At 39.5% G+C, this 121,896-nt stretch overlaps 3 protein-coding genes and 1 long non-coding RNA gene across 10 annotated transcripts; 2 read left to right on the forward strand and 2 right to left on the reverse strand.

Annotated features, from left to right (window-relative positions):
* Positions 1-30,845: 30,845 nt before the first annotated feature.
* sc5d (sterol-C5-desaturase) lies at positions 30,846-33,457 on the reverse strand. Its single transcript, XM_027005012.3, has 5 exons — positions 33,334-33,457; positions 32,813-33,030; positions 32,500-32,632; positions 32,255-32,355; positions 30,846-32,086 (listed from the first exon to the last, which is right to left on the reverse strand). Exons 2-5 carry the CDS (start codon positions 33,020-33,022, stop codon positions 31,643-31,645), a joined length of 888 nt encoding a protein of 295 aa, XP_026860813.2. The 5' UTR covers positions 33,023-33,030; positions 33,334-33,457; the 3' UTR covers positions 30,846-31,642.
* Positions 33,458-33,593: 136 nt separating this feature from the next.
* anapc13 (anaphase promoting complex subunit 13) lies at positions 33,594-34,993 on the forward strand. The gene is made up of 2 exons (XM_027003923.3): positions 33,594-34,117; positions 34,567-34,993. Exons 1-2 carry the CDS (start codon positions 34,019-34,021, stop codon positions 34,690-34,692), a joined length of 225 nt encoding a protein of 74 aa, XP_026859724.1. The 5' UTR covers positions 33,594-34,018; the 3' UTR covers positions 34,693-34,993.
* Positions 34,994-35,823: 830 nt separating this feature from the next.
* Positions 35,824-114,400, reverse strand: arhgap32b (Rho GTPase activating protein 32b). Of its 7 annotated transcripts, XM_027003886.3 has the most exons (25): positions 114,363-114,378; positions 113,931-114,024; positions 83,158-83,271; positions 77,503-77,611; positions 75,398-75,489; positions 75,073-75,157; positions 61,015-61,101; positions 58,433-58,570; positions 55,813-55,905; positions 55,466-55,588; positions 55,231-55,308; positions 53,844-53,925; positions 52,124-52,174; positions 51,501-51,575; positions 46,708-46,857; positions 44,814-44,916; positions 44,322-44,466; positions 43,646-43,728; positions 43,262-43,369; positions 43,017-43,162; positions 42,710-42,911; positions 42,360-42,580; positions 41,507-42,268; positions 40,597-41,210; positions 35,824-40,512 (listed from the first exon to the last, which is right to left on the reverse strand). In XM_027003886.3, exons 3-25 carry the CDS (start codon positions 83,244-83,246, stop codon positions 38,284-38,286), a joined length of 5,865 nt encoding a protein of 1,954 aa, XP_026859687.2. In that variant the 5' UTR covers positions 83,247-83,271; positions 113,931-114,024; positions 114,363-114,378; the 3' UTR covers positions 35,824-38,283. The 7 variants fall into 7 exon arrangements, with proteins under 7 accessions (XP_026859687.2, XP_081574915.1, XP_081574914.1 ...); XM_081718789.1 differs by lacking the exons at positions 113,931-114,024; positions 114,363-114,378 and adding an exon at positions 113,593-113,645; XM_081718788.1 differs by lacking the exons at positions 113,931-114,024; positions 114,363-114,378 and adding an exon at positions 106,030-106,201.
* On the forward strand, positions 46,869-63,654 carry LOC145658919 (uncharacterized). Its single transcript, XR_014124784.1, has 3 exons — positions 46,869-48,157; positions 58,381-58,599; positions 60,986-63,654. It is a non-coding gene; the product is annotated as an uncharacterized LOC145658919 (long non-coding RNA).
* Positions 114,401-121,896: the final 7,496 nt, after the last annotated feature.

Consider the following 121,896-nt stretch of genomic DNA (forward strand, 5'->3'; position numbering starts at 1 on the left):
ATGAACCGTACTGAACTATTCATACCAGCACACTCAGGCTAATTCTTATGAATCGGCAGCTGTGAGACCATATTAGCTTCGCACAAAGATTGTTACCTTTCCTTAATCAGCTGGTAATTGGTTCAGTTGTTTACTTAGACTTTATCATTCACCTCTTCAGTGGAGCATAAAAAGGCTGTGATTTGTTAGTTAAACACATTAATAAAAGGATGTGATTTGTTAGTTAAACAGCATGATGAAAGACTGTAATTTGTTGGTTCAACACAATCATGAAAAATACATGTATGGCTTGAGTCCAGAGTTTGAGTACTTGTGTTGATACTGTTATCATAAAAGTCACTCAAAGACTCTTCAACAGCATACAGTAAGATTTGGGGTAGCATGCATTTGCTGTAATGTCACCTTCATTGTGTACTGTATATTAATGTTGCATGATGCACCATGACATGCAGCTCTGTTAGATTACATTTAGGAGGAGATATATGAACAAAAATATGTACTTTTCATAATCATCTGGTATTTAGTTAAATTATTTCCCTAGACTTTAATGCTCAGCTCTTCAGTGGCATCTTAAAAGGCTGTGATTTGTATCTCTGTTCAGCATATCCTTATCGACCGTACCGTGTGCAGCGCTATAAAAGAGTGGATCGCACACAGGAGCTGGAGCTACTCCTAGTGGATGTCCCAGATACAGCCAAGTACTGCACCATCACAGCTTAGTACCATGGTGGCCATCACACCCCCATGGGCCGTCTTCATCCACAGGTGTAACTGTCACGGTCACGTGACGTTTACACATGCCGTACCTCAATCTATTGTATAAAATTAATACACTAATGAAAGAAGACCTCAATAGAACACCCTTCACTTTTCAATTTGCCAAATCTTTTTTTTACTCCTGTTTGGTTTGGTTCATATTTGAAAGACGTCCCATGATACAATTATGAGGAAAACACATTTCTAAGAAGACATGAAGGACATGGATCAACAAAAATCCTTCAATTTATTCTGACTCCTTTTTGCGACTTCCAAAAACCTAATTTTCTTTTGTTCCTAAGATGACATAGGATTCATCTGAATAAAGGAATGACAGCATATGACATCATGTAAGCAAAAACCACCATGTCATTTGTGCATTTTCACATATAATGAATAGCTATAATATAGTCTTGTATTCACATTAAGCATTCTCAATTAGTGTCTGCCAATTCCAAATAAAATGGTGGACAAACACTTTTTTGAAATATAATATAAGATGGATCAATTAGGATTCATTACTGAGGTTCTTACTCTCAAGACGGTCATAACTGGAAACAAGTGGTATAAATGAAAGCCACTGTTTTCTTGATAATGTCATGTATTGAAAGGGCAGCCAATCTAGATAAAGAGCATTCTATTGACAGGCGGACCAATATTACTCAGGCCTAAGTAACAAGTTAATGGATCTTACAATTAGCCATGTCCTCAGGAATGAAGCAAATTAATCAGAGTAGAGTGACTCTACCCCCTCGCTCTTGCTTACTGCGTACATGAGGCTGCTGACATTATTTTCGTGTGTTGATTAATGATGGGCCTGGCATCCAGCACAACAACACTGGACTAAGAATAATAGACACCAGGATCAAGATGGGCATGGTCCATCCATCCCAATTTAGCTTCTTCATGTTAAAGCCCCACAAGCCTATGGTGCTGCAATTTACTGTTTGATTAACAGCCATATTGGGAATGGTATTTCAATTTTGATACCCCCTTCAGAATATTCACTGGTGTCCTTGATGGCAAATGCAGTCGCCATATTCCTCCAGCTGCAGAACCCATAAGGCGCATTCAGATGCATTTGTGTGACCTTGACTCGAGCTTTTCTTGTAGGTTGATGGTGAGGCAGAGGAAGAGAGTCTGTGGGTGGGCAAGGATGAAGAGCCCCCTCCTCTTTACAGGACTCTCCATAAGCCGGGCTGCGCCTGCGTGCTGCAGGATGACGTGGTTCCTCGGCCCAGGCACGCCATCCATCAGCGGGCTTCATCTCCACCCAGAGCAGCGGGCACAGTGGGGAGAGGCCCAGCCTCAGATGAGGGCTATTTTTCAACAAGTCCCACAGCCTTTGGCAAGTGGCACAAAGACAACCAGCAAATGGCGGCATGTTGCCGGACATCTGGTTAAGTGGCTGGCACCGAGATTAAATGGAAGGAGCTTTGAATTGCAGCCAGGGCTTGATTTAACTCTCCGAATTCTCATCGTCCTTTGCATTTAAAATGACTTGCATGGGTTATTCCCTCCTGTCTTTGACTTGACAGTGAGCACCACTGTTGTGCAGTTTGCACTAAAGCTAATCCCTGCCATGTTGTCTGTGGTTAAGCCCAGCATCAGAGAGGAGTACCAGCAAATACAACATCACAATGAAGGGATCTTGACATTTCCAAAATTTCATTTTACAGATGCATAAGCCTGAGAAGCTATAGGCCATGCTTAAAACTGAAGCAATGATACATTAAATCTGCCCTTAAAACTTGGGGATGAATTAAAAGCTCCCCACCCTCCCTAGGTTATTAAAATATGTGAAACCTAAATTACCATAAAAGGTTTTCATTAAATATTATTTCAATCTAGACCCATTTTTTCTCTCTAAAATGCAAATGATGTGTTAAACCATGCTTCCATCCTGTTCATCATGTTCAGAACCCTTTTACAGAGCCTCAATCTCATTTATTTTGCTTATCCTTTTTGTCTGCCACACATACACAGCAGATATTGAAAGTGTGAAAATGAGATCATCAAACAGTGTGGGTCACAATGTAGGTTTATATCATGATTATGCAAGCTGTTCTTCAAATCCATCTTCAGCATATTAATTGACTTACATGGAGTACATAACTGTAAAGCACCAATTGTTAATGGTGCAGACACTCACTGATAGATAGATAGATCGATCAATCGATAGATAGATAGATAGATAGATAGATAGATAGATAGATAGATAGATAGATAGATAGATAGATAGATAGATAGATAGATAGATAGATAGATAGATAGATAGATAGATAGATAGATAGATAGATGAAATTATGGAATTAATGAAATTCCAGAGAAAGACCATAACCATTCTCCTCCCTCTCTGCCAACACTGAGCCACTCATATACACCCTTGTCACCACTGGATTTAATTTTTTTTACTCACCACTTCCTTTTCTCATTCCTGTATTTGGTTTATTTCTATGTCCAAGCATGGGTATGTCAGTCAAGCCACAGCAAAATGCCACCCACAATTCCAAGCTGAAATATTTCAGAGGCTTACCACCCCTTTCTTTGACTCCTTGTCAGATGTATTTTGTGTCAGGTGATCCCCATGCTTGTAATATAAATAAATAATAAATAAGAAGGTGCATCGTGGGATTGCAGGTGAATTTATGTTCTCATGTAGGGAGTCCCAGCTGAGGTTGTGCTTGATGCAGGCTTTTGGAAATGTGTTCCTAAGTCATGTAGCACCACTTTTTCTCCAGGGCAGTGCGCTATAGAGAATGGGGTGGCTCATTAGCACATTTGTCCTGGCCATTGTGAGCTGATACTTGCACAACCAGGTAATGCTTTCTTGCACAACACTAAATCAACACCTCAAAGCTGCTCCTCACTGAGGCAGATGGGTTTATCAAATCATGTTCTAGCATAGACTCAGCTTCAACAGGTTATATTAAACCATTAAATTATGAAATTGACATAGCCACAAGGCACATCATACCGATTTGTTTCAATAGGAAGAATCTTACGTTGTTTGGCACTAAAGCAAACATCCCTGGCCAAGCAGTTCCATGCAACTGAACATAGTAAAACAGAACTAAAAAAGGATTTATGGTAGCTCTGCTGCAGACCAAAAAGCACTGCTTATTTTTGTGTTCACAGTCTTAAAAATAAAAGCTATTGAAGTAAATGAAATATTTAAAAATAATGATGTTTGTTGTTTTGGTTTATTAGTTTATTTTTCAACAATGCCAATATATAATTATAGCAAAGTATTAATAATGCACTCGGAGATTCTGTATGGTGCAATACTGAAAGAGTAATGTGCAGTTATGTATTATTGCTTACTTACCATTGTTATACTGCTTTGGCTCTTTGGAGCACATTATTGTGCATTATTAAACGGGTGCCAAAAAGTGATAGCTAAGCATTTCTAGTGTGAGCCAATGAATCATATTTATTGTTTTGTAGATAGCCAGCTAAATGAAGTTGCTAACAACCTTAGATGTTGACAGTAGCCATGTTCTACTTCATGATATTGCAGTTAAGATAACTGGGAGATTCAGTCAAATCAGCGATGGTTAGCCAGCTATAGAGTTAAATGACCATAGCGGCTTTAAAATCTCTCAGACCTGTTACGACAAAGCTTGAGGTCTGAATTTTATCATGGTACACCAAAGAAATTAAATTAAATGTGAGACCTGGTTTTAATATCCCTACTGTCCCCTTTCAGAACTATAGCAATAAAGGACAATGAATTAGACCACCATAAAACTGAAACAATTATAATAAACAAATCAAGGACAAGGACTGTATCAAAAGAGTGCATTGGTGACCACTAGTAAGCCCCAAAATCATTTCACCACAAAAAGTTCAACAAATAAATTCTAGGATGCACACTGAGTTCTAGGAGGAGTGTCAAATTAACCTATGGTGTTGAATTAACTCTTGCAGTGTTTGTATGCAGCTGAATTTGAGGATATGCAGGTGTTAATTCAATGTGCGGTATTTTGCAGGCATATAAATTAGCCTCTAGCAGAGTGATGGAATGAAAGTGTAGAGAAAAATAAAACTGCTCATATAGCCTTCACTGTATACCATGCCATCTGTAAAATGTATGCAGTGCAGGCAGTGGAACTGGCTTATCTAGTGATGATGCGATTCAGTAGACTTTTCACCTAACAGAAGACTCCAAACATTTTATTAAAGCCAAAGCCTGAAATGTTTTAGACCAGTTAAGTCAGTTACCCAACCACACTGAGTAAACATTTCATTCCTCTAGACAAGAATGAATTATAAAAGCTCCAGAAAAGAGCAGGAACTGAGGAACAACTTTACAGGCATGGTAGACCACTACCAAGGAAGATACAGTGTGTGGTGATGCCTATGGGTCACAGGCTATGGGCAATCATCAAAGGATTTACAACCCAGTATTAACCATTACAATTTTATAGTTTTGTCCAATTATTTATGGTCCTCTATAATGGGGGTCCTGTTTATAAGAAAGGTTTTCATGTCTGAATGGTTGAAATAACAAATACCCACAACTTATAAGTGACATTTTTGTTGGTAATTGTTTAATTTCAAATCCAGCATGCTTGAACAAAGGCCCACAACAGCAAAGGTTGTCTTTGTCTATCTACCTTTGGACTGCACTTTATGGGGAAAAGTATGTTCATAATAGTGATATGATCTGATTAATACACATGGGTTAAACGCTTTAGGTTAAGAAAGGAAGAACAAACCCTCACGTTGAATGAAAATGATGTATCTGTACCTTTGTAAGGGGAAACAATGAGGTTTTCTTGTTACTGGTATAAAGTCAACTTTGAGGTTAAATGTAGTATGTTAAAACATAATTTGTCCAGAATAAAGTATTGCCTTTCAGTGAAGTTCCATTATTTCCTTGTTAAGGGACAAATAGCTTTACCCTGAATTTTAGATCCTACCCTTTTGCATTTTGTAGTATACTTTCAGCATAAATAACGATGATACTCCCAGTGAATAAAAATCTCAGTGTCAACTAAAATGTTGAGAAAAACTCCCAGAGTACAATGTCTTCCAGTGTACTCTAAGGAGCTTCCAATATTTAATGTTTTCTTTATTTCTATATATATATTCCATGCCACCACATGGCCAATAAAAGACAAGAGAGATTTATTTTTGAAATGTATTTAGTGTAACCTGAAAACACATAAAAAGACCATTCAGGGTATTCTGAAATTCAGTCCATGGCTTCTTTTACAAGGGAAGGTTTTATTGCATTCCTCTAACCTGCACTAAAGCTGTGGTCCAAGACAATGTAAGATTAAATCTTCAATTGCAGTGGGGCTTCAGTTATACAATACTAGATAGATAGGTAGATAGATAGCCAGATAGATGGGAGCTAAAGAGAGAGACACACATACAGACAGATAGAGTGAGAGAGAGCGAGCAGGAGAGAGCTAGTGAGAAAAGTGCATCAATTGCAAAGATGAACTAAACACATCTGTTGCTTTTGCTTGGATCCACTTCCCAGTGGTATCCTTAATGTCTGTATCATCAAGAAAATAGCCCTCTTAATCGCCTTCATTAGTCAAGCTGGTGAGACAGTAACAAATCAATAATGGTAAGGAATTACGCCAATTCCACCTGTTAAAGACAACAGCGTATTCATACGGCAAATAAGTGTAGGGCATCAATTACAAGCACACAAAGTGGCACCATAATTTAAGACTGCTGCAGAAGACCTTCACATGTACTGTATAAACACACACACACACACACACACACACACACACACACACACACACACACACACACACACACACACATATACACTCTAAGACAGGTTTAATTGTGTCCTGAAGAGCAATGAGTCATTCGCCAAAATTAGTCTAGGGATTTAGAAATTGCTTGTAACCTTCACAGATAAGCTCGGAGGCTTTGTCACTATTTGGGTGCATTGTCCTTCTTTAAAAGCCATCATCTTAAACATCTGTTCATCTGGCATTTCTCTAGCCAGCAAGCACCCCCTTCCTAACAGTGACCACATAGCTAAGAGCAATTGCATCTGCTATGAACCCGTATTTATTTGAAACCTTCAGAAGTGGAACATGGGGAATTATTTTTTACCAAGCATCAGAACAGGCTGTGACAGGAGTACTTTGACAAAATGGGCTGCTGTCATTGTCGCCCATCCCCAATCACAGCGGAGAGCAAGGTCCCACGGACAAGCGGGACGGCCAGCCAGGAAGTGCCCGTCAGGGAGGGAGAGGCGGCCAGTGACTGTAATTTATCCCCCCTCCCTCAGAGGTTGCAGCCACTCCTTCTTTGTCAAGTGAGCCTTTTAGCTTGTCAACAGTTGCAATTTTATGCTCAAAATGCCCTTGAGATTAATTGCTGTTGCCGGTGTGGTTTTTGGGAGGTTTCCATTTGAAAACGTGTGCCTGTGATGCCATAATGGGGATGCATTAAAGCTCCGCTTCTTCTACTATTCTTCGAATATGGCACCTCGTAAAATATGCAACAAATAGTGACATAAAATGGCATTTATTTATTTATTTATTGTAGTGTTTATTCTTTGTCCTCTCAAAAATGGATTATGTAACTGGCACTGTAACTACTTTGATTGCTTTAACCTTTGACGTAATTAAATGATGTAACAGAGCATGTCTGATTATCGCCATGACTTTGGCCTAAGAATAGTGTCTGCTGGACTAAACATAGCATCATAGTGTAGCAGTGCTGAAATGATGAGTACAAGACAAGCTGAGGTGACGTTTCTTCAGAGCAAAATAGTCCTGGAGTTGCTTGTGCTTGGCAAAGTATTTTTGTCTTATTAATTTTCCAAGATAATATGTCTTGACAGAGCCTCCCAAAGCTGATCCATAAAGCAGCCTGCAGAGAGCTCTGCCTAGGCTGGCCTTTTGAAGAAGTTATTGCTTTGATGTATGAGGGAGCAGATAAAACAGCGTGGGGAGTGAAGAGTAATTGCACTGGGTCTACAGGGGGACAGTATTTTGCCCACACAATGACTTCAATCTCTGCTTCTCTCAGGCAAATGGACAGTGGATCATGCTCTGCATTGCACTGACCACAGCATTTCTAAATAATTAGTGTTTTCCATCAGCCAAAGATTAATGACTGCATTATAATGCATTACAAACTGTTGATAGCTTTGTTTCTCTTGCAAATTATGGTAGCACCATGATGGTTATTGGAGGTGTGGTGAGCTTCCCTCCTCTTCCGTGAAAACGAAACTTCTTCTTATCTTTGGGTCACAGCCTATTAGATGACCTGTCTAGCATGGAACTGTCGAGTCTGATTTGAAAGTCAATAATAGCTGCCTATAAAAGACAGAAAGAAAAGCTGCTCTCTGAGAAGCAGTGGGAGAGGTTTTAAGCCAATTATCTGGCTTTTTTCTGACAGTATAGCTGTGTGTGGTTTCATGGGTGATCTGTTATCAAAGGTTTGAACTAACATTAAATGTGACAAATGTAACATTCATATTTTCTTCAAAGTTTAACTAACTCTTTAAACAGGCTGTATTCGATATAATTGGCTGTGATCACGCTGACTGCAACTCAATTACATTTCAAATTCATGCAGGTATTATGTTACTTGGCATCAAAACTCTTTAACTTTTTTATTTCACTTTTTCCCAACTTGCTGCCTACACCATATAAAAATTTAAATGTGTTAGAAAACAATTGGTGCTAGCACTGTAAGAATAAAAGAAACCGAATCCATGACATCCACAGATAATGTTAGGAAAAGTGCTAAAACCCTGTACTTCAGCTGAAGTAGACACACTCCAGTTGAGAATTACTTCAGAATGAAAGTGGTTCATTAAAATGCACTCAAGTTAAAGTGCTTCAATATTTACTGTAAAACATATTTCAGTGACCGACTGCCCTATCGCACTTCAGTCATCCGCAGCTTTGACTGATGTATAGAGTTACCACTATGCATACGTCAGAAGGACGCTGATTTACTGATGTGATATCCATAGGCAAAATTCAGCTGCTTTCTGTCCTTCTTGCTTTCTGTCTGCCATTCTTGCTTGCCTTCTTTCTTCACTTGTCAGCAGCATGCCCTGAGTGTTCAGGAGGAGTGGATACAGAGAATCTTGTATCTTTGCCTGGAGGAATGTGATCTTCACTCAGGTCAGTACCATTTATATCCAGCTGAAGTACCTCCTCCCAGGCATACACTAATTCATACAGTTGATTATCGTTCCTTTTAGATTGATACAATAGACATATTGTTTCAATTACCTTTATTATGTTTAGTGTAATATTTACTGTCTTAATATTTACTACTACATTTATCATTAATTGATAAGTGGCAAAACTCATTTTAAATGGAGTACAGACCATTTAAAAATACTTTCAAAAAGCATTACAGATGCAAAAAGCAGGTGGATAACATGACATTTTTGCCACTGAATTATTGAGTTAGACCTCTTAAATGTCAGCTGTAGTGTGTACCATGGATTGTCGTTATGAACTAGACTTATTGCAGCCTCTACTTTGAGTTGACTCAGAAAAGTACAACAAACAGTTACCAAACAAACGTTTTCAATCACACTTCCCAGGGAAAGCACTTGTGTACAAATTGCATTGAATGTAAGGGGGCCATGGGATATTTCACTGGGTAAATAAACTGAAAAAGACCATATGAAATTCCTCCTCAACCTGAAAGTAAAACTGCATTGCATCATCCTTACATCCAGTCACCACTAACCAAAGGAATGAGAAAGTGTTTACCTCCACCTGCTATCCAGCTGTTAGCAGGTTTTCCAAGCAGGTAGTGGGCTCTTTCATCCCTGCCTTCACATTCAAATGGCCCACTCCTGATGGAGATCCTCTACCACACGCAGCTGTGCCCACTCCAATTGCAAATTATCCGTTTTCTTCCTATTTAAGAAATCGTCTGTGAAATGGTTTCATTGCCTCTTGAGTCTCCTTGTTTGAAATACTGTGGTGTGTGAAACTGTACATTACTTTTCTTCACTTTCCACAAGACGCACAGTTGCTGCATTTACCAGGCACCCTGTATGTGGTCTTTTTATCTCCTCTTAAAGCAACACAACAATTAGTGTATCATGTGAAAATGAAGCAAGATACACTGCATTTCTGCTACTAATCACAGAACTGACAATGGAGGCCAAGATCAACTTAAGATGGTGAGATTTATAGTATCATCAGGTAAATCTACAACCTTGGATGTTTATAGTCAGCATGTTTCTCTCCTTCAAAAAGTCACAGACTTGACAATGAGAAAACTGTAGAATGCCAAAATGGTTGACTGAAAATATACTAACTGCCTGCATTTGTTTCTAGAGGTTCACCTGAACCTCGATAGCAAATATACTGTTGAAGAAATCCTCTTTTTCGAAAGGAATTACAGTAAATATATACCCAGAGGATCTGTACACTCACACAGCATGTACAAACAAGCACATACTGAGTGGGCTAAGGTCAAAAACTTTAATTTTCTCCACGAAAATTCACATGAAGCTGGGCTGTTTCCTCTAATTCCCCTCCTGGCTTGCCCGTGGTCCCCTCTCCGATCTTTCTTCCTGTTTCATCACTCTGTCTTGCAGCAGTAGACCTGGGCAGTCCTCAGCGGCTCCAGCTGTGACATGCCTGTCGGTCTGACCTTGAATCACTGTGCAAACCAGTAACCAACCAGAGCCAGCCAGTGACAAATTAGCACTGCAATCTGTCGTCACCCAGACAGCTTTGTGAAATACTGCGTCTCAACTAAACGTGATGTATAAAAACAATAAAATATGCAACAGTGTTGGTATTGGCCTTAGAAATATGAAAGCAGCAACTTGGGAGAATTACTCTCCAATCTGAAAGGGAAGAACATGTGACAAAAGCTGTGAGTGAGAAACGTTGCTGCAGCTTGGCCTGAACACTCTCAGCACTCATCAACATTAAATCTCTATCATGGTTGACACACATGTAGCCTCATAATGTTATAAGTTGCTGTGACTTGTTTTGAAATGCCTGAAAAAAAGTTCCAGAGCTCCACCCTGACTCTGCCCTGTTTTTTCCTCTCAGCTTGGCCTGGGTCTCCAGAAAAGTTGGAGCCAAATAAGAAAAAGAAATGAAAGCAATTTCCATTCCACTTCAAAATGCTTTTCCATTTTCATGAGTTTCTAGGAGCTTATGGTTAAATTTGTAATCAGCCTCAAATCTAGCTTGAAGAGAAAGAGAAATCTAATTTGATAAGGAGGTAATGAAGCTACACAGTAATTATCCAAGATAACCTATTTGTGGCACTGGTTGAGCAGTGATGAAAATTCTATTTAGCATAGTTGGCTGATTTCTCTATTTTGATCAGTGAGAAGATGTGCTTTATAACCCTAGCCAATTTACTTTGAACTCCCTAAGATGCCAGGGATCATTACATTGAGGATTTTCAAACACCCTCCTGAGATTTGATGATTCTTAGCAAGAGCTTTTAAATCTCAGCTGATAGCACCAGTATGATGCATGATATTCTTGTATTTTACCCAAGGTCATAATCCACGTGAAATACTGCAGTGCTCTTTAGAGTGGACAACAAGTCAGTCACAATACCACAATAAATATCAGACATTATAGCTGTCCTTTACAAGAGAGGTTTTACCAGTAAATCAAAGTTTGTAGTGTGCAATTCAAGAATTTATTTTGCTGTATTTGATCAAGTTTATTTGACTTGATGAAAACAGAACTAACATCTAACATTCAGGTTAATTTGAGAACTAAGACATTTACCCCAGTCTAAGGTGTGGCTAGTATTTGTTTTGGAGACATGTATTTGCCATAGAGGAATGATACTACCTTTATGCTAATAGTTATGCGTCATTCTCCTTTGTTAAATTAATAGAGTTGGTTATTAAAACTGACAAGATTAATTAAAGAGACATAAATTAAAACATTAAGAATCTATCTAATGAAAGCAACAGCATATAATTAAGTACAGAATTTAGCATTCAAATGCTGTGAGTTCTGTTGGCAAGCAGACAAGACTCATGCTTACAGTTTCAAGGTACCATTGGCCCCTCCTAAACACTCCCTGTTCACAAGCTGCCAGTGCCATGCATAAAATATGCAAAAATTAGCTCACATGATTAGCATGGTACTGTCTCTTGGTAACTCAAAAACCTTCAGAAACTCCCTAATTATAAGGAGATAACTAATTATGAGAGTAAAAACTTGAAAACCAGCTAAGACCAAAATGTGTTTAATGCAAGAACTCAGTATATCAACTAATTGTAAGCTAACACTGATCCAATATGCACTCCCTATTACCACACAAATCTGGATCTAGGGAAGAAGGCATGAAGGTCTGATCACATATCCTGAACACCATCCACTGACCCACATGATTCTTTCATTTAATCTTCAGCTCTAGACGCAGCTGGGTAAGTAACTTATCAGCTTTCAGACCTCTGTATTTGTACCCATTCTCAAAGCAGTGATTCCTGGTTTCTTACAGAAACATCTGAGGTTGTGAAGCCTTTGATCACCTGAATCTCAAATATCCACAATCTCACACAAACTACCAATTAGACACACTCTGGTTTGCATATTGAGGTCTGTCGTTGAAACAGTGAATTAGAATCATTATAAACAACCACTTTTGAAATCTTCTAACATTCTTTTCAGAGACAAAAGTAAAGACCTATTTGTTTGTCCTATTTGAACATTTACTTTTTATCTGTGTGGCTTTGGCTTTTGAATTTTCCACACTGTTAAAATTAATGACACCATAATCCCATAGATTTTCTCAGCTATGTGTCCCAGGTCATTGGTTATTATTATGGTTCTACTCGAACACCTGGCTTTGCCAAAATACAGAAACATGCAGATGACACCACAACTGTGATGACAACAATCATAACACAAACACAGAAATGGGAATTGTTGTGTTGGTATAATTAAAACTGGTGTCATTAAAATAATTATAATTAAGATAAACATAACATCTAAGAAAATTATAATAAATGTCAATCAAAGTAATTTACAGATGACAACTGTGGGATTCATTTTCAGTTACAATACAAATAAACTACTGAATCCAACCCCCTCCTCTTTAAAATGATACCAACAAATAAAAATTATTTATATCCTGTGAATGTGCTATTTTTATCCACAGCATGAACTTCAGTGGGACCATACTCAGATATTGCATGCTGGCAATATTACTTCACTTTGCTAAGTGATGTTTACTTGTAGATTCTTGTTTTGTAACATGAACCATGAGTACATGCATTTTGTAACGCACCAGTATCTTCCGCAGAAGGTAATGGCACTTGCCCTCAGAGGGTAACCCGATGCCTTGCCCTCAGAGGGTAACCCGGTGCCTTGCCCTCAGAGGGTAACCCAGTGCCTTGCCCTCAGAGGGTAACCCGATGCCTTGCCCTCAGAGGGTAACCCAGTGCCTTGCCCTCAGAGGGTAACCCGGTGCCTTGCCCTCAGAGGGTAACCCAGTGCCTTGCCCTCAGATGGTAACCCGATACCTGCCCTCATTTTCAATCTGCCCTAATTTCCCTCTTACTTGTTTTATCTTTTGGTATACTGCCTGGTCAAGTTAAACCCTTGAGCATTCCAGAGACACTTCTTAATGCCAAACCACCTCATGAAACCCATTTATGTGATTTTCTGCATCAAAAAATGGAGGAAAAAAGAAAAAGAAAGAGAAATCCCTTCCAAACGGTTACTTTTAACTCCGGCATTTTTTCTCCAGGGTCTCAAAATAAAAGATCGTACCCCATTTAAACTTCACAGAGAGTAGCAGAGATTGCACCTAAAGTCCCCGTTTTCCTCTCTGGATTTGCTCTCAATCTATTCCTCCTTTTTTATGAGCTCATATGTGGCTGGCCATGTGTCACTCCTCAAGCCAGCTCAAACACCTTCCCCCCACAGCATATCTCTAATAGCAAGCAGCAGCCTGCTCTGTGCAAAGAGCAATATTGACAGAAGTGTCTGCAGGAAAAGAGTGCCCATCTTATTATCTGGTTGTTGGCATGAACACGGGAGCCTTGTGGCTGGGGGGAAGCTTCACTGCCCATGTTTGTAAAGCTAACAAACCTGGAAGGCCAGTTAGTGGACAATTCAGTGAGTGCCACTATTGTCTGTCACATTTTTGTGTCTGCCTCTGGTAACATACATGCGGTCAAGCCATTGAGAAAGAAAAAGATTGGATCATGTCAGAATTTTGAACCCCTTTCAAAATGAGCACCCCTTTAGCATCAAATGTAGAATTCAGCAGTCAGACATGTTTATTTGTTTTTGCTTAATCATTTGCATGAAAGCCTTACAAGTTTGTCTGGAATGAGATGTTTGAGTTCAGGTCGCCGCTTAGCTTTGCCTGCTCAGTTAGAATGCCACTGCAACTATGTGATCGTGCATCAAATGAGATGCTATTTGCTCTGCTCAGCCAGGATGAGTTACTGAGTAGAAACAGGAATGAATAAACACACCATCTATCTCCAACTTCACAGAGGAAGGTAAGTGGGTGTACGCCAGCATTTTACATAGAGTGACAGGTAACCCATTCACATAAACTCCACATTTGCCGCTCTACAGGCGAGTAGACTGTATGACATAGTAATTGGAATAGCAGGGATTTGTCATATAGAGCTGAATAAAGTTAGTCACTGATGGCTCTGAAGAAGATCAAAGTATTTGTTGTTCTGCTTTGACAAGGTTCGAATGCATCAAATAAATAAAACATACCCACTATTATTTTTCCTGTTGATTACATAAAAATTAGAAGGATAAACAGAACACTGAAAATAAAGCATTTATAAGCATCATTTCCTTTTCTGTTTAGGATGCAGAGTGCTGCTTGAAAAAGTCAACAGAGAAAAGGGGAGGTTGTCATAGCTGTTTGCAAAAGTGATCTGAGCCACTCGATAACAAAACCTATATCAAAACATATATCAAAATATTGTTTACAGGATTGTCTTGCAGTTTTGTTTCCCTTCAAAACACAAATTACAACATGCACTCCCAGGATACAGAAGCGGGGGCTGGTGCGACAGCGTGCATGGGGGAACAAGGCGTCGGGAGTGTGTTAACATCAGCTGCTATGTTAGGGAGACCACTCGATTAATGTCAAGTGAAGGAGAAGCAGGCGCATGGGTGATTGAATTCCGCTATTACCACGTCTTGTCATGCTTGATTTCAAGTAAAGACAGCAGGTGCTTGGATATCACCAGGATGTATCTGCTGTTTGCAGACTGTCACAGACTTGAGGGGGAAACAGAGCAGAGAGTCAGACCTGGCTGACAGCCTCTCCACAGTCAACCCATTTACATGACAGCTAGGCAATTGCATGGGAGAGGGAGCTTTCAAAGCATCATTACAGAAATGCGTCACCCACAGTAGCCTACGTGGCTTTCAAATTTCAGGTTTTTGACAAAAACTTTGACAAACTCAAATGGCATTGTATAAAATTAAATGTAAAATTTGTTAAATCATTTCATTGTTTTATTTAGTGATATTTTAATATTTGCTGTAGAATTAATATTTGTTGTCAGGGGCCTATGTCTTTGATATATCCACTAGAAACTTACAAAGTTACAAAAGAAACTTACAAAGGTCCCTTTCATGCCACCAAAACAGCTCTGACCCATCGAGGCAAGGATTCTATAAGACGGTGTAATGTGGTACCAGGCACCAAGAGGTTTAGCAGCAGATTCTGTAAGCTGTGAGGTGAGGCCTGAGGTGGGGCGTCCATGGTCTTGTTTTTCCAGCACATCCAACAAATGCTCAATTGGATTGAGATCTGGGGATTTTGGAGGCCAAGTCAACACCAAGTCATTTTCCTCCAAACTTTCCTGAACAATATTTACAGAGTGGCAGGGTGGGTGCATTATCCAGCTAAAAGGCACTACTGCCTTACACAATGCTGTGGACATGAAGAGGTAGTCTGCAGCAGAGTTTGGCTAGGTTATATATGTTAAAGTAACATCCTCATGAATGGTTCCTAGGAAAACATTGCTCAGAGCATCACTCTACCTCCACCGGCTTGCACCCTTCCCGTAGTGCATCCTAGTGCCGTCTCTTCCTCAGGCAAGTGACATACATGCATCAGACTGTAAGCATGATGTAAAAGAAAACATGATTCATCAGAACCAGGCCACCTTGTTCCATTGCTCCATTGTCTAGTTCTGATGCTAACATGCCCATTAGAGGCACTTCCAGCAGTGGACAGGGCCAGCATGTGTGTTCGGATACCCATCCATCGTCCAGCCTTAACATTTTAAGGCATTTTTGCTATAGTAGTTCTTCTGTAAAATCTGACCAAACAGGCCAGTCTTCACTCCTCACGTGCAGTGAGTCTTGGGCACCCATGACCTTGTTGCTGGTTCACTGGTTGTCTTTCCTTGGACCACTTTTTATAGGTACTAACCACAGCATACTGGGAACACCCCACAAAACCTGTCATTGTGGGAGATGCTCTGACTCAGTCGTCTAGCCTTCGTAATTTGGCCCTTGTCAAAGTCATTCAGATCCTTATGCTTGCCCATTTTTCCTGCTTCCAACACATCAACTTCAAGAGCTGTTCACTTGCTGCCTAATATATCCCACCCCTTGACAGGTGCCATTTTAAGGAGCTAATCAATGTTATTCACTTTACCTGTCAGTGATTTTAATGTTCTGACTGATTGGTGTGATATATATATATATATATATATATATATATATATATATATATATATATATCTCACAACATTTATATGTATATAACTTGCACAGCTGATGAACAACCTCTTCTCTGGATACCTTGTGTGCTTAGTGTACAAGTGCAATTTAGACTATATATATATATATATATATATATATATATATATATATATTGACTGAATATTGATATATACATTATTTACAGTTATTTCCCTGTATGGAAATTAGACATGTGACTGTGGAGTGCAGCAAAAAATAAGGTGAGCAAATCTGTGGATCAGTTTCAGGGTGAACCCACGTTAAAATGGGGAAACTCTAAAAATCTGAGCAACTTCAAATGAGCCATGGTCATCAGAGCCAGACTAGCCAGGGCCAGTATTTCAATAGCTGCCAACCTTGTGAGGTTCTCTCCTGCAGTGGTGTTGAGAGCATACTGGTGTGATTATGGAAAAACAGTGAAAGGGGATCCTGTGGGCATAAATAACTTGTTGATGAACGGGATCAGAGGAGGCTGTCAAGAATTATTTTGATTAACATGCAGTGCACAGTCAAGCAAATTGCAGCCAAATACAACTCTGGTGCTCTTGTATATGACTTATCATTAACACGGATGGGCTATAACAGCAGGTGACCAGTTGAAGTGCCATTGCTGTCTAAGTGGACAAAAGAACACAAAAATTGGATCACTGAGCAGTGGAAAACCATTAACTGGTCAGATGAATCCAGATTTTGTTGCACCATGCTGATGGTAGGGGTCAGAATTTGGCGCAAGCAGAATGATTTGATTAGCCCTTTCTGTCAGATGTCAACAGCAGCTCAGGCTGGTGTAGGTAGAGTAATGGTGAGTGAAATGTTTTCTGGGCACATTCTGGGTCCTGTGGATGGAGGTTTGGACAGCAGGGCTTAACTAAGCATTGTGGCCAACCAAATTCATTGCTTCATGGTAGCTGTTTGCCCTGTGGCAGAAGGACACTTTCAACAGAACAATGCATTATGTCACAAGGGTCATATAGTCATGGATTGGTTCCAGGAACATGTGAGCAAGTTGTCTTTGCTTCCCTGTCATTCACAGTCCCCAGCTCTTAATCCTATAGAGCATCTCTGGGACGAGGTAGGACAGGCTGTTCAGAGCATGTCAGTACCTCCATCTAATTTGCAGCAACTGCAAGAAGCTAGCCTGTCAGCATGGCCCAAGAAGCCTGCAGAGCAGTTTCAACATCTAGTGGAGTCTATGCCATGATAAATTGCTGCAGTTCTTAAGGCCAAAAGAGGTCCAACATGCTACTAGTTGGGTGTCTCACTGAAGTGGCCATTCATTGTATCCATGATATACTTTATATCAATGTTTCTTGAATACATATCAATATTCATTCAGTGTATATGGAATGTGCATGAAGAATATTCATATTTCCTACTCAATGTATTTACTGTTCCTGCTCTTCCTTTTCTTTCATAACTAGAACTATGTAATGTAGATTTCTCTTTTACCATATGGCATCTGATATAAAACTACAAACTTTCTTATCAGAGCTGGACAAGAGTCTAATGATCTAGATATTTTCAAATGAAGATCAAGATCTTGAAGATTATGTCAGGCCAAAAACAACTTTGCTTCTGTGAATGCAAGCATTGTTCATTTTATTTATATTTTGATCAGTATTTGTGGAATTAAAGAGTTGCTAAATTCTTAAATTCTTGGAGAGAAATAATCAGCCACAACAAAGCAATCTGGCAGCTGGTGTGCAAGGAACAGGCTGCCCTGGAAGAGGCAGGGAGGCATCATACTAACCCATTTATAGCTCAATTCTCTATCAGGCCACACTGTGCTACTGTCTATATTTCACATTTTTCTAACCCTCATGTTACATATTTTGGAATTGCAACAAACGGGGAAAATAAAGATTTGCAACCACCCCCCCTTCAAAAAACAAACAAAAAAAACAAGCTACAATTAATTGGTCAAGGTATTCCTATTTCTACATTAATTAGTCAAGGTATTCCTATTTCTACATTAATTGGTCATGTTATTAGAAAACAGAGCAAGTTGATGCATTGTGCAGCAATGGGCTACAGTCACTGTAGACAGAGTTTACCTAAATGACGGGGTGACTAAATAGAACAGATTTGTATTTGCATCTTTATAAAATATAGCATGATAAATTATTAAATTTGTCAGGATGGAGAATAACTTCTTCTTTCAGAAAGTGTGTAAGCAGTTGGTAATGACAATGGAGTCTAGTAAAATATGTTTAGTTTTGTTCCACTAGGAGAAAAAACCCACTTGAATTTCAGATCAGTGGTGTACATAGATACATATATATTTTTAGTGGAAGATGAAAAATATTCTAAAAAACTAAACTGATAAAATTAAACATGCTCATGCATTTTCAGCCTTCACTGAAATTAATTCAATAAATATCAATATTCATTCCATATATGTATAAAATAAGTGTTCATTAAATATTTCCTTTTATTTCCTGTTTGGCTTTCCATAACACACACACACACACACACACACACACACACACACAGCTAAAAAAAAATTTAAGGAACACTTAATCATCACAGTATAACACAAAGTCAATTAAACTTCAGGTATATCAATTTGTCCAGTTAAAAAGCATCAATGGTTGTGAATCAGTTTTACTTGTTTTGTTGTAAATGAAAGTGACAACAGGTACGCTAGAGAGAGAACAGCAAGACAACCCCCAAAAAGGGAATGGTTTTGCAGGTGGTGGTCACAGACAATTACTCTCTCCTTATCCCTCTTGACTGATTCTTCACCACAGCACTGTAGTTTTGTTTGCTAGTATCCTTGTCACTGCTGGTAGCATGAGGCAGTACCTGCAACCCATTCAGGTGGGGCAGATACTACAGCTCCTCCAGGATGGCACACCCATACATGCCTTAGCAAGAACATTTGCTGTCTCAAGAGCATGGAGGAAATACCAGGACATGGGCCGAAACACAAGGCATTCTAGACAGGGCCATAGAAGGGCATCCACCCAGCGGCAGGACAAGGTATCTGCACCTTTGTGCAAGGAGGTACAGGAGAAGCATTTCCAGAGCTCTACAGAATGACCTCCAGCAGGCTACTGGTGTGCATGTTGCTGACCAAACTGTCTTTGTTTGTTCTCAACAAAGTACACAATTTATATCAGTAAAGATTTTCATCAAAAATCCTTTGTTCATCTTGTGTTCCAATTTTTTTGAACACTGTATATGTATTCATACATTCACTAATCATTCATTATTATTATTATTATTATTATTGTTGTTGTTGTTGTTATTGTTATTGAAAGCACCTCTTAGAGGTACAGTCATGGTTTAGGTTAGCCACTCTATATCTCATAAGTTGTCTGTTTTGGACCACAGGGCCACTGTTGACTGGATATTTTTGGATGACAGAGCACTCTTAACCCAGCAGTGACACTGAAGGTTCCTTCAACACTGCTGTGGCTGATGCACTCATATAAACACCCACTGCCACCCCACTGCCAGGCAGTGTCTCGGCTGTGTTTAGCCCACCACCAAATAGTATCCAGTCACAAGTGGTCCTGTGCTCAGAGACTAGGCGGAAATGAACAGGATAGTGGAAGGCTGAGAATTTGTGAATTTCAACAAATGGGAAATCATCTGTAATCAAACCTAAAAATTCAGCAATAAGAAAAATGCAGGGTAGGTGGAATAACCGGGTGAGGAATGTGTAATCTCCATACTGTTTCTCCCTCAGCCCAGAATTATTTAAGAACTTGTTGATTAAAGTTTATTGATTAATAGGGATTTGACTCTAATATTGGGTGTGTATTCTTAATATTTCTTTGACTTTCCTCATCTGTCAATGACTCCAGCAATGTATACAATCTGAGTTCAGTGTGCAGAAAGGGGTTCCTCTTGTTGCACTTAATCCCATCTCATAGTAGAAGTTCATTCAGTCCCCATAGAAAACCCCCTTTCCTGTATTACAACTGTATTAACCCTGTCAGACACATGAAAAATGTTTGCACCACTATCAGATCACCATATTTCATGCATGACTTAGAAATTGCATTTATGAAAACAACATTACAACAAGAAATGGCAGGAGTTCATTGTTAGTGATGAGTAATCTCAGTCGTTCCTCTGAACCTTTAAATGAGTAGATAATTACCCACAGTGCAAATGTTCCTGCATTAAAAGTTTGATGCGGCATTTTGGCCAATATATACCAAATACTTAATTCATTTTTTACTCAGCAGAGGTCAGATTTCAAATTTTGACATGGTTATGTAAGGTCTTACATAGAAATACTCTCTTTATGTTACCAATTATCCAACTGTTCATACCTGGCAATGAATTTGCTCTATTAAATTTGGTGTCTGGATATCACTTCAGGTCTACTCAGGTTATCATGTACACTATTTACTGACAGCACCCAAGCAAATACAAAATATCCCAAAATGACTTAGAGCATCAAGTGTATTTGATTCCCTTCAATAGGCAGTATATGGAGAAGCATTATCACACTCCAACACCTGCACTGCAGAAATACCAAACCAACTCCTACTCCTTCTTGTGAGTGACAGAGTCAGTGGAAGTATTTCTTGCGCATGGCCGTGCCGCCGTCGCCCAGTGTCCTGTGCCGTCAGGGCTGGTGGTGTGTGCTGACCCCGGCGGCAGTGCCTCTGTCATGCAGGCTAATCTCAGAGTGAGCAGCACGCTGCCTCTTAAGGGTGGGCGTGCCTAAGAGCTTTTCTTGAAGGCAGTAGCATCCCTGGCAAAAGGAAAAGCTCCATTCAACCCACCCAACAGGGGCATGAGGAGCAGTTCAATGCAGCGCCACCGCCCCCTAAGCTTTATTCGAGAAAGAGGAGATGGTCCTTTTAATGTAACCAACTTTGGAGAACGCCTTGTACATATTTTTTACTTTCCAACTGAAGCAATGAATTGCCATGTCTTCTTGCATGTTCATGTAAAGTTTATGGTTGAAAAAATAATGGGCTCTTTCCTTAGTCTTGCATCACCTCAAAAAAGTTTGTCAAATTTCCATTGGAAAACGTGTTTTTGTTAGAGAGGGGGCATTTGGAGTGATGCAGAGTTGCTCTCAAGTGGAAAATAAATGTGATGAGTAAAACATGAGGAACATCACATCTCAAGACACTTGAACACTGCTCACTTAGAGTTTTCAAGTCTCCTTGGGAGGACAGTGCTTAGAAAAGAAGGACATCTGAATTGTTTTAATGGAAATGTTCACACATATACTCTTATGAGTTGATGAGACGTATCTTTAAATCTTAGATTTAATTTGGGGGCTTTGAACAGGACTGATGCTCTGTATTTATGTCAGCACAGGAAGGGATTCAAAAGCAACTCAAGCCTTCACTTGTTCTTTTGTTCTTGGGGTCAAACAACACTTTCACAGTTCTTCATCCTTGCACATCTATCACTGTTACATCTTTGCAAAGTGCAGAGGACATGTGAGGCGTCTGATTGGGAGAAGGAGAGGGCTGCAGCAGCCCTCACAAGCTCAACTCACTGTAATTAGCACGTCTGCTGGAGGGTTGCGCTCTCACGCTGCTCAATTCTTCATTTTCACAATGCTATAGCGAGAGGAGATGGCACAGGAGCTGCTCTGCATCCCGGAGCAAAGCCTACGTCCTCCAAGCTGCCCGATCCACTCTCTGGCATGGGCGATCAAACTCCCAGACGTGCAGGATCAAATTAGAATCACCTTCTCTTCCCTGTCGAGAGATGTTAGAGTCCTCTTTCTGAAAAGGGCACGTTTGCCAGGTTTGAAAAGGCAAAGGTACAAGAGCCAGTGGACACAGTGGCACAAGCATAAGAGACGTCCTCTAAACCGTTACCTGCTATAGAGTCAGGTGCCCTGCTGTGGAGCATTTAGTTTCCACTATGGTCTATTTCAGCTCCCAGCATGCCTGGGCCAGGTAATCAGGTTCTGTAAGATGCTGATTAGTGCTGACATGCTGGTAGTTAGAACAAACACTCAGGCTTGGTGGGTGTCCGGAACCGGACCCTATGTAAATTACACACGCAGAAAAAAAAAGTCCCTTTAGCTGGAAAAGCCCTGCAAGCTCCCATATTCATGCATGATGGCTTGGAGCTCTGAGCGAGACATGGCCTGTTTCACTTCTTCTCTTCTCAGCACCGCATTCCACTGACAGGCTCTCAGTTTTACTGAAAAGTGCAATTGTAATAGCAGAGCCTGATTTCCATCCAGACAGTTGATGGCATGAGATCTGCTTGACTTGACATCTCACTGCCTTCACTGCAGCATTTATTGCCTGTAGATATGTATGCAAGTGAGCAAGATTCCCTGCCTATATTTTCCTTCACTTGGATGCATAGAAAAAAGAACTGCCAGTGTCAAGTTGACCTAATAATGTCTTGTTACTCTGATAAACATGCAACATATTATTGGCCACACATGTTCCTCACACAGTTGCTCAACCCCGCCCAACAGTGTATCATGTAGGATTATGTGATGGCCACATGGAGTAATACAAAAGGACTGTATTCAAGTCACACAGTTAAGACACATAAGTGAGTCAGAGTGGCAGGAATTTAATACAACTGGTCTTTTTCCTGAGAAAATATGATAGAGACTTTGGGGGGAGTATGTCTATCATTTCTGATATTTATTCATAGTTAGGGAGGTGGAGGCTTTCTAAAGAGGCCAGGAAATTGGATTTTTTTTTTTTGTCCTCACATGCATTAAATATGAATCAAGGAAGCATGTAATGGACCTGATACTGAAGTGGATGGTGTTAAAATTTAAAGTTGATTGATGATTGACCATTCACTGTTCCGGGTGACCAGATCAAATTTGCTTGATAAAATCTCAAGCCAAACTGTCTGCCTTCTGTGGAGACACAGCTCTCTCCCTTTGTGATGCAATATTTAAGTGAATGGGACAGCTATGGAGCTATAGTGGTGGTTAGCCCTTTATGGAGATTTATGAGCTTTTATGGACATTTCAGAATGATCTGGGTTCAGTCTTTTTATATTCCTTTGAATATAAAAATTGAGAGATTGTTCAGGTTTTTTAAGCAAAATGTATAAACTCAGTTAATTTTGTGCCTTGGATACTCTGATCTTAATTTGACAAATAACCCTATTGGTTATGATGGCCAATAGTGGCATTTACAGACAATATTGCCATGGGTATAATAGATGCAAAGCTGAGAGAGAAGAGAAGAGATGCTGGGGCAGCAGTGAAATCTGTAGAGGGGAACAGCAGGGACGAGTATGCATGGAGCCTGGATTAGCTCATGGAAGCCAGACAGTGAGAGATCAAATGAGACATCTGAAGGACTGAGACCAACAATCTCTGATTTCTGCCTGTGAGCATGGGTGATGATCTGCCAAATCAAAGCAAACCTTCTTGACTGCCGGCTCAGATAGCTTCCAGACCGCGTCCATTTGGAAGGCTGAGAGCCTCAGAAAAGCCCAAGAAGGCCGTCACGCAATAGGAAGACTTCACGGAAAGCCACTGGTTGTGGCTTGACATGTCTTGTGTTCTCTTACTGTGGACCTGGTGTAAAGGCCTGCCAAAGACTATGGGCTGGCTCTGTGAAATGGTGGCCCAGACACCGAGAGGAAACCACAGTCATCCAACAATAAGGACCCCAGGGTTAGGCTCTTATTCAGATTCAAGAAGGTCAAATTATTATCTCTGTACTAAAACATCTCAAAGTATACAGGGATTAACAATGTATTTATGTAACAGTTTGTGTAACAGTGAATTTATGTAATATATATATTCTAGGGTTTCTTGACTCCACACTTTTCCCTTGTCATCTGTATTAGGTGTGCTGAGATCTGAGCTAAATTAGCACAAAAATGTCTAGTGGGCCAGAGGACTGAGGATATACTGTATCCTCTACACTACATTTATCTCCTTTGTTTTCACCTGATCATTCTTAATGCCAACATATGCAGGAGTCTTGTGCACTATAAAAGAGATGAATTAATAATATATATTTGAAACAGATATAGATTTAGGGCATATTATTTAGATGCTTTAAATAATAATATTAAAAGTCACTGTGGTGTTAGTGGCCGTTTGTCTCCCATTTATTCTGTGGTCCACTTCTTTCCTTCTGCGTTTGTGCATAGCAAAAAGGGACATATATGGACAACTCCATATCAGTATCATTATCCTACTGAAGTAACATAAGACTTCACAATCCAATGTGTTTTGACAGTATCATTTTACAGGGCCATTTAAAAATACATTGATTTGCCATCTTAGTCATCCATACAATGTAGCTGCACCTGTAGGCTTCTAATCCTGCTTCAGTCAGTTCTATGTACTCAGACATTAATTGACTGATTTGTTCTCCGCACACCTGTGCCATGTTTCCAGAAACCTCTTTAATGAATGACCTGTTTTGGCTTGTTTATGCTGTTTTCATAAGTACGTACATTAATAGTATTTACAAATGCAATATAAATGTATATTAAAAGCATCCAGTTAACACCTGCCCTTTGGTCCTGACCAGATCATTCGTGAAAAATGCTACTAAAGGCTGGCAGCGTATACAAGGTCTAGTCCCCTGCTCCAACTCATAATTGACTATGGGGCTGCCTTTTAGGTACAGGTGCAAAGAAGGTATAGTTAATAAAGTCATCACTCAGTCTATATTTTCTACTAAAGCTGGTAAATCATGCATTCTCTCTACATTAGAATAAAGAAGCTTCCAGTAGAGATAATCATTAGTGTCAGATTTACATGTGTTATTGCATAAAAATGTCAGCCACAAGAACACAGTTGAAGTGTTGGCTAGCAGTTCTACAGGGAACACCTCTGATTTGCAATCAGACCCTCAATTAAAGGTTATTCAATCAAATTCTTTCCAATTCATTTTGACATTTGAATTACAGAGACCTAAAGTAACATTTGGGTCATGAATATTTGCTCTTTTAATGTTTGGACAGGCATAAGGATGTCCTTCACAATTATAAATAATATCTGAAAAATCTATGCCATGCATAGGTCACCAAGTCAGTTAAGGTAGCTATTGCTGACATTTAGTTGCACTGATAAATACCATGACATTTTACAAGATGGCCTTCCCTTAAAAGAAGACCCCCGATGAGGGAGTGTATCAATTTACCCATCATCACATACTCAGCATGGCACTGACTCAAATGTGTTTGCACTGTTCTCTGCATCCTGTTATTTACCCGTTAAGCAGTGTGTTCCCACCAATTATGAACAAATCAGCCAACATGTGCTGACTTGAAAGGAAGGCTTTACCTCTACCTTTGTTCCTTTGATCAGGGAATGGCATTGAGCTTTTATCTGGTTTGGATCCACAAACAAGCTGCTAATGACATTCGCATATAAAAGCTTTGTAAGCATCTTTGTTCTGTCACTTTTTTAAAGGCTTCCTTAAAGGCTTATGTCTTATTCATTAGTGAGGTTATTATGAAACAGCAGCCTTCCCTCTGATTTTAAACAGCCCATGGCACTGCATTTTCCACAGGGAAATCACAGGCAATAATGAATCCCTTTAATGATAGTATTGTGTCTATTACTAGATATGTTCATGTGAAGACACAAAAATATTCAGAATGTCTGATGGCCCCTTAAGCATACATTATATGTTCGATAATGTATTGATGGTGTATCTTGTTCATCTTTGTAATTACTCTATGTAATATTCCATTATTAAATTACGTGATATCCAGTTTTAAAAACTAGAACACAAATTCAGTATGCATTTACCTGATTAGAGGATCTAAATTAGAATAGACATCATCGGTATTATCTTAAAATTGTCCTTGGTAATGACTGGCCTGTGCTGCAGTCATTTACTACCAGCTTGTTTGGGGTCTTTTCAGGCTTCAGTCCTGTGTGATCTCAGCGGTTAGTATGAATGAAAGAGAGATGCTATTGGATCCCATACAAAGTCTTAAGAAAAGGTATGGATGCAATATCCTTATCTTAATCATTCAAGACTCGATCAGGTAAATTGTTGCGAATTAGCAATGGTGAGATCATAATGTTCAGTCTTCAGCATGTGAAATACACACGTGTTATGTGTTACCATTTTCTTACTTTCTGGCCTGCCAAAACACTTTAGCAACCAGGGTAGTTTGTTTTTGGTTGATGCATAAAAAATGCCTCACTTCCATTCCTGGCTATGCATTGATGGCAAGGCTATAACATTACACCCAAAGTTTTATAGATCGAGTGGTATGTTTTGGATCATGGTCAGGATTTTTTACATGTACAAGTTAACATTTATTTTACCTGTCCGTATCTAGAACAGATTCTTTAGGTCCTTGTTAGTCAACTGTAGCAGCCACTCCAAAACTTACTTATGACCTGCATTCTGCCAGAATGATGGTGTAGTTTTCTTCATTTGATTCCTCTTTGCACACTGTGACTGTGAATATATCTAATTAGACCTTTTATAAAGGAGCACGAGACAAATATGTCAAAAAGGCCATAAACTGTTTACATAATATAGATTTAACCAAACTGAAGTTTATTGTCTGTGCATTAGGGCTAGAGAAAGAGCCAAATTAACAAACAAATGAAAACGTGTAGTTTTTTGCAGTTCTGTCCCATGCATAGTGCTCGGGTACACCTGCGCCAGCACACCTGACTCCACTCATAAGCTAATGAACAAGCCTTTTGTGAGTAAAATGAGTGCATGGGCACTCCAAGTCTAGGATTAGTAAACATTGCCTAACACTGTATCGAGTGCTTACAGTAACTTCTGGTCAATGAATGAGAGGAAACCCCATCTACATAGCATGAGACAAGGGGCTTAGTCTTTCATTTCATTGTCTTTTATCAACAGCAGAATAAAGCAAAGCATTTACGTGGAAGAATTCAGAGAGAAGTCTCACAGTAGAGAATGCAGTACATGGACAGATCACATGACGTTCACTGACGCTGGTGCCGTTTGGACAGTGTTTTGTTTTTGTTCATTTAATATGCTATATATTAGACTTTACTTTTGATCATGAATGCACTTTTTTAAACAGCTGAGATGTTCTTTACAGCAGACAGAATGAAACATAATGACTGATAGTCTGTGGTGCAATTAAAGATGCCATTAATTTAGTAATTCTTTCAGAACAGCAAGTGCTATGTGTCGATTTGGAGCAGCTCGACAAGTTTTGTTTTTGTTCAAAGAGAACATGCTCTATTTCCCAATGATTTGTGGTTTTGTGCAAAAAGAGATCAATTAGCAGTGTAAAGAGAAGTGTTAGTGTGAGGCAGTCAGACGTTATCTATGCAGTGAGGATAATGAATTTAACAAAAGAACTACCAATTAAGACATTACTTTTTTGTACACTTCAGCCCTGCAACATGCTAATTCAGGCTTTTTGCAGCTTCCATATGTAGTGTGCAAAAAATACTATAATGTAAACCAACATCATCAGTAATTCAATTTCACTGTAGATATGGAAAATAAAAACTTGGTGATATCACTGCCATCTGTACATAAACCAGACACCAAAAAATGTTACTACTGCATGAAAAAAGTATCTATTTTTAGCTTTGAATATTCAACATGAATGGAAAAGGAATACAACTCCTCTCTGCTAATGACAGTACAATGCACAGTCCTTTCCTCCATACAGCACCAGCTGTGCTGTGGCTAAAGAACGCTGGCTCAGATTCTTTTGTCTTGGGTTGCTTTATCATGTGGGTATAATAGAGGCTTCGGCCCAGGTGTTGAAATTTGTTTACCTAAGGCTGTTGTCATAGAGCGCAGAAACCCAAAAGACCAACCTACAGAATTGGACTGGAATTAAATGTGGGGTTAGTCCACAGCAGAACAAACAGTAATCGTAACAAGATCATTATCTCCAGTGGGCAGACGTCATGCTGTGACTCTTTGCATTCACACTGTGCTGCAGAAACAGCTTTCACTGGACAACAAAGAACTGGACTAAAATGGTCATCAGCAAAACAGTCAGGCTATGGATGTTAATTGTTTACATCTCAAAGTTTTGTTTAGTTTTTGTTTTTTATAGCTGAAGTCATGTTCTAAGCAGTGCCTGTTCACAGCCCACTCTGATACCTCAGAACACAAAAGTCATTGATGCAACTACTTTTCATTTTCAGGCTTTGACAGATCAATGGAGATACACCATCAAAAACAGATGCACTTTATCAAATGCTCAAACAAAAACATTTTCTTTTAATAAAACTGCACTGTTGATGCACAATGCCTGGAAATGGGTATTACAATTGGGAAAAACAGAGGTCTTCAAAAGGACCACATTAATTTTAGTGAAAATACAATATGTGGAAGGCACATATGTAAACAGCCTGAATATATCATTAGGAGCCAAAGAGAATGAGTTTTGGTCTGCTTCTTAATTGAAATATAGTGGTCATAGTTGCCACATGGACAGCTCTGTTCTGTATGCAATAGTACCGATTCATACAAAAGGTGTAGATAATTCCAGGTAGACAAAAAAATGTGATGATTAATTTCCTCTTTTTTTCACGATCATAATAATGCAGAAAAAAATGAGCCATTGTTGTCCACAAAGCATGTGTCCCTCTGGCTGGAGCATTTCCACCCTAGTAAGTGAACTTTTAAATGATGTGTTCTTTTACCTCAGCTAGCTGCCAGGATACAAATGAGTCACACAGCATCCCACGCGATCATGCACATCCACCGTATAATAAACCCATTTCACCCAGCATGAAATAAAAGACCATTTTCAAGTTCAGTGATTGGGTTCATAAACTCTCTCACTTTCTGTCTCTCTCTATCTCACACACTCTCTCTCTTTCTTTCTCTCTCTCTCTCTCTCTCTCTCTCTCTCTCTGTCTGTTTCTCTCACACACACAAAGTCAAGACAATTTTGAAATGGAATAAACTGCTCAAATTACCATGCAAGCAACAAATCAATAATTAAATTAATACATAAATTAATCTGACTAAAAAGTAAATTGCATAATTACCCAATACTCATTGTTATCATTACAGTGGTTATTCAGTTCACATGCATACATATTCAACTTCATTAGCGAGAAAAAATAATAACCATAATATTCCATGGTGCACCTCAGTTGGGAACTGAATAGCATAAAATGCTGGGTAATTGTGATACATGAATTCTACAAACTTCTACAAAATTCTCCAAATGTTCACAAGGTATCAAAGAATGTGTCAGAACATCTCTTTCCATATATATATATATATATATATATATATATATATATATATATACAGACACAGATAGACACACACTTTCCACTGCTATGCTACTGATGGTAAAGAAGGTATAGACATTTTCTAACCACAACCTACCTAGGTGCTTGTATATGGATGATGGAACATGGAAGTACCTCAAAGGTTAAAGCCATGCCAGAAGAGGCAACTGTCACCTTTCTCTATTTACAGTGCTTGAAGACTCCCACCTAAGAAAGCCTTGCCTGAAAGAGTTTACTCAAATTTCTCATTTAAGTTGTGCCAGGTGGATGTGCTTAAAATCATAAGTAAGTGACTGCTCAAATATGCTCAATTCTTGGTGTCTGTGCAATAAAATAATTCAAAAAGAGGTCATTTTTATAAGGTGGTGAAATCTTTGGAAATTACAATAATGGTATCACAACAGTTACACCAAGGGTCTGTCAGATTGTATTGGCATCCTCAGGAGAGCACTGGAGGTTTAGCCACAGTTTATATGGAAATGTGTTCAGTAGAGCATCAGGCTGGTCTTCTATGAAGTGTCACAAGACAAGACCTGTTGCCATAGATACAAATTAACTGGCTAGCATGTTATTGACTGTCTTGCCACAGTTGGTATCGCTCTGATTTTGCTTAAATAATTAAGAACAGTTAAAATGGTTATGAATTCATTTATCTTTTATAAAAATAGAAAATGTACAATTTGGAGAAATAAAGCTACAATTTCAACTTTTCTTATGTACATCTAATTTCACCATTTAGAATTAAATAAACATATTAATTGTATATTTGGTCTGAGATTCTATTTGGAATATAGGCTACTGAGGCCTACAAAATGGCTCCCTGAATGAAAATATGTACAGTATATCTGTTTGTAGACGGACTCCAACACCACTAAGAATGATAGAAAAGATGGTTGGTTCAACAGCACCCTCTTCTGTCTGTTATTTGGAACAACACTGTTACTATGCCACGGCCAGATTGGTAAGCCACAGAAACATACGAATGCACGGTCGTCATCCATTTAGGAAGGATATACAGCATTGAGTACGCAGGTACTCAAGATTTTGAGTAGGTACTCAGATTTTTTTTTTAAATTTGTTCCCAACATTGACTTATTTGCAGTGTAATGCATTCTCATACAGATCTTAGCATTGAGTACACAGGTACTCAATACTAAGAACTGCATGAGAATGCATTACACTGCAAATATAAGTCAATGTTGGGAACAAATTAAAAAAAAATATATGAACAATAAATCCTGTTAGGTCTACACTTGTTTTTTTATTGGAATATCACATCATATCGACCACATAATATGTATTTAAATTCTTCTTAAAAAGAAATCTATAAGTGCCTTTAAGATTGGATACAGAACTATATGTTCATTGGTTGCTATTAATGATAAACTTAGTAATAGCAACAATGTGGAAAATGTGAGTCATACACAATAAGCACAATAACATTCTTCTTGGACACTGAAAGTCAGAAATGTACGATTCAGAAATGTCACCTCTTGCGATTCTTTAATTAAATAAACTTCAACTGTTTTGCAGTGCACAATGGCAGAAGATAACATTTCTACTGTTTGTTACCATACTATGGCAAAGTATAACATAATGGATAGTTTACTACAGCAGAAAATAACATTTGTTCCAAGTTCAATGCTTGCCTGCAACACGTAATACGGCATTCAAGCTAACAAACATGTCTGTAAAGTTCACGGGCTTCAATGCACATAGAAGAAATCATTCAAAATCATGTTCAGTGCTGTCCTCTTCACTACCATTAAAGTGCTTATATTTGACAATAAAGAGAGAGACATTTGTTATTAATTATTTTGAGTCTGTGTCTGAAGGCTTCACACACAAATCCTTCACTGCTCCTGCTTTGATGCATTTAAGCTGCTTTTCATCTTCTCCGTGACGATAAGACTGCAGGGATCTTAGCCTTGACTTGTCTACGGGATTAAGAGAACATGTCTGAAATGTAACGCACATGCTTTCAGGAATAAAGGCCTGTCTCTGGATATCAATATTTATGATGGAACCAGTTGGCTGGCTACTTGTTTTTGCAATGAGCAGCAACCCCATTACTATGATTAGTGGTGCCTTTTGAGGAGCCGTCTCCCCTTAACTTCTTTATGTGCTCGTGTGGGCTCTTCCCCATCAGAGCGGCGGGGTGGCGGTACGAGCCTCCGATACGGTCCCACAGGGTGAAGTACTGCCCATAGTTAAAGTCAAAGAACAGGTGGTGGTCAGTGTGGTGTGCAGCGCCATTGATGATTTGTTCCAGCAGGCCAGGCACCCGGTAGTCCCCGTCATGAATGGAGATGGTCCATATGTTAACGAAAACGTAGAGGACCAAGTAGAGGATCTTATGCAGGGGGAAGAGGAAAGGATAGATGTGGTAGGGCAGTCCCTGAAGGAAGCCATCTACTGGGTGGAAAGCATGGCTGGCGAAGGGAGTTGGGATCTTCCAAATATGGTGAGGCTTGTGGAAACGCTATACAAAATTAGAGGAAGTTCATGAATTCATTAGCAATGTAATTGTAATAAACACAAAAGTTATATTCTTGCACCATAAAAAAAATGAAGATTCCTTTTCAATACTTAGCTATTTTGAGAATGTATTTTTTTTTTTGCTCAGGAATAACACAGAATATCCAATCACCTTGTAGATTAGTTTGTGATGAAGGAACCTGTGAATCCAGTAGATACACATATCGGTGAAAAAGAGGAAAGATAACATACTGAAGACCAGGCCTGGCCAACCTGTAAAACAGGAGAAAGCAGATCAGACTGGAAAAATGTCTGTTTACTTAAAGCATTCTTAATACATCTGAATAAAACTTGGTTCATTTAAAATACCTCAGGATGCATCTATTGCAAAATGAGTGTTGCCCTATATAGTCTTACCCAGTGGAGATTCACTGACATTGTCATAGAGTTTGCTGTAGCCTCTGACCTCAGCAAAGAATAGTGCAACCGTGGGAATACTGATCCATGGTAAGGAAGTCATTGCATATTTCATTTCTCGCTGCACCTGGTTCTGTGGAATAAGAAAACAAACCTAGACATTTAATATGCATTAAGAGTAGACCAAGATAAATTATCAGGGTAGAATGACTATTTTAAAGTGTTTGTAAAAAATTTTTTAAAGAAGACAATGTACGTGTTAAAGCATTATTTGCCTGTTACTTAATATAGAAGTGAAAAGAATAGTTCTGACCTCCAAAAACTGAGGGTGTTTCATAAGATTGTGGTCAAAAATGAAATAGTAGCTTAGAGCAGCCAGGCCAAGATACAAAAGTGCAGCACTGAAGTTGGTAACCACCAGCAATCCAATGATCTGTCGCAGAGGCTCATCTTCAGGCCAACTGGACGGGTACACATACGGAGTAAAGACGTAATAGTCTGAAACATTCAGTACAAGGTCCATTGTTGGCCCTGTGGGATCATAAGGACAGTGGAGAAAGAGCTTTAAAACTTTGTATTATATCCGATAGAATAGGTCACTTTTCAGTGCGGATATTTATTTTAAAAAACTTCATGAGTGATCTGCCGAGAACTATATGAATAGCCTGAACAGCAGAGAACGTAGGCCAGTAAAATAAACACGATGCTTTATTCAGAACAATATGCACGCACAATAACTAATTCTAATATTAAAGCGCAATTTACAATATGCCCCCGTGTTTTCCAAAGATTCCGTTCACTAGTTACTCGCAGAAAGAATCAGGTACAGCCTACCTGCTCAGGCGCTGTAGGTCAGTGTGCGTTGGACTCCGCCACAGAGTAGAAGTGTGCCGGACCGTGTGACGTCCCACAACAGTGGCGAGGCACCCAATAAACGAGCCAGGCGAGGCGTTGTCTGGGATTTGATTGGATGAACGTGTGATCTGATCATGGCGTTATAGATGCTAGGGAGAGATTTAAAGCAACTCCGTGCTTGTGGATTTGTGTTCACGTTCAGCAAGACATAGGATGTGACATGAAGACTACTTTTTGTGACCTAGTATAATAGTAAACTATACTATAAAAAGTACAGTAAACGTCTGTTTATTTTATTGCTGAGTGTGCGTTCGAATAAGGAAATATACTAGCCTGATATAAGCAGTACTACAACTTTTACAATGTAAAGAAAGAGTTAAGAAATTACTGACAGATTAATAATACGGGTTACGTCAGTCTTCTCTGTAAAATCTAAGATCGTCATGAACTAGACAAAATCTGCGACAGAAATAGGAAATGGCGTCATCGAGAAGCGACTTGAACAGTACCAATCATATTGAGTAAATGCGGTCTAGCTATAACTAACCGTAGACACGCTTCTGCGGAGATAAAAAAAAAAGGGGGAAACGACAGCTCTTATTCTCCCCACCCCGTAAAATCTCGCAGCGGTTTACTTCACAGCTGCTACTGATGAAAAGGTGCGATGGACAGTGAAGTTCAGAGAGATGGCAGAGTTCTCGACCTCACCGATGATGCCTGGAGAGAAGATCGGCTGCCTTACGAAGATGTTACAATTCCTCTGGTAGCTATCGCCGGCTAACTTTATAACATTTCAGAACATACAACGATGTGCGTTATTAATCCCGAGCTTGTTAAAAGTTCATTTCGTCTATGTTAGCTAGATAACCTACAATAAATGGTGGCTATTTGTTGTAATCCCCCATATGTAGCTAGCTGGCTGTAGGCATGTGAATTGCGCGAGATTCAAGCGCAATGACAAGGCGTAGAATTAAGGAATTTGACTATTTTCAGAAAATGCAGGCTTCCGATTCCAAAACCTGTTTAATGTGGTTTACCTAGGTTAGCTATCTTTACTGAAGTCTGGGGGACTCATGATAGAAAAACGGGACGTGCATCTAATGTAGGGTATTATGCCCCTCATCTATCTGCGCACTCAAAGTTGTCGAACTCTGCATAGAAATGGGTCACATGGAAGCCTACAAGTAACAAAACGTTGTGCTTTCTCCTTAGAGTGAACTTCCAGAAGCAGAGCAGGATAATGGCGGATCAACTGAGTCAGTCAAAGAGCAAGAAATGAAGTGGTCTGACTTGGCCCTCCAGAGTTTACATGAAAATACACCGAGTACTGCGACGTAGGATAAAGTGCAATTTTATTTCAGTTTGTATTCACGCTGTCTTGCTAATCACTCAGTATTCAAAGAACTCCGAATTACGAAAACCACTTACTTATGTCTGAACCATTTTGAAACCAAGTTTACTACAAAATGTCTCTTGCCAAATTTTACGTGACCCATTGTATTCTGCTCTCTTGTGTAAAGTTAAATTTTATTTAAAAAAACCCCGAAGTGATTAATGCAGTAGAAAGTGGTTACAATGTCTCACCTTTGAGTTCTATCTGTGAATCTTATTAGAAGGAAATAAAACTTAACTAAAAAGGGCCTTTTGTTACACTAAACAAGAATGACTGACTGACTGACTGACTGACTGACTGATGCACTGAGAAATTAAGCCTAAGACATTTGACGATCTAGCCAAGAACTGCGGAGCTGGTGCCATCGACTGCTACATAATCCTTTAACCATTTTTTAAAAGATAAGGAATGTCAAATTACTAACTTGATGGCAAAGTGAAAAACAGCACAACAGTTGATTTTCACAGCAAAAAAGCAGTAAAACTGCATACCAAATAACACCAGTTTCAGCGATCCTTCAAAACAGGATCAGTCCTTCTCTTTTCCCATACTCCATAGATGACCAACTGGTCTGCAGGGTTTAGTTCCAAACTTGTAACATTCAGATGCTACTAAAGACCTTGATTAGCAAGAGCCAATGGATTCAGATTAGTTCCAGCCTTAAAGTCTGCAGGGTGGTATATCTCTACAACTGCAGACAATTCCCTAGAAAATTCTATTCAATGCAAGCATGGACAAAAAGTACACAACAGGATAGGTGTGCTGAGTGCAGCACGGATATCCTGCTCCAATATCTCCTAAAATGTGTAAGTAACATAAGTAGAAACAAGTGTTTGAGCAGACAACCAAAACTTGCTGGACTCCAGCCCTACAGAAACCAAACTAAGCACCAATAGCCTTGAACAAACAGGTTCCTATAAGTACTGAAAAATGCACTCATAATTAGCAGGGCTGGTGCTGCATAAATTCAATGAACATGAACAGGAGAATGAAATCACTTACTCTGGCTAGACTGATATTTGTGTATGTAAATGTAACATTGAAATGCTCAAAATGTAAAACACAAATGCCATAAATAGATTTAACCAGTTGATTTTATATTTTTTTCATCTATAGGACTCAACATGTTTAATACTTGATATTACAAAAAGATGGTTTCACATTAAGCACACAACTAGGTGGCGCCACAGGCCAGACATATAAGTTAGGACTGGGGCAACTTCATAATTATCTGTCCATTTGTGTGACAAAATTAGAACAATCCATCGCATGCTAGTTCACTGCTTTCCAAAGCAGTGCAACTAAGTCTAGATGAATAAACCTTGAAAAGTGGACCATAGAATTCAACACACTATACAGGTATGTAAACAAAATTTTTTGGTAATGTCCACAGGAGTAGTTTCTGTGCAGCAATAAGGAACAGTAATGTTCCAATAGCAGATTTTTATGTGCAAGGAATGGATAAACACTAGTATGCTTATCACTTACCAGCTGACAGCTACAGTACACAGGTCTGGAAGGCTTATTTCACATTGACCTCCATGGGCTGAAGCCATTACTGAAACTTAACACACACTCACCAGCCATTTTATTAGAAACAACCTGTAGGTGGACAGATAGAGACTACCCCATTTATTGCCATGCACATTTGTAGTAGCCATACACTTGCCCTTCATCAATGGTCAACTTTTGAAATATCAGTCACTATTAGCTGGACAGAAGCAGATATGCTGGATATGCCCCCAAAACAAATTGTACCAGCTTAACATCCTCAACCGAGCCAATATGTCAGTTAATGGTGTGCTGAGAATACTCTGCCACCCAAATAATATCATTAGTAGTAATGTGGTTAGAACCTGACCAGTGATGAATGAAGCTGGGGTGGCTGACAAATTGTACATATTAACATATGAACTAACTCTTATTGTACACATATTAAATGCACATATAAGCTGGGTACCTCATAAAGTGGCTTGTGAGTGTATATTAACCACATTTCAAATATGTCCCATTAAAATCCTATACTTTATTTTGCATTTTTTGTTTTTAAACCCAACCATCTTTTCATTCTAAAAGAACCCAAACAAAAACAAGGCAGATTTTAATCATAAAATTGCCTAACACAATGAAAAACGATTTCATAGCTACCGGTGAGATGTGACTTTCTGAAGAAAACAAGGGGGCAGGGAAATGCCACTTATAATTATCATTAATGTGTAATGAAGTAGGTTTCTAGTTTTTTGGGGTCCTACTTCTATTAATATATTTAAATTCTTTGCTATGCAGAATGTACTTATTCCCTTACAACAAAACAGAAACATGCAACTGATGTGGCAAAAGACAAATAAACAGGCCCCTCATTTTGAACCATTCCTTTAACTGAGTATGTCTATATTTTATATTTCAGAAATATAACCTTTCATTCCTTATGTAGACCATGTGCTTTGAATTACATGTAAAGCACAACTGATGCAAGACATAGAAACAATTCCGGTATGGGGTCCCAAAGAAAGAACTGTCATAGCAAATTCTACTGTAAAATGTGCCGATATTAAGTGTTAATTGATGAAAACCTTTAAATATGAATCATTAAGGTGCTGGTTTAAAAGTTATCCAACTAAAGCGTATTAGTTTAGCAGTTGAAAACCGATCACTAGTACCCAGTCAAAAACATGTTTCCTTGCCATGTTCATAAATGGGGAAAGACAAGACCAGTTATCTCTGCTTAATACATGCTGGCCCTCTCAAGCTCAGTCATTAACCAACACAGCTGCAGGAATGCTTCCTCAGTTACAACTCTCATTCATCATTTGGTCCTTCTGACAAACCAGAACATCCTCACCAAAGACAATTCTTTAAAATCTAATCTGTTCAGCTCATAGCAAAAATACACTGTATAATTGTAATGGCACAGTTGGGAGAACAAATGATGAAATTGCACATTTTGGGCCCCAAATCCAAAGGCAGAGAAGTACAGGTTAACGTACCACCTAGTTGTGTATACAGAGTAGTGGCAGGGTATGATGTTAAAACAGATGTTCTCCCACCACTATTACTGTAACATTCAGAAGTACACAATGGATATCAAGGTACACAGAACTGTTCTGTAAGAGATAGATTACATGCATTTCTAAAATGCAAACCTTTATCCCACAATTATGCCCAATACCCAAGCGATCGTAATATAAACAAAACAGAACATAAAAAAAATACCTTATAACCAGTAGTATTTTCTTTTCAGATATTAAGTTTCTGGTTCTGGTGCAAGTACCATTTGTCTATCACATACAGTATCTACAGTATAACGCCACTTTTCTCAATGTCACTTTGTGGTTTTTTACTCTACTGAAGAAATCATGGTACATTCTGTTCCATAAAAAGTCTATTACAGAATTTTACACATAAAAAAATGAAGAAATTAAATGGAAACAGTCATGAGACAGTCCACTGTCCTGCAGAGACTGCTGAACTTGAAATTCTGAAACGGTTATCAACATTTAAAATCCCAACCCATTAGTCTGTTTTTTTTAATCTGCTCACTCTGTATTAATCTCTGGTTCAGGCCGCTGCATGGCAAGCTCAGCTTGGATGAAAGCACCCTGTCCCAAGGCAGTGGAGTACGCGCGATTGCTGTGTGAGGCTGTGTACCCAGGGGGGTGATAGGAGCTCAAGCCCCCACGGTTTAGCGGGAAGTTTTGGGAATGAGGTACCAGATGGTAATCATCCAGATTATCATAGTGAGATTGCAGAGCAATAGTATTTTGCCTTTGTCCATGTGGTTGGTGAGAACAGGATCCACCATGGTCTCTGTCCAAGCTATCCTGTACATGAGGAGGAGGGTTAGGTTGAGTTAAGTGCTGTCGTTCTCTAATACTATGTGATCTCTCTGGCTTTGGAGGGGGAATGGGCTTTACTTGGGCTGTCTGCTGGTCATCTTCGCTGTTGCCGCTAGTGGTTTTGACCCTGCCTATGTGCCGTTCTGCATCTGGACGATCGTATCTAGGCTGGTAGCTCCTGTTTTCGGGGTGTTCCTGCCAATGTTTGCTGCCTAGTTGCTTGTCCCCTGGCTCAAACTTGGCCTCAGGATGGTTGCCTTCTGACAGGTGCGGCATGCTCCGTGGCGGAGGCTGTGAATGGGCAGACTGATAGGTCCTGGAACTGCTCTGCTTTGGTGCAGCAACCTTATCGCCCATTCCATTTCCCTGGCAGTACTTCTCGGTTTCCATATACATGAGAACATCTGGGTCTGATATCAAGTGTCTAGAGGCATGCTGGGATGCAGAAGCACCACTGTATCTCCCGTCCTTCGTTTCAGCAGCCATCAGCCCAGCTTTTCCAGGGTCAGATTTGCTACGCAAGTGCAACACTTCTAATCCTCCAATATCTGCTGACATGTAGGGCCCCACATTGTCGTACTGAGACATGACGGGGCCCTTCACCTTTTGCCTGGCTCGACTCTCTCTGCGAATAGAATGCATGCGAAACCTCTCTGCTTCATCTGGGTCCCAGGCAATGTAAACAGCTCCCTTGGAGCCATGGTAAGGAGGCATGTCCCTGCTTACAAAGCTATGTTCTTTCACTGGAATGACATGCCGTGACATGTAATGATAGCCTCCTGACTTGCCCCCTGTCCTGGTGAGGTGTGGGCCAGTATCACGACTGTTGAAAGAATGGAAATGGCGTAAGCGAATTGTACCATAAGGATCCACATCATAGTAAGGAGCATCGAGAGGGTGAGACCCAGAGTAAGGGCTGTACCGGTACTGCACCCTTCCATTCTCAAAGTAAGGCTGCAGCTGAGTGACATGATATTCAGTTTGTGAGGGCTGTTGGTAAGACTTGCAGTGGTATACTGGGCGCTGATAGTAATAGAGCTCATCATCTGGAGGGACCTCAGTTCTAGTCATGGGCATTGAACGGATGGCAGTGGGTGGCACATGTAGTGAGTGCACCCTGCGAATAGTTGGATACACAGCAGGTCCATCCAGGGGACCATAGCCATGGCTGCTGCGGTGCACTGATCCTGACGAAATGTATTCACCCCTTATTGGTCCACGATATTTCATGGACTGGTGTAAGGATCTTGGTCCAATCGTATTGTAGCGGCCATCTCCATGGGCCCTGTAGGAAATCTGAGGCTCTGATTTAGATACACAAGAGATGTGTGGAGGCACACTCTCAGGCCGGTAATGGCAGGTCATGGATTGTTGCCCAGCAGGAGTAGCCCTCTGATGGTAGTAAGCTTCCCCCGCAGGCTCTAGTAAGGTTGTTTCTCCTTTAGAGTGGTAAACATATGCTGACTGATGCATGGAAGACTTGCGTTGTGATGAATGAGACTGTGTGAGGGTGTCATCTAGTGACGCTGGCAGTGACGCATCTGCCAGCATAGCATGATAGGCAGCCGCACTGGTAGCCTCAGCTTTAGAGAGGGCAGCTGTCGCTAGTTTGCTTTCTAGTGATCGAACAGGTGGAACTGGTGGAGTGACCCCATGGGGGTGGTGAAGGGGAACACTTTCAACTCGAGGAGTCACTGGCTTTACAGCCTCGCGAGGCCTTTCTGTGGACTGCTCAGGGGGTACAACTGGGGTAGGTGCAATCCATGCACTGGCTTGAGTCTTACACTGGGAGTGGGGCTGTGGTTGAGGTTGTGATTGAAATGCTATTTGAGGTTGACCTTGCATTTGACGCTGAGGCTGGAGGACTGCAACTGGCTGCTCAGGGGATTTTTTGGTTGGTGGTGGTAAGACACTTTCAGCAGTATGAAACTGAAAAAGAAAACACAGTAAATTGCAATAAATCAGATCTTTTTTCTCCAATACTTATGAATGATCAGCATCACAAAAGCTTACCTCAGAACTTGGTTGTGGTGTGACTCGAGATGTGACTTCATTTCTGCCCATGGTGGGTGTAGTAGCAGCAGTGGTAGTGCTTGAAGTGCTGACCAGTGTCGGGCCCACAGAAAGCAGCTGCCTCTCTGGACTTTTATGAGCTGGAGAAAGCTGAACAGGTTGGCTAGCAGGAGCAGCATTCTGGCTTGAGGCAATTGCAGTTACAATCGCCTCGGTATTACAGGGAATGCTGGGTAACTTTGCACTGTCAACTATGCTGAGGTGTAGGCTAGCACAGTGGGTTAGTGTGGGTTCAGCTGAGGTGCAGCTAGGAGGTGAGGAGGAGGGAGCAGTAGTGTGTGGCACTTCCACTGCTTCCTCCTTGGATGTCTGTGATTGGAGGGTGGGAGGGGGTGGCCAATCCAGGGTTTCCAGCAACTCCTGTGGCCTGAGAGGTGAGAGAGGGGTGGGAGGGCCAGAGGATCTCCCCTGAGACAGAATGGTGGCCTGCTGAGCAGATTCAGCTAAGGCTAAAGCCAGCATGCGGGCAGGGTTCTTTGGTTGGGGAGGAGGAGGGAGCAGGGACACAGAGCTGATCGAAGCAGTGCCCTTTGGTGGGTCCAGAGCTACAGCTCCTAGAGAAGAACAAAACACAGGCTATGGTAGTTAAGGAGAAGCCAGCTAATTGTCACCAACAGGAAAAAGAGGATAATGTTAAGTGAGCAGTATCTAAATGTGTACTATACATCGCTGATAGAGCGACAATCTTCTACAATTAGGAGAGTCATACATAGTGTTAAAAATAAAGTCTGGTGAACAAAACCTTTTTTTTTAAAAAAAAAGGTCCCATCAAGTCATAACTTCAAAAACAAGGTCATGCATCAAAATGAGCTCAAATGCAATGTCAAGTTTGGTGCAATGTCATATTTACCTGGCTGTTCTTGAGCACTGGCAGCACCTGTTCGCTCCATCCCTGAAGCCCCTTTGGTCTCCTTATTCTCACACAAAGCAGATTTGGACAGAAGCTCGAGCTTAATGGCTTCGCTTAGAGGCAGGTCAGTGGATTTTAAAGACAGTGAGCTAATTTTGGAAGGAGAATCTTGGGGAGATGGAGAAGATGGCTGCAGCAGTGGGCTCTCTGGTCCTTTACTAGGTGTAGAAGCATCTTTAGGATCAAAGATACTCTGTGGTGCCAATGCAGAAACCTTTTCACAGCCCTCAGAAGTCTGTGACATAATTTTCTCAGAAGTGTTAGAGCCCAGTTGCGTAGCATCTCTTAAGACCAGATTTAGTTCAGAAGATTGATATGGGCTGGTGACCTTCACTCTGGCAGGTGAAAGTGGTTCTGAGCCACTGGCACTGCCAGGGCTCCTCTTTAGACTCACAGCATCAGTCTCAGTCGAAAGGATGGAGCTCTCTGCCAAGGGCAAGCTGCACTGGAAAGACATAGGATCAAAGTCTAGAGTGGCCATGCCAATGTCAGGGGGGCTCAAGTCCACATCATCAGCAGAGCGGGGTGGAGAGATAAGAGCTGGCACACAGATTGGACCATCATCCCCATCACTGTCTCCATGGCCCAAATTATCATAAGAATTACAGTGCTGTCTGCTGTCTAGCAGATCCCCATTAAAGGATGTGGACAGGGCATCACTGCTGGAGCGAGGCCTGCGGGGCCGGTACACTTTAGACTCTCCTAGGTTGAAAGAACAGACAAACCAATAGTACAACCATGGATAGAACAAAAGGCAATGCAAGTCAGATTTTAATAGCCCACTGGGAGTTACCTTCTACATTGTGCAGTGAGCTGAGAGACTCCTCACTTTTGGCAGATCGGAGTGTGCCTGTATCTCCTCTGCCTCCTGCCAGTGCCATGGCTTTGAGTTCATTTGGTTCACTTGGGTTGCGGTGCAGTTTGCGTTTAGACATAGAGGAAGACTTGCCAAGGTTAAAGAATGATCGCCAACTGCCAACCGGAGACTTCTTTGACTTTATAGGTTGCCTTTTTCTATGAAGAAGGAATAACAAGTAAGCCATCATATTTTGTAAGCATGAATGGTATGATTATCATACTGACATATACTAGAATATACTGGAAGAAAAACAAAGCATATGGATGTTACTAAAACAGAAATACCTCTCAGTGGGAAATTCAATAACTGTGTGGAATTTGCCCTGTAAGGCAGCGGGCCCCTCTCCTACTTCGATATACTTGCTATCTGCAGTGACAGGAGAGTTGATTTGGGCCTGGGTCCGAGCCTGGGCCTCCTCCAGTGTTAGCAGCTTTGTGGAAGGGGAGGGCACTAGCAGCGATTTAGGACGAGATAAAGAGTTGTGACCTGCAGAGGCAGAGACAAAAACAAATAAATATCAGGAAACAAAACACTGATCATATTCAATATTATGGACAAACCAATTTATTTCCAGCAATTTAACTGGCATACCTGCTCCCTCTCTGATAAGCGAACTCAATTTAGGGCTGAAGAGAACATCTACATGATTGAGGATGAACTCCACCACCACGGACTGTATCCGCACCTCCATGAAGGCAGCCGTCCCACTGAAGCATGCTGACTCTATCTGCTTAGACCTGATTAGACATAAATGAGAAGTTAATGAGTCATGATAGGAAAGAAACTTAATACAAGATCTGAAAAACATCCATGAGCAGGAAATTATTAAAGCTTACCTCAGTAGGTTGGGAGCCCAAACAATGGCCAAATTCTTGCTGTGCATGTTGGTGACATAGCTAAAGGTTGCTAGCCGTGACAAATGCCTCATCAGAAACTCCAAGGTCCTTAAAATCAGATGGACAGACAAATCAACATAGGGTTTTCAAATCTTCCTTCCCAGATATATCTGCTGCAATGGTAAGGTGTGAAATGTATTCTGTATTTCAAGTAATTTAAAACCAATTTCAACCAATGTTAATCCCTCTTTAAAAACAAACAAACATCTGCAACTACTCTATCCATGAAGTCACAACATGCATTGTGAAGGTGGGTGAAGTACGACATTTTCTAAAGAATAGTGCCACTGCAGCCTTTAGGGGGCACTGTAGCCATTCATGTACCTGTAATGTGGAGGAGGCAGCTGCTGGATGACGTCATGTATTTTGATCAGCCTCTCCTCATCTGTAGCTGCTGACACTGCCTCCTAAAGGGCAGAGATGGGGGAGGAGAGGGACAAGGAGGGGAGACTGCATCAGTGCTGCTGTTGTCCAGTGAGGCTGCTCTCTCAGCCAGGCCTATGCGCTCTCGCACCCCTCTGCTCTACTGGGCCACATGCACAAAAGCAAAGGCTTCAACCCCACCTCTGTGGCCTTCTCCATTTTACAGTGCCATAGCAACCTGGAAACATTTGTGCTTGTTTTATCCCTGCTTGTTTTCTTTGCGGAGAGCCTTTATCTTGACGTGCTATAAATGTCCTTGTCCTATTTTGCATATAGATAAGCTGTCTAAGAATCTCATCTCTAAAAATTAAAATTTTTGAATATCAAAGTCACCTTAACACTGGTCAGTGAAATAAAGCTGCTTTAAGCATCAATAGAGACCATTCTACAATTTTGCATAATTCACCAACACATTTTTTTATACCAAGATGTGACACCACAAATGGGTTTAATGTATAGGCACACTTGTTCTTTCAATACAACACACTCTAATCAAGCAGCACCCATTTGCATATGAATGTTGTGTGCCTGTTGTGCTACTTTACAGCAATACTGTTGCAATGTCAGGAGTGCTTACTGAGAATTTCTCATAGAGCTGGTAGGTGAGCAGTGGGTTTGGCAGCTCTCGAAAGTAGAGCTTGCACAGTGAACCCACACAGTGGATGTCCTGGATGTAAACATCTTTTGTCAGATCTGGGATCTGTTCTGAATCAAACTCATGTCTAAATTGAAAGAAAGCAAAGCAAAAAAAATCATGAAAAATGATAATTTGATCAAACACACAAGGAATAAATAGACATACATGAAACTAAATCCACTTACTTTTATAATTCAAATTAAGTACTAACTGAGAATATTCAGAACTCTAACAGACTATTAAAATTGCAACATTTTATTAATTTGAGGTAAATACAATCTCTATATGAATGTACCACAATAGGTTCTGTTAGGTTCATATGCCAAAAGAGCCACATTTTCCAAACAATTTAAACTAAACATTTTTACTGGCAATTGTTTCAATTAAAAAATTGTGAATGAGCTTATATTAAATCAACAGTGTAGTGTGTACCGCAATTTCTGGATGTTGGAAGCAATCCCAGAGAGTCGATACATTCCATCCACCACTCCATGCTTCTCAATGAAGTCTGTGCAGCTCTTGAGTACCTGGGGAACTAGAGATTGAAGAAGTGTTAGGTGGACCATGTGTTCACATTAGTCAAGTACAATACAAAACTTTACAGATATGGAATACAAATATGAAAATTGTTTCAAAAACAAAATACAATATTAGGTCAACAGATTAATGCAACAAAGCATTTTTCTAGGGCCAAATTACTCCTGATAATGCGCAACATTTAACTGGCAATAGTAATTTCCCATTCAAAATCCTTTAGTACCTCACTATACTTAATCTGCACTTAGCATGGTATTTCACAGAGAATAAACAACTAGGGCCTCAGTCACAGAAAACTAGCAAGGGAAAGTTTCTTGACTTCATTCTCACTTACAGCTACACCAATGTGGTCTAAAAAAAAATGTGTCTTAACACAGTTCTGAACAAACAATGTTCATGGTGACATACGTTCTCCGTGGTGGCACCAGACGGATCACAGGCCTCCAACTTGACCTTGCAACATTTCACTCAAGAAAACCATGGTGAGGCGAAACAGGCACCCTTGCCTGCCCTCTCACTCCTAACACACATTATCCAGATGATGAGTTAGACCCACAGCCTCTCAGAAGCAGCTGTTCAACTGAATTCCTGACATAGCAACTTGCAGCAGGAAATCCTTAGGCAATTTATAACCAATCTGGCTCACCTCAAACTTCCCCTTAAGGATGAGAATGATGCAGTCCTTTGCAGTTGATATAGGTCATGAAAAGCAGACATTGCTGTGGCTTCTTAATTAGAGGGACCAAAGGGGAGGGTTAAATCTATAAAGCCATGCACTTTCAATTACAATCTGATGGAAATCTAAAGAATGGACAGGAAGGCAATCTGCAGAGCTTTATAATAATGCTCTAATTAGGGTTTTTATGCTAATCATTCAGTGCTTGAAGAGAAAGTTCTTCAAGGTCATCTTCCAATGAGGTCAAAAAGTCTGGACTTAAATACATTGTCTGACATCAGCCTCCTAAGACAGAGAAAGTGAATGAGACACACACCTACATGCAGACACATCCATCCTCAGGCACAGCTATCCACTGATCCATGCATCCACCCACACCCATGCACGCATTTGCACACATGCTTGCATACACCTACACATGCACAGATACGCACTTCAAAAGTTCTTGGGTTGGGGAGGGTAAACACTTAGGGGGGGCAAGGAATTCAACCTGTATGACTGACTGAACAATCATCAACTGCATCTTGGGAATGTTCTCACTATGTTTAAAACCCAAACTCTCTGACAATGAATAACCCAAACTGGAAGACGGTAGTGTTAATAACCATGAGGTGGGGGGTTGGATGAGGGGTTACTATTTCTGTTGCACCAAATTTGTTCTGTTACAGATACTGTGTAAAAATATTGATCAGCATTTAAGGAAAAGCCCAGTTTGTTGTTACTGTAGTAATAGTTGAGGAGCCATATCAAGTTGCATGGCACCATCTGAAAGGGACAGACTCTGGGTTCTGAGTGCAAAGAATCGCTCAGGGTGAATTTTAGAGTCAAACAAACAGAGCCAGGGTAGAAGGCTTCCAGGGAGCTTTGAATCAGTAGTGAAGAAATCTCTAGACACTGCCTTCCCTCTGACCTTTATACCCCTTTAAAGTAAGGTGTTGCTGTGGCAACTGAAACAAGCAGGCGTACCAGACTTCTGCTGGGGGTGGTCCAGTATGTGTCATCCAGGCTACACAGTCAGTATTACTCAAATAGGCTGGAGTTGGCCTGAACCATTCATCGAACAGACACCATGGCCTTTGTTTTACCTGAGATATGAGGGTTTGAGGCACTCACCATCATGGCCTGAGTTGAGGAGGTGCTCTCCCAGGTCACAGCCAAACACCCTCTCCCTGAGGATCCCACGCTGCTTCAGCTTCTGCTTGGTGGGCCGCGACTTCATGAAGGAGCGCAGGAATGTGATCAGCTTCCCGTGCTTCTTTGAAACTGAGAGACCATTAGAGATGAGGAGATGTTATTCATCACTCACATCAGAGTAGTGACTGACACGCACATTTTAACCTAATGAACATGAAGTGAACGAAGAGAACATACCAGCTACATAGTTAGACATAAGACCAGAATAGCTCACGAAATCTTGGTTTTAGACAGAGTAAAAGGCTTAGAAATTTGGTGGCCTTTAGTTTTTCTTTCAAAAAAGAAATTCCTCTACCAAAAGCTGTTGCTAACACTATATTGAATAGACAGTTGCTGTTGCAGAGAACTACTGCAGTCTCTCAAAGATGGACTGAAATTCCTTTGTAGGGTTCATTTCATCCTTCCCCCTTCATATTATTTGGTCATTAGTTATTGTGCAGCTGGCAAAGTAATACGAGACTGAGCTGTCCATTCCTCCCACTCTGAATCTAAAGTGACGTCCACCAGATGAGTATGGAGTAGCAGCCCACACAGTGAAACAACATACCAAACAAATATTACAAAATTCTCTTGAAAGCTCAGTTATGAAATAGCCTCACAATTTGACTACCAAGCTGCAATTACACAACCCAAAGCTCATTAATAATGGAATAAAACTTTTCATTCATTTGATTCTTGAAGCAGGATGTACTACATGGGTTTAGTTCAAATGTTGGGAGTGCTGTTTTCACTGACATTAAGTGCGGACTGTCAAAATCATAAATTAATCCCAGAAACTTTCTGTATAATTTTCACATGCGGCTCCCGAAGTAAACACTGATAAAAGGACTAGGGGAATAGTGAAGAAACAGATTTAACATGAAAATAAAAGCAAAACAAAAAATCACTTTAAATCAGGACCAAGATAAGTACAAACTTGCTTTACAGACTGGTACCTCCTAAGAAACCGAGTCTTAAAACTGTAATGCTTCCTGATGTTTGTAACAAACATAGAAACTATTCTATAAAGCCTCTTAATTTGATCTCCCCCCTCCCCCAGTTAACACTCTCTGAATATGCCTGAGAATCGTTTCTGGAACCAGTTTAGAGCAAAAAGTCAGCTGTTGCCTGAAGCACATGTGAGGACTATAAGGAGCCAAAGCTAGATCTGCCATAACTGCTAGATTCACTGGTGCTCCCAGAGCTCCTATATCATGGACAGACACAAAGTGTGTGCACAAGTGAGCATGTGGACACAATGACACCAGATGACAAACTTTTAGCATAATTGCATTGATTCTTTAAGGCATTCCATACCAAGCTTATTTAAAGGACATGTGATTTACAGAGAAAACACAAGGACAGAAGAGGAAGATCTGAAGTTGACCAGGTCAGTGTTGTATTTGTTTGTTTTCTGTTTGTTGAAAGCCACTTAACCAGAAGCCTAAACCGCACTTTCTTCAGTTCGATTATTTTGGTTAAAAACAAACATAGAATTCACACTTCAAATGGTTGACTGTAAAAGAATCCATCAAGGCACTTCCTGTTCTCCTTTTCAAGTCACATATTGATTTTACAGATACCCTCTTTGCACAGAAAGCCAGCCAAACAGACATGCTTTAAGACCCAGGAAAGCAGCAGGCGATGCTCGTTTGCATCACAGAATGTCATTTCTGCTGCAGAATGAGTGACTGGTCCAGGAGGCTGTACCTTAACATGGCTGAAGAGACAGAATGATGTGAAAGAATGATAGAATGCACCCTACTAATGAATATTATTGGGAGTTTGTATCTTAAAAAAGTTCAAATCAAGAGCTGCTATACCCAAACTGTATTTTACATGTGGGGAATGTCCCTCGTCATTTACAATATACAGAACAATATATGCCCAAGTACAATATCCAAAACTATATATGTGCAGGTATTAGACCTACAATCTGGGACCTAGAAAGAATTTTATTTGTCTTACAATGTCCAAATAAAGAACATTATTTCTAAATAAATACACAAAAAAAATATACATTATGACAGGCAATTTATCACATAAAGAAAATAGCCTATATTGAATATTTGTGCCAAGCAAACAATGGCCCCTTTGCAACTTCACTTTTACAATTTCAAAGTTCAATCGTCTTTCCATGAAAAAAAATGGGAGCTCAAATTATACTATAACAATGGGATCGGTTTTGATGAAATAATGAGGACAGGGACGAGTCGAAAGCAACAGAGAAAAGCCTATCGATAAAACACGTCGCATTATAACACAACCTAGTTCGAGTTAAATCAAGTGCCTGGGATGTTTTTGTAAATATGCTGCAAATACTTAAATCCTTACCTCAAAATAAAGGAGAGTTGTGTCTCAACTCCAGTAGGGGTAATAAAACATTCCAAGAAATGCACTAAAGTGAACGACGATCCGAACTTCAGCTAGCGACTGTCTAGCATATAAAAGACCGTCATCATCCGCAATCCTTTCAGTTTCACGGATCAGAACCAATGGTTATAAAGCGAACCACGCAACGAACGCACATTCTTTCCGACACCCGGTAAAACTTGTAGTGTGCTTTTTTTCCCCTTAGTAGTTGTCCAGCCCCCAGTATCAGCTTTCAGCCACGAAAGCCTGTGGCAGACACGATTTACAACAACGTAGCCAAAACACTGACAACTCAAAGAGGAAAGTTTTCAGCAACGTGAAACGTCGGTTTAATCGCGACTACAGATCGATGAACAAGACTTCACGCCCTTTTAGCACTTAGAACTATTAGTTATATGACTACTTCCTCAGTAGCTCAGTTTTCTCTCCTTTTTCAAACAAAATTTGACGTTTGAAGTATTCACTGTCCTTAGCTAACGAGTCCTATGGTGCAGATGTAGTTATCAGATCGCATCACTTTAGCTTCAGACTGTAGTAGAGCTCAACAGAGCTTTAGCTGCTAACTAACGAAAGACGGGAGGTTCCATTCTACCGTGAACGCGCACGCTTCAGTTGGCACAATCATAAACCACTGACAATCACACCTGTCTGGTCTTGATCACTATTCAACCTATAAAATAATTTCATGTTGGCTGGTTACCTGTTGAACAAGAAACAAAACATTTGTTGTTGTCAAACATTTAACAGTAACTTAAGAATTTCTCGATTATTTTGGAATGAATGAAGTAGTAATTATTTCTTATTACTATTTAACAATGATTTTCCATATGTTTAATTAGTTACAAAATGTGAATGTTAATGAACTTATTGTTTAATAACGTGCAGCATCGAAGATTGATTTTCTTGGTCCAATGAAAGGGATAAAGAAATTGCACATGAAATATGCGCTAACTGATCTGTTTTTCTCATAAACGTTCACAGAGGTTCTCATAAAAGTTCACACACACACAATCAGGAGAGAGAGAGAGAGAGAGAGAGAGAGAGAGAGAGAGAGAGAGAGAGAGAGAAAGAAAGAAAGTAAGTAAGTGCAAAAGTAAGAGAGAGACGGAACAGGTCAGGCAGGAAATGGCCAATACCTCCTAGGAGAAGAGGACAGTTACTGCTAAGTATTCTTTACAGAGTCTCTCACAGTAAAACTCAGCTGTCCTGGCATGTTAACAGACACAGCTGCCCTTTGCTCCTATGAGAGAAAGACGCTGGTGCTCCACAAGGAAGTGAGGGATCCAGAGAGAGCAAAAGGAGTTACATCTGGACCAGCACCTGCTACCACTGAGTTTTAAACTTACTCTAGTTGAGGTTCCAAACAAAATAACGTGTTTTTTGTTAACGTATTTTGTGTGTGTGTGTGTGTGTGTGTGTGTGTGTGTGTGTGTGTGTGTGTGTGTAGTGTAGTGTAGTGTACATTTCTGTGAATACAACAAGCTTAAAAGGAACTAAACTAAAATTACCTGTTGGGCTTTAACTACTGTTAAGATTAGCTACATTTCTTCCACACCATTTCAACCATAAAGAAATGATGAGATTAACCATTTACTCAGGGCATGTGATCCACAAGACCATTTTGGTTGAATGATTCAAAACACGGTTCCAGTTTTGACACAGATATCAGATGGATTGAACTGCCTTTACCTGCTGGTGAGCTGAAGAAAAGCCTATATATTTGAACACACCAGGATAGCCTAAAAGAATGTGCTATTTAAGTCGCCATAAAGAGACTAGTTTATATTGTCAGAGGACAAAGCTGCAATTATTTTATACCCCTAATTTCCCAGCGTTTAGTAAATCAGCTTTAAGAGAGTAAAAGCACAGCATTGTACAGCTTTCTGAAAACTGCTTAGCAGTGAAAGAGTAGTGCTGCAACAATCAGCATGATATCAGGAAGAGGCCAGATTAGAAGGAAGGAAAACATTGACAGAGAAAATTTTGGGCACAGGTACATTACTGTCGACTTGGCCTCAATAAAATGCAAAACTGAGACAAAGGCCTCAATGTCAAATAAGTGTGCCATGCAAAACAGGGAGCATAAATGTGAGCATAACTGAAAAGAGGAGGTCAAACATCAGACACAGGATCAGAGGGAACTAAAAGAGTGAAAAAGAAGAGGTTTCTTGACTTAATTCTGGACTACTCCCTGGAATTAGGAAGAGGTAGTGATATTAGGATAGAATAGTGATCAACAGTGCCAGTTGTACTTTCTGAACATTGAGAATATTAGGGAAGAATCTGGCACTGTGTAGACACATAGCAGTGGCTTTTTGGTTAGTAGGTGGTTAGATACACAGAAGAACTGTTGAGTCTACCTGAGCTCAGCCTGTAGGGGTTTAATGGGTCGGGTACCCATGTATTGTCCTGCTTTACACTCTCCATCTCCAAATCTGCATGCAGGACAGAGAAAGGCCAAGGGAGCCTGTTAGAGAACATGAGAACAGCAGCTGCCCTTGTAGCTCTCCACTGGCTTGGCAGTTGACACTTTGTAAAGAGGGATGAGGGGAAAAAAGGGGAAACATTCCCCCTTGCATTCCCTATCTATTAGGTAATGTTTTATAGCAGTTCAGAGAGGGCCATAAACTGATAAACAAGCTAGCACAGTAAAACCTACTTAAGGAAAAACAGATTAGGCCATGTGCTACAGTGCTTTGTGTAGGTCAGAGTGCTTTGTGGTACAGGGAGTTCAAAAATATTTTTGATATGGTGACAGCGTAAATCATTTATGTGTGTGTGTGGGAGAGAGAGGCAGAGAGAGAGAAAGCGTGAGTGAGCAAGAGAGAGAAAGCGAGTGAGTGTGGGGATGAGAGGGATAGTGTGAGTGAGTTTGTGTATGTGCGTATGTATGTGCACAGAGAGAGTGAGTGAGTGATTATGTGTGTGTGTGTAGATGAGTGAGGCGGAAAGATGAGGCATTGGGGAGAGTACCAGCACGCACAGGGTGGGAACAGACTCCAGGAGGCCGGCCGCAGACCAGAGCAGGGGGAAGCTGAGGGAGCAGTGGATGTAGGCACAGTGATCTGTCAGTACACATGCATGGGACAAAGCAATGCCACACACACACACACACACACACACACACACACACACACACACACACACACACACACACACACACACACACACACACACACACACACACACACACACACACAGAGCTACAAACCAAACAACACAATCAACAACACACACAGGGGCCATCGGGAGATCAGCCAGCATGGCATAGCGAAGTAAAAAGCAAAACTGCAGCTAACACTTTACATGTAATTAAGCTCCTCATTGGGGGAAGGCTCAGCATCTAAACGCCACATGCTGCATTCCTCCCCGCTGTGAACATTTTTTAGAACCCATCCTCAGGCAGGGCATGACTTCTCTTTTCCCTGGACTTGCTCGTTTGCTGATTGCACAGTGTCCCTGAGAGAAGAGCAAGCAAGCTGCGTACCCCTACCCCCACCCAAAGCCAGCATTCGGATTAATCTCAGTCATGACGCAAGGCACAAGGAGGCCAGAAGTGAAACAAAAGACCAGCACTGTTGAAAAGCCCTCCAGAGTGCTTAGCAGGGTAGTTGCTCCAAAACATGATGTAAAGTGACCTCTCTTAGGCTTGTGAAGAATGTTTTATGAACTCCAAACATGACAAATATCATTACACACATTGAGAATGTTAGTGTTTGACACAGTCCATTTCACACTTCTCTTAGTCATGGAGTTTATTTTGTCAGTCGCTAAGGTTCTGTAAATGAAGATCCGTATACTTTATAATACAGGTCATAATGTGTGAGCATAAGATATTCCTCATTATTTTCCCACATTCCTCACTATTTCTCACTATTTGTGTGAAACTGAATAAGGGAAAATAAAGAACTTTACAAGAACTTTTGTAAACACAAAAGTCACAGAGTTACTGCATAGAGGAGGACAGCTGGGGGAGGGGCTACTTAGGAGTGAAAGCTCAGGGTGAGCATAAACCGCACTTCATGTACAGTGGATGGACATTATGCTCAGAGGGCTGAAACATTTCACATCTCTTCCACTTGGTTTGTCGAGAGCTTCGAAACCCCAGCTGACAGTTTAAGAAATGGTGTCAGAGAAAGTGAAAAAATATTCCTGCATTTTCCTCTTGCATAGCAGCCAGTACACTATCACATGGCAGTATTTAGTCCTCCCTGCACTGACAGGGGTGCTAGGAGCAGTGATTCATCTGACAGTGAGTGGAATTTCCTCTCAGCACCTGTTCCTGCTCACTTACACGCACACATGCATACACACAAGAGGTCCTTGGCTTAGTGCGCCGCCTCGCATCACCATCCCCAGCTCTGCAGTCGTGTGCATCATAAATGCACCTCGCCTCATCCACACACAGCACTGACAGTCAACTGCAACCGCACATCCCATATGCTTACACGTGATATATCGCACCTTGTGAAATCCTCAACCGCTTTGAATGGGATTTAGATGGTGTGTAAGCTAGAATTCACACAGGCAAGATGGACATTTTACCAAGGATCTGTTTTTTATATAAATCTTTACTAGGATGAGCTTCAGCATGAGGGGTAAAAAAAAAGTTATTATCTAAACAGTGTCAGTAGTCTGTCTGTCTCTGTGTGTGTGTGCGTGCGTGCCAGTGTGTGTGTGTGTGTGTGTGTGTGAATACGTACCTGGTTTTGGCACTGAATTGGTGACAGACTGAGGGACCTTGTCATTAATCAGCTCCACACATTCACTGGGAAAGAAGCCAACCTAAAAAGCGCAAGACAAAATTGCAAATATCAATAAGATACACAGGCATCACTAATTCCTATTTTGTATGTATAAAGAAACACTTTGCCCTTATAGCAGTCATAATACCAAAAGACAAGAGTCAAAAGAACAAGAGGCAAAGCCTTCACAAGAGAAGAGCTTTGTCAAACTGGTGTTTTTTATCATGAGCTAAACTGGCATTATCACAATGGTGGTGACTGCTCTTGCATTTACAGTAGGTTTGGCTTTGTGATGTTATAGATTTATGCATCTCCCAAGCTGTTGTGACAAATTTTGAGCGGAACCAACACATGCACATAAAAATGAATTCAGTCCAAGAACAAAAAGCATTTTCCATTTCTACACAGCATGGGGGAGAGACTTAGATAACAAAGACACAAGAGGATTCAGTTCATGAATATAAAGAAAATTCTGAATAGGTATATCAAACCACTCAATTAAATTTGAAGTCTGATTCCATCAATCCTAAAGTGAGCTTATGCTCTAGAAAGAACTAGGCCAAAGTAGTGTTTGTTTGTTCTGACTGTATCCAATTTGCACTGCCAGAACTCTTAACGTACTCTACAGGTTCACAGTGCTGACCCAGGCCAACCTCTCATCTTAATTCTAAACCTCATTACTGATATGCACTATGGTTAACACTGTTAGCAATATGTCTATGTCTGTGTGTCTGTGTGGGTGTGTGTGTGTGTGTGTATTAAGAGATACTCTGTGTGACAAGTGATGTAGCTTTAGGCTCATGCTCTCTAGACAGATGCTGACTTCCTGACCGCTGCAGTCAGCGAGAGTCCTGAATCAGACTGCCCCCTGGTGGGAACACCAACATCTGCCAACATTAGTCACTAATGTCCCTGAGCCCAGTCCCACTCTACCTCACTGATGGACTAACTAGGCCAAGCTTATTTTTGAGACTAATTAGGGGACATTGACAAGGTCAGTTCAGCAAAAACTTTCAGCTGCTAAATGTCAGTGCCTGCCAAAAAAAGCAAAAACTAATTCATTAGCTACCATCAACAACTCTAAAAATCTACAAAAGTACAAGTCCAAGCAAAATAAGACAGCTGCCCACACATTTCAGCAACACACCAAGGCAACAGCATAAGCCCAAGTCAACATGGCCTTATTCACAGGAGCCAAACACTAGGAGAATCAAATGTGGTTAGTCATTACAGCATATTAACTCTTCCTGAACACAGGCCAGTTATAGCCCCAACCCTCCCAAAAGAAAAGCCCATTTAAATTGTTTACAATTGCACTGTGTAACCATGTCTGCAGATTACACACCTGAAATCCATGCTTCCCTCGCCACCATGTGGTGTCCTCTTTAGGAGGCATGTCAATCACAGAAACAATATCCCCAACCTGAGAGAAATGCAGCCATTTATAAATGTGTCAACACCAAAGAAACAAAGATCTGCAGACTGGTTTGCATGATCATAGCATTAGAAAAATGTAAAATCACTCATTTCAGTATCCCTATTCTGGAAAGAGCTTGCTTTCATGTTGTTAAATAATTCACCTCAAAAGACAGCTCATCAGCTGCCTGGGCTATGTAGCGTTTAATGACGTGGGCAGCTGCGATGGCTGGGACATTGATGGAGGACTCTTCATGCACCAGCAAATGATTCCCTTTGTTGTCAACCTGAAGAAGAACAGGATATGTCAGTGTGCTCATAACAGGGCTCTCTGGCTAATTGCAGTATTGAAAGGCTGTTATACTGCAAGCTAATGAATTCTGAAGCTTGTCTTCATATAGTCCTCCATAGTATCCTTCATGGTGTCAGAGCTCCCATAAAAATCCAACAAAGCCAGGTAGTCCACCCTTTTCATAGAAATTAGCAAAATGATACATTGTCTTTTTAATACCTCCATCCAGGTGAGGGCTGGCCCACAGTTTATCTTATTATCAGCAATTGCTGAGAGACGGGAGAGGTAAGCCATCAGCATCTGGGAAATTGCCTGTTAAGGAGTGAAAATGGAATAAAAAGGTGAAAGCAGGGAAGGTCTGGATGCAGGGCTTTTCTAGCTATAAAACATTCAAGCACTGATGGAGTACAACGTTTTTAGAACTGTTCATTTTATAATGGCATTACATGTACATATGGTATAATGTTTTGATTCCCTAAAACCATCATTAATACCAAAGCTATGAACAAACTAGGCAACACAAAGTTAACATCAACATTATGCTGTAAAATAACTTATTTTTATTTATTTATTTTTAAAAGTGTGTAATGTTATGAAATGTGCTGTTTAGTGAGAGGGACAGTTTGCCATTACAAGTTATAACTGGCTTTCCTCATTATTGTATATCCTTAAAAACAATCTGGCTGAAAGAAATCAGAAGGAGAGCCAAGAACAGCTGCTTCCATTTCCACAATTATATCTAGCCATTTAAAAAAGATTGGCATGTGTTTATTTGTGGTTTACCAAAGTGCATGTGTTTTGTTCTGTGTGTGTGTGTATATGTGTGTATGAGGTGTATATATGCAATAAAGAGAAGTCATGGGTATAAAAGATTTATTTTACTTTAAAAGAATAACGGGGGCTGAAAAATCTGCAGCTGTGCTCAGAATGATAAATTGGGCTCAATTAGAATTCCCAAGGCTCTCATATTGAGTCATATGGCAAGGAGTGGTGAGGTGGAGCTGGTTCAACTTTAATGCAGTTCATGGATCTGACTAACAAAGCAGTCATGTATCAGCCAGCAATACCAGAAATGATCTTCTGGAAAAAGTGCTAAGATTCTCCTAATCAGAAGCATGCCCCCCCCAAAAAAAACAACAACAAAAAAAAGACATGCACACACATGGAGAACTCAAAACTCAGGATGTTGTTAAAGACATCCTTCATTCATTAGGTTATATGCCATCTTTAGCCTAAAACATAACCTGCCTAAGGGCCAGGATTAAACAAAATACACTGAACTGAGTAGAACTGCCATCTTGAAGCAGGTTCCTTTCCTCTTTATAGATATCTCAGCTGCAGAACCTAGTCCATGCTGCTCTCTTCAAAAAATCTTAAAGAATGACCATGGCTGCTAGAACTGCTTCCACCCACACCGACAGTCTAACAGCATCAGACTTTGGCATGTCAAGAAGGAATCCCATGAGATGCTGGTCACTGATGATGTGTGTGCCTAATGAATACTGGAAAGCCACAGAGAGTGTGGAATCAAACGCTCCACTGCAGTCCCACTACAGGACTCAGCCATGACTCAGAAGCTGATGGACTGAATTGAACTCCAGCGGGACTCTTCTCCAGCCTCCGCCCTACTGTCACTCTCTCTCTCCCAGACACAGGTTCACTCTGACCAAAGGAAACCAATCCAAACTCAGCATAACAGTCAGGAGGGAGTTAACTCTACCTTAACTAAATGGAGGGGCACACAGGATACTTGTAGTGGGCCTGATAGTCAAAACACTTGAACCCTGTTCACAGGTGCTTATAGGGAAATACCAACAAAATTCTATAAACTTTTAGAAGTTAATCAGTAAGATAATACATGCTGAAATTTCCATGGAAGGCATTGTCTCTTACACTGCCAGTGCTGGATAAAAAAGAGAACAAATCCTGCATTAACACACACACACTTACACACACACGACCAAAAAGTATAGATTTGGATATTGGGCAAGAACAGGCTTTAAAATAAAGGTATATTAACTCATACATCCACAACTTGTACAGTACGCTAAAAAACATATGCTGTGATGACTCTTAGTGAGATCCAAACATGCAGAACATTAAAGTCACCATAAATCCCTCACTGGAATTTCACAGGCTTCCTGAACTGCCCCTAAAGGAAAGCTCATAACTTAAATGGAACATGGTGAAAGTGGGCTTTACATTCTGCAAAAATCATGCAGACCTCCACCATCTTATAGGAGTCATGGGTTTAAATGGGCTTAAGCCCCAAGAAACTGGATTGTTTTATGTAATTCAAGAAGAACACAGGATTCTTTTTAACCACAGGTTCTAAATATAGCCTAATACCAATGGTTCAGTGGCCATGCCCACAGGTGAAATATGACCCTTTTCTTGTGAGAGCTCAGTGTGTTCGGCTGCACATAGAAGCTGATTACACAGGACAACCCCACACAAAACAGTAGGGAAGAAAGAGCCTTCCATTACTGCTAACCATGATGGGCAGCATTAACAGCCATTTAATCTTCAAACCAGACTGACACATTTCTGAAAATATGCCATAGTTCAAGTATACTTCTTAGGACAACAAACATAGAGAAAGCCCAACACAGAGAGGAAAAGAGGCTTTTCCAAGCCACCCCAAGCCATTAGATGCCATTTACTCAAACTAGCTCCAACACTCCCCTTCCAGACAGTTAAAAGCACACAAAGCTCTGCAGGTGAGCCAGGCCATGTAGGATAAGCACATACATAACCAACAATAGACTGGTTTTCTTATTTTGAAAGGCTAGAGGTCCACACCAGTTCCAGGGTGCAGAGAGGGTGCAGGAGGTCTTACCTCCGCTCTTTCCCTCAAGCTGTCAAATCGAGGCAGCTCTGGGAGCTGGGAGAAGCGCCGGTCATAGATACACAAATGGAGATGCTTGTCCAGAACGCGGAAGTCTTCATAACTCCGCCTCACGATCCAACTTCGTCCCTGTGCAGTAGTAAGAGGTGGACAGACAGGTAAGTGAACAAGTGTGCTGCAGTGGTGGTGTTTGCTCACCCACTACAACCCTATAAAAAGCTCTAGACCGGTGAATACAAGGACTTAGCCCCTGGCTTGGAGCCCACCAGACCAGTGCATTACAGCAGACATCACACACTGCACACCACAGATGCCTCAGCAACCATACGTCAGATTCAGCTCCTCCCATTGCAGCAGCCAAAGAGATGAGATGAGGGCACACAGCCCATAGTGCAGCCCATTACTCACTGAGCTACATGCATGGGCTCCCCACAGTGATTGAGACTTTTAGAGCATACACACGCACAGGGATGTGAAGATAAGAAGACCTTATCAGTTTTCACTGACTTATTCCCAGGCAAATGACATGAACTTTCAAACCTGTACCAAATACAGGTCACATAATTTTGAACTTCAGAAAACTGATGAATTACACTATGTTGAAACATCACCTCAGGCTCTGCTTCAGTTCAGGCTCTGGAACACCAGAGCTCAAGCTTATACATTACTCAAGCACACGAGCGACTGCTGTAAATCCTTCCCATGAGCTCAACATTAATCTATATGAAATGAACTGCATCACTGTTGGGATGGGGGCAGACTGACCATTTCTAAGTATCCTCAAAGCCTCAATAACACAATTCAGACATGGAAGGAAAATGGACCAGGTGAGCAGAAGGACACAAGTGCACATGAAGGTTAATGCTAGCCCCAGTGTTTATATTACTCTCTGTCTCAGAGTGGACGGCTAGCCGCTACCCTCAGCACCAGTGGTCATGTGCCGGTCCTGTGCAGGGCTTGTTTTATGGTGGCAGATCTCTGGAGCCTGGCTCAGAGTCCACCATAAAGCCACACAAAGGCAGAAACAGTGCTGCCAAGAAGAGACTTTTAAGAACCTCCTCTTCGAAGCCTTTTCCTAACATACTTCATGCTGTCTAATTTTATGACAGATTGCAACATGTAAATATTAGCATGATTCACTACTTAGCTTGAGGCAGAAGTGTCTTATTATACAAAAGAGAAGTATGTATGAACTCAATGCCTTATTTATTCAGATTATACCACATGATGGACAAGATCAGCTGAAATCGTTATGTTGTTACTGTAATTTTACTGAACTACAAGCTTAGACCAAAAATGGATTGCCCTTCTTTTAGAATGACATTTTAGTACTTTTTTTCCCTTTAACCTTTAGAATTGAAAACAGCTCCAATTCCTTATTTCACTTTGCTGCCCCCAGCCCCCTAGAGTCTAATGCCAAGGCAACACAAATCCTTAGTGCTTTTGAAATAGCCTTAAAAGATGCTTCAGAACTGGGGCCACAGTAGAGGGACCAAGAAGGATGGCCAGAGCCACTCGTGACTGCAGAGCTGGCGCAGCCGCTGGGAATATAAACAAGGGAGTGCAGGCTGCTGGGTTTTAGTCCTCCGCTCCCATTTTATTTTGTATAGACCTTCCGGAGCTTCTATTTTGTTTGGGGCTTCTGCTCTGACAGAGTGTGGTGTTAAAGTGATATTCCTGTGTGTCTGGGCTCTCTCTCTATGCCTGGTGCTCTGGGCCAATTCCGCACCCGGACACAGAATAAGAATGCTAGAAGTCTCTCTCACGCGTGCACATGCGCGCGCACACACACAAACACACACACACAAACTTTCCACCACATTTTCAAGGTCAGGATGAGAGGTGCTATTAGTCAAGCAAGTGTATGGACAGGCAGGTGTTCTGTAAAGTCTTTCTATGCTTTTCTATGCTGTTTATGTTTCTCTTTTTATTTTCAGTGGAATCTAAGAAGATTTCAAAATCATACTGGGATGATTCTCAAGCAATCTGTTCCAAAAAGCCTTGCAAATGAGCTGCAGCTTATCAATTATAGAGCTCATGTTACACCCAGTCACTGATAACCGTAATGACCTTGCATTGAGTGTTCTAGCATGTGGAGAAAAAAAGGGGATATGGTTCCCTGTGAACATTCAGGAAAAAAACAAAAAAACAAACAAAAAAAAACTTACAGTAGCAATTGGTTTATTTACATTATCTGCAAATCCCTCAACCTGAAGGAAATGCACCCATTCCCCCTTGGTTTTAGTCCACAATGACCAGCTGATCTAGAATGTTGAGCTGTATTTGGAAAACTGTTGCATGTCTCTAAAATGTATTCACTGTTGGCTGACATTCACAAAAATAGCTTTACATATCTATCGTAGAAGCAAAGTTCAGTGGTCATGTATCAAGCAAACTGGGTGGCAATTTTTGCAATATCTTTATTTTAAGTCTTAATTGACAGCTCTTCTTTCCCTTAAGCACCCTCCCACCTGTCTCAATATACCAATTTGTTCCTACTGTCTACTGCCATCCAAGTGTGCTTGTGTGTGTGTGTTTTCACAGTGAGCTGTGCACAGATTATGAAGTCACACCTGACAATAGATCTGCACCAGGTACACCAGCTCTTTGGACTCCAAGCCATTCCGGGTAACTTCGTTCTGCTCTTCGGCCAGATTCAGCTGTAAAACAACCAAAGGCAATAAGTGCATTCTGAGGAAACCATGCTTCACTGGTATAGTGGTGGCTGTAAACTAGTGTTTTTATTCCTTCTTGTCTGGTCTGAAGAAAATGCTACTTTCTGAGCTAAGGAAGGCACTTCAGATAGGTGTTACATAGTAATTAGGCACTGGGTGATGTCACCAGCTGAGCATATTGCCCACATGCTATGAATAATAGATGAAGATAAACTGAATTACTGCAGCATCGTTAAACCAGCAGAGCAGGAGTATTACACACATTTTTACTATTCAGCCAGAATATTGCTGAATGACAGTCTTAAATGTGTCTAAATCAAATCATCCATAGCATATATTTCACAAAGGCATACAGGGATGTAATGTGGCCTTCAATGTGCTGACCAAGCTCACAAATGAAGCAGAGTACATCACATGCAATTAATGGCTCTGTTTTCTGTGCATCATTAAGTAACTGCATATGAACTGGCTGAATGGACCCCAAAATAATGTTTCACTCTCCTTTCTGCTCATTGTCTGCTAGCTAGTGAAACAAAATGGCTTCTTTCATTTCTAGGTAAAGAAAGAAAAAAAATTTAATAAATAACTTTAAATTGACAAATGAATAAATGAATGACTATTAGAAAATGCTTTTCTGAGTGCACTGCAAATCGTTATTTTCATGCCTTCAAACACTTTATATGTTTAAATGTTACAGTTAACTGAAGCAGCAGTGCATGGTGTCAGTGTGGGGGCCTTTCCAGATTATGTGTGTGTGCACACACACCCTTCTGTTTGTGTGTGCATGTGTGTATGTGTGAGAGAGCAAGAGGGAAAGAGACAGACAGAGAGATGTGGAGAAAGGCAGCCACTGTGGCTTGTGCCTGGAGGGGACAGCTCTGCATCGCACTGTGACTGACATATCATTACTGCTGTGGCTCAGATGGCATGCTCACACTAAGAGACCAGTGACGCACATCAGCACCATTTCAGCAAGCGCTCGCTCGCTCGCTCGTACGCACGCATGCACACACACATGCATGCACGCACGCACACACACACACGCATGCACACGCACGCACATACATATCTATGCCCTGCCAAAAGGAAAAATAGAGACCCTGCAGGTCGATCATGTGCTGCTACTCTCAGACAGACAATGGCAGCCTGCTAAACCAACCTAAATGTCAATATACAAGCATCAATATGTGTGGTGGCATAACAGCGTACCATATGATTCGGAGAAGCATATCACCATAAAAAGGGAATTTCCAACTCTGGCAGAGCCTGACTGATCTAGTGATGGAAATGTACATATCAGCTGCAAATCATGTTATTTAGCATTTTAGCGCTTAGTCAAAGGTCCTCCTTCAAGCATGTTGAGTTTCTAGTGAACACCATTACTACTAAGCCCAGTGCAGAAGGCAGGTGTTGGCTTATATTCCTTTTCAGAAAAAAATGGAGGGCTGCAGAGGAGTGCTATATTAAAAGATAGCTTATGTGAGAGGGCACATGAAACTTTAGCTGTCTTGGCAATAGTTTGGTCTCCCTCATACCTCAGTCATTGCTACTTCCTCCACTTTCACTGTCCCACCTTGAAATACACAAGTAAAACATAGGCTGTTCTATGCCAAGCTCAAAGCAGGAAAAGTTTGAGCTGTGAGCACATACACGTGGAAAGGGAGATCTAACAGCTGTAGGATGGATCAGGGCACAGTTCCAAGCATGGCATGGAGCACATGGTACTTTTTTTTTTTCCATCTCCCTTCACCCTCTAGAGCTCGATTCATTAGTGAAGCTGCAGGTCTAGCCAGCTGAGCCATAGTAATCATCACACTGTTTATCAGCCAGCTAGGCTCTTCCAAAAACATTAGGCCATGAGAACAAACAACCTAGTTATCTAGAACAGCTCGATACCACCACTACACAGAACAGTTCTGCTTAATGCCCATGCCCCAGTTAGCACCAAGAGAGTCACTTTTCTGCATGTGCCCGGAAAATAAACCAAACATGGTTGTTACGTGTTATATCTAAATGTATAAAAAAATACTAGTAATTAAATATTGAAGGACAATGAAATTAGAAAAGGCACCTTGGCTAGTGTCTGATGGGTCTGCACACATGTACACCAGTACACCTGTACTAGGAGATCAGCATTCAGTGGCTTTTAAACTTATAACTGAACCTTTAGATTTTTAATTTTAGAAAGAACCTCACTGGAAAAGAAAATAAATGCATGTTTATAATCTGCAGTTAGATAGCATGCCAAAGACAGTAATGCACAACATCTATTCTACTTTATAGCGAATGGCTCGACACTGCAAGCGTGCAGAAATCAAAGTTAATAGCAGTAGCAAGACCTGGATTCAAAAGACGGCCCAGTGACAAATGATAGCCAAAGGTCTGCAGCCTTCAGGTAGAAAATGCACAACAGACCCAACAAGAAAGAGCAAGGAAAATGGGGACACAATCCCAACAAAGAAGCAGGTCAACAGAAAGAGAGGGGCAGAGTAGAGAGGTAGAGAGAGTAAAGGAGAGAGAGCCAACGAGCATGCAGGGACTCACAGAGCCACGGCATCCAGTCCACACTGCTTAAGGCAGACAGGCTTTTGTTCACGCAGAGGAGCAGCTGCACGCTGGGCACTCGACTCAGAGCTGCTCTCCTTAACCCTCAAGCCTTCCTCCCCCCAGCCTGTCTCCCATCTCCATCACTCAGCAGGAGAATAGTGTGTTGGTGTGTGGAATGGATGGGATTAGCCACACGTTTTTGTACAGCACAAATCCACTCAGCAGTACACAGATATTAGTGGTGCTGTCCAATCCAGAGCTGTGTCCTACTTTAGCAGTGAAAGCACTCTAAGTTCCTCCCACTGATGTATTAAGACAAACACACGCAAAATAGCGGTGGCTGGCAGGCTTCATAATGGATTCCACAAGACTTCTGTGGTTTTGCAGCTGCGCTGTTTTGTTCTTCCCATCAGCCCGCAGATGCTCCGTCTAGCCACGCTCAATCCACATCCTGCTCCTGACTGCTCCAGCATTAAAGTAAACAGCATACCCAATTTGCTGGCCAAAGCAGGTACAACTAAACAGAGAATGATGACAAAAGCAGTGCTCCCTCTGCACCAATCCGGGGTTTTCTTTCAGCACATGCTCTAGCGTCCTCCTCCTGTCTCTCGCTTCCTCTCTCCTGCTGCCGCCTCCCTTTTTTCTACTGCCTCCAACACCTCCCCCTAGCCCCCCTTTCTTTCTGATTGGTACAGTCTTAGTAACAAAGCAAAGGGTTAGCGCTCTAAGGGTGCTGGCAGAGAGCACTGTGGAAAGTGGGGACTGCCCCTGCAGCAGCATGGAGTGTCTCTCCAGCACGTGTCCTCACACCCTCTCTCCTCTGGGATTAGCTAGGGTCAGGCAGAGAGGAATAGAGTGATATAGACAAATGCTTTTACTGCAAGAAGGTGCAGCCATAGAATGTTTTGTGAGGGATAATGGGTGCTTAGCCATGAACACTATGAACAAGAATGCATTGTACCTATTCAAACAACTGCAAGCTAACAAACTGATCAGCAACTGGGAGCACAGGGCTTCTCGCTTAGTTATACCCAAACTCAGGCTGTTTTTCATTAGATGTTTTTCCTCCCCAGTTTTTTTTTTTTTTTTCTCGAAAGGCCAGTACTATGTGTGGCTGGTCCTGTTGGCTGCATGAGTGCTGTAGCTCAGTGCAGGATGAAGGTCAACCCATTAAAGCTGCACTAAGGAGGCGATCCCAGAGAAGGATAGTCATGCTCAAAGGGCTCGCCATCCCTCATCCTACTGAGATCATATGGCCTTTGATGAGAGACAAGGGCCTGAAGCAATGGTTATGAGGGCAACAAAACACACACACACACACACACACAAACACACACGCTGTATGGGAGAGCAAAAGCAACTGCCACGATATCAGTCATGCTATCACATCTGAAGACGATTAAAGAACTTTCCAGGAGGCGCCTCAAGACACAGAGCAGCCACTATGAACACGAGAAGGATGTAAAAAGCAGACTACACAACCTGCATAAATGAAAAGTCTTTCCTCTGTGTGTGTGTAGTGTTTGTGAGATATGGTATATACAAACACACACACACACACACACACACACAGTTATGTATGTATCACACAAAAAATAAAATGGCACAAGAAATAACGTTAGTAAATATAATATGAAAATAATTTAAAAACTGTCATAACCTTGTCTTAATCAAGATCATATGGTGCATCATTTGCCAAGAAAATAATGAGCTCCAACAGAGTAACAAACACAGTGGAGATAATGAGTGAAAGTCATTTACTATATGTACAATTATTTCATAACTACAAATATCAGTCAGTGATAATGTTAAGGAAGCTTATTCACTCATTTACACAGCATGAATATCAAAGGGACCATCATGAAGGAGTACACCTTCCAGCAACCGATATAGGCCAATGCTTCAATTTAAATTACATGCAACATTTTGAGGAATGTATGAAAAGGTAATGTAGGCTTGAAGTCAATATCATGCAGAAAACGTTTTGGCAATTTAAAAGCATTAAAAGTGTGACCTCATGAAAGCTTGCTAATTAGCTGATACACCAGACTCAGGTTATTGCCTGCAATAGGGACAATACTAAAATGTACAGTGCAGAGGCACTCAAGCACCAGAACTAGGAAACAAAGCAAGTCATCTACTTTGAACATTAGAGTGAGGATAGTTAATGAGGTATACACCACAAGGGACAATATGTATTTTTGACAGACAGAACGAATGATCTTCAAATAAAGTCTAGTATGAAAATCTGTAAATAAATACCTGTGGGTGGGTAGGTGGGTTGATGAAGGCTCTTGGACCATAAATTTTCTAAAATTATAATCCAACACTGACATAGCTCAGATTTCAAACCCAAATGATTCATGCACTTATAGCAAATCCTTAAAAGACTCCACCAATCCTACTGGGCAAGTATATTCAAATTAAAGTCATATATTATTTTGTATTTATTTATTTATCTTGCCATTCAGCATCAAACAAACAGACAATGAATAGGTTTCAAATATTAAATGAAAAAGTAGGAAATATGGAAAGTGTGACTTTCAGCCATTCAGCATCAAACAAACATGAGATGTATTTCAGATATTATATATAATATATTAGTTTGTCACAAATCTCAAAATAGTACTTTTCAAAGGTATACACTTATAGAAAATAAAAATAAACAAAAAGGCTATATACAAGTAGGCAGTGATATTTTCTTTGCAACATATTCATTAATTTGTGAAAATAAAATGCAGGCCTATGGGGCATTATGTAGTTAGCCCATTTTTCCACAGTATGAAGCAAATTTTTCCAATGTATAACTGACAAATGCGGTTATCTTCTCCATTTGTAAATACCCATTGCAATTTATATTCATGTATTTAACATTGGGCTCTCCTGTGATAACCAGTCCTTATACCATTCTGCCATAACACCAGGCTGGTCATGGTGACTTCATTAATTTAAGCTTACTAAATGCATTTTTTAGTTCACCTTCAGTTACATCAGCAAGCATCATTATGTTTTGTTCCTCATTTAAAATGGTTCTCTCTAGGGATTTCATTGCTTATGCTTCACCCTAGAAAAATATTTTAAAAATTCCCTTTATTTCACTAATTTTATCATTTTTGTTCATGGATTCCTAACTCTATGAATTGTACTTTCTGCAATCTTTTTTTCAGTTTCCATGCTGGCACTTTCATAGATTTAGACTTTCAGACACTTTCAGTGTCTTTGTTTCAGAAACATTAGGTTTTTCTTAATTTCTTGTGTAGTCAAATGTAGTTTAATTCCCAATATTTTAATGTCATCTAATGTATCCTGCACCAAGCTTAATGGGTTTTTTCTAGTTCCTCTAGTTTTATTTTTCTTATAAGAATATATTGCTATGATTGCTCTTAAGGGAGCGGAGCATTCAGTGTATCCCATAGAATTGTAGTTGAAACACTTGCATCATTGTTTAGTTCCAAGTAAAGACTAATTTGATTCTTAAAACAGGGATCATACACTTTAATTTAGTTTCCAAGTATTATACTTTGGTTGCAGGTTAAAATCAACAAATAAATACACAGGTGCATGGTCACTTAAATCCATTGTCCAGATTCTACAGGAATTTATTTTGTCTTTATAATTTCTGAATATTATGAAATAGATTATTATTTTATACAGGGAGTAAGGGGCAGAGTAGTGAGTGTAACCCCTTGTTTTAAGGAAAAGGTCTTTCCACGTGTCATCTTCAAAAACAAAAGCCTGTAGTAAATTTATGTAGAGACTGATTCATGTTTTTGATTCTACTAGAAGAGTCTAACTTAGGTTGTAAAAATATATATTTAAATCTCCCCCACATATCAGGAAGTTTTCGGTTTCTGTTATCACAACATTTGTGATTTTCTGAAAGAAACTAATATCACTTCCTGGGGGTGCATATATATTTAACTGGAGTAACTGGATGCCTACCTATAATCCTCCTTACTGGAATAAATGTCTTCCTCATCTCCCATTTCAAACACTTTGAATGCTTAAGATGTCAAGAGCAACACCTTTCCCATGTCCTGATTTATATGAGTTTACTTTGTCACTAGCCATGCGCATTTACCCACCAGTGAAAAATGAGAAAATAAGTAAAGGAGGTGTGGTTCCAAGCCTAGATTCTCCAGTAGATGACCCTGGGTTGAGCTATAAGACATGTTTATCTGTGGGGGAAAGCTTCTCTTAAAATGTGGGCAGAGACTCTCCCCACAGCAGTCCAGTAGCAGTAAACCAATACAGTAAATACAGAAAAGACTTCCCTGTGCATTCCTCCCATGTATATGTTCCTATTTAAATGGGAATTTAGGCAGAATTTATCTCTCTCCTGGACATGATGAGGGCTGTCTTCTGAAATCTTGCAGTCTCTCCCTAATGATCTTCTCTCACTCTACTCTCCAATTCCTGTTCCTCCCAACGCTTCCCAAGCAGAGTGGCATAGCTGCTGAATCAGGCTCCCCCTCTATGTGATCATGTTGACGGGCAGTCCTCTGTCCTTCATATCTGCATTTGCCTCTTCCAAGGTCTGGTACTTCTGCACCTGTCCTCGTAGAACAGCTGTAGATTAGCAGGAAACAGGACCTGGAGGCAGAGCTTTCTCTACTTTATCACTTGCTTCATTTCTGAATATTCCTTCTGCTTCTGCAGGACTGCTGTCTTGATTAAATGCATTAGTCTCCCATTCAGAAACAGATTCTTTCCTCAGGCATTGTGCAGAATCTGTTTTTTGTAGTGGAGAAATCTGATTATTACTGACGGCGGCTTGTCTTCCTTGTTCCTATTGGGTCGGGCGTCCAGTGTGCTCTCTCAGTGACGAGCTCCATAGTTGAGGGAATCTTCAGCTAATTTTGTAGCAAGTTTTTCCAAAACTCCACCATAGACAACCTTTTTATTCCATCTGCAACATTATATATCCTTGTATTCTCGGTTCTTGTTCATTTATCACTTATCATCGTGCTTAGTACTTGTTCCACATTCTGAATACTGCCTTCTACCTTTTAAATGTGTCTCCACATCCATTATTTTTTTATTAGCCTTTGGTGAATCCAGATTCATTTAGTTGTTGTCTTTGTGAAAGAACCATACCTCCTCCAAAACCTTTGTTTTTTTCCCTCATTTGGTAGAGGAACAACATTAGCTTCACTGTCTTGTGCATGTTTCAATCCATTTTTCCCCTTTTTTGTCTCACTTGCCAATTCAGGTATTATTGAGATATTGGGGGGGGGGGGGGGGGGGGGGGGGGCGTTGTGTGAAATAATTGTTTTTCAGACACTGATGACATCCCCCCTGAACGGAACAAGTACCTACAGCTATAGCCTTACAACATAAAACAGAATGTGAACTAAACTCTTCATTTATAAGCTAAAAAAGTTTTTTTAAAAAGCCTGAGCATCAGTAGAAGAGTGCCTATGCTGAAGCTAAGGCAAGCCTGCAGAGGAGCAGGTATGTGATTATGAAGTGCCCTCCCACATCCACTTCAACACAATGGACTCTGTGGTATTTTTGTCAGGTTTTGCAGTTATATTTTTGAGTGCTTTGAGCCCACAGATACAACACACTGCCTCATATAATGTAACTAAGGACGTTAGCTTAATTTTGATGGCACTTACTACTGACTGAAGACTGAACCAAGCAGAGGGCATTAATGTTCATGCAAAAGGATGACAAATTTAAAATCTGCTTATAAGCAAATAGTAACAAGCAAACAGAAATTTACATAACTATTTCATCTATGCGCTCACTGTATCAAGGTTTTGATATAAGAACCACAAAAGTATCTTGCTTGAGATAATATTCTATTCGCATTCACTTTGAAGTAGCAGTGTATCCTAGAGTATCCACAAAAAATAATCAGTTAATAAATCATTTTTAATAATAATGTTTTTACCCAGGAACAGTTTCCTGATAATGAATGAGGGCCTCTCATGCAGTTTTAGTAGTAAAATTGTAAATCTGTAATTAGTAGAGCATCAATACTACTGAAACCATACAGGACATGAAGTTGCACAATGTAAGAACTGTACAACTTTACTGCAAGAGCCAGGTTCACAAAACATATGTTCAATGTGTCAGACACAGTCTTGCAAGAAGCTTAATTTAACAGATAAATAGGTATAGAGTCCAAAATAAACACTGGCCACCAAATGCAAAATATTTTGAAAATCAGGCACTGGTCAGTGGTTGGTAGCTTAACTTCTTCTGGAACTGCAATATATCCTTATCTAATATATGATGCAATTAGATGGATGGTTAAAAAATGAATGAATAGATTTCAAATATTAAATGAAAAAGAGAGAAACATGGAAACAGTGACTTTCAGTCTAATTATTGTTTAAAATCTGGTTCCCTGTTTAATTGTGTACCTCTGTATAAAGACCTAAAAAGACATGAAAACCATTCTGGAAAGTCTAACATAGAAGGAGAATCAGACACGTCTAAATTCCCCTGAGCCTATACGAGCAAAATTATTAATACTTTAATGCGCTTCCTAGCTATGTAGGACATGTCTCATTTGTCCGTCAAGGTTTTTGGACCACTAAGAAATTTTATGAGTGTAACAACAACATATGTGTTACACTATACAGGCCCACTTGAGTACCTAGCATATTTCAGAGCTTGCCACACAAAGTCCAGTGAAGGAGGAAGGCAGATAAAGCTCTCCTAGCAGCCCAGTTTCACTCCAGTTGGTCAAAATTAGCAGCCCTACATATTTATAGCATTTAAATAGTACAGAGAGACCTCCACAGCAAAGGTGCAGGTTGTAAAGGAGTGCAGTGAAACAGTGGAGCTCAGTGTGGAGCAGTGGTCAAGCAGCAGCACATTCTATAGCTGCAGTAGAGCAGTACTCGCAGTATGGAGGAGAAGTGGTGGGAGGAGATATATGAGAGTAAATATTTCACTTTCATTCATTAAATACTTGCATATTAAGATTGGTCTAGTGGGTCAGACAAAACTCCACCACCCAAGAAAAGAAGAGAAAACTATACACTATTGAATTAGGGTAGATTAACATAGCCTAGTTATATTAACGAGAAATATTTTGTGACTTTGAAGTGCTGTAGATAGTTAAATGTTAATTGCCTGTCTTTGTAGGCCAGTCTATAGTGCTTTGTTTGCAGATTTACAGAAGGCTGATGTGTGTAAGAGGAGAAGGGGGTGGTGCAAAAGGTCTGAAGTTAGGAAACCCTCCCCCAGTTGATTTCACAGGCCATTTCCTCTCTCCATCACTACCTGGCTGCACCAGCTGAGACGTCCTGTCATTATGGCACATACAGGCAGGGCTAACACAGTGACATGATTAATGCGGTCCCACATGCACACATGGCCAGACACACATGCACCCTGCAGCCCTGCTGAAGAGCTTGGGCTGTGGTGAGCACAGTCCTCAAGCTGTCAGGAAGAGATCAAGAGCTTCCAGCAGGGCTTCAACCACACACTGCAGATAAAAGGAGCTCTTCCGAACAATTTCACAGAGAAAATGGGCAGGACCAATATCACACTCTATTTTGTGTGTCAGCACAACCTAAGCCATTGTTCAAATAAAAAAATAAACAGTTTACTTTTCACAGTCAACCCCAAATAGCAAATAAAGGCCATAAGATCAACATTGAACAAACTCTGTAATGGCAAAGTGAAGATTAAAAGGAATATGGCCTATAACCAATAGCCTTTTTCAATCAAAACCAGTAAAAAATAAAAAAAAAATTAAAAAAAATTTAAAAAACAGTTATAAAAAGTTCTATACTTTTTTCTAAAGGAGTAGAATGCAGTTGAAACACACTGAAAAGCAAGATGATGTGACAGCCATTTGTGGTAGTAAGAAACGTTTGTGGTAGCAAGAAAGTGAGCTTTACTTTGGATCTCTGTGAGGCAGGAAAACACAGAGGCAGAATTTAACAAAATATTTCCCCCTGCCTTATAAATCTGGGCAGAAATGTTAACTGTTCAGTATCCATCGCCTGTCTATGAGCAGCAGATGGTGTAGATCAACACAATACTGGCCTCCAAATAAACAGCTGACCATTCCAAACCAAGAGGAGATACCATGATTTTACAGCCAGTTTTAAAGAGAGTGGGACAATAACTTTCAGTTGCAATTAAAGCACTTTTTTGGACTGAAATGCCTTAACTGCAAACCTTTTTATTCAATGAGCTTTTCCCTTCAGCCTTAATTACTCCTTTTCAGTGGAAAGGCTCATTTTAGATTGATGTTGCAAAGTGGCCCCTCTTGAGGTAGCAATATGTCTCTGGGCTGTAATATCAGTCTGATGTGTGTGTTGACAGTAGCCATACAGACGTCTCTGACCCAAGGTAGGAAAGCTCTGCAACAGCTAAGGGGTCAAAATGGTTAAAATGTTTTGACTTTTCACTACAAGTCATGAAAACAAGAGGCAGGTAGCCAGACACACATGGACAAAGGGAAAGAGAGCAATAGAGACAGACAGATAATAATTTGAGCCATAATGGATAAGGTGGCTCAAACACAGACTTAAGAAAATGTGCTGTTTTGTAAAGCAGAATATTGAATAGTGAAACATTTCATTGCCTTAAGATACACTTGCAATCGATCAGGCAAGGAGAAGACTCTTGTTTTTTATGTTACAAAAATCCTTACAGATTCTTTAAGTATTTTTAATCCTTTTAAAAATGTACCACTTCCATGCTTTGACATACCAACTCTCAACTTCCGAACAAATGTATGATCCACTTAAAATCAATTCAGATGTATTGAGAGAAAAGCAGCTCACAGAGCCTTTCGGAAAGGCAGGAGCAAGGGCATTTCCTGACATGGAGATGACGTGGAAGAAGCTGTGTATTCAGGAGTAATGTATCTGGGAGATAGAGCTGGGTGACTATTTAAGCGCAGAGGAAAACAGAGTCAGCACGTGGCCGAGTAACAGCTTGGCCATGGTCACAGTAAAACCCACAAAAGCCATGGCTTGTTCTCACTGACTGGGAGGGGAATCCATGGAAACTATTCCCTCTGGTCAGCACAACAGCATGCTACACAACACTCCATGTCCAGGACGGGCTTGGGGGGGGAGATGGGTGAGTTGGGGGGGGTTTAATACAAACTTCCATGCAGCTGCTGCCTCGCTGCCTGTTTTCTGCAGTTGGCAATATCAGGTCTTTGGCTCATCATGGTTCTTGTGCAGTGCCAGGTACAACGTGGCCACAATGCTAAGCGGCGTGATGGCTGCCCAGAGATCTGCAGCCGTCCATTGTACGTGACAGCAAAGCTGCAGACAATTAATCACCACACACACCAGCGCTAGTGTCTGTTAATAAGTCAGATGCAAAGCTGAGCGTACACATAAACTGGCTGCTTTTTGAGGAGTGGGAATTGAATTCAGGACTGTTTATAGGCCAGGAAGAAGAAAAAGAAAAGCTATGCCCTCAGCAGTTTTTTGCGCATATTTGAAGCTGGAGGCTATTTCAGGCTCCACAAATTGCAATAACAATCAATAGCTGACCCCGAAAGGGTCAAAGCCACATGAACAGCTAAGAAGCAACCAATGTTTTAGTGCATAGAGGTAGAGGAATTCAGTTGGTTGCCTATGTTTTCTAACTATAACAGCTTTAACAAGATTACCACCTTGCTGCTGATACCTCTGCAATAGCAAATTTGGTTAGTGTGTACATGACAGATATCAGGCATGGGGGATGTGTGGTGTGCACAGTGCGAGGGCTTAAGGCACTGCATCTGAGCCTGAGAAACCCAATCACTGCTCAGCCCTGCTAGGAATACCAGCCAGCCCAGGCCTATAATTACAAGCCATTCATAAACCACCAAGAGGAGGCTGACATGCAGTATTTCAACACAAATGTGGTGCAGCAAAACATGGCTGATGAATCAGAGCTTGGAGCTGACGTCACACCACCACAGTCTCGCTCCTTTATTCAGAGTCCAATTTACACAGGGCTTGAATTGCGGGTGGGACTTTGCACAGAAACCTTGACTGTGATCTGATTACCTAAAACAGCAAAGAGAATTATTCATGTAAAATTGAGCCACCATTGAACCCTCACTACCCACTAGCAACAGCAATCACCTACTGACCTCTGCTGGACACCCACAGAAACTCCAGTCTGCATTTTCTTGAAGTGTTCTAGCTTTAAAAAACAAAAAAAAAACAAAAAAAAAAACCCCACCACCACAACTGCAAACATCCCTTTACTACAAGTGTTGGTGTGTGTGTTGATATGTAACTGAGAATTTAGCCTGTCCCTAGACTCCCTATGCTAGTCATTGTGGTCTTGCTGGAGATTAGTATTCTGAGCAGAGAGTCCCTGCTCTGTTCCCACCCTGTACTCTAGCCAGCCACTGATTCCCCATCTATTATCTCATACTCCATGGACCCCTTTGTAACCACTAATCCCTTTCACAAGAACCCAGCACTGGGCTCCTCTACAGCAATGTACCACCTTCTGTCCCCACACAACAAGACACTATTCACATCTCTCACCAATCCTTTTAGGTTTTTTGGCACAGCACACCACAGTTCATAAGAAGAAATGTAAAATGAGCAGGATTTAGAGAGGAAAAAAAACTGAAACACTGTAAAAAGAGGCTGTTATTCATGTAAAGTCTGAATGATTGCAAACGATGATAGACAAGTTTTAACACACATACACACGAAATTAATTCGCACAAACACAAACAGGCAAGCTAAATAAAATGAGGACAAGTTCACATTAGAATTAAATTGGAATATATTTTAAGGCCGTCAGCTTGCTTATGTGTGAAGTCAGTGTGCTTGCTTAGTTCATCAGTCATAGCATTTGTGTTATTTTCTGAATTTACATGTGGATTACAGTTAATCCTGGTATATCCAAACATGAAAGTTTGTGAAATATAACTGTATCAGCTTAAATTTAAGCACAACTATTTTTATTTTGCCAAACATTAACAATGTAGATACAACACTGCAAAGGTTGTTATGGTTGAGATTTGCAAAGAACCTAAAATGGCGTTATTTTGCCTCCTGCATACTACCAACCCAACCACAGTTCAACATGTGTGTGAGATGATGTCACACTACCCTGCAGCCTGCAATGGTTAGTTTTGAATTTTACTAAGAGAGAGATACGCTATAACCTAGGTTACAACAAGCCCATTCTACAAACTTTTCGCTCATATAGCTTACACTGGGAACATCTGCAGTGGTGTAATTGCTCATTTTTGAGGCATGTTAATTACCCTAGCTGCTGCTTATACCCTACTGATCTCAGAAACCAGCCAACTCTGTGAAGACCATAACACTGTTCCTATCACTTCAGTCATATAACCCAACCTTCTCACACACAGACAACATGGGCTCTAATCTCAATCTCCACTAGCACTTCTGCAGTGCCTCTCTCTGTGCATGCTCAGCAGATAAACACAAAACACCTTACCTGTATGGTCCCAAAGTCAACGTTTTCATAGTGGAAGTGGGCACACTCAGCTAACTTTGGAAAGTGGCCCTTGGTGAATGAGAGCCTGAAAAACATGCAAGGGTGGCTCTGGTGAGTATTTGCATATGACAGATATGTAGACCTACACTGCATGGGTAAGCAATGAAGCAAACATGCAAGAATCCTGTGTCAAAATGCCAGTCATTTCTTGGGTCAGTGTGCCTCCATTTATAGGCCAGTACAGGTTTACATTTATTTGTGTGTCTGTGCATTTGTGTGTGCGTGCGTATATATATCTGTGTCTATTAACTAAGGGTAGACTTACTTTTTAACATTTTTGACCTTCATGCTGGCAGTGCTGCTACCGGAACGGAGCAGGGGCTCAGAGCTCAGCTCTGGGACTTCAGCACTTCGTGCCTGAAAGTGACAGGAAACACACATACATATACACACACACACACAGCATGCCAGTCAGTGTCACTGTGACATTCAACCTGCCAAAACAACTACACACTGAGATACACAAATACTTTCAGCACAAATCAATGGGAAAGGGTAGGGACACAAGCTGGCCTAATCCATACTGTAAGTCAGTTTATATCTGTTCTCACATGACATTTTAATATCGACTGGCCTCATACCTTAAAAGGACAAGTGGGACACAGTTTAAATAGAGATCCCAGGCAGATATGTGGAAGATACATGCATAAATAAAGGGGCTCAGAATTAAACATTCAGAAAGCAGAATCCGCAGTTCAAATCAACTACAGCTGGTAAGTCACAGAGGTCAGAGAAGGCCGCTCTATAAAGGGAGTCAGCGAAAGGCAGTGGAGGCATGAAGAGCAGGACTAAAGAAGAGAGCATTTAGTGAGAGCCAGAGGACACTCTGCCAGACGTGGATGTCTGAATGTTCTGCTAAGGTGAAGCGTGTGCTCATAAATCCTGTATTTAAATTGAAGGTTGGCTCAGAAGCATTTGAAATTGCATGTGCTGTCAATGTGTAATACAGTACTGTGCAAAAGTCTTAGGCCGCCATTAGATTTGTTGTTTTAGCAATTGTATAATGACTATATATATTTATTTCTCAGTCCCTCTATTAGAATATAACCAGAATACTGACGTTTGTATGCATTATTAAAAAACAAAACAAATCAGGAAAAAACTGTTTCTATAAACTACAGCATTATATTTGAGCAATAGCAAGACGACAGCCTAAATCTAATGAAGAACTCTGGGAAGTTCTGCAAGAACTGCTGCAATTCTGGTATAATATACCACAACATTGCTTCAGAAAACTTAAGTACAGTCACCTCAAAAGTTCAACATGTGCTTTGTGCCAAGGGAGATCACACTAAATACTGATTGTTTAAGCCAATTTGTTGTCAAAATTGTGCTTTTTAAAATTTTGTATACATATTTCTTGTATTTTCTTAATAAATAGCCAGAAATAATTAGATGTGGTCATTATATCATCGCTAAAACAACAAATCTAATGGTGGTCTAAGACTTCTGCACAGTACTGTAAACCCTCTGACAGCTGGTTTCCAGTCACTTCCAGGCCTTGCTGAGTATAAGACAATCACAGTAATCTGGCAAGGCCAACCAAAACAATCCAGTGAGTCAAAATAAATAAATGAAATGTCTAATAAAATATTAATCATCCTTTAGGCTGCTCCACAGCCAGGCAGAAGCTAATCAAAAGATTCCTAACTAGGTTGGAGATGGTTGCAGATTTGTTGCTGAATAATGATATGATTTCTGCTCAAATTAATGTCACAAAATGGGAGCACATAAAGCAGATAAATACTAGTGCTTCGACAAATTGTGACAGAAGGCTTATAATTATAAACATCTACAAGATACTGATCTTATTTTCACCACAGTGTTACTAATACACCCAAAAATGAACTAGCTGTCCTACAAAACTAATGGTACATAGGCAAACAAATGTGATACATAGTAATATAAACCCAGTCAAAGAGCAAGAGATTAATCTGTTTCATAAAAGGTAGCTGATAAATAGTGATTCTCTTGCCACTGTAAATAGTTACCCCCAATCTGTTCAACCTCAGCCAACAGTCTGGTTGCCATGGAGACCAACTCATTGCAGCAGCACTGAATGCAGTGGAAGCATGTTTAGACTTTTTAAACTGAAGAAGAATCTACCCACACCCATACTGATTAATAAAAAGTAATGCTCTGGAAGGGCATGTACATATCAACATCTAGGCCTAATATTCATTGTAACACCTGTTAGCCAATAGCTCATTTGCATGGAGACAGACATAAAGCACCATTTGGGGCATTTTTGATTCATTTCAAAGCAGTAAAATGTAATTAGTTTATAAAACAAATAGAAAAACCCAAAACAAATGTACACATAGGTGCATGGGTGTGGTGCAGTGAATGCATGACAAATGTTGATCTCACCATAGCGCTGATGGTTTCCTCCCAGTCAGGTCTCTCTCGGGGATGAATACTCCTGGCAATTTCAGGCACAATGTCGTCCTCCTCTGGGTGGCGGCAAGGCCTCAGTCCTCTGGAGAAAAACAAAAAGAAGAGGGTGGAAAAAGAGAGGGAAGGAAGGGAGCAGAAACAGAGGGAGGAACACAGAGAGCGGAAGAGAAAGGGAGGGAGAGAGAGTGAGTTCAGTCAGTCAGACTGAAAAAGATGAACATACTTTATGATTACAACAATCTCCATCTCCCTTTCAAACATTGCAGCTACATCAAGTACAAGTTTTCATTGCAGGGAAGCAGAAAGCACTTAAATCATGTCAGCTCACAGATGCTGTAATGGTACCACTATTTCAATTAAGATAAACATCAAATCCATTTACTGTGACATGCAGGGGAAAACTTTATTAAGCATGCTCAAAATCATTCATAGCAGGGAATCAAGACATCTTACTAAGCATAAAAGTAGATATTTATTTAATTAATAAATAATTTAACATTGGTCTTATTGGTCTTAAGATATATTGTATTGTATATATGTAATGTATATCATATACATACGACAGTACAGTTGAAAAGAGCAATTCAAAAGAGCACTGCCCCAAATCAAAGCATTTTAAACATAACAATTATAATGATGGTTATAATGCCTGCTATTACAGATCACTGCGCTATATGAAGAATAACAGCAGGAGAGAGACATGATCTGTGTCAACCTTGTACCAACAATGGCATGAGGTCTGTGAGTCTAGGAGGAAGGAAAGTGGTCTGCTTGTTTCAGAAGAACAAAATGAATAACAGCCAGTGGTCAAAGATGAAAAACATGGCACTGTCCACAGTATCATTTCACTCTCCAATGCGAGGGGAAAATTCTGCATGTCAGTCTAAAAAGAAAATTGCTTCCATGAAAAGATCTGGAAACAATTACATAAACTGTATGTTCAATGGATTAGACACCAGTCTGGATGACATGGAAAACTACACTACGTATTTATCCATTTTGGTCTGCATTGTAGGGAACTGCATCTGAAACTGGAGCTTAAACCAGGGCATTAAGTTCAGTCATTTGTGATACTACACGTCAGCCAATCTATGTAGTCCACACTGTATGATGGCATTCACTGCACGTTCCAATAACCAAGTAAACAAAACATTGTACTGTAAAACTGGGCCTTCATGCTTACCTAGGCAATGAGGTCAATTTGTGTCCCTGCAAAGATTTACATGGCTCAGAAGTATACAGTATTTGAAATAAGGCAAGGTGGAGGAAGGACAATCATAAGCAGACTCAACAAGAAGCATAAGAGCACGCTAAAAGAAGAAGTTTCTATTTGCTACAGGCAACCGAAACCCATTAATCTCTGACAGATTCAGTTTTCTACAAGCCCTTGAGGAAGAAACCAAAAAAATACAAAAACAAAAGAAACGTATTAATAATGAGGACAACGGATATGGCACACAACAGCCCACATGATCTATCCAGTCCTCTCTAGCCCACATTCCAGTCTGATGAGAGCTAGCCCACATGATGCAGAGCACCACTCCACCCAATGTCTGGAGCCTGTTCTCAATGCGCCCTCCACATCCCTTCACCTCAGGAGGTATCCGTACGTGATCAACCTCAAACTGTCATCTGTGATGCAAGTCTGGATCAGTGCGGTTTTGCATCACTAATCACCAGGAGGAGGAGGGCACCCAGAGAGCACTGCCACACTGCATTATGAAACAGCCTCAGAGCCTCTGAGTGATCAAGGTCCAACCAAAAGCCTGACCAGTATCACTAGTCACCATGTCTGGTGATATGGTCAGTGAGTGTAGGCAGAGAGGTGTACTTTGATACCATCACTGATGGGGAGTGAGCCAAGGTAATGATGACTGAGGTGACAATCTCCTTATTCAAATCTTCCAGGGAAATGGAAAAGAAAATCACAATCTGAATCATGCAATACTGAATATCCTCCTAGAATAGTAGACTTAAGTATAGTACATTTGGTAAAACCAATCCAGTAGTTCCTCATGTAGACATTTCAGCCTTTTGTCAGTGGCAGTTCTAGAAATCCATTACATTTACTCAAATATCACACATGATCACTTAGTACACATTCATAGACTTTTAAAGTTATTTGTAAACACAGTTGTCAGTGTTTAGCATCAGAGGACAATGCAAAGACCATTCCACTGCATCAAATTAGTCCCTTAATCCTATTCCCACTGATGTATTAAAATATAGTCTAACACCACATAGTTTCATGTGTTTTGTTTACCATCAACCTTTATAGTAAACAATCAAATAATTGTTGTTAGGCAAGCCACAAAATTACCTTCAGGCCACACTGAATAATGCTTCCTTTTTCATTATATCTAGATCTGGAATCAGACCACTGAGAATATATAAAGTGTAGTCCTCTAAATGCATCTTTAGACGTGTGTAAAAAATGTATCACTTGATTTATCACTTGATAAACTAGGCCAATACAGATAAATTAAAATATGTCTCAACTGGCATGAATGCTGATTTTTCAGATCCACTTGGGAAATTTCTATCCATAGAGGAAATTGGTCTCAATTGCATCATGTCAGAGAAATCCTCTCTGAGACCCTGCCTCGAAGGCACAGCCCAAAGGAGGTCATTTTGGCAGGGTGGCTAATAACAGTCATACCGAGGCTTCATAAATCACAAAAGCACCTCTTTATTCAAAGACTTACCCAAAGCAAGTTTATATATGATGATTACACAGTGCAAGAGAGTGAAAGAGTGAGAAGAAGCTGACTGAGAGACAGCTGAGTAAGAACAATCTTGTCATCTGAATACAGTCTTTTTTATGCTGCACGCTGGCACAATGCATCATCTACAAAAGGCACTTTGGCTTGAATTTGGAAATCAGAGATGGTACAGCAAGTTTCTATTTGACACATACATCCTGCTTCAAAGCAATTTTGCTGAAACAAACACAATCTGATACTACACTGCATGGCTGATTGAACAGCAATCTCGCTGTATTACACTCCTCCAGCATGTGAGAAAAGTGGGGCTATTACTGTATGGTGCTTTCATTACAGAGCTTGAACGATCCTCTTTTCCAATTCAAACCATCTCTGAACTGCTAGAACACAGACACACAAAATTTCTGTAATGGTAGTAGCAGAAGATACCAGCATCTACGAGTGGAACTTAATGACCAAAACAACTGTCACGCTGTCTTAAGGCTTTGCTTTGTTGACCCTATTCAAAGCACCAGTGTGCAGGCACAAGAGATACAAGGCCTTCAGAGAAGTGCTCTCTTGCAGGCCAAACTCCAGCAGCAGGGTGTGGGTGAGGTAATGTTGTGCTGAGAGCCAGGTCAGGCAACACAGAGGACCACTTTCTATTGACCTCACTGGTGCTGACAGATTGTTTTAGAATGAGTGGTTGTTCACAATATAAACTGTGACACAGTCTTCAGCAGTGACACACTGGGGTTGTTTTCATCTTTCTAGAGTGGCACTCGAGTGTACTTCAGAACATTTGGAGATTGGTACATTCCAAACAGGGCTGGACAATGTATCATTTGTTAAGGTTTTGCAATATGCAAATAAGCCCACTAACAATTTTTTTTATTGTGTGCTGTGACTATGCTGACCAAACTGTTCTTTGATGAGCTTTCAAATGGGTACTGTGAGGAATCCTGTCATTCACATTTTTCAACAAATGTAAATATTTTTGGTCAAAATCATTCAGGCCAATCTTTGTATATTAACCAACATACATCAAGTGGTGACCAGTATTTTGAATACACAGCAAGGCCTATTGAAATGGCAACATATAGTAATATGATCAAAATATAGGGATTTGTCTATGTGCAGCCCTAATGCAGGAGTTACGCCCAAAGTCCGTCTTCACACCCCAAACACATTACAGTAATTTTCAAATAACATTACTCAAAATCATAACAACTAGTTATTTGTTTGGGTGAAAATTATATGCTTTAATAAATATATTTAACCTGCAATCATTTCAGGCCTTAAGCTTAAGTCAGGTGAAAATGAGACAACTGTGCGTGGCCTGATAAATCATTCTCCACCAGGGGCATCAAAGCAAAACTGAGTGTGACTATCAAAATGGAAGGAGTATCCTCTCTGTAAAAAATCAAGAGCTCTGTAGGAGCTGGTTTTCTCAGGTAATGGGGCTTGAGAAGGTTTCACTTCCGCACTCTAGGAAGGACAAACAGCTGCATTTTGGTTATTATAGTCCCACTGCAGTGAGGTGTTTTCAATGTGCTCTCCACAGACTGCTGTAGTTTTATGTCATAAAATGCGTAACCCCTGAATCTTTCAGCCTTTGTTTCGTGGCTGAAGGCTAATCGAAGTCAGAGTGTGGCTCTGGGGACCTCAGCCTTAAGACAAGCACATTGGGCATTAGCAGGACAGCGGCATATAAAGAGGGTTGTTGCCACTGCTTGGATTAGCACAGCACTGTGCACATAGTCATAACATAACATTGAGGCCTCAGAGGAAATTTACCATTCCCCAAGCAAGCATGAGTCACAGAGGCAAGTGCTGATGGCATCCACATAGTAAATTTAGATTTTCGCAGGAGATGAAAGAAAGAACAGCTGCCTCTCCTCCTTCTTCTACCTCAGTAATGTAGTGCTAATGTCTAATGTATGCTAAGCTGTGGCTGCCATGGCAACCCCTTAGCATACAGGATTTGGACCCTGTTCAAGTACGGCAGAGGACAGAAATGGATGGATAATAATCTTCAAATACAGACAATTCCTGCCACTGTATGCTCCCAATACTGGTGGTAAAAAAGGTTATCCTGGGAAAAGGATTTAGAGCTGAAATCTCAGAAAGGGGGGATAGCAGAAAGAGTTCACACTGCAAAACATGCAGGTATCTGTGAGTACTTGTGATCATGTGACTTCCACTCCAAGCTCTAGCTCAGATGTCTAGCACTGCGAGTGGGTGGTAGCCTACCGGCGTTTCAATAGTGCCTGTTGTAATTGACTGTCTAACCCCCCTACTGCATATCATGATGGTGGTAACCACAAACAATTTCCTATTACATAATGAATGGGCTCTAAGTCAGCTCATGACGTCATTCACAGCTGATTAATGACCGTCATTACAGAATATGACTCAATGGCAGCTCAGGAGCTTGCTCAATGATTATGTCTCTCCTTAGTGGGCCAAAACTGTATGGCTGGACTAAAATCTGAGAGCTCTATGAGCACCTATAACCCAGCCATATCTGCCTGTGCACCACATTCACACTTCTGACACTTCTCCTTGATCCCCATGAAAGGAACAGATTACATAAGCCCATGCCTGCAACATGCTCACTTCCACCTTTATCCCTGCCTCTCAAACACGAAAACACTAAATGTCATTACACACATAGAAGACACACAACACTCCTCTATTCATTACTGGAAGAGCTGAGAAGCCAGAGATTATGCTAAGGCAGGAACATACGGCAGAGCACATGCTCATGAACAAGCACACACACAGGCGCACACACTCGGGCGCACACACATGCACAGACATGCACACACTCACTCACGCAGTCACACAGCAGACACCCACAGATGTGAGAATGACCCTTGTCAGGCTAGCGTAGTAGGGTGGGAGAAAGGAGAGTAAGTCTTACCTGTCAGAGATGTCATGACTTCCTGTGGCTCCGAGCAGTCCTAGCACTGCACTCCCCACCACTGCAGCAGCCCCGCTGCCTGCCTCCATGATACTGACTCACTGCAGGAGCAGCCTGCCAGAGAGAGAGAGAGAGAGAGAGAGAAAGAGAGAGAGAGGGAGAGAGGGAGAGAGAGAGAGAGAGAGAGAGAGAGACGGACAGACGTAAGAGAGAGTAGGGAGGAGAAAGAATGCAAGGGATGAGGAAAACCGAGATGTAGTGTCACAAACACAAGAAGCTAAAACAAGATAGGCAGGGGAAATATGAAAGTAGAGCAGGGAAAGAAGGCAGAAAGTCGGAGGGTTTTCCCCCTCTTTCCCTAGCCTATTCTCGGAAAGCTCAGCATAGCATGCTGAGGCATTTATTTTTAAACAGCATTATGCGCACTCGAGGCTTGCTACAATACCAAACAGTAATTCCTAACGACCTATTGAAAAACTAATACAAGTCTGTCCATAAAAACCTGACACAAAATGAGATTAACATGCACTTCCCTGTGGTCTGAAAGTGCATGTTTAGTTATTATTTTCAGTCATAGAGGTAGTATGCCTCTATGGCAGTGTTTCCCACAGCGACCCACTGCACTGTGCGTCACACTGAGGAACTCCCACTACAGGGCTTGGTGTGCTACATGATTTAATTGCAGAGACAGCAGCAGGTGAATGACAGACTGAATAAAAGACCGCTCCTCATCCATTTAAGAGAACAAAACCTAAACCCACACAGCAGTCTTCTGACCACTGCTGCAGAGGCAGACAAGGAAATTATATCAGAGTGGCAGGCAGGGAAATTGTAGGAGGCGTAAAGAAAAAATACCCACACACTATCCAAAAGCAGCTCATCTGAGGTGTGAGGGGAGGGTCTGTTGTCCACACACTCTTGCTGCAGTTTGGTGTGGAAGTGGATAATTCTGTAGAGAACTGCAGTGTTCCCAATCCAAAATCCATTCAGAAACTTGGCAAATGACTCAGGAAACTCAGGAATGGAGCAGCTAGTTGATAGATAGGTTTGGCCTAATCATCCGTCGTCATCCCCCCGCCGATTGGATGATCCTGCCTTGCCTAAAGCAGGCTTTAGCAGAGCAGAATTAAAGTGGTGGTGTATCTGATGCAGCAAATTCCTGAGGCAGTTACACCAAACAGATTACAGCAGCCTTGCTCATGACTGGCCAGAAGACATAAGGCAAACTGTCATGACAGAGCTATCTCAGTTATCTGAATTTCAGTTGCAGCATGGACATATCAAAGAGATCAAACTTCATGTAACCATCTGATACAGCTGAGAGATCATTACAGCACATTAATCCATAGCCATAATGAAAGACACTGCAGACGTTTAGGATATTCAATTTAAAAATGTTTAGGTGAAAGCAAAAGCATTTGGCTGAGAGAAGTGGCACCCTCTGGGAAATCCTGAGATCAACAAGCAAGCAGAAATTAGGCACGCTGCTGCTCCCATATCAAGTTCTGGTGTTGGAAACCTCCACGGAGCACTCCTCTCAAGTGTTGAGTCATCTCTCTGAAAGGCTATGGGCATGCACTCCTTTTCATTCAGCATGGCATTACTCAGACCTGACATTTATTTTATCCCCACCACCAGTCAGTGTTTAATAAGATTCAAATGACTGGGACACTGCCTAATTGACTACATCTGATCAACAGAAATCTGGACAAAGATCCGAATGCTTCATAGCCAGGCATTGCCTCTTCTGTTTGCGACCGTGTGGGCTTTTGTCACTGCATTTTTAAATCATCATCAGTTCCTTTTTATTCACTGCTATTCATTATGACACATCATCACTGTTTTGAAAGATGAAAAGGGAATCCTCTCATTCCATGACAATCTGTCAACAATTAGAGAGAGAAGCAAATAATTACATAATTTCTTTTGGGGAACACATCAAAGCCATAACAGCTGCCATTTTGTTATTCTGGATTTGAATATTTTAGCATTCAAGGTGCATGCAAACAATGCAATCTAGACTGTACTGAACCCCCTTAAATTAGCCACTAAGATACTGGGTTTAGGTTTTGTCAAGTCCTTAAGACATGATTTAGTGCCATACTGACTTCCCCCCTTACTGGAGGAAATCAATTAGGACTACACAATCTGGGACAAATATTAAGACATATGTAGTTGCAGGAAGTCCTATGAGCAATATATTGCATTAGTCATCAAGGATTAAACAAATGTATGGATCAATTTCGTAGCATTCTGCAGACAAAGACGGGGTCTCGCTCAGGCCTTAAATGAAAGAATGCAGTTTTAGTAATAATATTAATATGGTTTAAAACTTAAATTAATCTAGACGTGACTCTCAAGCTTGAAATCTCCTTGAAATGCAGGAAAATTGGGGGGGGGCGGGGGATGATCAGATACATGCCTTAACTAGACAGTGCAGAGTTAAATGCCAGAGCTCATCATTTTTATCTGTTGATGTGAAGACGTGAAATAAGAAGCATTACATTTTTACGCATTTTGGTGCTGCGCAAGTTTTGATTTCTGATGTGCATTTAAATTTAACCAACACTGATAATTCTGGCTTTAACAAACACCTTTTTCTAGAATTACAAATATCGCTGTTATATTTTAGTTGTTTGAAGCTCCAACATCTTGCTAAACTAACGTTAGCAGGGTGCTGCCTATCAACAAGTCTGACACAGAGAGCCACACGTGTCAAAACACGGACAAGTACTGTCATCTCAGTGAGACAGAACAAAGCCCAACACCTTCTTTACATTGCTTTGGAATTGTCCAGTAACCGGCGAATCGGCTTGTCTAACTTTTTTATTTTTTTTTTTTATTTTTTTTTTTAAAGGCCCGGGGCCATCAGGCCATTGCCTGTCAACCCCGCATCCATCCATTTACTTAGTCTGGATGGTAAGTCTTCCAGTCCATATGCTACCTGGGAGAACATTATCTGGAGGAAAAAGAAAACTAAAATCAATGAGAAAATTAACTTCTGCAGGCTTATTAAAGATTATAATCATAGATATAGCATAAATCAAACATCTGGTTTTGTTGAAAATACAACATACTAGAAACTCAGTCAGAAGATGTGTAAAATGTTGCATTACAAATATTCCCAATAAACTAATCCAATCTGAACAGATGTTAAGATGAACCAAACAAAAAATAAATAATTCTTTCTTTTCCAAATTTCACTGACAAATCTTTTTTTGCACAAGGTGCATCTAGGGTACTGCACGCTGTAATCTCAGCAATAATAGGTTGAGTCTCTAGTTTGGATCATCAGCTTTGTGTGGTTCAGAGTGAAATGTGATCTGACCAACAGGCAGCGGATGTGTCTGCAGGGAAATGTGGATGCCTGCACTAATGTGAAAAGGCTGCCGGTTCGTTTACATGACATTACATCAGGGGGCAAGGGTTGGTCCCTACTGAGGATTACCTCATTCAACGTAACACAAGACGGCGACACCTCAGCTGGGCAGCCTGTTTAGAACCCTGGCCTGCCACCCTTGCCCTTGGCACTAATAAATCACGGCATGAACCAGTATGGGTTGATTCTATTAGTCAATATTCCAATATCTATTAACACTGATGTTTTAGACTGTACTTACGTTACAGCATAAATTGATGAGAGTTCCTATTTTAGGTTAATCAGCTTTTGTGTGCAAAAAATTATTGTACAGCCTTTGTATTTAGTTTTGGGTTAAAGGCATTCTGTACACAACCAAAGACAAATCAAGAAAAGCCTCAGCAGATGAGCCCTAAACATCAATGACAGACTCCAATGTTCATTTTTTAAACCAAAATGAGGTACAACAAGCAGACCTTTAAAATGTGAGGCTTTTTTTTAAAGCAACATGAAACAGTTTAAAAATAATCTATAATCAGCAGCCAAACTGCATAAAGCTTCAAAAACAGAATGCTGCAGTTTGGGTGCACATATCAGCACCCAAATATTCAGCACCCAAACTGCATACAGTTACAAAAAGTGTAAAGCTTCAAAAATCATGAAAAAAATATACCACTGACAAAGTGAATTACAAAAACCTGCATTCAAGTCCACTGCAGAAAGATACAAAGCCTTGGGTAAGGAGCACAAATACGTTCCCTGAGCAATCAAATGAGACATTCTTCAGGCTTTTTATATTTAACTGTTAAAATTTGAAGAAAGTGAAAGAATGTCTAAATCCATGTGCTGCCTATATAAAAACATGACAATCATGATATGGTCATATTTTAGGTCATAATACCACTGCTAAGTAAAGAGTTGTTTAATAAGCGACCTTTCTTGGCCTGCCAACTCACCACACCTAACCATCATTTAACATTTAAGAGAAGTTCACCAGTGCATGGTGAGTTCCATTTTCTGGAAGCTTTACATCTTAATGAACAGTCCCATTATGCTAGTCCATACTAGTGTTCTACTGATATACGGGCTGGCTGATATCAAATAGCTATTTTTTGTTGTTTTTTGTGATATTAGTATCAGCCAATGAATGCAGAATTTGTAGATTTTGCAGCACTTCATATAAAATACAAATGAAGAAATTATTCATGATTCATGTTTGTGTTATGTGATTCCTACCAGTCTTGCATTTACTGGTCAAAAAGAAATATTCTTCTACCTTGCAAGTGATTAGATAAACTGCACTCATTTCAATCTCATATCTAAAAACTGAATGATTTTGAAATAGATTTAATTAGACATTTTACTAAGAAAAGCTTCAAAGACACCCAGGAATTCAAAATGGTGCAGTATAGCCACTGACATTTCAAAGAGTGTTAAAGAATTAGGCCAATGATAAATCCAAACTGGTAACTCTTTTAGGTGAAAGGTTTGTGTTTACATTCATGAAAACCCTGTTGCATAAGAAAAATGCACAATAGGCATTTGGTTTGCTTGTGGGATTATTTTTGTCTTTGTTCCTTACTTGATAACGTCAATAGCAAATTATTGTGTGATTAATTAATCTGTAACATTTAAGAAGTCTAATCCTCTTTCTTAAAATGGGTGTTAAAGAACAAACTAATATTGGCATTTTATCAGTCATCAGTCACACTGTTCTCTAAATATCGGTATTAAAATCAACCCTTTTAATAGGATAAACACATTACACACAGTTCAGGAACCGAACTCCAAAACACACTTAAGATGTTCTGAATTTAAAAGGTTGACCTGCTCCGTATTGGGCAGTTGTTGCCCTTATTTTGCCAACACAGTGTATGTGTAGTATTCTTATCATAGCATTACAAAGTCAAATAGCACAATATACAAACAGGCATATAGTTTCACACATAATAACTGTTATACCAAGTAAGCATCAAAATACACAGATTACATTAATTTTAGTGTTTTTACATTTCAAATTCATATGTACTCTCTCAAACTGAAAGATAAACAAACCAATCTTATGTTTCATTGGATAGGCACACTTCAATATGAGCATGTTCTATAAATCACCATTAACAGAAAGCATAGCAGGTGCTGAGGTGAGGGTGCCGTTTACAGCACATGTTGCCATTTAGATACAGGCGCTTGCTTTGACTTTAAGACAAAGATTAAGCTGATGAGCAAACTTGTGCTCTGTAAATAAGCAACTACTGTGTCTTGTGTAGCAGAGCACAGCAGCTGTCTGAAGCCAGGGAGGGGATGGAAGAAAGGGATTTACCCTCTGAAGGTACAAATCAACAAGGCCAAAACAGTGCAGGAATAAGGCACTGCCTCCCTAAATTACATGCTATTAATACTGTATCTTTGAAAGGATTCAGGCAGGATTTTCACATTCAGACCTTTGATCTGAAGTTACGTAAAAACCGGTTTAGCTCAGGTGAAATGAACATCACATGACAGCTGCAGACAAAGACTGCATGCTTATAATAAACTATTCTATGCACCAGATGAGGGCACAATAACAACAAATACATATGATTAGAGTCCCAATCTGAAATACTGTCTAAGCACAATTACTCTGTATTTTCTGAGAATTAGGGATAAAGCATACCCAGCTCCTGCTGTGAGGCGATTAAATTACGCCAAGATGTGCAAGGAGGCGCTTTAATCAGATGCACATGGAAGCATGTATTGGAAGAGTATACAGTTTATTATTAGGAAACAGCCGATTTGGGCTATTTATTAATCACCAAAAGACTTTCTCAAAGTATGACTCCGCAAGTTCTTCCCCTCTCATCTGGAATCTTCAGAAAGGCTTGCCTGATTCAATAGCTGCTGATTGCCAAACTCACCATGCTTGAAAACCTGAAGTGGGAAGTTTGCTTTAACAAGAATGTCATCCCCGCAATCCCACATCACTCCCATGCTCACGAAAAAGTATCACCAAACAGACACTAAGTTTTGCATGAAGGTGTTTCTCCTGTGTTGTGAACATTTTACAATCAAATTCTGCCATGCCTAATAATAATTAGCATGGTTTGAAAAATGTGTATTTCCATTTGTCTATTTGTCCGTCATAAGAGTATTTCTTATTCTTAAATAGCCTGAGAAAACAAAAGGACACCGAGTACTGTTAACTCACAAGAACAGGTCACAAATATACCAGACATGATGAATCACTGGAGAGTCAATGATAACTTGTGAACCAATCTTTGCAATACAAGTTACAATGTAATAAGAAAAAATTGTGTGTGTAAATGAACACAAAGGAACATGTAGGTAATACACAATTTCCAAGCTTCAATCAACAGGATTCCAAAGGAGTGGATGACATATATGCATGCTCTTGCCAAGAACCTGAAAAATTTAAATGAAACTCATTTCATCCCCAACCACAAAAGCAAAATATTAATAATTAACTTAACTCAAGATCAATTATGAACTATCAATGTCAGAATGAACATGAACAGCCTAAACAATCCCAGAATGTGGATATACACACCAATTTCAGACAGCTCTATAGGCTTTATGAATCTATTGTGTCCTTTCATTTTACAACTGTGGTTGCATGTCCAACACTAAAAATGTACAAATTTCTAATTAATTCCCTAGTACTTAAAATTTCTTAAAACCTTTGAGCTCTGCCTATGTACTTAGCAAAATGTTTATATAGCACTGAGATGCTCTTACATTCTGCGAATTCTTACATTCTGCTGAATTCATGGCAGCTCAGTATAAAAGATAAAGAGCATTTTTGCTAGACACAACAGAGGCATATCACCCAAAACCTTTGTACTGTCCTGTTTTTAGTAAGGGCCAAGGTTACTTCAAAATGTACTGTGTAGGAATGGCACAAATAAACTTGACTGATAACCAAAACTGTAACAAATGAAAGTCAATCATATCTAAGCTTCAATTTCAATGTTATTTCGATGTTTGACAGTTTTATGACTCCAGTCACAATCTAACCCTCTCAAAACACAAATCACAGATAAATGGTTGCATCACATGGACATCAGCAACAAAATCTAGCCTAAAAGCAGTTACAGTGTCTGTAACTGGAAGTCTGCTTAAACTACCAGATTGCACAAGAAGTAAGGAAGTCTGCTAAATGACAGAAAAAGCACTAAGAGGAGAAAGAGTCTATAGTCCTTCTAGTCTCCCAGGCTAGGACAAAGCCCTGTGGCTCACAACCTGTGTGTTCAGAACCATGGCTCTCCACTCCAAACAATGTAGCCCAGAACCTTCAGGCCTCTGTGGAGTGACAGCACAAAAGCAGTACAGACAGGTCCTGCAGCACCCTGCCTTCTGTCGCACTGCACATATCTCTGCGTAGGCTGAAGGTCACAAAAAGATCTTTGATTATGCAAAGAGCCAGAAAAACACTTTTATAGGGTGTATCCATAATGCTAAGTTCACATACTGGGGACTGGTGAGCCAACATCTAATTTGAGTTGAGCTGCTTTTTTGTCAGTCTGGACTTTTAAATTTAAACAAGGCTCATCACTCTAGCCACATTTAATTCAAGCTATAATAAAATTAAGATAAACTGATATAAATTGTCACTCAAAGCATCATGTAAAAAGAGGTGCCAGTGCTATGACAACAATACAATTATCAAAGTGAATTACAAATCTCTCACAACAGCACTGTATGTAGTCTTATTGCCCAGTGTTCTCACAAAGGGTCATTACTGATCCAGCTGCCTACTCTGAGCATGTTGTTAGTCCTTTTTATATAACTCTTTCACAATCCATAGTAAACCATAATAAAATTTTAACAAGACACCAGGGTTCATGACATCACATCCCTACCATCAATTTTCTTGTGCTAGCTGTTTATTTTCTTTATGACCTCTGTAGTGCCACTGTACCACTGTGCTTAGTGGGTCATCACTAACACAGCACATCTTCTGGATGCTGTTTCAGAACTAAATAAACTCACACTAAATTAACAGAAAGCCAGATGCAGCCTTAAACCAAAGCTAAGGTCTATAGAGACAAATATGTGGACCTTGTCAGCCTATGCACAGAAAAAGATGCCATCATTTAGAATCTATGCAGTAGCCTGAAGGTACCTTTATCACAGTTCTCTCTGGAACACTAACTCCCATAATTGATATGGAACATCCAAAATTTCTTCTTGCTTACACTTATAATAATGGGACGAGGATCAAACATTAAGGTTCTTAATATTACTGGAATGAAAGCATTACTTAATATATCAGGCCACCTTTGGACCAACAGTAAAGTTAAACTGAACGTTACACAGCCGTGCTTTGCACATTACATACCCTGAAAAAATGACTCAAATCACATTGCCCTGCCTCTTACTTTGATTAAAGAGGCAAATAAAATTCCATGATAATCCTGTCAGTGGCATCATAGAGAAAACAGACATCAGGTAAGGCTGCAACTAAGATTCTTAAGCACTGATAATGCCTCAAACTGTGTCCTGATTTAATAATGCTCTTCTTTAAATGGAAAACAGCTTTTTTGTCAGACACAACTCCCAAGAAAGTGAGCAATAAGCAGAACACCCTCACATTATTAATATTTCAATGTTAGGGAACACATTTTTCCTCAAACAGAAAGAATGATACACTAGCTCATGATTTGCAGAAGGGGTGCAAGAGTTAATCACTTGCTCGTATCTCATACCTAAAAAGAATGAGCTCACATTCAAAGCCTTATTAATTCACAACAAGGCACTCACAGAGAAGACAGTTGAGCAACTGCTCCAGCCTAATGCTGTTTACACAAGGCTTTAGAATATTCACACATCAGTCACAAAACAAAACATATGAGCTGGTTTTAATGACAACGGAAGAAATTCCCCCTTTTGTCATATATTATCTTTCAGGAAAAATAAAAAAGGAAAAATATTTGCATGCTTGAATGCATCACTATGCTTGAGCATATTTTTCAGGAGTACAAGACACTCACAGGGAGTCATTTTAGCCTAGACAAAACGTAATAAAAAAGAAAGAAAGAATTAAGAATTTCATACTACATGTCTGACAATGTTGTCTCCATTGTGCTCTGTGGTGTGTCTTCCATTAAACTACTGGTATAAGGCATATTCAAATACACGTTTTACACAGAATTTTCAAACCTTGTCAAACTTTGAACTCTGGACTTCTCTTCCTGTAGTTTATAATTAAGGCTGTAATATTTGGGCAGAGACAGGCCAAAACATGAAATAGCATTTCAATGAGGTTATGATGACCTCCATGCAGTGCAGAAAGACACACCATCAAGTCCTAAAATGGATCTCTAACTTTCAGACAATACTTTTTTTTTCCCTTTGTCGTATGCCTATATGCTATTATAATACATAAACAAGTAATACATCCCTTAAACCCTTATAATAACGAACATTAATTTATTGAACAGTGAACTTAAATAATATAAATATATATATATAACAAATGAAAACATCTATTCCTTACTGGGTGGGTATTAGCACCTTTGACTGCCACTGACTTATTACAAATGATGTGTTTGGCATTGCATCATTGTGGTGATGTGTTTGGCATTGCAACAAGGTCTGAATCAATGTTTCTTTCAAAAATTTTTATATTTCATTAAAATGATGGGGTCATTGGCAAAACAGTTTTATCAAACATTTTGCATCAAGGCTTTATTTCTGCTACACATATTTTAGCCATCTTACAAACTAATGTGAAGAATTATGTAACAAACATGATGCAAATGTGGTTTAAGTAAACTAATAGAAAATCCACTTGTTTACTGTCAAGACAAATCTCTGCATAACAGCAGCTGTCTAAAGTCTGGATTTTGTCAGTACTTTTGTCCATTGTTATACATAAACATCATCAGAAACCACATAAGCAAGTTGTTTGAGATTACATAATAATGTGACAAGGTATGAGAGAGTGCCAGAAAGACAATTTTGATCATTTTGGCTTGCAGTTTGAACAATATTAAATAGTGCACATAGCCTCAATGCTCCAATACAAAACTAAAACAAACTTCAGACACCAAACACTGAGCTACATTTGGGGTCAGTGAGAAGTGCATTTTATTGTATTCCTTTATGCAAACTGAAATAAAGAAACAGATGACCTTGTGTTCAGTCAGTTTTGTCTCACATTTGTTGTTAAGATAAGCACTAAATTTGTATTCTGTTTGATGCATCTGAAATCAAATTAGTATGGAAAATAATTGCAGTCAGAGCAAATCATCATGGTCAGCTCAAATAACTGCGATCAGGCCTAATTACAGGCAGCTAGAAAATCACCTAACTTCAAAACAAGCTTCTCACTGAGTGTTGGTGTGACAAAAATATTGAATTAGAGCCACATAATGAAACTTCTATCTTGCCAATACTACCACTGACCATCAACCTCACATTCACAAAACAGCAAAAACAAAGTCCCTAATAACACTCTTGAAATTTTCCTGAGCACACAAATAGTGAGTAGAAGCAAAGCACAAGCTCCAATTTGTCTAGTCTTTTCATTTTAATTGTGAACAGCAGCTCTCAGTACCACAGGGTACACATACTAAACTTGTAATTCTTCCACGAACCCGAGCCCCTTAATTAGTTTAATAGAGATACATGGTTTTGAAGAAGCAAGCAGCTCGTAAATATAAGAACACACTTGCGAGGTAGCTTGTTCCTCTTTTTTCGCAGTTTATATGAAATAGACAAACAACATATCTAACCTATATTACACGTCTAGGGTTATTTACAGAGCAGTGTCAAAATCTGGTGACAAGACTCCAGTCATAACATCTTGAATAAGTAATGAATGTTGCAGATAAATAATGCTACTTTTAATCCATTCTGTATCAAAACAACAAATGCCACTGAGAAAAAAGCTGATTAAGTATATGAATAATAATTAGTAGAGAAAATTCTCATAGTTAGCAGACTTTTCAAAAAGTATGCAGTGAGAGAGAAAGAAAGACATTCATAAAGGTGAATCATACTCTACAAACAGACCCTGAAGGACTGGCACTTGTCCCTTCCAATAGATATAGTACAAATATATAGATAGATATAGTGCAAAGCCCATGATTTTCAGCATGTCAATCCCGCTCAATCCAGCATACCAATCGCCTTCTTACAGCACTGACCCTAATTCAGCAGGTAGTGTGTATCCATTGGTTAACTTATAGCAGGATGGTAGAGGAAATGGGCCGACGCCCTAAGGACTGCATCATATCTGTGTGAGCAGCCAGTAAGAATTGGTTTTGGTTTCAAATGGCTGAGCATAAACCCAAAGCTGACACACAGAGACACATGCTTTCTTACTATGCCATCTCTGTTTAGGCAGGACTTGCAGCAAATGGTGATTATTGCTGAGTGCTTCCACTACTGCACTCACTCTTTATGGATTCAGCCCTTCATTTATTCTGACGGGTCAAAATCTCTCTATCAAAAAGTACATCACACTCTTGAAAAACAGAAGACCTGACTGAAAAAGACTTTAGTAAACAATTTAAACTATTCACTGCCTTAATAAGGAAAAAACAAAATCCTCAGCAGCTGAACTTTGCATGGCTACCTCTGGTACCCCAAGAAATATGAAGAAATCTTGTTCATGCACCAGTAAGGGTAGACATAAACTAGGCTCCCCACCTTCCATTATGGAGTGGCTACCAGCTGCCATGCTAATCGACACCAAATCAATAGACATGAGGCCATGAAGAGCTTTCCCCCACTGTCCCTTTTTCTCCCTTAGCAATCTGATCTCCCATGCAACATAAGCATTTGAGTATTTCTGCTATCCGTCCTACTTAAATTCATTACCAATAGCAGCCAGTGGGCAACAGGCCACAAACTGTGTCTACTTTGTAAATGACTGAGCAGCCAATAATTTTTCAAAAAAAGAAGTGAAAGTCTGGCTGACATGGAAACTTGCTTGATACTGGAAATGTATCCAAAACCAATTGGTCACAACATAGGTCTGTCTATGGCAACAAAGAGTCTAATCAACTGTAATCAAACCACAATCTGTTTTTAAAAACTGGTATTTATGCTATGGTGATATTTCATATTTAATTTAAACCTTATAAGCTAATGTGTTACAAATGCACTATTTCTTCCTGGTGGCCTAGGTTATAACCAATTTTTTAGTACTGGTATGAAATGAAAATTTTAAAAAGCTGATTTAATGGCAATTTTAAATAAACAACCATGAATACATGGTCCATTAGTCTTTAGCGTTGCCAGTTTTCCCCAAGTGTCTGCTTAGAAACGTGAATGATAGGCTTATAAAGAAATAGCATCTAAAATAGCAGGCGATCCATCACCTAGCCAACAAAAGCCTTGGTGAACAAGACTGGTAAGCAAAGAAGCATTGGTGAAAAAGACTGGTGAACAAAAAGCATTGGTGAACAAGACTGGTAAACAAAAGCAATGGAGGCATTTGTAAACTGTTGTTCCCGCTTGGTAAGTTTACATAATTAATTCATAGTTTTGGATTTATTTTATTTACGCATTCAGATGGAAAAAAAATTAATTGATAGGCTTTTTATGAGAATTGTGACAATTTATACCCCCCGCCCCCTGACTGTTGTTGGTCATTGGTTACCTTGGCTTTTTTTAGTTCTTCTTAGTTCTTTTTAGTTCTTCCATACTTTTCTGTATGGTTTTGTTTGCTACTTTGGTTTTTGTTTGCTACTTTCATTAAACTCTTTAGTGGGAAACCTGCATTTGCTTCCCTTTTTTTCATGCACATTCAGCACCCATGACAGAATGCCTTTTTATTTTTATTTCAACAGAGGAACCCCCGTCGAGGGTGCCATGGCTGCACCTAGTCGACTACAGAGGGCTCCATCGACATAAGAGGGCATTTCCATACCCTTTACAGTGAAGGGGTCGCAGCCGATGAAAGGGGACGCTGCTTCTGTGTGACCTCAATGGAGGCAAGGGTAGCCTCCGTGCTCTATGGATGCCCAGTGTCACCGTGCCCAAGGATTGTGAGGCACTGTGTTCTCTATGTCCTGGGTCAGGGATGGCAGTTTGCTCTCTGTGCCCCAGGCCCAGTGCCTGCTGCATTTTCTTCCCCCGACCTTTGCATTTCTGCCCCTGTGGCATTCATGCACTAGGAGGCGTGTGTTTGGGGGGGTTACTGTGATGATATCCCTCCATCCGCCCCAGCGGCATCTGTCATACAGCAGATATACAAAAATGTTTGTCTCATCCAGAAGACAACTTACTTTTCATCAGCACTATATAAATAAAATTCCAATGTTGAAACATCATTAATATGAAGATTCTACACAATTACCTGATAATACTGGCATAATACTGATGCTGTGCATCACTACTGAAGCGAAGTGCAGTACAGTGCTAAATAATATAGTTATTTGTCAAAAAAAGCATAGTATTCTGGTGAAAATATCAATGAAATCTAAAACCCTCTGTTCCAGAGTCGGGCCAAATGTATACTAAGGCCCTGTCAGGCTGTTCCAGACTCCTGATGACCAGTTATGGTTTCTTTCCCTATGAGCATTGTGTTGGAAATCAGGGCCACAAAGTATTGTGGCAGCAATGGGTTCTTGGAATAATTAAATGACAGCTGTTCTCACTGAACTTCTGTCACTGCATGTGTCTGCCCAAATTGGATAATTTGGAGTTGTTTGGATTGTTAAAAATGCAAAACCATACAGGATATTATTCAAATGCCGAATGTTTGCAACGTGAGAGAAGACAACAAGAGGCTTATCTCTGTTTGTGTAAAACCAATCAGAGAATCCCTACATCATTAAGCCATTCCACCCAAACAGATCTGTGACTCTGAGCACAACTGTGCTGAGCATGGTTTGTAAGCAGTCCATGCCAAACCGTGTTTTTGTTGAAATGCAATTGGAATGTTTACTGTCCATACTCAGAACTGTTCAGCCCTACAGTGGAAATCAGGATAAGCTTTTTCAGAAGCTTGAGAGTGACTTTAAAAATCTTCATATTTAGGAGGGCATTAATTAGTGGAAAAACCTAGCCCTAAGAAACACAGATCTACTTTTCTGAGGTGGCTCTGCACTTGATGCCAATCAGGTTCCATACTAAACTGTTCCTTTGTTGACTAAGTGTATTATTACCAGAGAATAAAACTAAGAAAAAAAAGGAATTCCAATGCTACAAGCAAGATTTTTGATACCTCTAAATATAGGTTTACAACTGGGTGCTGTTCAACATAGTGTGTTGTAAATATGTTAGGAAAGATACTGTAGGGTTGCATTCCTTCTTCAAAGCTTGGAAGGGTGTTCTACAAAATAAACAAGGGGCCAATAAAAGCACTGGTACCTTTATGACTAAGCAAGTAGTTTCACTCTAGAAATTAAGTCTCACAACTGAATTGGAGAGGTTTCTTTAAGAGATCAAGATGAATCCAACGAGATAAACACTGAAAATAGTTGGTTTTGTAGATGCCAATGTTTCTGACAAAAAAAAACATTATTATCCCTTTCCTTAAACGCCTTGAAAATAAGTATAAAATGTGGTGAAGACATGCATGATTTTCTCCCCACCAATGTGACCTACTGCATTCTTTTCTAAGTACTCAAAATTCCTATGTCCTTAGTTTGACCTCAACCTGGGAAGACGAAATGTGATCAGCTCATACCAAAGAAAAAATAGGTGAAGATACCGATGTGTATAGAAAACTTAAAGCAGTTAAACACAGAAAAATAAAACAAATCTTCTCAATGTCCTTTGAGTACAAAGGTACCAGCTATATCTCTGGTCCACTGGTGTCCTGGCATTAAGCAGCCCACTCGAAGGGGGAAGATTGTGCCAGGCTGTGGAAGTTCAGGCTGATTGTGCCAACAGATACATCGGATATAAATCCAAAATAAACCACAGAAATACTTTATCCTACAACAGAGAAAATTTCCTTCTAGATCTGCAACTACTATCCATCTATCTATCTCTGTAGAAATAGCAGGACCTATGGTTTAGATGTAGTTTATAACCACATTGATCAAATACATAGAAATTTATAATGAACTATGAAAAGTAAAACCAAGAAGACAAACATACGCTGATAAAGCTTTACACACTAGTAAAATGTCTCCTGGCTGAATGTGTGGGAAGATGGTAATGCAAAACAGAGCACAGAATCACTCTGAAAGGCTGAGTCCTCTTTGAAGGAGTCAGAAAACCACGAAAGCGGCGTGGAAAAACCGTTTAATGGGCACGCAAGTCATTATCCATCACTAAAATAAAAATACAAGAATTGTAATTAAAAGACATGGGAATCCTTTGCAATGAAGAGACTGAGTTCTTGGCATGAATAAGCCTGACTGCAAGAAGCCTGAAAAGCCAAAGCAGCAACTGCTGAAGAGAACATGAGCGTCCCATCAATAAAGCTTTTGAAAGGGGAGTGCGGAGTTCCTGCCACCAGAAGGAACATGACGGGGACACTCTGATTCTTTTCACTCAGCATAGGCAGCTGGCTGACACAAGCCTCGGGCACAGTGAACCAGGGTCAAGTGCCAGCACTGAATCAAAGAACATAGAGTAGCCTTTGGCATTAGACACTATGCCAAAAGGGCAATAAACAGCGAGCAATGAGGTGTTCTGTACATGCCACCAAAAGTAAAAATATAGAGGGAACTATTGCAGCCTGTACAAAATCTTCCACCTAAAAATGTTACTTGTTTGTATATTAACCCTTTCCAGTTGGCCCATTCAAATTTCGATAATGATATTTTGAAGACTGCTGTATCTCAGCCGTCCAATCGCCGATTTTAAATAAACTGCCTTTTGAAGAGGACAACATAAGCTACATCTAGATTTCACTGGTAAAGATGATTGTGGCACAAAGATGTGTCTGTACACAATATGTTGGTGATAAAAGATCCCACTCATCTTGCTGCACACATAAAAGATGCCTGAGGAGAGATAATCATATGTTCAGTTCCACTCAATGAAAGGAGAAACTTGGGCTAATAATTGAGGTAGACTGGCTAGATTAACAGATATCTCTTTTAGACCTGTTTCATCTTGTTAGCTACAGATTAAATAGTTTTACACTGAAAATTATGGAAAGTGATGAGAAAATGGTAGTAGTTAGCTAGCTGTAGGCTATAGCTAGCTAGCTAGCTAACATTAGTTTTCAACAGTGTGATACAACGACTACCCGTTCAATGTTCTGATGTGGTTAATACCATCTTTTTACACATGGTACCGTTATCTTCAACCTGTAGTCATTACTGCCATGCTGTAGAGTTTGCATGATATAGAAAATATTTGTCAGATTTACATCTTTCTTGACCACTTGATGGCTAATTCAATGTTCAAGGCTTCACTTCAAAATGAGATTTTGACAGTAGTCTAAAGGTCTGATACTCAATGACCATGTCCAACAATAACAATAAAAATAATTATTTTGCTAGAACAATCCAAAATATTTTAGCTAATACTATAGCCATTATTATAGTAATAGCAATTTTTTGGTAAAAATATATATTAAAAATAAAAGTTTTCCAGAAATTAATTTTTTTATGAACAGAATCATATTTGGACAATTATTAATTATTTTTTGTTCAAATATGGGATAAAATTGAATTAAGTAAACAGTGAATTTTATATAATTTTAAAGAACTGATGGAGTTGATTAAAATGGTAAGCATACACTCACTGGCCACTTTATTAGGTACACCTGTTCAACTGCACGTTATTGCAAATATCTAATCAGCCAATCACATGACAGCAACTCAATGCATTTAGGCATGTAGACATGGTCAAGATTACCTTTTTAAGTTCAAACTGAGCATCAGAACGGGAAAGAGAGGTGATTTAAGTGACTCAGAACATATCATGGTTGTTGCTGCTGAGCATTTCAGAATCTGCTGATCTTTTGGGATTTTCATGCACAACTACGTTTTACAGAGAATGGTCCAGAAAGAGAAACTATGCAGTGAGCAGCAGTTCCTTGGCTGAAAATTCCTTGCTGATGGCAGAAGACAGAGGAGAATGGCCACACTGGTTCAAGCTGATAGAAAGGCAACAGTAACTGAAATAACCACTCGTTACAATCAAGGTATGCAGAAGAGCATCCCTGGACACACAACACATCAAACCTTGAAGCAGATGGGCTATAGCAGCAGAAAACGACATGCCACTCCTGTCAGCTAAGGACAGTCAACTGAGGCTACAATTCACACAGGCTCACCAAAATTGGAAAATAGAAGACTGGCCTGATGAGTCTATTTCTACTGCAACATTCAGATGGTATCTGGTCAGAATTTGGTGTAAACAACATGAAAGCATGGATCCATCCTACCTTGTATCAGCAGTTCTGGCTTTTGGTGGTGTAATGGTGTGGAGGATATTTTCTTGACACACTTTGGGCCCATTAATACCAACTGAGCATCGTTTAGATGCCACAGCCTACCAGACTATTGTTGCTGACCATGTCCATCCATTTATGACCACAGTGTACCCATTTTAAGCACCATGTCACAAATCTTAAATAATCTCAGCTAGCTTCTTGAACATGACAATGAGTTCACTGTACTCAAATGTCCTCCACAGTCACCAGATCTCAATCCAGTATAGCACCTTTGAGAGATTTGCATCATGATGTGCAGCTGACAAATCTGCAACAACTGCATGATGCTATCATGCCAATATGGACCAAAATCTTTGAGGAATGTTTCCAGCACCTTGTTGAATCAATGCCACAAAGAACTGAGACAGTTCTGAAGACAAAAGGGAGTCCAACCTGTTACTAGCAAGATGTGGCCAATTAGTGTATATTGTCCCTACAATGTACAAAATTCACACAAATATATTTTTGCAACTGTGCCATCCAGTGCCAAATACACAATGTTCCACATAAAATGTCTTAATATAATACAAGTCTATATTAGCATTAGGCCATACCCCCTAGGGAGAGTGGCAAAGAACACCATCTCTAATTCAGTGACATTAATTTTGAGGAAGACTAGTAGAATGTGGAAAAAATAAGCACTGCTTTCACAATTAGAAAGACATACAGAAGAGTAATGGAAAAGCATCTAAATTTGATAAACGTATCAAATTTGTCAATGTTTATTACATTTTAGTTTCATAAGGTTCATACATTTTCTCTTTTCTTGAAGTACTAGAAGGGTCAATGATGAAAACTTGTATTGAAACGTGAAAAGGCTTCATTGGGAAGATAGTTATCGGTTCAACTACACAGAATAAAAAAAACAAAAAAAACAATCAAATCACTGCCTGCTTCAGGTTCTCTAAGAGAACTGAAGAGAAACCTGTCCCAAAAATTATCTTAAGCCTATTTTATACAGTAAAAAAAAAAAAGATAAAGCAACGGACATTACACGGACATTGACTAGTGTCAGACTTCAATGGTCAATATAAATGGTGTTGCTAGCCTGTGGCCTGTCATGTCTTTAACAATGATGAGAAGCAATGCCATTGTTGACTCTAGAGAAAGTTTTTTAAAAAATCTTTAAAAACTTCTGCTCCTTGGCATCTTCCACTTATCTTTAAGAGGTCTGTGTGGCCCAATTCTGTCACACACATTTTCATTCAAGATTTGTGTGTGTTTGGAAAATTTGTACATCCTGGAGACAATATTTAAAGCATTATTCAAATATGAAGTGTAACATTAAGATAGCTTTCTGGGCCAATATATGTTTAATATATGGGGTCCTATGAAATATATATGTGGTTAATACATGTGATCCTATGAAATAAATAATTTACTTTTTTCTCATTTTTTCCCCATTCACATGTTTAATTTTTACCTTTAAGAAAATATGCACGATCAACAAGAACGCTACAACTAAAAAGTAAAGTTTATGAACAAACTTTGAGCTGTCCTGCCAGAGTCCACTGTAACTGTATGAAAACTATGACTGTTAACTGACAATTAGTACAGCTATTATTATTAAGTACTTTTTTATTCTAGAAGAACAAACTAAATAAATACTATAAGGTCCGCAATGCTCTTAGCATATCAAGTACAGCATAGTCAGTTAGCAGATTGAGCAACTTGAATTGAAACATGATTATAAATGTATGTATAAATTGAATACAATTATAAATTTCCATCAGTATGACAGTTCTGTTGGTATTCAAGGTCACATTCTTGCATTCTGCTCATTTTAATTCAAATGCATTTGTAAAGCAGTTTTTACAACAGTTTTACCTTTAAGAAAATTATGCATGATCAAAAACAACACTACAACTAAAAAGTTACATTTATGAACAAACGTTGAGCTGTCCTGCCAGAGCCCACTGTAACTATGAAAACTATGTTAAGGGACAATCAGTACAGCTATTATTATTAAATACAGACACACCATTTATATTACAAATTGAACACTTATATCACATTTTATAAATCAATACTGAAAATGAAGAATTTTAAATTAGACAGAGGGAACAAGAAACGGTAGATTGTGGAAAGGAATTTAAAATAAGATGTTCAATCTATTACAAAGTTTATCGGCTATATCTTAAAAGTGAGTTGTAAAATCAATGCATTCCTACGGGAGGATGCGGGGGATGAATGAAAGGATAGATCAAGTAAACAGTGCAGTTTGGTGCTAGATGTCTATCGTTACTTAGAAGAGTAGTAAAACTTGCAGAAAGGCTGTTTGGGTCAAACAATTAGGGTATTGTGTGCCCCTTAATTTTGCACTTAAAACTGTCTCTTAGTTCTTGATGCTACCTACATACCCGAAGCTAGTCTCTTCAACGTTATTCCCATAAAACTAGCTAATATATTGATGAACATGTCTGTACATGTACAAAGACAGATGCTTGACATGATTTGTAGTAAGCACAGTTGCTAAAAGAACAAATTCAGTTTCTGCATAATACAAGGTTATGACTGTTTTAATCAAATTCTGTGCTATCTTTATATTTTTTATTTGTTTATATGTTTTTATGCCTCTATTCTGCAATTCCATCCATGTTCTCAACATCACAAAAATCATAGAGACCTAAATATAACAATTATGCACAACATAAAACAATATTATTGTTCATGTAAAAATAAATTATAAAATGCAATGAAATACCAAAATGAAGCATGCTATTTGGCAAATGCAAAGAAAGAGCATTGCTTAGTTCATCATTTTGGTAAACCTATATATGACAAATCAATAAATAGGAGCCCCATATACATGTACAAACAGGCCTATTCTTTTCAATGAGCTATGATTATCCAAACTTACATGAACTGTATAATAAAGCCCAGCTTAATACAGTAAGGACTATATCATCGCTATGTTTTTAAACCAAAAACTCCACTAGCAGAAATTAAACTCAGCTCAACTAGGGCAATGATTTTTTATTTTTCTTGCAAGATTGTACACTTGGAAAATTTGATGACTTGCTTGCTGTTAGGTCAGTACAAAAAGGAACAACAAAATTATATAAAAATAAATAATCATCATGAATAAGTCCAATTAAACATATATTTAATTATATGCCTAATAAGAGCTAAGGAGCCATGCAATAAACTCTGAAATACAGTATTAGTTAAATAACTATGTAACTGAATCACAGTCGAATTGGGACTTCCATACAGCAAAGTTGACCTTTAGGTCATGTCACTGATTACTTTTAATAACTCAGTAAGCCATTATAGAATATTTTTACAACTAACCAACCTCACTCTGGGAATTATCTGTAAAAAATAGCATCAGCATTTATTCTAGCCATGAATGCGCATCTCTTATGGAGCCAAATTTCCTCTCACAGCTTTTTCAAATCTCTAGTCACACTGGAGAGAGAAAAATAAGCAGCCCTGCATACACTCAATTTGCATTTCAGTTAAATTAAAAGCAACATGGGTAATAATAAGCCATAGCTGTCAAAACTGGGATTGGAAGTAAAAGCCTGGCTGATGAGTCATTGCTGTGCTTCTTCCCACAGCTGGATGATCAGGCGCATAGCTTGTTGGGAATAATACTATTTCAGAAATGTTCTTCAAATATGACAAATAGCTTTTGGCTGCATATTTTTTCCAAACTGATTATTAGTAGTATCCTTCTGCATTATGTGAAAAACACAGATGGAACTTTTCTGAACTCTGCATGCCCTATGTTTGTCACAACAATCTACATTGTTAGTGCTATTTCTCCTACCTCCGCCCATTCCATCCTAAAATACAAGGGTGGACCTGGGGGATGGGTGGAATTCGGAGCCTTTGAGATGTGTGTCGCAAAAACCAAAGGTTTTATCTACAGCCCTAGCCATTTTTGTTAAGAAGTGTTCAAGGCATCCACTAGAGCCATGCACAAAATGGTGAAGTGAACTGGAATAAGTAGAATACAACTAGGAGGGTGTGGTGACAAATTATTATATCCTCAGTCATCTTCTTTAAAAACATTAAAACACTTCATACGTTTCATTCCTTCTTGCTGTACATTTCCAGCACACATTATTCTGTACCTGCTGGGGGAGTCAGCAGAATTTCACCAGTTTTTAGACTTGTGTTCAGACATGGTCTTTGGAGTTCCTATTGCAATAACGTAATTTTCACGAAAACACCAGCACCATACCATGTGGTACCAGCACCTCCATTGGTACTCTTATTTTGCTACACATAGAAAAAGAGAAACTTTATGAAGGACTCTTATTTTTGGAGAATCTGTAATGTATGTTCATATATATGTGTGTATTTATATCAGTGTGTATGATTATATAAAGCTGCAGAAATCAAATAATGTAAAAAAATTTAACCTGATGAAATTAAGAAAATAAAATTAAAATCTGTATATTAAATTATAAGTGATTATTTTTTGTTCTTCTAGAATAAAAAAAGATTTAATATGTTCTTAGCATATCAAGTAGATTTTTTAAAATTAATTTAGGCTTCATAGGAATGAATAAATAAAATAAATAAATGTAAATAAAATCCTATGAGTACAAAAGGTTTTGTTTATTGCTAATTTAATGGGATTTATTTTGCTTTCCAACACAGTTGCTAACCAACTAACTCAACAACACATGGCTAATTAGCATTTTGTCCATTCCGAATCTAAAGTACTGCTATAAATGTCCTACCCCTTTTGGTTGATTCAGCCAAAGCAGTAGCTCTATTGGTTGAGGATGTGAATTCTCATGTTAAAGTTCACCAAAGTTAAACTCGGCATGAAGTTTCATTCACATTTATTTGCCCAGGAACTCTGCAGCATGAAATTGCTCACTGCTGCAAATACCATTAAAATGAATATAATTTAACTTGCGAAATTTCGCTGACGAATGTCTAGTGTGACCGCAGCTTTATCAGCAGAGCAGATGGCAGTGCTGATGAGGTATTCATCAAAAGTGCTCACCATCTCACATTCCATATTCATCAAAAGTGCTCACCATCTCACATTATGTACATATTACAATTAGTTATTATACTGAACATCAATCTTAGTAATAGGTTACTTAGTAAACGTTTAAAGGGAAATGTTCATGTGTGTTTACACAGAATGCAATATCGAGGAAAGTCTACTATTCAAAAGCTCAGGTATACTCACAAAGTAATCTGCCAGGAGTAGAAAGAATCAAACATATTTCCTGTTTCATTTTCTGTAATACAAATACATAAACCAAAACCTCCACTTAACCTCAATCCATTCTAAAAATTATTTTATGCAGATTCATGTTGACCAAATATCAGGTATTTATACAGTCTTCTTTACTCAGTCAGATTCACACACACCAAGCTGCCAGCTGAATCCTGAATGAAAACTCTAATTGTCAATGTTTTCTCATTATGCCTCCATTGTAGGAATTCCCTGGCTGTTCTCCAACAGCTTTGCTCAATGCAGGAATTGTTTGGGTGCAATGAATCCAATAGGGAATTCTAGGCAACTCCGCATGCCAATGTGTGGTAGAGGCCAGTGGAAATGCTTTTCATGCTCAGCACGATTCAGTCTATCAGTTCATGTGTGGGGTTGAGGGAGAACTCCTGTAATTAATGGTCACACAGACTAGAATGACAAAGCCCTCATTTCTGCACAAAGCACCCACAGCATTCAAAGCTCTGGGTTAGAGGTCACTTCAGGCTTTGTGTGTGGCACCAATGGTTACTGAAAAGACAATGAACCTTCTAGTACAGACAAAAACGTTTCATAGATGAGAACATGATTTTAAGATAGGATTAGTTTGGCAAACAAAGCACAAAGCAGCATCTTTTTTGCCCAACATAATTTGGAGAAGTATTCAAACTTTGTTTTATATGCTATATTTAATGTTTTAATATCCAGACAAATATATTGGTCATCTCCATATGGACTTATCAACATTGATGCCATGAAAAAACACCCTGTAGCCTTGTTTCAAGCAAAAACATAGCTGGTTTGCTGAGTACAAAAGTAAATTAAATTAAATACAGATTCCAATTATCAATATCAGCTATACTAAAGTAAAAGTGGAAGAAAAAGCTCAGTTAAAGAACAAAACAGGTACACACCATGCTGTTCTCACAGAACAAGAATAAAATTATTAAGTACAGACACACCATTTATATTACAAATTGAACACTTATATCACATTTTATAAATCAATACTGAAAATGAAGAATTTTAAATTAGACAGAGGGAACAAGAAACGGTAGATTGTGGAAAGGAATTTAAAATAAGATGTTCAATCTATTACAAAGTTTATCGGCTATATCTTAAAAGTGAGTTGTAAAATCAATGCATTCCTACGGGAGGATGCGGGGGATGAATGAAAGGATAGATCAAGTAAACAGTGCAGTTTGGTGCTAGATGTCTATCGTTACTTAGAAGAGTAGTAAAACTTGCAGAAAGGCTGTTTGGGTCAAACAATTAGGGTATTGTGTGCCCCTTAATTTTGCACTTAAAACTGTCTCTTAGTTCTTGATGCTACCTACATACCCGAAGCTAGTCTCTTCAACGTTATTCCCATAAAACTAGCTAATATATTGATGAACATGTCTGTACATGTACAAAGACAGATGCTTGACATGATTTGTAGTAAGCACAGTTGCTAAAAGAACAAATTCAGTTTCTGCATAATACAAGGTTATGACTGTTTTAATCAAATTCTGTGCTATCTTTATATTTTTTATTTGTTTATATGTTTTTATGCCTCTATTCTGCAATTCCATCCATGTTCTCAACATCACAAAAATCATAGAGACCTAAATATAACAATTATGCACAACATAAAACAATATTATTGTTCATGTAAAAATAAATTATAAAATGCAATGAAATACCAAAATGAAGCATGCTATTTGGCAAATGCAAAGAAAGAGCATTGCTTAGTTCATCATTTTGGTAAACCTATATATGACAAATCAATAAATAGGAGCCCCATATACATGTACAAACAGGCCTATTCTTTTCAATGAGCTATGATTATCCAAACTTACATGAACTGTATAATAAAGCCCAGCTTAATACAGTAAGGACTATATCATCGCTATGTTTTTAAACCAAAAACTCCACTAGCAGAAATTAAACTCAGCTCAACTAGGGCAATGATTTTTTATTTTTCTTGCAAGATTGTACACTTGGAAAATTTGATGACTTGCTTGCTGTTAGGTCAGTACAAAACGGAACAACAAAATTATATAAAAATAAATAATCATCATGAATAAGTCCAATTAAACATATATTTAATTATATGCCTAATAAGAGCTAAGGAGCCATGCAATAAACTCTGAAATACAGTATTAGTTAAATAACTATGTAACTGAATCACAGTCGAAGTGGGACTTCCATACAGCAAAGTTGACAAAAGTAAACTAAATTAAATACAGATTCCAATTATCGATATAAGCTATACTAAAGTAAAAGTGGAAGAAAAAGCTCAGTTAAAGAACAAAACAGGTACACATCATGCTGTTCTCACAGGACAAGAATAAAATTATGTGAAAGTCCAATGTATTCATCATAGCAGAAGCAAACAAAAATAATATATCTGCTGACATGACATATCCCTGGGAGGAAAACAGAGTACAAAGTAAACATTGCTTGCAGAATGCAAGAATTTTGCACCTCAAGGGGAGAAGGCCTTCGTTACACAGCACTTCTCTGGGCAGCCTTTTTCATTGCTCTCTTTGCTTACTTGGTCAGGTTGCAATGCGACGGGCTGACTGGAACACCAATCAATAAATCAGCCCTGCCCAAATCGCCTCAGGGCTCACACACTCTTCAGCTTTTCAAAAGGTAATCCCCACAGTCCAAGTATTGCATCCCAGGTCACTGCCAAGCAAAAGTAACCATCAAATATACCACAGTTGAGATAGAAGCCAAGTGCATCATTCAAGCACCCTCATAATTAAGGCCTCAAGGTTCCAGTCATTCAATGTCACTTTCTCTTCCATTAGATTACACACTATGATTCAAAAGTAAGACAATTATAAAAGTGCAATAAGAAAACTTCAAAACAAAGTGGTGTTATGTAATACATTCAAGAAAAACAATCCTAAACCAGCGCAAAATTCTCCAATTGTCCATTCACTTAATGGACATAGGAATTACGATAGGTATTTGAGACTCAAACAGCTGGCCTTAATGTAAGAATGCAAAGTCCTTCTAAAAAATAGGATGTCCATTTACTGACTTAAAACTCCAATAGATGTCAACAAAAGGGACATTTTTCAGTCTCACAATATGCTGTCATATTAGTGATCACCATCTGGTGACTGACTAAAAACAAACCATGACAGACACTGGCAACAATACTCTATTTGTTTCACTTGAAGCAAGTCAGGCTATTGCTTAGTTCATGCTATGCCACGGAACATTTGCATATAAAACAGAAACTAAGAGCATAAATGCTGGTTTGATCTCAGCCGATGCACATATTCTTGACTGGCACAAATTTGTTTCATTTTTAAAAGCCAAAAGTCTGGTTTCATTACAAGTTCTTACCAGTTACTACTAGACCAAATATTTTAGATTTTTTTACAGTTCACAGATTAGTGCTATGACTTAAAGACATTCATCGTGCACATGACAAAATATGCAAATAGGCTAGACACTGAAATAACATTTGCAGCTGCACAAATGTAGGGCTACAGTTTCTAAACAACCTTCCAAATGTCATTTTTTCTTTAAGTTAAAGCAGCACTTTCCATCAGTAGAGTAGTACTAACTACCTACAAGGTCTGCTTCTGAAACAGAACATTATGAATTTAAATGTATTTTTGGTTCATTTTCTTAAATATACAACAAAATTTGGGATGGGGGATGATTAAAGATTCATACATTGATGAACTGAAAAGAATGACAGTTAAGGTTGGGGTTAGAAAAAAAATTTAACCAAATTAAACTTTATTGCTGAATAAAATTCTCACAAAAAATAAAAGCTGACAAGGCTTTTGAGTATTACATTGCCTAAATGAATAAGTGATGGTACTGTATATATTGTGATCTTATTCATCTTTATGAACACTAGCTATTTAGACCAAGGTTTTATTGAGCAAAATAGCCTTAAACTACATTATGCCCCATCAGTTGGTCCATTTCAAAATGCAACTATAAACACTTCAAAAAAGAAAAAAACTAAACAGAGATGACATAAATCTTATGCACTTAAAAACACCATGGATCACCAAAACATTCTAAACTAAAATGATATTGTTCGTAATTATTTTTGAAAAGATAAGGGATCTGAAATATTATCTGCTAATGTAGACATTGACATAAACCATCCATGTCAACAGAAAAGCCTTCCTTGTACCTATACTCACTGGCCACTTTTAGGTATGCCTATTATATAAGTACTGTATCAGTTGGCATGTGCAGTTCATCAGTCACCCTATGCCCTTTTCTTTACTGGTCAGTTTATAACCACAGGAAGACCGCTGACCGAATATTATTTAGGTAGTAGACCATTTTCAACACAGCATAAACACTAACACATTGGTGGCATGGGTGTGAAAGGTGAGTGCATCACACACAACAGTGTTGTTTTAGTTTTTACACATCTCAGTGTTACTGCTAAGCGGAGAGAGGACCACCACCACAAAATACTAACAGCAGTAATGTTGTCAGTAAGTCACCACAAATGAAAGGCTAGAGGAAAGCCGCCATAAACTGCGCATGGTAGCAGATGGGCAAGAGCCTCAAACTGTACAAGGTGCTTCTAATAAAGTGATATTTCTAATAAACTGACTGGTGATTAAAAATATATGTTTGTGGTATTAGCAATATATGTTTCATAAGAGGTCAAATAAATAGCCATAAAACACAGCAGTAAAAGATGTAGACAAAGTCAAAATTGCAGTGGAGAACACAAGGTCCACCCTACAGAGGTTCTTTATCAGCTGTGCAAGCAGTGATGTACAACTATAGTTTACATTTATGGCATTTAGTGGATGCTTTTATCCAAAGCAACTTACAATTATGACTGTGTACAACTTGAGCAACTGAGGGTTACGGGCCTTGTTCAGGGGCCCAAAAGGGTCTACTTGGCAGTGGTGGGACTTGTTACAAATTATTACTAGTTTACCTTCAGATTACTAGTCAAACACCTTAACCACTAGGCTATCACTGCCCAAGGCATATTGCAATATGTACAAATATAACTGCAATATACTATTTCTGCCCATAATACTTTCACATTATTGTGAAAAAAGCTTATTTTTTACTAGTTATCTACTCTAACCAATGTGAGCCTGTTTGTAAAGACAAAACGGTAAAAAATAAATAAAAAATCAGCATGTCAAGACAACCAGCATTTCACCCATTTTCACCAACTTAAAGAGTTGATTAAGTATATAAAACACAGCTGTCATATATAATCACTGATTAAAACAATGCACTTACCATTTACACTATTTGCTAACTGTAACATGCCTATTTTATGTGGACAAAAGAAAGCATCAATGTATACACAAAGTTGCCAGTTTATTAGATATTCTCTGTACCTATAAGATACTAATCCCTTTTTGATCAGTTCTCTGTACTTGTCTCTACACAATTATGTCATGTTGCCTGTGGCCATTTTCAGGAATGACCCATTTTAAATCAAGGCAGACTGTGATGGAGACCATCACTCAGGAGTGTAAATGTAAGCTCTGGCAGCCATACCAAGCAGCAATGGTTTGCCAGCTTGAAGCCCTGGATTTGAGGCTGGGTTCATTTGCTTTCCTCTGCCTTTGCTACAAATGGTGTAGGGAGGCCATCTGAAGCATACTGATTGGAGAAAGGACCATCCCCTGCTCTAAAGATATGGTGTGAAACCCAGTGAGAACCCATGGCCTGGGTGTGACCCTGAATAAATGCGTGAATGAAACATGAGATGTGAGAAGAGGAGTAAGGGAGTACTCCTCAAAAAAGTGAAGTGTGATGGAGAAAATCCCTCAGGAGGGTAAACGTGTGTTCTGGCCACCATTTTAGAAAGCGGTCTCTTTACTCTGGTTGGTCAAAGCACATGCTTGCCACCTGGAGGATCCAGGTTGGAGACAGGGCGTGGACACTGCCCTTTGCCTTTGTCACAATTGGGATGTGAGGAAAAGTCACAACTGTTAGAAAAGAGTCCTGGTGATACAGACTACAAGCCATTTTCTTCTTTTTCCAGACAGGGAATTATTTTCTTTCCTCTTTTAAGGCTTGCACTGCAGATATTGGCACTTTATTGAAAAAAAGACAAAAAAAAAAAACCTCTCTCACACAGACACACATGCACTTATTTCAGGTTATACTTTATCAGGTCTCCTATGTTCTTATTAGCACTTAGGTGCTCCTGCTCACATTTGGTGTCATAAGTGGGATGGTATGGTGAGGCCATAGGGAGCATACCTATGGTCAGAGGATCCTCCCCCTGCTCCCCCTGCATTTGGTGTAAAGCCAAATGTGAACCCCATTGTGAAGGGCCTGGGTGTTATCGTGGGTGAGGGGTGGATGCACAAGGACTGTGTGAAGCACATTTGTGCACTCCCCAAAGGAAAAGGCATTGTCACAGACACTGTTACCCCCTGAAGGAAAGGGCAGTGTGGTAGAGACCATTCAAGAGGATAAATATTTGTTCTAGATGCAATGCCAGGGAGCTGTCGCTTTGGTCTGGAGATCAAAGAACATGTTTGTCATCTGAAAACCCGAGATTCAGGGGCCAGTTTGTGGTCTCTGCCCTCAGGTTTTACATATATAAAATACTGTATTAATACCTGGCCTTTGATCAAAGGACAATTCACAAATTTGACATAATGTAATAAAGTAGTAATACCTGCCCTTTGATCAAAACCAACTCTCAAATTTGACACAATGTACACAGGACTCCCATACAGTCATCCAACTAAAGACCTAACAGTCTTTAGATCACAAGATTGGCTACAGGAGTATTGTAACAACAAACTCTAAAATGTATGGCAGTCTATAAGATACAGCTGTATACTATATTTATGCTTAAAGGTGTAAACTTGCTATGCAGTTCTGATTAAGATAGATGTAAATATAGATGTACAGCATGCTGCAGTAAAACGAGGATGCCTCCCACCTCACCACCACCCAAGAAACTATGAAACACCAGTAAACATTTGCTCTTGATTTACAGAAAAAGCTACAGAAACATCTACTACAGTCTACAAATAATCTACTAAGATATCACAGGAAATATAATATGACAGCATGAGAGAAATAACCTATGCTCTTTTATAGCAAACATTTTAAAATCCACAGTGGATTCTGTCCAAGTATGCCATCAATTAAATCTGACATGAAATCAGTTTGCCAGTACAGGCTTACCAACAAGCAGGAACAATTCTGTCCTATGTTCTTATGCATGTCAAAAGCCAATACAAAGGTGGAGTGATCATACAAAACAGGTCTAGGCCTAGCCTACATTGTTTGCTGTGGAGAAAAGCACCAGGAAAAAACTATTTTAATTACACTCTCAGTCAGTTTATTTGAAACTTCAGTGCAAAGAAAGAGAAAATGAAGACCTTAGTGGTGGATGGACGGACATTGGCTAAAATACAACTAGTATCTTGGTGCAACTAGTTAAAAATGTACAACATGCATATTTATCAATAACATTTTTCGAAGTAAGGTCATTTTAACTATGAAGAATGTAATCTCTTACTATAGCCTATGTAAAAGAGAAACTAACGTTACACCTACCGAGACCGGAGTGTGGTTCATTGAATAAATGCAGATAGCTATGTAGTCAGATAGACGAACTTTTCCCATACAACAACTGAGTGCACAACTAGCTCCTAATATTAGCTTAAAACAATGTCTCCAGCAGTAATTGAAGCTAGCTAGCTAGCTAGCTATTATCTAACCTTCCTATCTGTAGCTAGCTAGGTGAATTACACGAGCATGGCTGTCCCCGAATGAACGCATGTAATTACGCCCCAGCTATTGAAATAGTGATATGCATTTTGAAACAGGCGGGCAAATATTTCAGTGGTGAGTCGACACAGCGAAAATGTAAATAATGTTGTTACTTTACTGACCTGTGTCCGAGCAGTTGTGTATTTGGATGTCAGTGTCGCTTAGCAGTCCTCCGTCTCGTTCCCGTGATCTTCCACCACAGATGCTGCAGAAACCCTGCCGAGAAACCCGGTACCCCAGAGTCTCATATCTTAGTCTAGCTAAGATATTTTAAGACCGCCGCATAGTCGTTACAAACTTGTTTTGTACTGGCAAAGAATCACATGTTACGAAACGTTGCAAGCAAAAAAAATTGCCTCAGAAATATCCGTGTAAAAATTGTCGTTTTGTGGCCAGTACGGTGTGGCTAGCGTATACAGGCTAGCTGTATGGTTGGCTACAAACAACCAGCTGTTTATGCTGGGTTCCCGTTGTCTAAATATATATATATATATATGTGTGTGTGTGTGTGTGTATTCGACTTAAAAAAGACCGTGAGTAGCTTTCCAATTTACCGGAGGGTAGTTTTTCTTTCATAAAAATACTTTAAAACTGCTCTTGGGAACACAATTCACACCACCACTTACAGAGACTTTCCACTCAACATTGGAAATTGTGACCGCCCAGAGGTGTACACTGCGCGCCACCGACGTGACGTGACCAGGGAGTGTGGTTAGTAGGGCCGACGTCCGAGCGTTTTCGTTTATTGGGGCACACTATTTTTAGCATGCTGGTATAACCAAGGCAAATACAATCCGAATACTTTGTGTGTATGGAATTATTGAATATTTATGTTAGTCTTATCTAACAGATGCAACCTGCATCCATGTTAGTAGTCTACAAATACATCGCTATCGATTACTATCTTGAAGTAAACCTGTTTTAAACTGTGATAACTCTGAATTTTGCTCCCCGCGAAATATATAATAAGGGTATAACATGTTTAAAAGTGCCCTCATAGTATTTATCCGCAGCGCTCTTAAATGTTACCAAATTTACTTTCACCATCTTTTTGCTACAGGACAGTCAACTAGAAATATCTGACACGTGTCATGCCCACTTATTTATTATTATTAAACAGTCAATTGATATTGTTATTTATCCTGAAAAGGTTTGTGTTAGAGCAGTCATCATACTTTTTTGAAGTAATGTTTGGGGTAACATGCCCCTTGTCCCTAATTAGGCTACTACAATTGTGTTGGCCTATTAAATTGCATTATTCATGAAAAGTCAATTGAAAATCAGTTTTAAAATTGCAAAATATGGGTGACTGCTAAATGTGCATAAATTATAACTTTCCATATGTAAATATATCTATACAACTTTTAATTGTACCCCTACTGGACTAAAACATCGTTGTTCTTCAAATTCTTAATTTTTATCACAACCTCTACAATTTATCAACATAAATATCAAGTAACATAAAAAGCTATAAATGCTAAAATCTCTAAAGTAGTTTTCTTATGTATGTGCATGGATTAGTATGTGCAGGGTTTTTAATTTAGGCGTCGAAATTAATTTGTGTAGCCTGAATGTTTTTTGTTTTTTTTTCTGGAGCCCAAGAGTTGAGCAGATTGAGGTGGGGATTTTTATTAGTGGTAATGAAGGGAAACACTAGTTATAAATTATGACATAGCAGGAGGCAACTGCAAAATGGGCTGCTGACAAACAAATCTGCCTAACAAAATATCAGAAGAGGTTGGCCACTTACTGAAATTATATCTGAAACTCAACTATAATGGTGTAGTTAAATGGAGAATATTATATGACTATAAAGAAGGCAATTCCCAAAATATGCATTTTTATGAGGTTGATGCTATTCTGTATCTAATACATGTAGGACATTGTAATATAAAATAACTGCATGTTTTTGTCAGTAGAGAGGATACATAATTTTATAACTTCATCTAGAATCCTTTGCCACCATAACTAAATCACAGACAGCCTGAATGAACAGTGAGGTGAGGATATATAGAATGTCACAATGTACTTATGCCTCAGTTGTCCATGTTACTAGGTATTGGGATTTGTTTATGACCAATACTTTATCAAGGTTGATGAAATTCTTAATTGGTGAACTCAAAAGGCCATGATACAATTTTTGTACCGTTATTGTGACCCTGATATTGTATTTGCCCATAATAAATCTTGCTCTTCTCAGTGTTTGCTTCCACCTCATGATCGCTCCTCATTACACCTACAGTATCTCCCATAAACTCAGTGAGATCTGGTGTCCCAGACCCACCCACCTGCAAGCATGCTTTGTAATTATCTTATTCTACAGCTGATACAACAGTGGTCTCCCAGTTACTAAACCTGTATTATATAGCAAGCCATTTTAGATTTTCTTCCTATTTTTCTTGATAACATGAATTTATACATGTGAAAATGTAATTTTTGATATCAAGAATTCAAATTTTACTAGTAAAAATGTAATTGTGGATATCAAGAATATAATTTTTACTAGTAATTTAACTAATCTGTGAACCACAGCCACTGACTAGTCCTTTCAGATAACTCTCTTACTCTTAGCAAAAATAAATCTAACTCAATAAGTCTAGCTCAATAAGTAGCAATAAAATCTAATTCAATAAGTAGCAAACTGGTTGACTTTCCAATAATGATGCCAAGGATTTAAGTACCTGATTATACCTCTATGAATATGTACCTGTAACTGACGAACTTTGCAACCTGATAAAATATGCTTCAAAGTACTAACTTCAGCATATCACTCATAAGTCCCATCTGTCTATCGTTCACTTCTAAACATCTTCCCACTTCAGCCACTGTTTTTTTTGAGCAGCCACTGCTGCCTGTCTGCCTTCCTCTTACTGCTCTTGGAAAAAAATTAGTAATCACCTACTTCTTTTCTGGTAGTTGATGAATGCCTTCCATGAATCACCTGAGCCAAACCCTGCCCTCCCATTTTGCACCCACTCTGTGACATCTCTGTATTCCAGAGCTCTCTGAGCTGACTTGACTATTTCTTGTGGATTCCATTTCCTTCCTGATTTTACAGCTAGAGCAGCTGCTTTTTTCCTGCCTCATCTTTAGGGCTCAACGAGGACATCTCAAGACTTACCTTAGCACATTTAAATTGTTCTACTAAACTTGTCATTGGCAGCTCATCATTCATTTTGCCATACTAGATAGCCACACTACAGAGACAAAAAGGTACAGCTAACCAATTCCTTTAAGGTCTTATTCATAATCTTCTCTAATTTCTCCACTTAATAATAATAGCAATTTCATAGATTGTCAGTGGCCACCTTATACGAGGTAACAATGAAGACACCACAATTTTAGCTCACCTGGCAAGAGGATTATGAGTTGCATTATACAATTCAACTAAGCTTTTCACCAGTTTCTCCAATATAGAGGGAAGAAACTCACTATTCATAAAAAGTTTTCCTGCACAAGCTTTTCCTTAATGATAGGCACACTTCTGAATTTACAAGATTTAAACTTTAACCTTACCCACTTAAGATTATCACTTGACTTATCAAGCAACCAATGAATGCATGGTAAAGTAACTTTAAGTATTGTCATATCATCCATCTATCTAATATAATCTAATAGGAGGGAGTTGAGTGCCATCCTGCAACCTCTTTCCACCAAGAACCCACTTGAAAGCCCTAACCATCACTTCTATTGCTATGATAAACGTCACCGGTGAGATTGTACAACCTGCTATTATGTCCATTTCCAGGTACTCCCAAGATACGGTATATTCACCTGTATTAAAGCAAAATTGAATGTCTTCATAATGGGTTCTCACCTGGAACCTGAAAGAAATAGAAGTCCTTCCACAAAAGAAACTGTGTAGTACTGAGCCAAAGTCATAAGAAAGGTTCATAAAAAAAACACATGCAGATCCCTGCCCTCCATCTTTGCTGACTGAATTTGATGCCAGATCATAATACTATATTCCAAATATCCTGAAAAGTCTGGGCTGCCCAATTTTTGTACTGATGTGTCAATTAGGCTATTAGCTTTTAAGTAGACAGCCAGCCTCCATACAACCACACTAATAAGATTGTCTCTTCCATATTAAGGTTTATTGGTCAAAACTATTCTGCACTCACTGCACTTCTCTTGAAAGTTGAAAATTTTGTTTGAATTATCAATATATATTTGCATTTACATATTTATTAGTATAACAGTACGTGCGCTCCCGGGGACTCCAAGCCATGATTTTCCTGTTGCTTAAATGCTGTCACCTGTTTTCTCTCTCTCTCTATTTATATACATATAGCATACACTGGAGGACCACACTAGAAGCCATCTAAAATGTGATTGTCACAGTACGCTCCCCTTCCCACTGATCACATGGTACGGCCAATCATGTGCAGTGGGAGTTCACTGTTGACTGTGTTCATTGTGACTTCGTGTCTTGTTTGTAACCACGCCACCCTTGTTAGCAAAACACCTGCACCCAGTTCTTTGTTTCATTTATGTATGTATTTAAACACCTGTGTGTGTGTAATTCGATGTCAGTCATTGTGAGATGTACATGTTCATGTTAGATGTTAATGTTAGCGTTAGGGTGTATTGCTTGCTGTTCATGTTCGTGTTTCTTGTTTGTCATATTCACGTTGCACGGGTTATATATGTGTACCATACTGTTTATTGTTCTTGTTTTTTGTGAATAAATGTTGTCTGTGTCAAGAGAGGCCTGTGCATCCTGTTCCCTGCCCTGCGGAACCCGGGCCATCACAATGATATATATAAAGATGGTGAAATGTCCCCATTGCTGTTTTGCATACCCCTGAATCATCTCAGCCAGATCATCAATAATAGTGGGTGAGGGTACAGATTCAGGAAAACTACCATCAGCCATCTGCTGTACATGAGTGGCTGTATGCCAAGCAGAAAGGGGCATTGACTCACTGATCTACCTGACCAGTATCTACTGCAAGGAAATTAGAATGTCATTCAGGCTGGAGAAGTGTGAGTGGCTGATAGTAAAAAGAGGAAAGGTGTTCAGGAAAGAAGTAACTTCCACAAGTCCATAGAACAGCTCTAAAGGACTGCCACAAATACCTGAGGATTCTCCAATCACGCAGGGACCATGGGCCAGAATATAGGACAGCAACATCCATAAGATAAGGCAGGTCCTCGAGAGTCAGTTGAATGGGAACAATAAGATCGAAGCCATAAACCCACATTCCCTGCAGACACAATAAGCTGGATAAGTGAATAACTAGAAGCTGCCAATGTCAAGAATAGAAAACGTCTTACAATGCATTGCATGCTTCAACCAAGATCCAACATTCAAAAGCTGTACACCAGCCAGAAAGAGGGGGGAAGGGGCCTACAACATTTAAGAGCCACTGTCCAGAGTAAGACAGGAAACATTCATGAATACATATAAGTAATGGCCCCCAAGCATGAGCTGATGAGAGTGTCTCGGTCAGATGGCTGATGAGGTCTCCATGGAAACAGAAAAGGTACCATGGCAGGATAAGCCCCTCCACGGAATGTACCACAGACAGACAGCAGCAGTGGTTAACATAAGACAATCCTACAAATGGCTGCAAGAGGCAGGACTGAAGGACAGCACAGAAGCACTAAACATTGCAGCACAAGATCAAGCACTAATTCAACAAAAGCAGGAGTGTATCAAGACTGAATACAAGGAGCCCCTCAGACAATTCAGCACTTCGAAGCAGGATGAAAAAAGCATACAGAGAGATACAACCAAGTGGCAGGACACCCCAGGACCAAATGGGAGGAACCATAGAGTGTAGTAGAGAACCACAAGCCTAAGAACCTGTGGGACCTCCAGATCCAGACACATAAACAAGCAGTAGAAAACAAACCAGATATTATGATGCTTGACAAGATGCAGGAAACAGCATTAGTAATAGATGTGGCAAACAGAAGTGATGGAAAAATCCAAAGGAAGCAATATGAGAAGTTGGAAAAATACCAGGCTGTGAAAGAAGACATATAGAGAACGTGGAAGGTTAACACCAAGGTTGTCCCAGTGGTAATAGGGGCACTTGGGGCTGTGACCTCATAGCTGGAGGATTGGCTCCAACAGATTTCATTAATGACAACATCAATCTCAGTCCAGAAAAGCACAATCAAAAGCAAAAATGATGTCCCACACTGTTAAACTCTTAGGCCTCTGTTAGAAGGCCCAAGGGTGTGGAAAAAGATATGACCATCAACTGGAAGGATGGTTGCATATGCCTTTGGACCCTAGCACAGGATGTCTTTTCATAAGCCCTAGATATTTCAAAATCTAAAAAAATGCCCTGTTGTTTTCAAACTATGCCCAGAATGTGAAGTAACATTTTGCACAATCTTTTTTGGAAGAATCTGCAACTACTACAAGAAGAAATTATATAAGCATTTGTTTTGATTCTTTTATTATATCAAAATACAAAACATTTCTGAAGCAGAGTAAAGATTACATGATACTATAGCATCTGAACATGTCAACCCAATAAATTTACCAAGCATGGAGGATGCAAAAATAAATGTCACCTCATATTTCTGATGATATTGATCATTCTGCATAAGGGCTATACATTTTAAATGGCATGCCATGTTATTAAATCATAAGTAGAAATGACTGACCCTTGGGACATTTCCACATTCCTAAATCACTTCAGGCTACTGCTACACTGACATTTGAAATGCAGAAGTTTACTTGCCCATAGTTTTGACAGAAAGATTTCAAAGGGGGATATTTCAATCTTCACTATGATGCACACTATGGTCCCTTTGATTTGACTTTGATTTGAAGGATTTTTTTAGTCAGTACAGAATGAACAGATAGAAAAGCTGAAAATATACTAATGGAATAAAAGGCTGTAAACACTATTTTTGTCACAATTATCACAATTATATTCTCTATTTACACAGCCTATCTCCAGTTCACTTGTTGTGGATTATAATGACCCTAATGAGTAAAAATATAACATTTTATAATTTGCATTTTTGTTTTTAGGTTGGATTTAGGATATGCATAAACAGTGCCAGTCACTAGTTAGGATGTATGTAATTAAATCCAGGCTTTTCATTATGTTAAAGACATCAAATTTCTAACACAAAAAAGAAATTGTTTATAACCCTAATCCTAACCTTAAGATTTGTTTTGTTTTCTAAAACAAATTTGATTTGTTTTGTAAAACAAAAAAATAACTGAATAAACAAGCAGACTTAATTGAAAGCTCTGTCCCTTGGCCAACTAGTACTCTGCACATGTGGAAACTTCTTCAAGCATCCCAGGTGGCTACCAGATAAAGCTAGCTGAGAGGATGCCAAGGCTGTGCAAAGCTGCTATAAATGCAAGGGTGACTAGAATCTAACATATAATTTGAGTTTGTTTACCACTTTTTGTTCACTTCCATATATGTTAATTCATAGTTTTGATGTCTTCATTATTAATCTAATATGCGGAAAATAGGTGTATCCAAACTTCTAAATGGTTCTATATATTAAGTTTGTTGTATTATGCTGGTTGATGGTGCACAGCATATGACTTGAATATACATAGACTATAGTTAAAATCGCATTTGATACTAATGTTTTTAAGATTCAGAATCGTGATGTATGGCCATTTAATAGACTTATGGTGTTAACTACAGTGAATTTGAATTATTGTTCTTAATCTGCACTGACAAACTAAAACTGAGTGCACTATTAAATGAAAGCTATATAAATTGAGGCATTGACTATAGTACACAGCTATTAGGAACAGGAAAATGTGGAAGGATAGCTGAGCTTACATCACACATATAAACTGCTAAAAGAATAAACACTCATAATGCAGGAGAAATGGATTATGAGAAAAACTTGTAAGAATAAGTTCTTGTATACACACACACACAACTATATATATATATATATATATATATATATATATATATATATATATATTTGTTTGACTTTAAATGATAAAGTTTCATGGGGTGGGGAGTAAAAATAAAGTGTGACTAGGAAATTCTAAATTGTTATTTCTCTTATTGAATTTCTGTCTGACTTTCTTTTAGTATAATCTGCAATGTAAATGCAATATATATATATATATATATA

The sequence above is a fragment of the Electrophorus electricus genome, chromosome 8, assembly GCF_041902795.1.
Source record: "Electrophorus electricus isolate QZ-2024a chromosome 8, ASM4190279v1, whole genome shotgun sequence".
NCBI lineage: Eukaryota > Metazoa > Chordata > Actinopteri > Gymnotiformes > Gymnotidae > Electrophorus > Electrophorus electricus.

What these genes read in the sequence shown, in the direction of transcription:
- sc5d (XM_027005012.3), bottom strand. Translation starts at nt 33,022, where the DNA reads ATGGACCTTGTACTGAATGTTTCAGACTATTACGTCTTTACTCCGTAT. An exon ending in AACACCCTCAGTTTTTGGAG is followed by an intron (nt 32,633 to 32,812) that starts GTCAGAACTATT and finishes CTTATTCCACAG; the next exon opens with AACCAGGTGCAGCGAGAAAT. An exon ending in TGTCAGTGAATCTCCACTGG is followed by an intron (nt 32,356 to 32,499) that starts GTAAGACTATAT and finishes CCTGTTTTACAG; the next exon opens with GTTGGCCAGGCCTGGTCTTC.
- anapc13 (XM_027003923.3), top strand. Translation starts at nt 34,019, where the DNA reads ATGGACAGTGAAGTTCAGAGAGATGGCAGAGTTCTCGACCTCACCGAT. An exon ending in AAGATGTTACAATTCCTCTG is followed by an intron (nt 34,118 to 34,566) that starts GTAGCTATCGCC and finishes CTTTCTCCTTAG; the next exon opens with AGTGAACTTCCAGAAGCAGA.
- arhgap32b (XM_027003886.3), bottom strand. Translation starts at nt 83,246, where the DNA reads ATGGAGGCAGGCAGCGGGGCTGCTGCAGTGGTGGGGAGTGCAGTGCTA. An exon ending in CAGCCCTCACCTGGATGGAG is followed by an intron (nt 55,589 to 55,812) that starts GTATTAAAAAGA and finishes GTTCTTCTTCAG; the next exon opens with GTTGACAACAAAGGGAATCA. An exon ending in ATTGAATTTCCCACTGAGAG is followed by an intron (nt 42,581 to 42,709) that starts GTATTTCTGTTT and finishes CCTTCTTCATAG; the next exon opens with AAAAAGGCAACCTATAAAGT.